General features: G+C 33.5%; 6 protein-coding genes across 19 annotated transcripts; 4 read left to right on the forward strand and 2 right to left on the reverse strand.

The window, feature by feature from the left end:
• Positions 1-19,868: 19,868 nt before the first annotated feature.
• LOC147382693 (chaperone protein dnaJ 20, chloroplastic-like) lies at positions 19,869-21,989 on the forward strand. The gene is made up of 2 exons (XM_086428895.1): positions 19,869-20,477; positions 21,698-21,989. Exons 1-2 carry the CDS (start codon positions 19,968-19,970, stop codon positions 21,839-21,841), a joined length of 654 nt encoding a protein of 217 aa, XP_086285021.1. The 5' UTR covers positions 19,869-19,967; the 3' UTR covers positions 21,842-21,989.
• A 39,878-nt stretch (positions 21,990-61,867) lies between these two features.
• Positions 61,868-88,363, forward strand: LOC147382694 (cyclin-C1-1-like). Its single transcript, XM_086427524.1, has 9 exons — positions 61,868-62,024; positions 62,125-62,231; positions 64,221-64,260; positions 72,937-72,981; positions 75,201-75,319; positions 75,427-75,541; positions 78,386-78,430; positions 87,613-87,760; positions 88,050-88,363. The coding sequence occupies exons 1-9, from the start codon at positions 61,993-61,995 to the stop codon at positions 88,152-88,154; spliced, it is 756 nt and encodes a 251-aa protein (XP_086283650.1). The 5' UTR covers positions 61,868-61,992; the 3' UTR covers positions 88,155-88,363.
• A 6,944-nt stretch (positions 88,364-95,307) lies between these two features.
• On the reverse strand, positions 95,308-104,009 carry LOC147382695 (6,7-dimethyl-8-ribityllumazine synthase, chloroplastic-like). Its single transcript, XM_086428456.1, has 9 exons — positions 103,765-104,009; positions 103,523-103,659; positions 102,617-102,712; positions 102,417-102,512; positions 101,070-101,148; positions 99,935-99,981; positions 99,774-99,833; positions 98,314-99,636; positions 95,308-95,444 (listed from the first exon to the last, which is right to left on the reverse strand). The coding sequence occupies exons 1-8, from the start codon at positions 103,919-103,921 to the stop codon at positions 99,598-99,600; spliced, it is 711 nt and encodes a 236-aa protein (XP_086284582.1). The 5' UTR covers positions 103,922-104,009; the 3' UTR covers positions 95,308-95,444; positions 98,314-99,597.
• Positions 104,010-116,469: 12,460 nt separating this feature from the next.
• On the forward strand, positions 116,470-118,795 carry LOC147382696 (uncharacterized). The gene has a single exon (XM_086427217.1). The coding sequence runs from the start codon at positions 116,470-116,472 to the stop codon at positions 118,672-118,674; it is 2,205 nt and encodes a 734-aa protein (XP_086283343.1). The 3' UTR covers positions 118,675-118,795.
• A 1,526-nt stretch (positions 118,796-120,321) lies between these two features.
• On the forward strand, positions 120,322-131,819 carry LOC147382697 (auxilin-related protein 2-like). Of its 14 annotated transcripts, none has more exons than XM_086427110.1 (12): positions 120,322-120,572; positions 122,385-122,431; positions 122,512-122,639; positions 122,896-123,636; positions 124,403-126,862; positions 127,636-127,955; positions 128,032-128,185; positions 128,296-128,469; positions 128,638-128,787; positions 128,920-129,009; positions 130,321-130,484; positions 131,405-131,819. In XM_086427110.1, the coding sequence occupies exons 6-9, from the start codon at positions 127,713-127,715 to the stop codon at positions 128,667-128,669; spliced, it is 603 nt and encodes a 200-aa protein (XP_086283236.1). In that variant the 5' UTR covers positions 120,322-120,572; positions 122,385-122,431; positions 122,512-122,639; positions 122,896-123,636; positions 124,403-126,862; positions 127,636-127,712; the 3' UTR covers positions 128,670-128,787; positions 128,920-129,009; positions 130,321-130,484; positions 131,405-131,819. The 14 variants fall into 14 exon arrangements, with proteins under 14 accessions (XP_086283236.1, XP_086283235.1, XP_086283229.1 ...); XM_086427109.1 differs by having other exon boundaries at positions 128,638-128,702; XM_086427103.1 differs by having other exon boundaries at positions 128,296-128,811.
• A 4,115-nt stretch (positions 131,820-135,934) lies between these two features.
• LOC147382698 (receptor-like kinase TMK4) lies at positions 135,935-142,682 on the reverse strand. Its single transcript, XM_086428961.1, has 7 exons — positions 141,120-142,682; positions 138,454-138,474; positions 138,081-138,349; positions 137,682-137,892; positions 136,857-137,094; positions 136,463-136,610; positions 135,935-136,335 (listed from the first exon to the last, which is right to left on the reverse strand). The coding sequence occupies exons 1-7, from the start codon at positions 141,952-141,954 to the stop codon at positions 136,060-136,062; spliced, it is 1,998 nt and encodes a 665-aa protein (XP_086285087.1). The 5' UTR covers positions 141,955-142,682; the 3' UTR covers positions 135,935-136,059.
• Between the last annotated feature and the right edge of the window lie 1,497 nt (positions 142,683-144,179).

Genomic DNA, 144,179 nt, shown 5'->3' on the forward strand with positions numbered 1-144,179 from the left:
ATGAAGTTAGAATACATAGCATTATTGGTTGCAATAAAAGAAGTAGAATGACTTCAAAGTTTTATTAGATTTATTCTATTGACTTTTATTTGTGATTATGTTATACTATTTATTGTTATAATAAAGCCGTGTTGGCCATTTCAGTAATGAAAAATATAAAGGTAAATCAAGGCATATAAGCCTAAGATATAACATTGTTCGATAAATGTTGATAGATGGAGTAATTGTGCTTGAGTACGTACCAACTTTAGAAATGCTTGCGAATTCGTTAACAAAAACACTACCTAGAGGGTAATTTTGAGAACATTGAGGAGGAAGGGCCTAAGACCGATATCTATAAAGACAGAGTAGTAAAAACTCAACTTAGTAGATTTGGAGATCCCATTTTCAAAATTCAAAAAGATAAGAAACTACTTTACTGTACTTATAAATGCACAAAATATTTATATATTGGCTATCCTTATGATGTTATTTAGTACACATATCTTGTAATGTGAAGATAATGAGTTCAACTATTAATGAATTTATAGGCTATCTTAAACTTGGGTGTTAAAGAAGTTACAAGAGCCCCTAAAACAAATTCACTTATATAAGAATAAAATTTTAGTCGTTTTAAACAAATAATTGATCATTTCTTTGAAATACTCATGAAAATTGGGACTAAAGCGCCTAGCTGTAAAGCGTTGGCATTTTGTCATTAATGAGCTAAATTATAATAAGTATGTATATAATTCTAGTTTATTAAATATGATTTAAGTTCAAGGCTATAAGCTACTTAAATATCTTATAAATTTTGAATTATACATACAAGTCATATATTCAAATTGTTAGGTACTTATGGTTATACTTATTATTATCATTCTGATATACATAAAATTTACCTTTGTTTAATTATTTATTTTTTGAATTAAAAATAAATGTTATTTCTATTTATTTTGGGTTGATTCAAATAAAATTAATTTAATTTGTTTTAAAATGACATTGAAAGTTACTTTATGATTGGTGTGATTTTTATTAAAGTAAAAAAAACAAGTATTTTGACTTAGAGCAATCCTATAGGTTGACATCTTTTTACACGGATTTAACTTTGTAAAATGTGATTTTGACTATATATATATGGGTCACGTTCCTAAGACTCATATTGAGACTCACATTGCGACACACCGTTTTGTCTTATATGGGAAAAAATGTTTGGAATGAGCTGATTTTTTGTGAGGATGATCTCTGTGATGAGGGGATCATCCTGGCAAAAAATCATCCCATTCCAAAACTTCTAACCCCATCAAAATTGATTTACAAAAATTGGACGGTCTATAATTTTTCAACAAAAATTGGACGGTCTAGAAGTTTCATAATGAGCTGATTTTTGGCAAGGATGATCTCCTCACCATAGAGATCATCCTCACTAAAAATCAGCCCATTCTAAATATTTTTGCCCATATAAGACAAAACGGTGTGTCGCAATGTGAGTCCCAATATGAGTCTTAGGAACGCTGTTATATATATATATATATATATATATATATATATATATATATATATATATGGGTCGAGTTATTTTGACAAAATCCTAGGCAACATTCTAGACAAAATTTTGTCTTATATGACTAAAAAGTTTCGGAATTGACTGATTTTTTGTGAGGATAATCTTTATAGTTAGTACATCATTCTAAATAATAATAATAATAATAAAATGAAATCAGTCAATTCTGAAACTTCTAACCCCATGAAAAGTAGTTATAATTTAACGGTAAAAAATTGACAGTTCATGATTCTTCAACTTAAAAATAAAAATTGGCTAATTTTTTGTGAAAATGATTTTTTCATCATAGAGATCATACTCACAAAAATCAGCCCGTTCTGAAACTTTTAGCCCTTATAAGGCAAAATGCTTTGTCTAGAATGTTATCTAGGATTTTGTATATATATATACACACACACAATATACGCACACTCAACTTTGGATAGGCTCCAAATTGGCCCAAAAGAGTGCTGAATGGTTCCACGAGTTCTTGGATCCAAATAGGTGCGTAGTGATTCTTATGGGTTTCAAACCTATTGAGTTCCTTTGTCCATTTTCAAATGGATGTGACTTTTGAAATTGGTTTCTATATATAGAGATCAATTCTATCAAGAAGATAATTTAGAAAATTTAATCTTTATCTATTTTTAACTTTCTTCTTAATAAACTCTTTTCGTTTTTCTACAAAAAGGCATTTGTTTATTTGAGATTTTGTGACAGATTTTTTCAAAATAATGCAAAATTTGAAGAAATATACAACTGTGGTAAAACTCTGTTATATCTTAAAGGCAAATCGACAGTAACCCGTCTGCATCTTCATGTTCAACCAGAGTGGGGGCGTCTATTGTCTATAAGACAACATAGATTATTATGTGCCTCAGAGCAATCTTCTTCCTCTTTTATTCACTTTATTTTAACAAGTTCAAGTTTATTTGTAACTATGTCACTCAAAAAAGGAATTATACTTACATGCACATGTAACACTCATACATGCACATAAGCACACGAGTAAAGGTTCAAGTCTATCTGTAACTATATCACTATAAAAAAGGAATTGTACTTACATGCACATGGAACACACATACATGCACATAGACACACAAGTACAGGTTCAAGTCTATCTGTAACTATATCACTATAAATAAGGAATTGTACTTACATGCACATGTAACACTCATACATGCACATAGGCACATGAGTACATGTTCAAGTCTATCTGTAACTATATCACTCTAAATAAGGAATTGTACTTACATCCACATGGAACACAGATACATGCACATAGGCACACAAGTACAGGTTCAAGTCTATCTATAACTATATCACTATAAAAAGGAATTGTACTTACATGCACATGTAACACACAGGTTCAAGTCTATTTGTAACTATATCACTATAAATAAGGAATTGTACTTACATGCACATGGAACACACATACATGCACATACGCACACGAGTAAAGGTTCAAGTCTATTTGAAACTAGGTCACTCAAAAAGGAATTATACTTACATGCCCATGTAACACTCATACATGCACTACATAGGCATAGGGCAGGAGTAAAGATTCAAGTCTAAGGGAATTTTATGAGATATTTGCCTTTGCATGAGATATCCATATTTGGTTCATTTTTAATTTTTAAGAACTTCATTCTTGCAGGGGGTTAATATATTTTGAATGAAATTGTTGTGAAGCAAACACATTAATAGAACATTAAGTGGGATTCCCTTAATATTCAAATGGATTACATATCTATTAAATTTTAAAATCCTTATTTTTTAATTCTCACTTATTATTTGATCATTTTTTTTCTTGAGTATTATTACTTATTCATTTATATTATTTTATTCTTTGAATTTTAATAAGGAAATGTCTAGGATCATGTGATTAACCTTTAAATCTCTCCATTTTTTAAGCCAATTTTGGTCTTCAAAAATTTTCAAGTTAGAGAGAATCAAAGTATTGAACAGAGATTTATCACATCCAAATCCTTTAAATCTTTTCTTTCCCTCTCTTTTAAATTTTAAGGGCATTTCGCTGTCCCAATGAATGATTCATCATCATCGAAGGAACACCAAAGTTGTATCTTCGGAAATGTATCACCATAAATTTCATGGCATGTAAGGTTATGACCAAGTGGGGCCGATCAATACCTTAAAGATCACATGTTCAACATGGGTCTTGGTGTCTTCATTTTCCAAAGAAATAATTTTATTTTCCTTTCATTTTTCTATTCAATTAAATTTTTTTTTTTTTTTGTAGAAATATAAACAATAGATTTTGTATATGCTAAGGAATAATATAAGAGGTGAGTGCCGTGTGCCAATTTTATTCGAGTAGTTGATAAGTTCTTAATTTTGTTGAGGTCAATATCTAATTTGGAATTTATATCAATGATAAATAATTTGAATTTATCTTCTTATTTTGTAATTTCTTTTAATTCTCTTGAATATATCTTATTCAATTTTTCTTATAGACGAAGGTTCATGGGAATATCCCAAAGATTACAATATCAAAATAGAAAATAAATAAAAAGATGATGATTTGTTGCCCACCCTGACATTTTTATGGGGCGTGTTCAAGGCACCCATGAATTGATAAGGGCGCTCTTTTCTTTACAGAGGCACCCAATGTTTTTACTCTTGGATTTTGGCACCACAATCTGACCACCCCACCCATTCTCATCTCTTCTTCTTCGTCTTAGTCCCTGCCACCACCACTGTTGGCACCCCACCCATAATCATCTCTTGTTCTTCATCTTCTTCACCACTATCATTAGGGCAATAGCCACCACCCCTATTGGCACCCCACCCATTCTCATCTCTTGTTCTTCATCTTCTTCACCACCATCATTAGATCAATAGCCACCACCACCATTGGCACCCCACACGATCTGAGTACCCCACCGATAATCACAAGGGTTGAGCTAGGATTTTTGGTCAGTTGGGGTTAAGTGCTAATGATGGTTGACCCATAATTTTGGTTTCCTTCTATGTAAATGTTGGGCTTGCTACAACAAACTATGGTTGTCCAATAATCACCATGATAGTGATAAAAGATTCCTAAAAATCATATATGTTATGATTTGTTAAAAAAGCTTAGCTTGGGCTTAATGTCTCAAAATTTTATTTTCTTCAACATTAAAGTCTCAAGAATGAGAAAAGAATTTTTAGGGAGTTGAAGAGAACAAATTTTAACAAGAAATTCAAAAACATCATTTTTATATTCCCTAAAGTTTTTATGACTTTTTCACAAAAACTTTTCGAATTTATCTGAATTGAATCTCTTTCGAATAATACAAAATCCAAACTTTGTTACTATATTTCTTGAGAGTGAACATAGGTTGAAAGTGAGGGCCTTTATGTCATTTTTCATTAGTTTGGGGAGATCGAGGCCAATGGATGCATATCATCTATTTGAAAAACATTGGGGATATCTTTAATATCCATCAAAAAGTAAGGGGCAAAATCGCCAATTTATTTTTAGAGTTTAGTGGGCTTTGCAAGGGATGCAAACACAAGCTTATCTTTAATATCAATAAATAAAAAAAAATGTGGAGGTTTAAATTATCAAAATTTTCTCAAAAAGTTGGATAGACGTTGAAAGTGAGGGTTCTTAAGTCATTTTCCATGAGTTTAAGTAAACAAAATTCAGATTTTGATAATTATTTGATAGGGGTTCGATTTGGTCATTGCAAATAATTTCAGAAAAGTTTCGTTTAGAAATGGAGAAATTTTCGGGAAAAAAATATACAAATAATATTTTTGGATTTCTTGATAAGAAACATCATCTTCAACCTCCTTCAAATCCTTTTTTTTTTAAGATTTGAATTTTGAAGAAAATAAAATTCTGGGAGTGAAGGATAATTTTTTTTACCATATTCAAAGATTAATTGAAAAAAATCATTTATTAATTCATTGATTCACCAATTTGATGCGTTAATCCCAAATTTATAGAATTTTACAAACTTTTGAAATTCTTTGAGTATGGTGAGTATGAGAAGATCTAGGTCTAGGATCCGCGTCATCAACTAGAAAAGCATGGAGGTCTCTCTAATAACGATGGAAAATGTGGGAGCTACATCAGCCTATTTTTTTTTCTTAATGCTTTAGAGTTTCTATTGGCACCCCAACTTTTATTATTTTCTTCACAATTTCTTAAATTAATTAACACGTCGTAATTAAAGATTATGGCACACTATTCAAACATTACAAAGGTTTGGCTCAAGATATTATATCAACATTACAAAACATTAAAAAACCGGTTCAAACAATTTAAGTAGTTGTTTACAATTGTGATTAGGCTGATATAAAATCTTAAACTCAAAAATAGAAATCTAGCCAAAAAATTAATTATAATTATCGGCACCCAAACTATTACTTGTCTTTAACCATTTACTTATTTTCTTTATTTTTAATTGTAGTGTAATAAGTAAAATTTGAGGTGCCAGTAGCAGCTTCCAATATTTTAAAGAGAATTGAATGGGACCCAATCAAAATATAGGTGGGTTAAATCACTTTCTATATTCTTTACAACTTCAATGGTCATTCAGTGGGCTATAAACCATGTATGTCGCTAGTTCGAGAAAAACATGGGGTAAATTTAATATCAGTCAAACATGACGTTTTTTCTCCCAAAAAGTTCAATAGTGGCTATTGTAATGTTTTAAATATCCATTATATATCTCGAGAAATTATATTAATGGTTAAGATTGATTACTTAACAATAATTTTTTCATAAAATGATTCTTGAAAATTCAAGAACACTATTAGGTTTGTATTGAAGTTATCCAACAGAGACAATAAGTTCGTAAAAAACAATCCGAGACGTAGGCCTTTTAAACAAAATAAAACAAATTCAAAAATAACCCTTACGTCTTAAGATTATATACCAAACTTATTAGAAATTTATAAATTTTTCATGCTCTTCTCTTAGAACTAAAATCCTAACCCTAACCTCCCTAGAGATAGAAACATCATTTTAAAAATCATAGATTGGGATTCAAGATTCGATGAAAGAGAAAAGAAAATATTGTCTTGTCAATCCAAAAAATCACATTTTCTCCGGAGAGGAAGGTTAGAAAATGAATAAATATGACCTTTGATAATAGATCTCAAAGCTATTCATTTTTAGAAGACGCAATTGAATAAGGAACTCCTCCCTACTGTCCATTAGTTGTTAAATTTTTGTAGAAAAATCATTTTATATTTAAAAAGATTCCATTAGAATTTCAATTTAAGGTAAAACTCTTCAAAATCATGCATGTTTAGATAGATTAAATGCTAGAGATTTGTATTTTGAAGGTGTAAAAAAATGAGTGATTTGAGAGTTATTAAGATTCTAGGATTTTTAGAACACTTTAGAAAAGTTTTAGTCATTTTAAAAACAAAATAGGAGAAGAAAAACAAGAGCTTTGGATTGCTGGTTTGAGTCCGATGTTTGCATAGTCAAAAGTAGGTTTCTATCATCGCTAAAAGTCTTGTCATTAGTGGAATTGCCAAAAATAGGCTTCTAAGACTGTTAAAAGTTCCTATTGTCGGTGGCACCGCCGCTGCCACCGTCAGATCCATTTTTAGCTTCTATTTTAGCATAGTGTATTGAATTTTCAACATTTTATTTCATTAAAAATATTAAGTAGATGTCATATTTATATTTACGTTTTCACTTACTTTAAGTTATTTAATGAAAATAAAATAACTCCCCCATTTGGATTCAATAAAAATGATTTAAAAATATTAAACTCAAATAATCAAAATCTAATTTTTGGATTTAAGAATAAAACGTAAATCTCAACATTTTTGTCTGATTTAACGCTTACGCAAAATTTTTACAGCTTTAATTATATTTTGTTATACCGTATTTTCTGAGTCTTTCTACTCAACCAAGACCATCATGCGAAATTGGTTAATACCTTAGATTATAAATAATTTAAAAAAGAATGTATTTTGATAGATACTTAAAATGATAGATGATTTATCGGTGGATTGATGGATGAATAGAAAGAACATATGTTCTCAACTGATTGATGGGACAGTGACTCCTGCCCTACGTGGTGGATAGACCACGTTAGATGTGATAGATAGACAAATTAATTGATGTATGGATGTAAATGATTTAATTTGACTAGAGGTCATTACCATACCCTTGTTTGTATTTTCGATATATATAAAATAAAATAATTTTTTTATATTAGAAAATGATCGTAGAAAAATCTATAAAAAGTGATGCGTTGCTAAATTTTTTGAGCGACGAGTCAATCTAGGACAACACTTGATATTCTATTATCTTCAGTCGTATGAGATACCTTAAAGAGTAGTATAGCTCATGAGATCCGAATTTTTTTTTTTTGTGGGTACATTTGTGTGTAGTGACAGTCTTTGTATAATGTAGAGAATCAATGTTCGCATTACATTGCCTGATAGGCTTGATGTGAGGAATTTCTCCAATTCTAATTACTGATTACTAAGAGTTTATATTCATCAAACGGTTGACCTTACCGTTTATAAAACTCAATATTGGGTTCTTGATCAATAACCAATCTGAGCCGAATAAATTGTTACCTAATTGTAGTATACAAGACTTTTCATAAAATTAGATAAGAACGATTACATTCCACATCGAAGGTTAAGAATTGAAATATTAATTTGCCATAGTTAAGGCGGTTATATCAACATACTTCTTAACACTCTTATCGATTATACCATTGTGTTTGTATTATGTTTCTTTTTATTGTATGCCGATAGATGGATGTATTTAGTTTGAAAACATGATAGAAGTATTTATATTTTACATGAGAGAACTTATAGACTGATGCTTATTATATCTACTTTATTATTTTTTATTTCCATTAGAATTTACTCGAATGTTATGTTATATTATAACCTGCATAATTTAAATTCTAGTATATCTACATGTTGTATGTTGTGACTAAATGTTAAAACGGTAGACTTCCTGTTGGGTAACTCTTGTTATTTACTTTACTATTTACATTTTAAAATCAAATAGCTTTAGAGGAGTCAGCATTTGAGAATGAGATTTATGAGGAGGTATCAGAGTTTAAGTATGTGGATGAGCAATCGTCTCCATCAACTTTAATAGACCTAGATTTTAATAGTTATTTTTATGTTTCAGTTTGAGACACTTATGTCAGGGCATTACGTGCCGATTTATTTTTAATACTGTTACGTAGTTGTGTCTTTTGTTTCATTTAATGAGACTTATAATTATGAAACATTAGGTTCTTGATCATGGTTTGAATGTTATTAGTTTTTGCACTCTGTTAGTTTATTGATAATTATATATATTTTTGTTGCATTGTAAGTGTGAAATATGACTTGTTTTTTATTATTATATGTTATCATGGGATGGGTTAGTTAAACATGTCTTAAGATCTAGCAAAGGAATCCTTGGGATTGGTGTTAGATTTGGGGGCGTGAAAGTTATAATCCCCTACTCGTCCTAAAACATCTCTACTCAGCATAATCATATCTTCTTCATCTTTTCACCACTATCATCACCCCCACCACAACCAAAGCAACACGTAGTCACCCCATGTAAGATTTTGTGAAGACAATCTACATATTTAAGAGATCATTCTCACGAAAAATTAGTCTATGATTAATTCTCATGTAAACCAATTCCTATAAGTCAAATATCAATTGATCCTCACCAAAAATCTTGAGCCCTTGATATATATGGGTCATGTTCACCACCCTACGTTTTGCCATACATGTTTTCTCCTACACGGGTTAGACTTTTTGGAATGTGATGATTTTTGGTGAGGGTGATCTCTATGTTGAGGAGATCATCATCACCAAAAATCAGCCCATTCCAAAACTTCTAACCTCATCAAAAGTGTTTTACAAAAAAATGGACGATCCACGATTATTCAACTTGTAAACATGTGGCTAGAAGTTTCATAATGAACTGAGTTTTGGTGAGGATGATCTCCTCACTATAGAGATTAAGCTCACAAAAAATTAGCTCATTTTAAAACTTCTAACCCATGTAAGACAACATTAGGGAACCAATATTTATCCTATATGGATTAAAATTTCCATATTAAATTGATTTTTTGTGAGGATGATCTCTCTGACGAGGAGATAATACTCACAAAAAATCAATCAGATCCGAAACTTCTAACCCATATAGAACAAACGTGTTGGGTCCTATATATATATATGAGAAAACATATGAAAAAACTTTCATTTTTCAAAATAAGAGTTAGAGGTTTTGGATTGAGCTGATTTTTTGCAAGGATGGTCACTATGATGAAAAGATCATCCTCACAAAAAATCAGCTCAATCAGAAACTTCTAAATCCATCAAAAGTGATTTACAAATTAGTGATAAAAATTGGTAAAAAATCGACGGTCCACATTCTAAATCACTTTTAATGGGGTTAGAAGTTTCAGATTGGGCTGATTTTTTTTTTTTTTTTTTTGGATGATCTTCCCATCATAGAGATCATCCTCACAAAAAATCAGCTCAATCCAAAATTTCTAACCCATATTTTAAAATTTTATTAAAAACGAAAGTTTTTACATATGTTTTCTCATATGGCCCTTGAACCTAACCCTATATATAGGGGGCGGATCGTGATCGTGGGACATATTTAAAAAAAATGGTTATTCAAAATATGGTTTAGAGGTTTTGGATTGAACTTTTTTTTATAGGATGTTTTTTATGATGAGAAGATCATCCTCACAAAAAAGCAGCTCAATTAGAAACTTCTAAGTCCATCAAAAGTGATTTACAAATTATTGGTAAAAAATCGATGGTCCACATTCTAAATCACTTTTGATGAGGTTAGAAGTTTCAGATTGGACTGATTTGTTTTTAGGATGATCTTCTCATCATAAAGATCATCCTCACAAAAAATCAGATCAATCCAAAATTTCTAACCCATATTTTGATTTTGAATTTCTTTTATTATTACATTATTTTTATGAATGTTTTTTACTTTCCACTGTGAGAGAGAGAGAGAGAGAGAGAGAGAGAGAGAGAGAGAGAGAGAGAGAGAGGATGATTGACGAAAAAAAATGCAGGAATGTTTGGTGATGATTGCCGGACTTTAGTCCTCGCAGAAAAACTCCAAAACCTGTTAAGTCTTCTTTGGAAAAGGAATGGATGAGGATATGAGTGAAGATTTGGGCGGTGCTCTAATCTTAAGAGCAAATAATTAAAAGTACTAGATTTTCAAGAAAATGTTCAATTTGTGGATGAGGAGTGGGTGGGGAACATTAATGCAGCCGACATCTATATCGATGTGAGACATTTACCTTAGGAATACATCTAATTTTTAATTAATATATCTTATCTAGTCATGAAATTTTTTTTTTCCTGAAAAAAAATTGTCTTTCATAAAGATTTTTCTTCTTTTTTTTTTTAATTGAAAGAGACAAAGATGGACAGGGAAAGGGGTGGAATATCAAGATGTTTTGAGATATAGAACCATTTGGAATGAAAGCTGACAGGCGGCGGAAAGCAAACCACCATTCCACCATAAAGTGATATTAAGGCTGTTAGGCATTGCGTCATTAATCCTTTGAGCAGCAGCTCAAAATGTCTCATGGTGTCCACCGTCACAAGAAAGAGAAATATTAACCAACTCATACTCTACAGATCTTGAAAGAGTACGACTAACCTTACTAAGTTACTAAGGATTTCACCCTTACTAAGAGTCCTCAGGCTCACCGTTCACTTTTTGACATCAAAAACATAATCCGATGTTTTGGGATTATAGAGAATAAAATTTTATTAACTTAAAAAAAAAAAAAGTTAAAAAAAGTTATTTGCCACCGTTGGATTTTAATTTTAAAATTTAAAATTTGGTAGCCGTCCATTTTCACAATCTTGGATCAAGTCCAAAACATTCATTTTTTTTTTTTTTTTGTATATGAGTTTTTTTTTGTATATGAAATGTAGAGGGCTGTGATATTGGATTGCTAAATGTGATTATCCATTTGATCCAAACAACCCTTGGTAAGGCTTAAAATCTTTAGTAAGTTAGTAAGGAGAATGCTTCTCATATCGAAATGATCCTACCAGTATACATTCCAAAATATTTACCAAATCACCAATTTTTTTTTACTAGTGTGGTAATTAATTATTTAATAATGATGGTAGTGCAAAAGAAGGTAGAAGGAATGCATTAGGTTAACGTCAAGGTGTCGATATCGCTAGGGATCCCTAGATAAGTTCAAATCGTATTATATGAGTTTTGATACCAAGTTTCCATGAGGTTATGGAAGCTTTAAAATAATCAAGAACATGGTAAGGGTCAAATGGGAATGGATTGAATTATATAGTCGGCATATACATTAATTTTAGGGTATGTTTGATTGCACATGGAAAATAGGGTGAAAAATCAATTTCTATGGAAAATGATATTTTTCAAGTGTTTGATTGCACATGAAAATGGAAATTCATTTTCCACCCCAATCAAAAAGTCCACCAAAACATGGATTTCACTTTCTCACCTATATAGGTGGGAAAGTGAAATCCACCCATATTTTCTATCTCCAATTCTTCCCCTCTTATATCTTCTTCTTCCTTACCACTACCACCATCACACTAACCTCGTCGTTGTCTTCACCGTTGCCACCGTCGCTGCTACCGTCGTCACCGTCACTGTCACCACCATCTCTGGCCACCTTCTCTCTCTTTCTCTCACCTCCGTCGCCACCACCACCACGTTCTCCCCTCATCTTTCTCACCATTTTCTTCCTCACTTACCTCTGTCGCCGTCACCACCGTCACTATCATCACCATGTTCTTCTTCACTTACCACCGTCACCGTCGCCACATCTTCCCCTCTCCCTCTTCCTCCTCATATTCTTCTTCCTCTCCCCCTCCTTTCATCTTCTTCCTTTTTCTCCTCCTCTCTTCTTTTTTTTTTTCTCATATTTTTTCCATGATTTTTTCCAAGTAAAATCAAGCAATGGAATTTGATTTTCCAACCCTACCTATTTTCCACCACTAGTTTTTCATAGATTTCAAATTCCATGGAAATTCACTTTCCATGCAATCAAACATACCGTAATGTTTTGTAAAACCATGGAAGGCCGTAACTGTTACAACAAACATTAATTGATGGAAAGTGAGGTTTTGTGTTGCTCTCTAGCATTAATGGGGGGTGTGGTACGCCAATCATTTTGTTTTATGGTATTCCCTAGCATTAATGGTGTTCCTTAGTATTAGGGGAGGAGAAGGTTATATGGTACTTCAAAGTATAAATGGCACAATGGTACAATCAGAGATTTTCTTTAATATCAAGGTCTTATGTGTTGTCAACACCAAGGATTTGTACACAACCCTTTTTTTTAGATACCATCTTAAAACCTAACTTGTTATTTGTTAGTTTGATAAGTGTTAAATGCCAAAAAATGTGTGTTCTCTTATTGTTTTATAAACCACTTAACCGTATTTTCTAACTTAAGAGTTATAATTTCTTCATAAAATCATACATAATAGTTAATCCATTATAAATTACATTTTATTGACTAAATTGCATGTATTTTTATGGATTTTGAAGGTTTAATTATATATGTCCATTTCTTACAGGAAAAATAGATGAGTTTAGTTCGAACTCATAATAAGGGTCCTACGTTACCCAATTTATTACTTGAATTAGTTCGATTTAAAAATAATATGGGGACTAACTCGTGCCTAGTTCGATTGAGTTTAGGAGCTTCGTTGAATTAAGAGGTTTAGTTCATTACTAGACTCTGACCCACTGAGTTAAATGATACACTTGGGGGCTCAATGTAAGTCCAATCAATAGGGTAAAACGATTAATTTGTATTTGGGGACTCGGTCTAAATATAACTTTAGGAACTCAAGAATCACATAAAAAGAAACCTCGACCTCGTTGTTGATAGGTCCATGCATATGATGAAAATCTAATCCACCGAGTAAAATGGTGTACTTGTTGGTTGAATCCGAATACAATCAATAGAGTTCTTAAATTTTCTATAAGTAAATGGAATATTTGTTATTTATGTTTTTAATAAGATAAATAGAAGTTGTTATGGTTAATGTTTTTAAACTCTTATTATTCAAAATATTTATCAAAAAATACGGTTATCTTTTTATTCACTTTTATATGATTAAAGTAACTAAAGAAGGTTAGACTCGGTTCATTGAAGGATCTGAACCCTACTCTTGAGGTTACGTTGGTATAAAAAGGTTAAACTTGGTTCATTGATAGAACCTAACCCTACTCTTAAGGTTTAGTAGGTTCAAGAATGTTAAGACTCGATTTATTGAAGGAATTGAGCCTTACTCTCGAGGTTGAGTAGGTTCAAGAAGATTTAGTTCTTTAAGCTCAGTTTATTAAGAGAAACCAAACTTTATTCTATTGGTTGAACATGGTTAAACTGGTTAAGGTAGTTCGGTTCAGTGAGGGAATATAGCCATGTTCTTATAAAAGAATAAAATTAGACTAGATACGTAAATTGGTTTGATTCAAAAAGGAAATTGAGCCCTACTCTTGAGGTTGGACAGTTTCAAGAAGGTCAAGATTCAGTCGGTTGAGGGAATCGATTTCTACTCAGCTCTACTCTTAAGGTAGGTTAAAAAAGGTTTAATCTTGGTTCATCGAGGGAATTGGATCTCGTTGTTGGTTGGTCGGTTATACATCAAAATGGAACCTGTCCTCTTTGTTGGTCAGTCAACACATAGTAGAGACTTGGTTCTTTCCAAGGATCTTAGCCTGCCCCTCGGTTGGTCAGTTTATTAAATAGGAATTATTGGGTCATTCTAGGTTCCAAATCTAACCTATAGGAAGAAGATAAGCTTAGGAGCTCATGAATCATATTAGTTCAGAAATTAAGGATGGTACTCATTTAAGAATGATTGTCAGAAACTATAAAGTTTTTAAAGACAGATCTTGATACATCATTCTCCACCTTCGACAAAGGGGCTATTATGAAGGAATAAAATTCTCTCCCATCTAGGCCGTTCATTTGCACCATTAAAGCACATCTCGAGATAGGACACGGGGTATTGTTTGAAGATGACTTTATTTAATTAGGTAAGAATCCTAATTTAAGAGGATTCTTCTCCTCTTAGATAATGATTAATTTGGATAAGAAGTAAAATAATCAATTATAATTTAATTAGGACTAAGATTTTTTTCTTAGGTTTTAGGATTTTTTCTATTTAAAAGACTAAAGATCATTGTAAATATGAGGAATGTGGGAAACTGAAGAGGGGAGGTCACGTAAAAATTTCAAATTTATAGTAAAATAGCTTCTTTGGCCCGTGAACGTAGGTACGTTTGTCGAATCACATAAAAATCCCATCCCCTTTTTCTTTTCTAATTTGTTTTGTTTTTTTATTAATTTTAATGAAGGAATCGTGATCGAGATCCGTTTATCACAAAATTTATCTCTACAAAACTCAAGGCTTTTGCTTCATAAGGTGTGGTCTTAGGCGGTGTTTGTTTGCACTATTTTTCATCGCTTATTGCTGAAAAAAATTAAATTCAGCACTTTTGTCAAAATAACGCGTTTGTTTACTTTACATTTTCAACGCTTACTGCTGAAAATAAGTGAAAAAATTTAAGTACTATTTTGATGCTGAAAAAAAGTGCTGAAGCGATAAGCAATTCGCTTTTTTCAACACGGACAAGTATGCCCTTTGTTTTTTTGAGCATGTACAAGTATGCCTTTATTCTTAAAAGGATATTACCTTTTATATCCCATGAATAAGTATATAAACACCCCACAAATTAATAAACCCACACCATGGCTAAATTATTTTGTCTTATATAGGTTAAAAGTTTTGGAATGAGTTGATTTTTGGTGAGGATGATCTCTACAATAAGGAGATCATCCTCACCAAAAATAAGTATATCTTGAAACTTCTAACCCTATCAAAACAAGTTCAAGAATCGTAAATCGTCCCTTTTTTTTTAATTATTTTTGACGAGTTAGAAGTTTCAAAATGGACTAATTTTTGGTGAGGATGATCTCTAGACCATATAGACCATCCTCACTAAAAATTTTCTCATTCCAAAATTTTTAACCCATATAAAACAAAAAAAAATGGCTATAGTGTGGGTTGCCCTTATTAATGCATAGGGTGCTTTTATAATTACATATCCTTTATTTCCATCAAAAATTATTCATCCAAAATTAAGTTAACATTATTATTTTTAATTTGAAATTTATGAGCTTTTATAAATATAAATTATTATTTATAAATTGAAGATTTAAGTATTATTTATTATTTAAAAATAAATTATATTTAAATTTTATAAGAAATAATATATTTTATTGTGTTTGATAATAAATAAACATTTGAAACATGCAAACAATGTATAATATGATTGTAAGAGTAACAAAGACAATTTACCAGTTTCAGCAATGTGGAATAAACATGATTCAGCATCTAAACAAACAACTTTTTCAGCACTTAAATTTAATGCTTATTAGTTTCAGTACTTAATGCTATTCAACACTTATTTTTTTCAGTTTAACAAACAACACCTTAGTTATCTCATCAATGCATAGTAGGTAAATAAGTTTTATTGTTGTGGTAATTATTTATTTTTTGATTTCACACAGGTAACTCACCTAAACAAAGCTCAAATCAATTGTTTTGAAAACTCAGTCAATAAATTTGGTCCTCAAGATTTTAAATCCACAAATAAATATAAAAAAGATCTTGCGAATATGGTAACTTTATCAATCTCTATAGAGAAATTTTGAACCTTATCTTATAAGAATTGATTTGAATCAACTTTACAAGGGGTCAAATCAAATATTCTGTCATCAAATTGGACTTAGATGGACCAGACCAATTCAAAAACTTAAAAGAAAAAATGAATCTGACAACGGGATTGGTCTGAACCAGCGAAAAATGGTCAAATCAAATATGGTGTCGTCAAATTGGACTTAACCGTCATATTACAATTCCGATATTCGGATCTTAAAACCGTTTTCCTTAATATCCGGTTTTTGAAAACCGGGTCTATTTAGTCTCGGATGAACCAGGATGGACCTGATGATGACAGTGGGCCCGGCTTTACTTTCTAATGATGTGAAGTTTTTACTGCAACCCTTCCAAGGGGCGCAAGGGCTGTCAATGGATTAAATCCGATTCGATGTGGTCGCTCCATCCGAAATGGGTCGGATCAAGGATTTGATTAATTTCTAATAAGAGTAGCGTTGGAGTAACATTGAAATTGACATAGTTTGGGACATTGGGGTGCATACAATCATAAATACTTTTCACTCGTATCTCGATAAAAATTATTAATGATTCTTTATACATATAATACATTCAAATAAAAATAGAAAAATGCTGGAATGACATAACGGAGACACAAAAGTGATAAAAATAACGTGGTGGTGCGCACATAACTGTAGATATTTTTCATTCGTATTTCGAGAAAAAGTATCGATGATAATGTGCACGACAGCACATCATTTTGTCACTTTTGTGTCTCTGTGTCACCCCAATACGACTCATAAAAATATAGCATACATCATATTTCAAATAAAAATATTAAATATAATATTCACCAATTACATATTTCAAATATCGGATCGATTTCTTTTGGATTGATAGATGATTGATCGAAAACTAATCTGACAAGTTATAGGTTAGTTCTTTATTAAATCGGATCCTCATCGGAACTCAAATCCTCAATTCACACTCATAATTGTTGGATGGGAATGGATCGAAACCGAGTTCCGGGTCTGATCCTATCCATTGACAAGCCCTATTATTGTTACCGAACCTTGCACTAGAAGTATAGAACACTGAAGTACTTAAAACAGGATTTAAATAAGTTATCATTAGCTAGGCACGGGAATATACTAATATTAGGACAACTGTATGATCCAAACAGGGAATATAATGACAAATCTCTAAACTTGGAAGTTTCTAAAAATCAATCCGTCAAATCCAGGGGAGCTGATTTCATGCTAGGTGTACAAGATCACCATCAATAAATTTTTATTATTTATAGAGGTTTGATTTGTTTATTAATATTTATATTATTTAATTAAAGTAACCTGATTCACACAAACTAGTGCTTGTTGTCTTGCTCAACCAAACACTTCCAATGGACCTCAAGATAATGTAGAAAAAAAATTAAAGTATAATATATAATAATAAAATAATTCATCAATTTAGGAGTAAATGCACGTGCAATGGACCTCAAAACTCGTTCGAGATCGAGACGTATCACCTAAGTCATCTTGATATCACCCAACAACGAGGCGAACGGACAAGTCAATGTATTAGACGAGATTTAAAACCTTCGTATATTTTTCTCATTGTTGAATGAGACGTGTCAAACATATTGGAAAATTCATCCGAGACGACTTGATCTCGTTTATGAACGAGATGAGGTGTCAAAACAAGTTTTAAAACCATGCAAAGGACGGGGTACTTGAGTCTTTCCAAGCTGAATCAGTCAAAATATTAAGAAAAATGACATTATACATATATATATATATATATATATGGGTCACGTTCCATGTACACATATATCTACTTATATATCTACAATGTATTATGTCCTATGTGGTTTAAAGTTTCGGATTGAGCTGATTTTTGGTGAGGATGATCTCCTCATCAGAGAGATCATCATCACCAAAAATTAGCTCAATCTAAAACTTTTAACCTTATCAAAAGTGATTTACAAAAAAAGGACGGTCCACGGTTTTTCAACTCATAAATACGAAGTTAAAAGTTTCGGATTGAGCTGATTTTGGTGAGAATGATCTCCTTGTCATTGAGATCATCCTTACTAAAAATCAGGTCAATTCGAAACTTGTAGCCCACATAGGATAAAACATGTTCTACATATATGAGTAGATATGTGTGTACACAGATCCTGATCTATCTATATATATATTCCCTAGTTCAAACTATGGTGAGGAATTTTTGAGTGGACGAACCATGATCTCTTCTATCACTTGTTTGAATGCCTAAAATACTTTATTCGTAATTTTATTTAACATGATATTGCTCTCTTAAAGACATTGGATCTAATACACCCAATTCTATTGAGTCCTTTTCTGTTATTATAGTAGATATTTTGTCAGATCCAACTCAATATAAAAAACTTGTGAGCAGATCTTTCTTCAATTATTTACTATTTTAAATAAGAGATAGCCAATGAAGAGGATGGTGTATTTTATGATACATTCTACAAAGGATTTAAGATATATCGTGTACATTTGATCAAATTAAGTTGACTTATGATTTTAATTTTAAGCGGTAGACCCAAGCTCAACTCAAGTGACAGAACCCTCAATCGAAGCTCTACTCACCCTGAACATTGAGCCTGAGCTCATTAATCCAAGCTTGAACTCCTAAACTTGGGTTGACCCTTCAAGTTAGCATAAGCTAGGTAGTTTTGGGTTGGTTGGGCCATTGAATTTGTCTTAAACAAGAAGTACAAGTAATATAAATAAACATATATAATTAACATAAATTTTTTTATATATTATTATATAGCCTTGGATTCAATTTGAACTAGTTTGCCTAAGCCCTTAACTTGAATTAAGGTCGAGTTGAGTTTTCTGACCTAAGAGCACTCATCTTCTAGATAACTTGACCTGGCTTACCTATCAATTGGATTGAGCTTTGGCCAACTCGAGTAATCATGAATTGATAGCAGAAAACACGTTTTTGAACTAGCAAGCTTACCATATGGCATTGCTTTGCAAATACGTTCAGAAAGACTGAACTCCATAACTGTTTGTAACTAAATTTGGCACGTTCCTTCACATGCACAAAAACAATAAGCCTCTAATATGTAATGACAAACCATGTGACATGATATGAGTGAACGATATGGTCGACAAATAAAGTAATATTTTCAATAAGGTTAAAAATTTTATTAACAAGATACTCACATGGTAGAAAAACAAAAGATGTAATTATCATTTATGAGAGTATTGGTAGGGACGATCACCGAAAATCCTAATAATTTTACTCTCATAATATCCCAAAAAATGCAATATAAAAAGAATGTACAAATAATTTTATCTTTAAGAGGGCTGATTTTCTTGGTTGGGTCAATATTCGGGTGACGTGTCACAGACACAAAACCATATATCTTTTTCCTTGGGATACACAACAGAGTGAAGACATTTAGTTAGAAAATATTATTCAAACTTTAGAACCCAGACCGACCCGACCCAATATATTCGAGGTTAAGGTGTAGCTTTGCAACTAGAGTTGGACAACTTGCACCTATCTTTAATTTTATATGTTTAAAGTTAAACCTCAACTAGGGGTATATTTGTCTTTTCATTTGATACACTTTCCTCTCATTTTCTCAGTAAAACTTGCCTATATACCGTATATAGAGAAAAGAGCGATTTGCGATTCTCCAACACTCTTTCCTTCACACACACACACACGCACGCACACACAAAATTCTTAAATTTCATTTTTCAGAGAGAGAGAGAGAGAGACGATGGGCTGCGAAGTTCTTATCTCTGGAAATCGTTATCTTTGCTTAGAATTAAAACCCAATGATCTCTCCACAAGAAGAAGATCGACAACCCAAACTTGCCTTTGTGTTTGTTTAAATTACCATCAGATCAAACCAAGCTTTTGGATCGAAAATCGAGTCTCTAGTGTTGGATCCTCAAGATTTAGAACGAAAGCAGCCATTAACGATGAGTTTGTGGTTGCTGCAAGTGCGGCTGAGATGAGTTTCTATGAATTATTAGGGATTTCTGAGAGTGGAAGCGTTTCAGAGATAAAACAAGCTTACAAGCAATTAGCAAGGAAGTATCATCCAGATGTTTGTCCACCAGATCGAACAGAGGAGTATACGAAGAGGTTTCTTCAGGTTCAGGAAGCTTATGAGACATTATCTGATCCAACGAGGAGGGCTTTGTATGATAGGGATTTGGCTATGGGTTTGCACCTCGCTTTCTCTGCTCGCAAAACTTACCATCACAGTAAAAAATATGATGAGGTACCCTTTTTTTTTAATTAATTTTTGGGGTTTTTAGATGATTTTGAATAATGGTTTTTGTGTTTTGTTTCCAATTTTTTTTAATAATCTTTAGATATTTTTAGATGATTTTGAGTAATGGTTGTGTTTTGTTCCCATGTTTATTTATTTTTTTTTCTATTAATTTTTGGGTGATTTTAGATGATTTTGAGTGATTGGTTTTCCTTTTTGTTCCCAATTTTTTTTTTTTTTTCTGTTCTGAGTAATGGGTTTTGTTTTTTAATTTTTTAACCCAATTTTTTTCCCCTGTTTCTTGATTTTTTTTGTTCTTTGGGTTGTAATACTTGATTAGCGAGTTGCTTTTTGAAGTATGGGTTTTAATGATTAATTAGATGAATCTGATTTTTAATATTTAATTTAATTTAATTTTTTTTTTTTTTTAGTGTTGGAATTTTGGATTCCTTCTATAATAATCTGGTAGTAAGGACTTGGGGTATTCTTTGTGAAATATGGGTTTCCTATTACGATTAATTAGAAATTGGGTGTGATTTGATTTGTGATTTGCTTGATTTGCTTTCTGAATTATAGGTTTTTAATGATTAATTAGATAAATTTCCCTTCTTTTTTATTGGTCTTAGTTTTGCAAGATCTGAGATTTGTCCCAGTTATCAGTGATTTCTATTGATTTGGGTTTTTATAGAATTTTCTATTTTTATTGGATCCAGAGTTCTATTTGAGTTTCTATTCCTTTTATAATTTGGATTTGGATTTAGAACTTTAAGTTTTTCTTGTGGGTAGTTAGTTCTCTTTGATCTTTGGATTGAATTTTAACTCTTGGAATTCAGTATTTTTATATTTGAGACCAATTTCTCTTAATTATATATATAAAAAATCTTGGCATGGATTTTCTCTATTTCTACAATTTTCCCCTTTTTTTTTTTTTTTTGGTTCTGTTGCAGTCTGAAGATTTACATTTTTGGATTTTCATTGGAATGGGTTTCTATAATTGATGATTGTTATATTAAAATCAGTTTTGTCTATCAGATTCCTAACATAACTTGACTTGGATTTAATTATTTAAAAAAAAAAAAAATCTTTGCTTGGATTTTTTTCTGTCTTCTTGAAGATTTACATATTTGGACTTTGCATTGAAATGGGTTTTCAAGATTGATGATGATTGTTTGATCAAAATCTTATAAATAAATAAAAAATTAAGAATTGGAGTTGATTTATGATTTTAGGGATTAATGGATACAAGAGAGTGGAGGAACCGATGGCAGTCTCAACTAACAGAGTTGAAGAGGAAGAGCATGAACAAGATGGATTCAAGAGATGACATGTCTTGGGGAGCTCGAATGCGCAGACAAAGGAATGAATCTGTATGATCATCTGTAGGAGTAGAATAGTTTATTTACTAGTCTTTTTTTTTTTTTTTTTTCTTTTTTTCTATCAAATGTGTATATATTTATAAATCGTCTTCTTCCACATCTGTAATGGTTTTGCTAGTAAAAGGGAAATTTCAACTTAAAAAAATCCTCTCTCTCTCTCTCTCCTCGTGCAGCTCCGATATCGAGTCATCTCGGACGAGTTTTCCGATACATTTGGGACGTCTCGTGAGATAACTCAAAAAATTTCAGTTTTGATACTGAGTTAACTCGGACGACATAGTTTTGTATACACACCCACATCAGCAATGTGTGAACCGATGTCAATTTCATTGTCACTTCAGCATTGTCCATATAAGATATAGTATGGTATCTTTTTCATTACTGTTTGGTTGGTTGTTAGCAATTTGGTATACAGTAAAAATTTGAAAATTTGATTAGTGAATAATTGAGTTCTATTCGATTTTGGATTACAAAAATTCAGTCTAAAATTCCATAAATGGAAAATATGATAGTGATGGTGATGTTAATGGTGATGGCCATAACGGTGGTGATAACATTGAGGTTATTTTTCTCTCGATTTTTAAATGAAGATTAAAGTCAAAGGACAAATTATTAATTTGAAAAATTAAAGTGTAATTTTAAATAATTGTAGTGGACCATGTCATTATTTTTTAAAAGATAAAATAGACATTTGGCACTTAAAAGTATGGATTCTTCCAAAATTTTGAAACATGATCACACTTCAAAAGTTGACTTGTGTGACACATCACAACTTACAAATTTACACTTTGCAACATACAATTAGTTATAGTTGCATTTTTTTCTATTGGGTTTCATAAAAATTTATAGAATTTGTAAAAATTAAGTTTTATTCTTTTCAAACTTAAAATCTGTGAATTTTTCAAGAATTAAACGAAGATTGCTAACAAGGGTTGGGTTTGGTGATATAAAATTTCCATTCTTCTGCTTCTAAAGATTGATGGGTTTTTCTACTTAGACGGAGTATTTTGATATCTTCCTTGTCATTAACTTATGGGAAAAAGAAAAGAGGGTCCATTGATGGTTGTTATTTTTAATAAAAGGGGGATTTCTTTAAAATAGGGTTTTCACTTTGGTTAAGAGTGTGAGAAATGATTGAATCTCTACATGGATATTCTTCTTTTCTTGTAAAATATAGATGCTCAACGTTCTTGAGGGTGATTTTCACTTTAATTGCGCGCTTGTGACAACGAGAGTGGGATCAATTTCTTGTCTGGGTTCTTACAAGGTTGAGTATAGAGATTTGGTGGACTTCATCGGAGAATTGAAGTTAAGTATAAACTTCCATACTTGTAATTTCTTCTTTCAGTAGTGGATTTCTACTTGCTGACTTATTCGTGGATATAATCTCATTGTGGGTGAACCATGTATATCTTGTGTTGTGGTTGTGTTCATTTCTTTACTCTCGTAATTTTTCTTGGATTTGCTTTGCAACAGATTTTTTGAGATTTGGTTGTTGGAATTGATTGCTTTGATGTTAAAAGAGATTAATTTCAATAATTGTTTTCGTGTGGATTACGGATCTAACCGCAATAATTATTATAGTAGTTTCAATCATGGATTTAAATAAATCTAAAAAAAGTGTTTCGTTCACTGATGATATTGAGATGACTCCTTATATCCAATGAGATAAGGGTATTCGTTCAATCCGTGAACCAAAAGGATAGAAGAATTGATGGAAAACAATACAAAAAGCATTAGGGACATGTTAAAGGCATCTCAGGGCATCTCGAATAATTGACCATTTTTTTTGTCTCATATGGATTAAAAGTTTTTGAATGAGTTGATTGGTGAGGATGATCTGTATGATGATGAGACCATCCTCATAAATCAGTTGAATCATGAATCGTTCATTTATCTTTGTAAATCACTTTTGATGGAATTAAAATTTTCAGAAGAGATCATCCTCATAAAAAATCAGTTCATTTTGAAACTTTTAACTCATATATGACAGAAACTTTAGTTATAGAGTGGGATTCTCCTGGTAATAATTGGAGTGCCTTTAACACATCCCAAAGCATTCATTTAGTTTTCCAGCAATAGGAAAAGGAAGGGTTTAAAATCATGGGATTTATCAAGAAATAAAGTGTTTTCATTGATTGTGTACACATACATGAATAGAAATAATCAAAGATGAAAGTAAGAAAATAAATGAAGAAATGTTATTTGAGATGGTTTAATTATGTTCAAACCTACAAAGGTGTCTACTTTGTAGAGTTGGAAAGGTTTTTGGTTTGGTCTTGACTTCGCTATTTGGATTCAAAAGCTACCTGTCCCACACTAACTATGAGTCATTGCATACTGTTAAATAAAGAGTTGTGATAATATAACTACCCCACATGACACACTCAATCAACCATCCTAATGTGATAAGTTTGAAAATCGTAGATCTGTATGTTTCGGGATACACAATTCCTTTGGGATGTATTTTTTTTATATGGGTACAATTTTGTATCCTAAGACATATCGATAAACAACTCCCGAATTTTTCACGTCAAGAGAGTCAATTGAGTGTGTCATGTGGGGTAGTCCAATTATCACGATTCTTAAATAAAATAATTAAAACAATCAAATAACTAAAAAGAATGAAATAGTATGAAAGAAAGGATTTTATAGAAAAAATGCCCCTTAAAATTTAATTTTTACCAAAATACCCTTAGATTCCAATTTCCAAAGTGTATTTATTGCATTTTAACCCCAAGAAGAAAATGTGCGAATTGAAACCATTGAAGAGCCAAATTATTGAAGTGTGACTTGTAAATTTTGGAAAAATCAAGTAGCGGACTTAATATTTTAAGGATTTTGTTAACGTGTTAATATGAGACCATTCCCAAGACAAGACAAGATACGATTGGTTCAACAAACTCCAAACTTTTGAAATGAGACTTTAATGATGTTGAACGTCAACTTTGGTACTGTTTGTTAAATTAAAAAGAAAAAAAAAGTGTTGAATGACTTTAAGTTCTGAAACTTATAAATTTTAAATTTAAGTATTGAGAAAGTTGTTTGTTTAGATGCCAAAATAGTATTGAATTCATTAAAATTAAACATTAAATTCGTAGAATCATGTTTGTTACACATTGTTGAAACTGGTAAATTATATGTTTTACCCTTATAATCATATTATATATTGCTTGCATGTTTCAAATGCCTATTTCTTATCAAATACAATAAAATATATTATTTGTTATAAAATTAAAATACATTCATTTTTAAATAATAAGTAATACTCAAAATTTTAATTTCTAAATAATAATTTTTATTTTTAAAACCCCACAAATTTCAAATTAAAAACAATAATATCATACAAGTCACCTAATTTAAAATCAACATTGAAAGAACTTAATTTTGGATGAATAATTTTCGATGGAAATGAATGATGTTTAATTATAAAAGCACCCCACAAATCATTAAGGGCAACCAATACTATAGTCAATTTTTTTTTTTGTCTTATATGGGTTAAAGTTTTTAGAATGAGTCAATTTTTTATGAGGATGATCTATATAGTATAGAGATCACCCTCACTAAAAATCAGCCCATTCCAAAACTTCTAACCACATCAAAACTGGTATTAAAAAAAAATTGGTCAATTTACAGTTCTTGAACTTGTTTTGATGGGGTTAGAAGTTTCAGAATTGGCTGATTTTTTGTGAGGATGATCTCATTGTAGAGATCATCTTCACCAAAAATCAACTTATTCCGAAACTTTTAATCCATATAAGACAAAACAATATGTCCATGGTGTGGGTTTATTAATTTGTCGGGTGCTTATATAATTATCCATGGGATATAAGATGTAATATCCTTTTAAGGGCATACTTTTCCATGCCGAAAAAGAGAAGTACTTACCGTTTCAACGCAAAAATTAAGCATCAAAATAGTGTTGAATTGTTTTTTACTTATTATTAACTATAAGCACTGAAAATATGGACTAAACATACGTGCTAGTTTGACAAAAAAATGTTGAATTTTTTTTTTTCAATATTAAGATTTCTTGTATGGCTCATTCTTTGTTTATAAAATGCAATACCATTTGTTTCATTCCCGCCTTATTTCTATGGTTGTAAATATGACCCACACATGATAAGAACCCGTGGCTCCAACTAGTAGGGGAGGCAACTAGTCTCTTAGAGCACCAACAAAATTTTCAAGTAAGCTAATGACAGGTTTTGAACTCAAGACCTCTTCTTTTTTTGGAGGGAACTCAAATGCATGGACAAAGGAATCAATCGTATGTAGAAGAATAACTTGTACTTACGTTTCCTTTCAATCAAATGTGTATATACGTCTTCTTCTACATTTACAATGTTCTTGGAATAATGAGAAAATTTCAACTAAAAAAATGGTTTCTTTTCTCTCTCCAAACCCGTATTAGCTTAAAAACTTGATTTGAAAAATATGATCTTACCAATATAAGATAAAATAAAGGTTTTTTTTTTTAATTTTAAATCTCAAAAAGCATCGTCGGACGAAAGATAAGAGTCTTTTTCATTTAGGTCCCTGAATTTGCAAGAAGAAGGAAGGATTGAAGAAAATGGATAATTTGGTCTTCATAATGTGTTTGAAATACCCAAACTACCCTTTTATCATTTTCTTCAAATAGTTAAGTTTTCCAACGGCGATTGAGACCATTTCCAACGATCTTCTATCATGAATTATGAATGGAGAATGATATTCTCACTTTTGAACATTACATTTTTTGGATTTATTTTGATATTTCATAATGAAAAATGAAGAACGAAGTTGAGATTCAATTTTTTTTTTTTAAGAATAAACTATAATTTTTTATTTGCAACTATGATTTATATATTTTTGAGTGTTTCAAGGAGATTTACCCAATATCAAAGTCTTTTTTTTGAAAAAATGAAAAAAATCCAATTCATATTTACAATGTCGAATTCACCACTTAGTGTTGAGTTTACTATTTAATTACCATCAAGTTCGACGATATTTTTTCTTATGAAAGTATTGTCGAACTCAACAATAATTAAATGTTGAACTACATAATAAAAGGCAGTGAACTCGACACTGTAATGTAAGTAAGATTTTTCATTTTTTTTTCTCCTTTTTTCAACTTCGATACTTGATAAATCTCCTTGAAATAGTCAAAATGCATAAATTCAAAGTTGCAAATAAAAAATTATGATGTAATCATAAAAAATAAAAAAAAATAGAATTTCAACTTCATTCTTCATTTTTCTTGATGAAATATTGCAATAAAAAAAAAATACGTTTAAATATTCAAAAGTATGAGAATATTATTCTCCATTCGTCATTCATGATAAAAAATCGTCGGATATGATCACAACCTCTATTGGAAAACTTAACTATGTCAAGAAGATGAGAACATGTTCAAACACATTATACACGTGAGATGAAGTTCATGAACTATTAAAAAAAGAAAAATTTACTAAATGGACTATAAAGAGATCACCCAAAACTTAGGGATTATGTAAAGAAAAAAAAAATCCCTCCATCATGATCCTTTAAATAATTTTTCAAAATTTTAATATGAAATCATCATTCCCAATACAAGATTGGTTCAACCAACCCCAAACTTTTTAAATGAGGCTTTAATGATGATGAATATCAACTACATTTCTTGTATGGCTCATCCACTATTTACAAAATGCATTGTCATTTGTTTCATTCCCAACCTTGTGACTCTGATTGTAAATATGACTCACATGATCAATTAGTCATGAGAAACTGAGAGGCATCCTTATCCTTTCATATCACATTTAAGTAAATATGACAAAAGGGTCATTTAAAAAGGGATTTACTTGAGCTCTGGCCTTATCACTCTTTGGAAAATAGTGAAAAAAAGATGTGGAAACTTAGGCACCATGTCCAGTAATATAGACCATTGACACCATGATCTCCTGTGGAAAAGTTGTTTATCCATTAAGATGACTATTTTGATACATAGAACCATTTCAAGTGATAGGAAAGATATTTGTGTTGTCATTGACTCTTTAATATCCCACCAATTTCCTTTAGGAAAAGATATTTTTGTTGTCCGACTCTTTAGTGTCCAACCAATGTCCTTTAAGAAAAAACAAATCTTAGGCCCAGCTGTTGATTAACAGCTCAACTACGGTACGAGATCGAACATCAAATAAAGAAATTTAATTGACAATAATATATATGTGCCTAGTCAAGCTTTATCAACAAGTTGTTTATAACAATTCAGTCAATGCAAATGTGCTGGCACTTTTGCTAAATTTGAGGAAACCTTTGCTCTAAGGGTACACGTTGGTTGGACACTATTAAATATTTCTACAAAAAATACTATTAAATACTTTATTTCTAAGGTGTTTTAAATGCATCTTCACATGTGTCCTTTAGGGCACAAGTTAACAAGGGTTAAGCTAGGGAGGGGTGAAAGGGGGTAATTACCTCCTCCCCTCCCCTCCCCTTCCCTTAAATTTCTAGATGATTTACACACCCCTCAAACATTTTGGTGAATATTTGAGATATCATGCTAGTATTCACAATCTTTACTTCTCTATCATATTGCTTAATATGTTAACAAATAATATTACCAATTTTGTCGGCTCGAATAGCTATCACAAGTCTTTTGTAATTCAATTATTGATATACCCCCAATTTTTTTTTTTTTGGGTAATTTAGATATGGCTTTATATTTTGATGAATGTTTGAGATATTCCTGTGTTTTGAAACGAATAACACACGCCATTTTTCTGTGATCTTCTTTTTATACTTCAAAGCAAGCATTTAAGGGAGACCAATTAGGTCTACCCATTTTGAGACTTTTGTAATTATTTCGAGCTTGCTCCTCCTTTATTAATATATAATCACTTACTTAGTAAAAAAAAAAAAAAGATTATCTCAAAATATAGAAATCTAGAAGATAAGTCCAACTCTCACTCTGGGGGAAGGCTAAATTTATTTCACATCCTCTACCCCTATCCATTTGGAGTTTTGTTTACCCCCGCCCATGACTATATACAAATCGAACCCATATCGATGGGAACAATAACTGACACCCCGTTTCATTTTTACCAAGTTACTTCTCTTTTTTTTTTTTTTCTAAGTCACTTCCTTTTTCCTTTATTTTTGTAAACATTTCGTGAGTTGAATTTGATGAATTTATGATTCTGGCTCACTGTTCATTTTAATTACCAAAACATGAACAATAACAAATTCGGAAGTTTTAAAGTGATTATTTTGCAGGTTTAAAGTGTCAATTTTGTAAGTTTACAATGACTATCTTGCTAAAAATAACAAAACGTACAAGATAATCACTTTAAACCTACAAAATTTTCACTTTAAACCTATGAAATAGTCAATTTAAAACCTCTGAATTCGTTACCGTTCACGTTTTGGTAATTAAAATGAACAGTGAGTTGGAATCGTAAATTCATCAAAAGTTGATCACCTTTTGTAAATATCTCTTTAAAAAATCCATCCTCTTCTATCTTTGCAATCTCCAGGGAACTTATTTTTTATAGTATTCGAATCCATCATGTTAAACCTCTTGTAGAAAATCCTAAATTTTTTAATAAAAAATTCGTCTTCTTCCACCCCAACAATGCTATTTGTTCTATAGATTTGAAGGTTCAAGGAGATGGAATCTCACGTTTAAATATGAGGGTAAAAATAATTTAGCCTAAATGTTTTAGATGGGAAAAATCATCAAAAGGCATTTAGTCCTTTTATGCTAGTCTTTCAGAGAAGACTGAGGCCAAGGAGTATGTCACCATCTTGAAAGCTGAGGGGTATCTCAAATATCCAACAAATCCTGGAGGGGACATGTCTAGATCTCCCGTTTTTTCAACAACATCCATTGACAAATGATTTAGTTAATTATTTCTCATTTCGTTCATGATCAATCATCATTATTTTAAGAATGGGATTGGACAGATAATTTGACTAGATTTCATTAGAATATAAGCGCATTATTTTACTAAAGAATTGTTGATTTTTGGGGAAAAGTAGTTTAATTGTCAAATAGGATGAACTGTGTGGATTTTAGTAAACTAATTTAAAATATTATGTTTTTCAGCAAGTCTATGACTTTCATAATGGGAATAATTTTCAATAATCAAATATCAATAGTAAAACTAAAATGTACCCTACAATGTAAAAAAGACAGATTTTACTGTTAAACCAACTTTTGATAAGGGCAACCAAATTCATATGAAATCACCAAAGAATTAGCATATAGGGAATCTCTATTTCATGTATTGAATATGACGAAATTTCAAATCTTGTACAATATCTATTTTAACTTCCAAAGCACACATTCGTCATTTTTATAATCTACGAGCTTGTGAGTTAATTACTTTTAACATCTATGAATTTGTAGATATATTAGTGAGTTCATTGATTATAAAAGTGACAAAATTCATTCAAAATGTATATTTTGGGATTTAAAATGAACAGTGTACCAAAACCAGAATTTGGACATAAGTTGTACGTGTTTTGGAAAAAAATCCCTATTATATATCTTGGAGTGCTCTTAGTAAAAGTTAGTGTGCCAATAGAAACTCTATAAAATAATTAATAATTTAATGTTGGAAAAAACAATTTTGATCATGGCTTACTTGGAGGCATGATTATAAAAGTTTTCCAAGAGCGAGTCATTTCGATATCCCATCAGATAACAGATAGTTGTCCCTAGATCCCAATCCTATAGATTTCATTGACTTGATTAATTTACATTTTCAAAGCATAGAAAAAATAAAAATAAAAATAAATAAATAAATAGATGAATCAACTCAATTTTGAATGAGAGAAAAATGTTCATTTAATAGCCTTGAAATTCATTCTGGTTCATCCTTGTAAATTCAACTCTCCAAATTTTGAAAGGGACTAGTTATAAAGAAATACAATGAAATCATCTTATTTTTCAGGATACTAGGCATTCCAAACTATTTACCAATAAGTTAAAAAAAAATGCACTTTTGATTAATAAGTTATTATTTTAAACAGTTGAAAAGGTTATTAGTAATTATCAAATTTTCCCTTACTATCTTCTCATTTTAAAAAAATCAAATATCTTAAAATCAAATATTTTATTATATTTACCATGGCTGGTCCATGAGTTGGTAAATTCCTTTTTGAGATTAACCTGCCTATTCTTAATTCATCCCCCATATATAGAAGTGGTCCAAAAGGTTAGAAATGTAAGTATTTTGGGTGTTGGGAGAGTCCTTTTAACGCAAGAGTGCTGATAATGTGACAGACTTTTAGTGGACGGATTTGACGCACACCAATGTGAAAACACATAACTTATTTGAAAAAAAATAAAAAGGGAGTTTCTCTATCTTATCCATAATTAAAAAAGAAACTTTCATATCTGATCACGTTGTGACATTTAAAATTATGATTTGATGAAATGGGATTGTAGAGGATAAAGTTATATGAAATTTTTTTAAAGAAAACAACAGATATTTTTCACCATTGAATTTCATTTTTAAATGTGAGTGAGTGGTAGCCGACTGTTTTATACATCATAGATCTAATTCGAAAAACAATTATTTTTAATTTTTATTTATTTATTTTAAATATGAATATTTTCATGAAATCTAGATGTCTATGTTTTTGAATTGTCAATGCAATAATTAATATGGGCCAATGATCTTTTTTAATATTTGAAATCTAAAAAAATAAATATGTGAGTAGAGAATGAGCAAGAGAGGGATTTTTTTTTTTTTTTTTTAATAAGTTATGTGCTTCTACTTCAGCGTGTGTCAAATCATTCCACCAAATATCCATCATATTATCAGCACTCGTAACGTAATCCTATGTGAAAACCACAAGCAACCAATTGATTATGACTTTGAGATTACCATCCACAAAGTTCAAGCACCCTCTCAATTTCTCAATGAATGTTGTGGGTTGTCAACCTCTAATTCAAATGAGGTCATTTGGGTAACGCAACTTTGATCTGATCCATAGAAAAAATTTATCCTTTAGTTTTGGAAAATGATTTCTTGTTTCCACGTGTCATCTTCATCTTCATCTTTGAAGAAATTTTTATTTTATTTTTCGTTTGTGTGTGTGTGTGTGTGTGTGTTTTAAGCCATATGTTCAATATGTATTTTCGTATACTTTTTTATGACGGTCCGTAGAGTTCTTGTCGCACTCGTTACGTAGCTGTAGAATTGAATCAAAGTCATGTCATATCGCATTCTCATCGATTGAAAATCAGAAAGATCCAAGACCCATTACATTGACATGACTAGCACTCATAAGATACTATGAGAACAGAAAAACTTGTAAAATATTGAGATAATGAAATTTCCTTCGATTCTCTTTCTTACTGTAGTAAAGTGTCTAAGGTAAGTATATATATAAATAGAGTGCAATATAATTTAGGGGCGGTTCAAGGGCTATATGAGAAACCATATGAAAAAACTTTCGTTTTTCAAAATAAGAGTTAGAAGTTTTGGATTGAGCTGATTTTTTGCAAGGATGGTCACTATGATGAACAGATCATCCTCACAAAAAATCAGCTCAATCAGAAACTTTTAAATCCATCAAAAGTGATTTACAAATTAGTGATAAAAATTGATAAAAAATCGATGATCCACATTCTAAATCACTTTTAATGGGGTTAGAAGTTTCAGATTGGGCTGAATTTTTTTTTTTTTTTTGGATGATCTTCCTATCATAGAGATCATCCTCACAAAAAATCAGCTCAATCCAAAATTTCTAACCCATATTTTAAAATTTTATTAATGTTACATGGTTTTTACATATGTTTTCTCATATGACCCTTGAACCTGACCCTATATCTTAATATGAGATTACAACATAAACTGAATTGTTCCAAATACATGAGATTCTTATACAGCACAAAATAATAGACCTAATTATTGGATGGCTATCACCAAAGATTAATTAAGTAGATTGCTGACTAGAGTGTGATTTGGTACTCCTCAGGTGATGATTTGGTGCTCTATGAAGTTATTCCTTAACAGCCCCCCCTCAAACCCAAAGTGTCTGGGTGCACTTTAGTGAGCATGTCAACACTTTGATATTTAATGGATATGAATCGAACGGCAAATAACTATCCACAAAGCAAAAATTCTGTTAGTTGAATTCAAGATTTAACAGTCACTACCCTGCTAATTGTGCACTCGAAAATAGTAATTCTACTACAAACTCAATCAGACAAATTATAGTACAAACAACAAAAGATCAAAGATATATTTTAAAGATAAGAGAAGAGAAGAGAAAATGTTTTTTGTAATCTATGTTGATGTCCTCTATTAGCCTTAGGGATAAATTCTTTTATAGAACACGGGAATGAGCCTAATAGACCACCACTTAAACCCAACAGTTCAATAATTAAAGACGACGACGGTTCACTCAACCATTGCAACGCATTTGGGGCTTAAGAAAGGATGATTAAAGAAATGTTGGGACACATGGAATCGTTAATTTAAGGGTCCAGAGTCTATCCGTTACTACTATTAAAAAAAATCATTTCGTGTTTTGAGTGGCAAAAAGAATATCAAATGAGACTCAAACCCCCGCCCAGTGCGTGTGAGTGTGCTGTGCAACGAATTAAGATAAATCGACAGCTTGCATCAAAATTCAATGGGCTGTAGTCAGGTGGTACCTTGGACCCATGTGTGCACCAAAACGGTGTAATAATTGCCTCTTTTATATAGAGTCTCCTTAAAAGTAATGATGGGGATTTGGGCGGGAAAATAATTAATAAGTATCCTTTTTGTCTCTCATTCTTTCTTGATGTTGCTCATTTGTGTTTGAATATGTTGCTGCTTTGGAGAAGAATAAAGAGTTTTCATCCTTTGGGGTAAAAAGTAACTGAAAAATTGATTAAACTCTTGGGTCTGTTTTGTAGTCTTCAAGATGTTCTATTGAACTCTAGGTATTTCTCCTTTCTTCTTATTTTCCTTTCCTTTCCCTCTTTTATTTTATGTTTTACATGCATCCCCTATTCACTCATTTCCACAGTTTTTGTCTTTTTTCTCTTTGTTTCTCTCTTTCATTTTTATCCCTTGGTTGAGGTATGCATGTTGTTATCCTTTCTTCTTCCCCATTCTTATTTTACTTCCTTTAATTTTCCTCGTTTCTTATCATGTCAGGCTTTCTATACCAAATTTAATCGAGGTTAGAAAATGTTTTCATATGCCTATTGAGGTTACTTTCCGAGCAGCGCGTCATTCGATTGACCCTACTTTGAGATAATCTTTAGAAGTTGGTTGCTCTAATCTGGGACCTTCTTGTCTTTCCTTGCTAAGTTATTTATATATTTATATTTTTTTAATCTGTTCTTTTCATTGAAATCAATAGGCATGTATTGTTTGATTCCTAATATGGTAATCAATAATAATAATAATAATATTTTCCTTACTAAGTTAGTAGGGAAAGTTTTTCGATAACATCACCATTGGCATCCAAAAACATGATCTAATGTCACATGGTTGTAAAAGATAAAATTATATTAACTTAGAAAAAATTTGATAATGGCTGACTGTTGGGAGTGTTCAACAGAAGGATTAAGTGCTGTTGTTGTTGTTGTTGTGTTCAAAAGAAATAGAAGGAGTGATGCCTGGGGGGACTGTTGGGGCATTCAAAAGAAAAGAAAACTAATAGCTGGCTAGGGGGGCGTTGGTAAAAGGAGAAGGGATGGAAAACGTTGGCTGCTGTTGCAGTGGAGCAAAAAAAAAATGTAGAGAGTAAGAGAGAGCAGTGTTGCTACTGTAACAGGGAGAGAGAGCTGTTAAAAAAGAAGATGAAGCGAGAGAGAGCAGCATGGCTGCTTTAGCAGGGAGAGAGGACGTGAGAGAGTTGTTGGAGAAGAAGATGGAGCGAGAGAGAGCAGCGTGGCTGCTGTAGCAGGGACAGAAGACGTTCAGCAAATTCGTTGGAGAAAAGGAATTGTTAGTTGATGGATATGGAGTGTGAGCGAGGGCGTGAAGAGATTGAGTCCAGCCATTAGAGAGAGCTGGGCAGAAACGTGAGGGTGAGAGAGAGTCCAGCCATTAGGCAGAGACATGAGGGTGAGAGACGTAGGGACCACTGGAGAAAAATAAGAGAGCTCCTTGAAAGAGTTGGTCTCTCTGGTTTTACATAAGAAAACCTTCTAATTTTTTTCCTCTTTCTTCTTTTAACGTTTTTTGATTTTTTTTCCTTCCATTTCTTTTCATTTCCTTCCTTCTTAAAAGAATTGGAGTGGTGATCCTACACTAGTTGTTTGATTTTAATCTAAATTCCATCGGTTGATTTTAATTTTATTTTTAACTTTGAATGATGGATTTGATTTTAATTCATAATTTAATTTTGATTAAAGTTTAATTTGAATTTGATTGGGCGCGCTATTGGAATTTGATTTTAATTTGATTGATTGATTTCAATTCGATTGGTCGTCTTGGATTTTAATAGTAATTTTATTAATCAATTGGATTTTAATTTCGATTTGATTGGATTTGGATTTCGATTTGATTGGTCGGTTGTAATTTGATTGGTTGCTTAAATTTTGATTTCACTTTACTTGGTCAGTTGGATTTTAATTTTGATTTTAATTTGTTAGTTGCTTGGATTTGAATTTTAATTTGATTGATCGATTTTTAATTTGAATTTTGATTGGTTGATCAAATTTTAATTTGAATTTGAATTTTGGTTGTTTAATTATGGTTAAAAAATTTTATTTGTTTTCATCTTATGTGAATTTTTTTATAGATTTTTTATGTATGTAAATCTGTTGATGATTTATTTTCGATCATGTTTTCCTAAGAGTCAAAGTTGGACATTGAGGGGCATTTTGATCATTTTTGTAATTTTTCATAAATTTTTATATTTTCATCGATTTAGGCCTCATTAGACTCGAAATCATATTCTGAGTGCAATAGAGGTACTTTCGAGATTTTTTGGAGGTTTGAAATTCATGGGGGGGTATTTTCGTCATTTTTGTGATTTTTGTCGATTTTTAGGAATTTTGGCATGAGATTTATTTTAGTTCGAATGTGATTATTTATAAGTGTTGAGGTCATATTTTCCTAGTGTAACGAGGTCTTTAAATTATCAGACTGTAAAGCGAACCTAAGCATATGTAGTTGCGAAATCAGGTATAAGGTGTAGAGATCCTAAGGGTGCATAAATTTCTATGTCGAGTCATAACAAGTGAGGGAGATAGAAGAACTAGAAGTGAAAAGATTGAGGATAGTACTCACAAGTCTTTAAGATTTTTGCACTCATTATTAGGAATTCACGGCAACCGGGGGACGAATTGTCGAATTAGGCAAATGCAAAAATAGGGTGTCTACATATCTATACCAGACTAGTGCTGCTCCATGAAGACTGGTCGAGAAAGCTTGACATAAAAAGGTCTTATTCCTTTCTTGCAATATCATCACCTGCTGGTAATGAAAAAGATGGTTGATGGGGTCATTTGTTCCATCATACATGTTGAATTTGGGTATGTTAAAGTTTTTAGGCATTGCAACTTATGTAATCTCCTCGATGAAAGGTACAGCCTAGAAGTTCTGTGTAACAGAGGTTGTAGTGTGATCTATTGATCTATGTCTTCTTGAGGCGAGCATTTCGTTGAAATCTATCCTCTGTCTCTGGAGTAGTTTGGCTACCTCCTCTCTCCCGATGGCATCCTAGTTTGACCAGCCATACTGTGGACTTGGCAGAAATCTCTCCCTTCATCTAGGATCTTTTGCCAATTCCTTGAAGGGATTTTGTTGTCTCAAGGTTCTCTTCGCATGACATATGGACAATATTCAAGCACTTCGTACTACCCTCGAGTTTTTTGAAAATCTTCATCTCTATTTGTACTTCGCAGCCAATCTAGATCTTCATCTCGTCGACTCCTAGTCACTTGGGGGAGGAAAAAATTCCCTTGGGGTTAGAGTTGTCAGCATTCTCGGATGTTCCACCATCACTGGTGTCCTAAGATGGGGTTGTGTAGCCCTTTGTCTTTGTTGAACCATTGTGAACTGCATCTCTTTTTGTTGTTCCATCATTTGAGCTTCCAGATGGGCTCGCAATTGAGCATTCTCACGTTGCAAGCTCAATACTTGACCTCTTTGTCCATCCAGATTCTGTTGGAACTCTCTCATTTATACGTACAAAATTGGAAGAGAAGGCAAATCTATTGAGTTAGATTGTTCAGCCAGATCAACCAATACGTAAAGTAGTGGTCCCAAATTATGAGAGGTATTATCTATTTCAGAATTTGATAACCACGTGGTCTTAGGGTAAAAATTTCAATAAAATTTTCCCATGGACTGAAAGTGTAGATAGCTTTCTAGGTTTTTCCACTCCTCGAGATGTACCTTGACGTGGATGATGCAGATGATTTCGATTAAGAAGCTTTTTGTCTAATCCTCTTTTATTCAGGTAATTAGAAATGGCCGGAAGAATGACTAAAGCCCCAGTATGAGCCGCCTACCAATGATCCTCCAATGATTTTATTAGTAATGAAATATAAGAAGAAAAGATAGACAATTTGAAAGAATGGAGAATAAGGTGAACAATGAAATTACATAGAGTTTCTCTAATGTTTTTCTCTTCTAATTTTTTTATTTATACTTTTTCTCAACCCCATTTTCTTATCTTTCTTATTACTTTAAAGACCAATCTTTCTAGATAGGTATCACCACACAACTTACTCAAATTGGATGGAGATTGACTGAATTTTTCGGAATTGTACCAATATCTCCATTAATGATTTCATTGAGTTTAATTTTCAGTGTCTCAGTCCCATTAATGAGGAGTTGTTATATATCTATGCGGAGAAATGTAGACTACATTCAATTAGTTCACTTATTAGGGGAGTGTATATGGTAAGTTAATGTTCTTTTATACCCCGAATTGAGTCAAATGAAATACTCAATTTTGATTAAATTTGTGAAATTGCCAATGGAAGGTCTATGATTTTTTATTATTATTATTATTAGGGGGGGGGGGGAGGAGAGGGACGCTTGATTTCTATTTTTGGGGGTTTTAGGATTTTATATGAACCTAATCATAACAACTTTTAAAATTGTTTGAATGAGTGTTAAAATGTTTTGTAATGTTGAGATCATAATTTGAGTCAAGAGTGTGTTTTAATATTCAATTGAGGGGTGAACAAATAATTTAAGAACCCTGGGATTTAATATGTAAAAGTTGGAGTATCAATAGCAACTCTCTCTCTTTTTATATTATAAAGTTGAATGGTTTTACAAGGGAGATACGTATTTGGCTAGTTTTAAAAACATGGGGCATATATCTAACATAAATAAAAAATAAGGGGGTTGATCATTGATTTTTGTTTTTCAAAAGTTGAGTGGGAGCTATAGCCCCCACTCATGCTTATGTAGTCCTTCCTCTGCTAATCTTTTTTGATCTCCTTGATCTTGTTACTCCGACCATTATTTTTATTTTTTTTAACCACGGATAGTGCCAAAGGTGTCAAGCTACTTTTTCCATCAAATGCCAATATCTCGAGATCACCAACAAACAATGAACTCTTCTCTTGATAATATTATCTTCTTCATCACTGGACACCAATGTGATACATTCCAAAGAGTCTTTGATCCTTAAGTTAGAAGATAACTCAAGATAAAGAATGATTATGAATAAATAAAGAAAAGAAGGTCCTCTCACAATGATTTTACTTTTTCACTTATAGAGTTTGCTCTCCTTCAATCCGAATTTGGGAGTTTACTTCCACTAACTTCCTTTCTTGATTAACTCGACGATCTTTGAGATATATACAATACAATTATTCATTTCTAGGATTTGTACTGTCAATTACACTTAAAATAACTATTTTATCGTTAGGAATATGAATCCATGCAATGGGTGAATCTTACCCTTCTTATATATTTATTAGAGTTCACTTGTGCCTACGACATGGGTTTCCTCTCTTGGGTTAAGGGGGTAAACGAGAAAAAAAATAAAATTGGAATAGGTGGTGACATTTTTAACTCAACTTGCGAACATGACTTGAAAACAACATGAAGTTAGTGGGTTTGGGGTATTATTGAAATTTTAAGGTTAAAGAGATAAAAGATGAAAAATAATAAAATGGTTAAAGGTAAAAGAAATAAAGTAGATCCTACAAAATTACAGTTTGATGAGCATGTTAAGGGCATAAAAGTAATATAAAAAAATAATGTTGGAAATGTATTATTAAAGAATTTTGAAATTAAATGAATAAAAGATGAAAAATAATAAAATAGATTAAAAAAATGTAAAATATAATATATTTAAGTTAGAGGAGCGAAAATAAAGTTGAGAGAAAAAATAGAAAAAATAATAATATAATTAAAGTGAGTCCCACACAAAAATAATAAAATAGATTTAAAAAAAAAAAGATAAAATATAATATATTTAAGTTAGAGGAGTGAAAATAAAGTTGAGAGAATAAATAGAAAAAATAATAATATAATTAAAGTGGGTCCTACATAATGATTTATAACTCACAACCGTACCAACTCAGTTGTATTTTATTATATAGATGTTATTCAAATTCAACTATTACAATGTCTCAAATAGGATGACCCGTCTCGAGCTACTACACTTTCCTATCCATGTTGAGTTGACCCAGTTCAGAGTTTGTCCTTTCCCTGACTACAAATCTTGAAAAAAACACGTGTAAGCTTATGATCAATTGCATATTTTAGAAAGAGTAGGGAACCAGAACGGTGTCCTGTTTTTAAACCTACATGACGTTTGACAACTAGGCTTTAAATGATATTAAAAGAAATTGAGCTGCTAACCTACTCATAAAGAACTCCCATTCTTTCATCTAAACAGATTTGTTTTTAATTAATTAAAGCGAGTGGGAGGGCTCCATTTGATAGACTTCCACATTTAGACGTAACCCCTCCACTTCTAAATGAATATTTCAGATACCCCTATATTTTAAAAAATATATAGAACATGTCCCTTAACCTTTCCTTATAAGTTAATAAAATGACTTAAATGCCTTCATTTACAGCCTATTGGTAATTTTTTTTACCCCCATCTTACCTTAAGAATTTTTTTTTTTTTTTTTTTTTTATCAAAGGAAAATGGTGAAGTTAATTCCTTCAACACTACATTGACGTGACAGTATGCAGAGAATCGAAGATATTTTTGTATCTCGAGAAAAAATATATGATTCTTTGCATACTGTCATGTTTACATAGTGTTGAGCGTGATGTGGAAGGAACTTATTTTGGGGTGACTCTTTATCAAATTTTGTGTATATCAATAACTTCATCTTACTCATATACTTAACTTTTAATTACTAAAATACCCCTCAAAGGATTCCCTTTATAATTTTAGAGCATTTTTTACTCTACAACCATTTAGTAACATGTGTTTCATAAGTTTTCATTATGATTAATAGAAATTATCTCTATTTTTTCTTTTTTTTTTTATAATTTCTCTTTTCCCCTCCGTTTTCTTTTTAATCTAGTTTTTGGGTATACCATCATTGACATTATTCCCACGATAGTATTGATTGATAGATGGGAGAATGGCATCAACTATTGAAGTAGTAGAGGGACAATAATACTATTGGGATAGTAAGCCAATCTCATAGTTACTCTGTAAACCAGATTGACAGAGATGAATTAATACTTAATACAAAGCAATTTGTATAAAGTATTGAATTATTATAAGAAATCTTATTTTTTTTCAAAAAAAAAAAAAAAATTACCTTTGCATTTTTCCACATCTAGACTCTGCTAGGAAGGTTAAAATAGATAAAATCTTAATCAAACACAAATTTCAAGGGAATATAGCTATGGGAAAATAGTGTAAATTTTATTTTATTTTATTGTTAAAAGGTGGTTGAAAATTAAGCTATCAAGTTAATTTGCAAAAATGTTGAGAATGGTGATTTGTGAACCACGGGTATTTTGATTACAATATTAGTGTGGGCAAGTATGTAATTTTATACATCATCTATTAAAGAAGAGAGTCAAAGAGAGGTTAAAAGGGTGAGTTTCAACGTTGAAATTAAAGAAGTCCTTACAAAATTCACCAAGAAAGTGGAGGGGACATATAGTGGAAAACACGTGTCATGCTTTAGAAGTGGATCCTTACAAAATTCAAACGAATTTTATAATTTAAAAATAGTTTATAAGAAGAGTTTTTTACGGCTTGGGTAGCAGCCCAATAACTTTTAATAACCAATAGTCAAACGCCATGTAGACACCTAACGTATGCTAAAAAAACAGGACACCGTCCTGTATCCCTACTCTTTTGTAATTGCTCAACATTTCAGCATACGGACCTTTACGATCATTTGTACGGCTGTCAATGGATACTTATCGACTCAAATATAGTAATATCTGAATTTGAATCCAAAATTTTTATTGAAAATTCGAATTTCAATTTGAATTAACAGATATTCTAAAATTCTATCAAAATTTGAATATCCAAATCCGTATCTAATAAGAATTCGAATATACAAAACTATCCGATATCCGATATTTGAAAATTTCATATTCGAATTCAAATTTTCGATTATCCATTAACACCCTTAATCATTTGACTAACTGATAAATGAAAAACATTATTAAAAAAATCTATAAAAGCTGCAAGATTGTTTTGAAAAATAAAAAAATGAAGTGAAGACAAATGGGGAGAGAGGTGAGAGAGTGGGGACAATAGGACATGTAGTTAATTAAAAATCTAAGAGTGTCTCAAAGTTCTATAGAGACAATTGCCCCCACTAACTCCTTATTACCTTTGCCCGTGATAGTGGTCCTTTTATGAGGAAACCAAAAGGATTGAGTGATTGCTCTATCACAAAAGTAATGTATCACTTTCAAGCTATGTATTAAAATTCGATAATTTTTCTATTTTTTAATCGGTTAAGCTAGGGTTATGAGGGGTCCACTCCTAATTTTTGCTCGATAACTTGACTCACGAGTCAACTTGATGTTTGATGAGTCAGTTTAGATAAATTAAATGAACACATCAAATTTAAGGTACAATATACTTTGACCACCTATGATTTGGTATTATTCTATATTGATCCCCCAAACATTTTGACAATTTCACTTACCTCCCTTGTTAGAGACAATGTTAATATTTAGATAACATTCTATTATTTTACTCTCTCATTTTATATCCACCCTTGCCTTTGCATATGATATTTTTGTGTATAGAAAGAATGACATTTTAAAAAAGGTTGAATTGTTATTAAAAATTGTTAAAATAATTTTTTAACTGTTTGATGGATGTCAAGTAGGTGAAATTATGAAAAGGGGGAATTTAACCTATTAGATAATTATAAGGGAGGAGAGTGTAATTGTCAGAATGTTAGGGGGTTGACATATAATTATACAAAATCAAAGGAGTGAAAATGTATTTTATCCTTAAATTTTATTTTTTTAAATGAAAAATAATTTAAAATTTTAATTTATAGAAAATAACATTAAATATCCCACTATTTTTTATTAGATTGTGAGTTGGTTAAAATGAGTTTTAATATTGAGTCAAGTCAAATTGACCCATCGACAAGGGTTCCAAAACATATAGCTTTCAAATGATCTGACATTTGGTAGATTGTAACTGGCCTAAGAGGTTGTCGGGTGAGAGGACGACTTAAAATGATAGAAACGGTGATCTTTATCCAAGTTGAGTGGTTGTGAGATCACCTTTTGTCGTCCACTTGGACTCGTACAGATCCATAAAAGGATGGAATTTATTGTTATTGGTGCTAGTGGGACAAAAGACAAAGAATTCTTCTAGAGAGCAAGTTGAGTCATTTGTAGATCAGTCTTTCAACCCATATCCGAACCTTTCATCATCACTTTTAATAGAATTTATTTGACCATTGATTATTAGAATATTTCTTAGAATATTCAACTCTCTTATCAAGGATGAAATGCCTTCACCCCATATGTTTGTTTGTTTTTTTTTTTTTTTAAACTATCATTGTCACACCAACTTTTACTAATGCAAATCAATTCTTATATAAATCAATAATTACCAAAGAATTGCACACAATTGGTGTGATGTTAGTAGAAATTGATGTGATAATAGCAACCCTTCTTTTTTTCTTTTTTCTTTTTTTCGTAAGGTGGGGTAGGGATGGGACTAATATGTACCAGTCATACACTTTGATCCGGTCGCCCGAGGGAAGTTTCCAAACATGCAAAGGAAAATAAATTGGACTTTCATCACTTATTCCATCTAGATCACTTGTTTTATAAATATTAATTTTTATATAATTAACATAGTGTATCCAACTGAATTGAGCAAGGATCCAACTATAATATGACCAATTTTATAAAGATTTGGTTCGATGATCATCGGTTCGATTTTTAAAACATTGGTTGAAATGAATAAGTAGCAAGACTTTGGAAGATAAAACTAGAAACAAATAAATTTGAGAAAATTTAGGAATAATTCAAATAGACAGTTTAAGAGAAAATTGGTTGAGATAGTTTCAACTTTTTCAATGAAAGGTGATTATTAATCCTATTTAATAGAAATATCAAGTTGAAAATGTGAGACAAGTAGGGGAAGATCTAAAAAAATGTGAATGAAGTAGATATGAACTCACTCTGAATAACAAAAGACTTAACTTTGAATAGATTAAAATAGAAGAACATGATTTATTTAATTGACCCCAAACATTAATTATAAGAATGTGTTGTTGTTGTACCTTAATTAATAGCTAAAATTATAAAAAGTGTTTTTAGATTGAAGAAAATACAATTACAAAGACTAACTAGTCTAAAGCGGAGATAAGAGTGACAAAAGCCTAATTTTATTTCCTCGTATCCTTTCACTTATAGGATTTATGTTATGTTTGGAATGAGAGAAATGGAGAGAAGAGAAGAGAAAATAAATGAATTTCTCTCCATTTCTCCTGCTTGGATTGTTAAGTGAGGAAGGAGGAGAAATAAATTGGAGAGAGAATGAGAGAAAAAGAAAAAGGTGAATTTTCTCTCTCCAAAAATGAAGAGAAGAGGAGAGAAATCCTTTTAAAATATTTATAATTCCAACTTTACCCTTAGATCTCTTTTAAGATATTTTAAAATTTTAAAATTATCCTAAATTCTCTCCTGTCAATTCAAACATAATGGAAAGAAATTGAGTTTCTCTTCTCTCCACTTCTCTCAATTCAAACACAGTCAAACATAACCTTAAAGAACCCAACATGCAATCACCTAGCCAGGGCAACCTTTCCTTATTTGATTTTTTGCAATCTTACACTTAATATTGCTACTTTATCAAATGGATGACTAGATGGGGAGATTTACCCCCTCATGTTGGAAGTTACTCTTTTTTTCTTCCTTTTAATGGTAAAAATAAAGTTGGCTTGGATAAATGTAGATTATGGGTAAACTTTGGTTTGGGCCAAATGTACTACTATTGATACAAAACTAAGCAGCTATCCACATCCTTCGACTTACTAACAAAGCCTAACCCGATCCAAAATGGATCGGTCTAGAATATCATGGGCAGGGGCAGAGCTAGTAAGGAAACATTGGGGGCAATTGCCTCACTCAACTATTTTGGGCATTTTAGATACCCTTGAATTTATACTTAAATTTGAGATACCCTGTATTTTGCATTATTGATATGCCCCGTTTGACCTTGTTGCCCTCACTCCCTCCAATTTTTATCCCCTCCCCCTCCAATTAACTATAAGTTTGCCCCCACTAAAAGAAAATCCTAGCTCCGCACCTGATCATGGACTACCCCCACTTATATATATATATATATATATGGGTCCCGTTCGCCACCCTTAGTTTTACCACACACTTTAACAAACGCGTTTTGTCTTACATGGGTTAGAAGTTTCGGAATGAGCTGATTTTTGGCGAGGATGATCTCTATGGTGAGGAGATCATCCTCACCAAAAATCAGCTCATTCCAAAACTTCTAACCCCATCAAAATTGATTTACAAAAAATGGACGGTCCACGATTTTTCAACGTGTAAACATGGGGCTAAACATTTCGGAATGGGCTGATTTTTGGGGAGGATGATCTTCTAATCATAGAGATCATCCTCACCAAAAATCAGCTCATTCCAAAACTTCTAACCCATGTAGGACAAAAAACGTTTGTTAAAGTGTGTGGTAAAACTTAGGGTGCTGAACATTTCCCTATATATATATATATATATGGGTCGGGTTCCGTGTACACACATATCTACTCATATATCTACAACGTGTTTTCTTCTAGTAGCTAAAAGTTTCAGATTGAACTGATTTTTGAAGAGGATGATCTCTATGATGAGGAGATCATCCTCACAAAAATTCTGTTCAATCTGAAATTTTTAACCTCGTCAAAAGTGATGTACAAAAAATGGATGATCCACAATTCTTCAACTCATAAATAGGGTTAGAAGTTTTAGAATTAGCTGATTTTTAGCAAACATGATATCCTCGTCATAGAGATCATTCTCACCAAAAATCAGTTTAATCCGAAACTTTTAACCCACATGGGACAAAACACGTTGTAGATATATCAGTAGATATGTGTCATGGGTCCTAATCCATATTTATATATATAGTTATCGAAGTTCGTCACACATCAATATCTTTAGCTAACCGGACTAAGGACAAGAGGAGGTTCAATTGTATCTATATGGGATCAACCATGACCCAATCCAATAGGGGCAAATCAGATAAGATATGAGCATGTATATTATATTATATATTTATTTAATTAAATGTATGCCATTTATTTAAATTCTTTTTATCAAATTGGATTTGATTTGATGTAGAGTTGATACCATGGCTATCAGATTGGATTTTGATCCTAATATTGAGATTTAATAATTAAAAAATAATAATAATAATAACTAAAGCGAGAAGGATAGTGTAATTCTTAGCAGATCAGTTCTGGATCTGATCCGATTATTATTAATTGGACTGGTCGGATTGAGCCCAATCCAATCCATGTACACCCCTACCGAGTAGGACGGTATTTAGAGGGCACGGCATGGGCTTAGTACGTAAACCCATTGGGCTCGTTTGTTGTCCACCTACTCACTCTCTCTCTCTCTCTCTCTCTTTCTTGGATAAACGGGTTGGACTTGCTATACTGTTTAAGCCCAAATTAAAATAAGCCAGTTTAAGTCTCAACCAGTGAAGCCCATTAACAGACCTTTGTATATGGGCTTCGTAAAAATCCGAAGATGACCCAGTGAAGCCCATTAACAGAACCATGCATATGGGCTCATAAAAAGCCCAAAGTTGTTGCCCTCTTATTGACTAACCTAGTCTAGCATTGGAGCTGGTAGAAGTATATTAAGGACAGAATTATAAAATAGAGCTGTTGCAGGCACCCCAACTGAAAATAAAGAAAATAAGTGAATGGTTGAGAATAAGTAAAAGTTGGGGTGTCAATAAAAGCTCTCTTGTTTAATTTATTTATTTATTTTTGCTAGATTTTTGGTTTAGGATTTTATATGAATCTAATCGTAATGGTAAATACCTACTGAAATTGTTTGAACAAGTGTTATAATGTTGAAATTATTATAATTTGAGCCAAACCTTTGTAATGTTTGAAGAGCATGTTTTAATCTTTAATTGGGTGTGATAAATAATTTAAGAAATTGGGGTTTAATAAGTAAAAGTTTGGGCGCAAATAGCAGTTCTCTTATAAAAATAAATATCTTTTCGAGTGATAATATGACTTGCCAGGATGCATACTCAATCAACTCCCTGATGTGACAAGTTTAGGAATTATAGATCTATATGCCTCGGGATACATGATTGCACTTCCTCATAAAAAAGTGTACCCTGATGCGTATAGATCTACGGTTCCATAACTTGTCCATGTCAGGGAGTTGATTGATTATGCCACTTGGCGAGTAATATTATCAAGACTTTTTCGAATATTTAAATTAAATCTGTATTCCCTTAAGTAAATTATTTTTTCTTTATGAAATAAGGTATCAATGATAGGGATAGTTAATGTTCTTTTATACCCTGACTTGAGTTGAATGAAATACTCGATTTTGATTAAATTTGTGAAATTGCAATTTATACCTAGAAAACTAACTTGGCAGCTCAGTTTTGTGTTAAGGACACATTATAAAAATAGACATGTTTTTGGATTGGTATAAATTGATATCTACTCCACATAATTTCGGGGTACACCCTTCTAAGTCTTAGATTGAGCTAATTCACTGACACACAAATAGTTCATGGCAAAAAATCAAGTTATAGCCTCGGAGGATTGACTAATAGTCCAAAACCTATTTCCCTTTTTACTAGAAGAATCTGAGTGAAATAATTTATATCTCACTCGATCATTAGTCATTGAAAGGTTAGAAATATATCTTTTTTTAAGAAAAAAAATATTTATTTATTTATTTATTGAATCCATATGAATCTCTTGATAATATCCATAAATGACTTATTTTTAATAAGAGATGAATGTTATGATATGTACATTGGAGCGCGGAGCGCATTGTACACGTTGGTACTCCAATGCATTTCTCCCTCCTGAGTCAACTATTTTTTTTTTCCTTCCTAAAGAAATAAGGTTACTACTAGGGGTGCAACTTAGTTTGGGTTGGTTCGGTTTAGAGCAAAATCATAATCAAACCGAATTAATTTAGAATCGAACCAATCCAAACCGACCTTAATTCGGTTCGGTTTGGTTCGGTTCGGTTCCATGGGTTGTCAAAAAACTTCATCTAATATATATATATATATATTGTTAAATAAAAAAATACCTATTTTTACTAAACTTTATATAATATTTAAGAATAAAAACAAAAATTGTAAAGTGATAATAAGATAATAAAAACTAAGATAATAAAACAGGGTAAAAGTAGGCTTCAAGAAAATAGAGAACAGGAACACAAATAGTGAAATTATTTCAAAACAATAATGTTTTCTATGATTTCCAAAATAAATAAATAAACAGCCAAAAAATAATCTAACACTCAACAATATAGAAGAGCTAGGTAAGAAAGCAAACCCATTCATAAAAGCAACCAAATCACAAAAGGAGAGATGACTCGCCGATTGTCAAAGTTGAGAGCAGCCCGTAACTGCAAGAGAGAGAGAGAATAGAGGAGGAAAAGATAAAGATGGAAAGAGAATGAGAAAAGTTATTCTTTAAGATTTTTAAAAAATAATTATATTTTATTCTAAAAGGTTGGTTCGATTTTCGATTTGGTTCGATTATTTATCACGTGTGAACCAAGAATTGAACCGAACTCATCGGTTCTTCATTTTTTAAACCCGAAATTGAACCGTTATTAGCATCAACTGAACCAAACCAATCCAAAATTCACAGATTGGTTCGATTCTTAGTTTGAACTAAATTAACTTGCACCCATAGTTACTACTAATGATGGGGCTGTTTATGTTCTTATATACCCCAAACTTTAAGTCAAATGAAATACCTCAATTTTGATTAAAATTGACATTTTTCCAAAAGCTAACTTGGACACTCTCTTCGGAGACATCATTAGTATGGAAAAGTAAAATTTTATTTTGATCCCTACACTAGTGACATGCTCTTTGACCAGTCTTTTCTTATAGAATTATGAAAAATGATCTAAAAACCTTTAATTTTTCTTCCCAAACCCAACCTCTTGATGATGAAATATCATCTCCACAATTTGGTAAATATTTTTGAAGTTGATGACATTATCCTATATTTTTGTGGATATCTGATATACTTCTTATATTTTCAAATGAGAGATTACCCAACAGACCTAACTGTTGTATTTTTATTACAAAAACTCTAATTCTAACAACTCCAAAGGAACCTTACTTTATGAAGTTTATTACCCACCAAACCTCACTTTATCAAGTTTATTCGGTAGTAACTGAATATGATATTTAATTTTCTTTCTAAATGGTCCCTAAAGATCCTTCTCACCATTTTTGGCATGTGAAATTACCTTTTCCTTAGTTCTTGATGGTATAAGCCTCTACTAGATCGATATTGCTCTCATTCCCTCAAGTCCTTCTTCCCAATCTTCTATATGATAAAATCGACAAAAGAGATGAGTTTTTAACACTCTTTTTACTTATTTTCTATGAGCATAATAGATCTAGGCCAAAAACCCAAGTAAATAAATGGTTTATAAAGGGTTTATGGTTCATCCATTTTGTTTTGATGAAAAATTGTGTTGGAACCGAAACTGCAAAATCAACAAATTTGAGTTACAGTGTTGAGTTCAATTTTTTAAATAATATTATGAACTCTATGATAATTTAACAACCATTGAACTTGATACTAAATGTTCTTATGAACTCGATGGTAAATAAATTACCGTCAAGCTTGGTTCTAAATAATATCATGAACTCAATGATAATTAAATTACCATCGAACTCGATGCTAATTAATATTAAAATTGCCAAACTCGATACTAATTAATATTGATTTTTTTATGCAATAAAACCATTAACTAACATGCTTCAGTGAATGGTCACATCTACTTGAACTTTTGTATGACATGACAATTCACTTCAGTTGAGCCACCATCATATTGGCCAAGCATGCATCCTTACTCGCCAAAATTTGGGTCATGATCAAGAATATGGTACTATTGATACACCTATCTAGAATTGCTGGGGCTACAAAGACTTTGAAAAAGTATACAAGGAATGCAAAAAATTTGGCATTCCTAATAATAATACTGGCTATTCTTAGCCCTCCAATTCATGAATGACTGCTTCCTGTGATCTTTTTGTGTCTTCAGTATCTCTCTTAGGCCATTCAAGTAGACCATTTTCCCTTTTCTTTACTACGTCCAACTCAGCCTTGGGCACATAAGCCACCTCGCTACCTATTGGAAGCCGTGCCAATTTGACTGCATCTTCCATAGTAAACAAAAACTCATTCCTGGCTGATATAAATGTGTGTGTGTGTCCAGATTTATCTACATTGTAGCCATTAGCTCGAGATCAATCAACCGATTCATCATCTTCTCATTTTTCAAGGTCCTGATGACCCATTGAGCCTATTGTATGGACTCCCAATTCTCGGTATACTCCATCTCAGGCAGAGTGTTCTTATATACTTTAGTTCGATTCCCCAACATAGGCATTCTCTTGGTAACTTGCACACTAGTTGGTCGAAAGAACATTTGGCCCCCCTTTGCAATTTTGATAGCAATTGGTTTGATCACTTCTTGCTCCATCCCCTTCTCATATTCCTTGGCATCTTTTGGTCACATCTTTGGGGCTACAACAAATGAGACCTTGGGATTCTTGGATTGTTTGTGCCTCAGACCCTTGAGTAGTAGGTATGGCACCTTAGGAAGCAATAACAGGAGTTAAATTTTGTCCTTCCATTTTAGATCTGAAATACAACAAACGCGAACATCTATGAGTATAAGGCACAGTGAGACAAAACAAAGGACTAGTATGTGTGGTGACAGCAACACTAGACTATATTTTGGTCTCTTCAAGGGAACTCTATGTGCCTTTTAAACTACAGTGATTTTGTTGAGTGTACAGAGGACATAAGATTCACTATAGAGCAGAGGGTACAATTAATGATGCATGATTGAAAGAAACAAACAATGGGTGCGAAGTGTGACAATCGACAAAGCAATACATGGTGTTTCTTCTCTAAGGGTTTATTCTACTCCAAATACAGAGAAGGTGGTGTCTAGAGGGTCCCTCATTTGGTCACCAGGCATAATTGTAGAACAATAAGTCTTAGGTGTATGTGTATTTCAGAAAAAAGAAAAATTTATAAGAATCATGAAATTTTAGCAAATGGCCAAACACTATCTTTCCAACACTTAGTCGTTTTTAAACCAGGGACAAGTGAATGCATTCGCTTTAGGATTAGTGAATGCATTCACTTTCAGGTGTATTGCCTCATCCATTTCCCATTCGTTATGTTTCGTCTTCTTCACCAAGTCATTTTTTGGATTTTGTTATGTTTTCTAGGGTATCTAATCCAATCTAAAACCTCTATTTGAGGCCCTAGATTTCACAAAACCACCATGGGTCTTCCCATTGCTCACAGACCCTACCCCTCTGTTTCCTTTTGGTCATTTGCCCTTACTTAACCTATCCAACAAACTCTAGAGGTCCTCAGTCCAACCTAGGACCTCTTTTGAAGCCCTGGGTCCCATTTCAGGTTTTTTGCTTCCCCACTATCAACAGGATGCCCACTCCACCATTATCCCCAACAACTTCATTTCTTCATCATCCCCAATATCCTAGGGATTCAACTCTACCACAAATAGATTTCCAAAACTTACCCAACCATCTCAGACATCTATTCTAACACAACTTATGACCTAAGCCTATTGTCCAAGCCAAAATAGACCAAGAACAAATAAAAAACACGACATAAAAGAGATTGAGAGACTCACTTTAACTGATTGATGCATGAAAAAGTTTCTTGGATACTCGAACGTTCTTCGAAAATGACTTGGGTTGTTTAGGAATGCAAGAGATTAAATGCTAGAGAGTTTTGAAATGGTAAATGACTCAATAAGGCGTTTTCCCATTTTAAAATTTTTTAAACATCCTCGGGATACACATTGAATGGTAAAGTGAATGCCCATTTTCTTAAAATAGCGAATACTCATTCACTTAAAATGGTGAATACTTATTCTCTTTGCCCCCCAATTTTAGTTTTGTTGCTTGCATCTTCCCTGGCTCAGGGGATACTTTGCTCTGATTGCTAGATTTGTGGTTGTGATGCTCACCTTTGAGCTCCTCTCTGACGGACAAGCATCAAGGGGACTTTATGTTGTAGGGTACTTTGGTCTCATTCCATTTGGTGTCTAAAATAAACACAAACTTGACCAAACTCTAGAGTATAAGTAATAAAAAAAAGGAAGTGTAAACACCCCAATTTGAACGGGCCCTACTCAAAAGGACCCAAAAATATCAATTTTTCAAAAAAATTTACCAACGAGCCTAAAAAATCCAAATTGCCTAAACATGACATTTTTATCGATTTGAGAGTTTCTGAGACTCCTAAAGGTCTAAGGGACCCACAATAAAGACTTGACATACCCACCATCTCCCTTTCTTTTTACTGCTCTACCATCAGAATTGAAAATACCCCAAGCCTATTTAGGGCCCACAAGCTCTCAACTCCCAAAAAATCATTTCTCACCTAATCCAACCTAATCTAGACTTAATCCCACATCACCTAAACCCTAAAACACACACACCCTCAAAAGCCCATTTTAAAATATATCTTAACCAATTTCAAATAACTTAAAACCTTTCCAAACTCAAGTCTATCACACGAAAGTCCAAATCAATTCAAATTCACACCCATAGCCACAAACCATTACTCACAAACCATTATTCACATCAACCAATTAAACTTTGATCATCAAATGGACACATGTCCATACCACAACCCACCTCTCAAAAAATCATTATACCCAACCTAATCCCTTATTTTTCTTTAACACAACCACTAACCCACATCACAACCCATACCCCCCACACTCCATCTCCTAAACCTAATTTATCACTTTTTCTCTAACACAATCACCAACCCATATCACAACCCACACCTTATTTCATCATTTATCCTCAACCCATTCTCTCAAGTCATACCCACATCGCTTCCAACCAAACAACTCACCTAAGCACTCCATCTACATATCCTTTTTACACATGTCATCATCCATTTCACTTTCCGAAAAATCTAATCTCCTAACTCCTTACACAATCCATTCTTTTAATCAAACACCACACTCCCTCATCTCACTTAACACTCAATCTCATTATTTTAACAAATCCCTCATAATATCACCTCACCAAACACTTCACTCAAATAGACTGGGGAGGATCCAAACCATTTGGATAAAAAACTACCTATTTACCCCCATTACACAAATATCCTCATCTCCATTCTAAATTTCATACCCTTCACCCTCAAATCCCATGTCATTCTCTATTCTTCTAACTTTTTACCTTATTTTACCCTTAAAAGTAACCCCCTATCCTTATAAATACCCCCCTCACCTTCCAAAATGGGTACCAAGTTTAAATCTAAATTTTTTTTCAAAAAACTCTATATTTTCCTCACTTCATCTACTCTAATTTTTTTTTTTTTGTTCTTCTCACAACTCTATTAAGGACTCAAGAAGAAGAAAATAAGGAACAAAAGAAGACAAGGAAGACCCAAATCTCAAAGTAGGATTGATGATAGCATTGTACTCCCCCCTTTCTCCCCTCTCCATTTCCTTCTTCTATCTCCCCTCTCACTTCTTTAATTTTTTTTTTTTTAAACTTCTAAGAAATGATGCTCCCCTCTATCTCTAGTAAATCAGACTTCGATTTGGTTGAAAGTATAAGGGTTGTAACTATTTTCAAAATAAAATCGATTTTGAACATTTCAAATCATTTTGTTGCAATCGATATTCGGGTTCTTCTCATATCATGAGAATGCACCCATAACCATAGTCAACACTTTTCAAAAACACATGTAGTTTTCAAGACTAATTATTTATAGGGATCATCCTTCAATGAGATAATCCTATAATCCGAATCGAAAGCAAACCCCTTTTTAGGGTACAAGTTGTCAACACGTGACACTTTTATTTTATTTGCGTTTCATAAAAAATGGCTGAGTTATTTTTGAGGTTACCATCATTTGATGGAGAGAAAGGGCCGCCTAACACCTTCCCATTTCTCTAATCGAGCCGCTTACCCTGACCTTAGGTTGATCAGTGTACTATCCGTATGAAAATCATTAAACGTCAAAACAACATTATTTAAAAAAAAAAACATTACGGGTGACCATTCACACCCTTTTACAAAAATGAATAGTCGCGACTCCAATCCTTCGTAGAAGTGATCTTTAGAAATCAAAAATCACGCATCTACAAGAATAGTAGAAGATTGAACTTCCACAAGAGAAGAAACAATATAGAAAAAAATCAAACACTTTGTTGATAACAAAGGCCATTCATTTTGTCCACACAAAAAAATTTAGAGATATTTTGGTATTTTTCTAGGGATTTCTTTTGTAATAGAACCTCCATGCAATTATATAAATATGGAGGTCCTAAGTAGTTTTGAGGGACTTTTTTAGATTTTTTAGCTTCTTTTTTACTTGTTTCTCTTTAAGAGTAAGAGTATAAAAATTCTGTCAAAATCTATAAAAGATCCAAAAGCTTTATTGGATCTTTCTAACTAATTTTCTAGCATTCCCACTATAAATTTTGTAGCCTTAAATTAAAATGTAAAATAATGGATCTCAAGCCATGCGATTCTTTTTCTACTTCTATTCATTTTCTTTTCATGCAAAACTCTATAAGAATGAGACCACCCTGTCACTTGAGGGGATCGATTTTGATCTACTACACTTGTGGTAAAAACAAGAGAAGAAAAACTCTAGTAATTTCTCATTCTTTTGATTATTTCTTTCCTTTTTATCCTTGAAAATATATGCATAGTAGTGATGATGGTGTTGTTCTTGAGTTGATTGGATGAGATGAAATAATACCCAACTCAACTAAGATATAGCTCAAGAACAAGCCCCATTATCAATACTATTTTTAGAAAATTTTGGGAAAGAAAAAGAAAATAAGGTAGGGATCAAATAAGGGAGAACAACATGTCCTTTCATGAAGTGCAATTACGTTCGACTAATCTAAACTATTAATGATCATTGATTAACTATTTTCATTTAAGACTATTAAGCGAACATATGATTCTCTGAGATATTTCTACACTTCCACAAACTACCATTATATCACACAGTTCACCGATAAGGATAGAAAGGAATCTCCCGGATCTCAGTAGTGATACTACTCCCCTATGCATCTCATATTACATAGGAGTTTACTATCCTAACTATATATTCGAGAATAATATGTCGATCCAGAAATGACATGACGGACCATCCCTTCAATATTTACAGACTCTTTAACGGATTCCAAAATAGCTATACATATATTCTTTTTTTTTTTAAACAAAATGAAAAAAATAACATACAAGTATGTGAAATGGATATCCAATTTCTTATTATACCACAGCCCAACCCGTAAGAAAAACAACAGTACACATCACCTCACAATAACAAAATTTAAATAAACATGTAACATCGCCTCGTGATAACAGAAAGTAAATGTTAACCTTAGATATCTACTTACTAAGCCACACACTCAACAAGATTCTATACTCTCATTTATAAAACATAGGACATCGTACTTACAATGTGATCCATCAAATTTTTAACAATTCAAACTATATTCTATCTAAGACTCAACCAAATCTTTAAATATTTTTTAAAGAGATAAAAGTAAATTTTTCAATAGAATTTAAATATCAAAACTCATTTTATAAAAGTATTTAAAAAATGATCAAAAATAGGTTATGTAAGCAATTCGGGGCAAAGCCATTGACGATTGGTTAAAGCTGGTGAACATGTAAGCAATTCGGGGCAAAGCCATCGACGATTGGTTAAAGCTGGTGAAAATGTAAGCAATTCGGGGCAAAGCCATCGACGATTGGTTAAAGCTGATGAAAATTTGACTAAGTGCTAACAATATCATTTTTCAAAGTTCTTCAAACGTAAAACAAGTTTTTGGAATAGAAAGTTGTAATCATAAGATTTGATATCATATAATTTATGAAACATAATTTGAAGGGGCAAATCAAAGAAATTAAGGATTGAAAATTTGACAAAAAGTCGAAATATACATTTTGTTCTTGAATTCAAAAATTAGATTCTGATACTTTGATATTTAAAATTTTAAACTATTTTTATTATTTTCAAATGGTGGGTATTCCTTTATTTTCATTAAATAGTTTAAAGTAAATGAAAAAACTCAAATAAAATATGTGCTGAAAAATGCACATGTTAGTAGGGAAAAGTTGTGTTGAAAATAAGCTGAACCTGGTTTTCAACATAGGGTCAGGTGATTGAGATAGTTCGGTCGATTAAACCTCAGAGCAGTGCACTTTCTAGTTCTTCATGGAGTGAATGGTGGGTCAACCAAACTTTCTTAGGTCACTAAATCTCAGTCGACCGAGCGGAAGAGATTTTGTTAGCTCTTTCAACGATTTTTCCCCAAATTCACCCAACTCTTCAAAAATAAATTTCAAATCGATTCATCAAATACATCAAATAAATAATTCTAAACATGAATTTATAAAAAGAATAATTTTTCCTAATTTATAGTAAAACATATAAGATTTTGAACTGAAAACTACATACATTGAAAATTATGACTATTAGGAAGATCTAAAAGTTCGCTATTTTAAATCTAAGCCAAACAATCCTCGAAAAATATAGAAATCTAGTTTGTTGCGAAGCTTTCCTATCCGGAGTGATCGAAAGTCCTAACTTTTTGTATCCCCTCAAAGCTTGCGATGTGACAGTTGATTTCTTCTCTTAAGCCGAAGTTCAATGAATCCTTGAGATGTACGGAAAGCTAGTTGGAAGGTTTGTGGAGGTTAGGGTTTTAATTTTCAGAGACAAAGTACGAGAGAAGGAAATCTATAAATTTTATTAGATTTAGTATTTATAGAGCCAAAAAAGGATGTAATGGTTAACAACATAATTATTTTCTTTCGTTTAATAAGTTTATGTTTAGAATTTCGATTTAAGAAAATTTATAGTCTATCTCAGTTAATTTTTTGTTGCTATCTAATGGTGTAATCAATTTTGTCAAATTCCAACTTTAATAAAAGAAATTCCTATTGGTCGACCTACGATTTTTCTTAAGATACGCATAAAATATGGGGTATTACATAATTAGTACTAAATTCGACGCTAATTTAGTTACCATCGAGGTCATAAGAATATTTAGTACCGAATTCGATATGTATAAATTACTATCAAGTTCATAATATTTAATAGTACCGAACTCGATGGTAACTAAATTATCGTCAAGTTCAACATTTTTATTAGTATCGAACTTGATGGTAATTTAATTACCATTAAATTCATATTATTAATACTACCGAATACAACAATAATAAAAAATGAACCCTCATCTTTTCCAACAAGAAAATGGCAGAAAAAAATGACAAAATCAAACTCTATTTTCATTTTCAAACCAAATGAACCATAAATATTAGATTTTTATGTTAAAAATGATTAGAAAACTCAACAAAAATCTAAATCATAGATACCTCTTCAAACCGACCAATAAAACCCTCTAAAAAAACCTTCTTCAACCTTCTCCAATGCAAATGATGATTCTTACGCACCGATTGGATGTTGGAAATCATATTTTTTTTGAGTGAAAAGAGTGATGATTTCGGAGGTTAGGGTAGTTTAAGTATTCCAGACACAAAAAATGGTGAGAATGGTCTTTAGGGACCATTTAAAAAGAAAAAATTTACTAAATGTATTTTTTTACTACCATTGCAAATTTAGGGCATGTTTGATTGCGGAGAAAATATTAGTTGGCAGATCATTTGCCTTACAAATGATTTGTTAGGCAAATCCTTTTCTACTGTTTGGGCATAACATGGAAAATTTCGTGAAAATTTATTTTTGTTGTTTGAATTGCATAAAAAAACTATATATATTTTTTTAAAATTGACTTTTGTGATAGTTGTAAAAAAATAATGAGAAAATCATTTTTTTGGGAAATATTTGAATTATGACACCCCCAATTTCTTAAATTATTGGAGAACTACTATTGGCACTCCAAAAATTATAGAGAGTTACTGTAGAGGTGATTTTTGTGATTATCTCGAGATCTTCCTTTTCTTGATTGGATGACCTGCAACTCTTCGAAATCGTTATTATTCCCTATTCCACAGAGTCTCTGATGTCTAAGTTAGTTCCAATGAAATTGCAATAGAGTTTCAGTGTAGAAAAATTACATACCTTAGATGTGGGGATCATCTTCTATTTATAGAGTAAGAATTTCTATTTTGCACATTTCCAACCTTATCTTCTTCTATTTTGAAATATGAATCATGTGGGATATTCTTTTCGAAATCTTAGGGATTATAGCCCTTTCCTTTTATGGAATTCTATTCTCACAACCTATATCTGAGTCCCACATTTTTGGAGAACTACTAAGCAATTGCTCACTTATGATCGGAAGAATGCTTTTAGTGAATTCTATTGTTTCTTAGTAACACATGACGTTACTTCACAAGTAGGAGAATTTATCCTTTCACAGTTACTATTGACACCTTACGTTTTAATTACTCCACCCCAATTTCTTAAATTATTTATCACACCACAATTAAAGATTAAAACACATTCTTCAAACATTATAAAGGTTTGGCTCAAATTATAATCTCAACATTATAACTCTTGTTCAAACAATTTTAGTAGTTGTTTACAATTATTATTAGGTTCATATAATTTTAAACTAAAAAAATAGATCAAATCTAATAAATAATGAGATAGTATATTTTGGCACCCCAACTTTTACTTATTATTTTCTTTTTTATTTGGGGTGTAATCAATTAATTTTGGGATGCCTATAACAATTCTCTAACTTTATTTATAATTCTTTTTATATAATTTAAAATTAATTAGAAATTAAAATTTTATATAAAAAAATGGATTGATTTAGATAAAATTTTTTTTTATAAAAATAAATTTTTTTAATAATTTAAATATTTAATAAATAAATATTGATTTTGTTTGATTTGTTGTGTGCTAGCAAATCATTTTCCAAGGGGAGGGGGGTAAGAAAATGATTTGCCGTTAATGAAGGAAAATCGGTTTGGCAAATCATTTTTTACGCAAATTTAGAGTTTTTTACATTTCAAACACTAAAAAATTGTCATTTTCCACGAAATTTCAATTTCCTCTTAATTTTAAGTGTAATCAAACATACCCTTAAGGACTATTTAGATTTAAAAAAAAAAAAAAACCCTTTTGTGAGGGTCCTTTAAGTAATTTTCCCATAGGTATGTTTGATTGCACATGAAAAATAGGGTGGAAAATCAATTTCCATGGAAAATGACATTTTTCAAATGTTTGATTACACATGGAAATGGAAATTCATTTTCCACCTCAATAAAAAAGTCCACCAAAAAATGGATTTCACTTTCCCACCCTTATGGGTGGGAAAGTGAAATCCACCCATATTTTTCATCCCCAATTTTTTTACTCATATCTTCTTCTTCACCACCACCACCATTACACTTACCTCGTCGTCGTCAACATCACCGTTGTCGTCACCATCACCGTCACCATCGCCATCATCACCATCTCCGACCACATTTCCTCTTTCTCTCTCTCTCTTTTCTTCTCCTTCTCCATCGCTCACCTTCACCACCACGTTCTCCTCTCATCTTCTTCCTCACTTACCTCGGTCGCCATTGCCACCGCCACTACCACCGTCGCTATCACCAGCAGCGCCATCGCCACCACCACCGTCGCCACCACCGCCACTGCCACTCATCTTCTTCCTCTCCCCCTTCTCTCATCTTTTTTCTCGTCATCCTCCTTTCCTTCTTTTTATTTTTCCTCATTTAATTTTTCTATGATTTTATCAAAGTAAAATCAAACAATAGAATTTTATTTTTCAACCCTACCTTTTTTCCATGGATTTTAAATTCCATGGAAAGTCACTTTCCATGCAATCAAACATACCCTTAATTTAAATGAGACAGATTTATTGGTTTGACCTATCTATTGCAATTTTATTACAAAAACTCCATTTCTTAATCAAGTTGGTTACGTGAACAAACCTTATTTTATGAATTAGGCTATCATGACTAACTTAATAAGATTTTAAATCTTACTAAGGTTCGTTGGGCCTACATGGATCAAATTGGCAATCCAAAACCACAGTCTTGTTGATTTCATGAAAAAACTCAAATTCAAAAGAAAAAAAATTAAAAAATGAATCATCTTTTGAGCTTGATTGAGGTGTTGACAATAGATGACTACTGAACTCTCAAATTTAAAATAAAATTCAACAGTGAAAATTAACTTTCTTTTTTAGATATTTTTTCCAAGTTCTTAGAATTTTGTCCTTCATAACCATGTAACATCAGATCATGTGTTTGAATGTCACAAATTGATGTGATTAGGATCCACTCCAAGCCATGTTAAGTAACAAATTAAACCCATCAATTTGATTTTTATGACTTGGATCCCAATACAAAGTTTGATGGGTAACAAATTTGATAAAGTAAGGTTTGGTGGATGACAACCATCTTAAAGTATGGCTCCCTTGGTGTTGGTAGAACTCCAAGGGAGTTTTGTAGTAAAAATGCAATAGTTAGTTCTACCAGGTAAATATCTTTTTAAATGATTTAAGGGAGATCTACTGGGCATACTTATATGTTGCAATTCTATTACAAGAACTCCCTTATTTTATCAAATTGAGCAAACCTTACTTTATGAATTAGATTACCATGACTAAATAAGATTTAAAATCTTACCAAAAGTCATTGGGCCCACATGGACTATTAAATTAGCAATCGAACAACACAACCTTCTAGATTTCATGGAAAAACTCATATTAAAAAAAAAAAATAATAATAATAATTCTTTTTGAACTTGATCGTAGGTGTTGAAAATGGATGGCTACCGAACTCTCAATTTTAAATATAAAATTTAACAGTGAAAACTAACTATTTTTTAAAATATTTTTCAAAATTTCTTAGATTTTTGTCCTTTTATAACACATTAAATCAAGTTTTTTATGCCACAAATTAATGCGGTTAGAATCCACTCCAAGGTATGTTAAGTAACAAATTAACCGTACAAATTTGAATTTTATGACGTGGATCCCCACTCCTGGGTTTGCTATGTGAAAAACTTGATTAAGTGAGGTTTGGTGGGTAACAAACTTCATAAAATAAGGTAAACGCACCAGTTAGGTCTGCCCATGGTTTTAAAACTTGGTTTTGCGTCTCATCTTGTCTATGCCTGATACCGAGTCGTCTCAGACGAGTTTTCAGATACGTTTGAGACGTATCATCTAAAATTTTCAAAATTGAACGTGAGGTATTAAATCTCGTTCTTAAAATTAACTTATGCATGTGTCTTGTTCATGCCTGATACCAAGACAACTCAGACGATACATCATGGTCTCGGACAAGTTTTGAAACCATGGGTCTACCGGATAAATCTCTCATGATTTAACCTCATCACTCATTTTTGTATTAAAGATAGAAAAGTAAAATTGGATTGTTACACTATTTCATCGAACTAAATAAAGAACTGTTGTTGGCACTCCAACTTTTATTTATTACCTTCACTTGGTCAGTACTCGATTGGCATGACATGGACATGGAACCATAATTTTTTTTCTCAGGATGCATAATCGCACATCTTTTATGGGGATGTGTAGTTGTGTATCTCAATGAAAAGATCCATGATTTCGTGTTCATGCCATGTTAGCCAAGTATTGACTGAGTGAAGACTTTCTAGATAGAAAATCAAACACTCATTATTATTTTTTTTCTTCTAGATTTATATTGTTAGGGGATAGGATTTTAGATCAAGGATACTAATGATTTCTTCACTCCCCCATGTGGCATACTCAAAATACTCTTCTGACGCGGCATGTGATAGAATCATAGATTTTATGTTTGGGGCACACATACACACATCTCCATAGATTTTATGAAGATGTGTGTCCCGAGGCCTAAAATTTATGGTTACCCGTGTTATAATGTTTCATAATGTTGGGATTAGGGCTAGCAAGTGGCAACAGATCAGATCGATATTGGATTAATACCACTGCAATATTGATCCGATTTTTTTATGCTATGATCCAAATCCAATTGGATAGATAAGCTATTGAACCAAATCCGATCGGGCTGCATGTTTATTCAATCAAAAACCGATCTGATCCGAACCAGATTGTATCAAGATAAATGCTTTTATAATGGGAAAAAACAGCTCTCTTGGTTGGGGTTTCTTGAGAGGAAAATATGAGGGAGAGGAACGGCTCATCTACGTCTTTGTATTGTGCCTTTCTTATTCCATAAAAGGAGGGGAAATAATTAAATGGGAAAAAAAAACCTATAATTGGTTTAGGGTTGATCCGAATCCGATCCGAATTTATTTGGATCTATAATTTTCAATCCAAATCCGATCCGAAAATAAAAAATCCAGCTCCGAATCCTCTTTTTTTGGGGTCGGATATCTGATTAAATCCTTGCCAGGATTATAATTTGAGTCAAAGCCCATTTTAAATTTCTCTCTCCTTTCTCCTCTTCTCTTCTCTTCTCTCTGAGTGTTTTCTCCTTCTCAGGCCTTCTCTTCTTTTGATTTTTTTATTTAAAAAAAAAAAGAAAAAAAAATGGCCGCCAATTTCTGGAGTTCCTCTCACTTGTAACGTCACATCTCTTCAACATTTTTAATTTTTAATTTTTAATTATTATTATTTTTTTAAATTTATTGAATTTTTACATGTTCTGGTGTGGCGATGCAGCAAACAGCTTATGGACCAAGAAGACGTGGACGTTTTACACTCTCCGGACAAGGAGAAGGGCCTAACACTTGAAGAATTCAAGCTCATCAAGATGCAGATGTCCTTCTGTAAGTTTTCCAAAGTTTCTTCCTTTTCGTTCCAGGTTTGATCTGATATTCTGATATCTGCAGTACTAAGTGTTTTTATTTTTTATAATCTGGGGTTCATTCAAATTTTGCATAAAATTCATCTTGATTTTTAAAATTAATATTTCATTTGAAATTTTCTCATCTGGGTTTTGGCTATTAATCATATTAAATGCATCTTTGTTTGTTAATGACTACGTTTTTAAGTTAAAATTCCAATTTTTGATTTGGGTTTCAGTTCTTATTCTGTAAAATTATCTTGGTTCTGTGAAATTTTAGGGTTTTATTTCATGCTTTTTACTGATAAAATTTATCTTTGTTTGTGAATTATAAGGTTTTTTAAGTTAAAATTTCAATTTTTATTTAGGATTCAGTTTCTATCTTGTAAAATTTTCTTGGCTTTGTGAAATTTTTGGATGTGAAGTTCTCCCTTCTGGTTTCGGCTAGTTACTCATAAAAAATGATCCTGGGTTGTGACTTTGTTAAGATTTTATGTCAACTTTTCTTAGCTAAGTTAAAGAACTACCTACATTAGTAATTTTGCTTCTTCTTCGTAGAATTTCTATGAGATCATTAATTTTTCTTATCTGGGTTCAGCTTTTTTGTTTTTGTTTTTTTTTTTTTTGTTGTTTTTGTAGAACATTTTGGTTTCATAAATTTTTTTTCTGAATCTTCATTTCCAGTCTTGCCAACTGGGATTTGGCAATTGACCCACGGAACTATGTTGGATTCAAAACTTATAGGATTTTATTCTATTTTCTTTTTGACTCATTATCCATAATATTATCTGAGTTTATAACTCTTGAAGATACTTTCTTTCAATTCTGATGAATGTGTTATTTAATTGGCAATGTCACGATGTTCCTGTTTTGAAAAAGGATGGCTGCTGCATGATTTATTCTATTAATGTTCCTTAAGCAATTGATGCGATTATGGGTTTGAGACAATGTCGTTCTTTCTTTGAGTTCATTGCATGAGATCATGATATCTCAGAAAAAAAGTATTGCAATAAGAGAAAATGAAAAGTTGAAAAAAAAGAACGGAGGATTCTTATCTTGTGAAGTCCCAAAAATTAGTAGTTTTCTTTGAATTTAATGGTGTGGAAGGATCCAACTGAGGTGGATGCTTGTCAATCAAAGGAAGGATTTTAATTTTTTTACATTCTTCCTTCAACAGTCCCCTGGTAATAGTGAGGGATTCCTCTATCCAAGGGTCTGTGGAGACTTGCATATGTTTCGGAGCATATTGTGCATCTTGGCATTGGCCTTCAGGATGGGTTGACAAGTGGTATACGCATGTGCAGATACAAGTAAGGTCAACAACATTGATACTCCCTTTTTTAAGGTTTTGGTCATAACTCATACCAACATGCATTGACGCAACCATGCATGTTAAGTATGGTCAGGCATGGGATTTTAAGGTTTGATTATTCATTTCAATTAGCTCATGCTAGGGCATGATGTTGCTCTAGATAGAAATTGAATGGAAGAACAAGATTTGTTTAGTCGATCCCAAAGCAGTTGACTGGACATCTAGGGGTAAAACATTGTTTCGGTGCAGGCCGCAAGAGCAGTACCAAATCAAGTCGAACTCTGAATACTAGATGTGACCCCAAAATTACAGGGGTCAAGGTCGGCCAGTGAGATGATGGGGGATTTGAGAAGAGGCTTCAATGATGAAGATGCAAAAGGTCTCAAGCCTTTTATGTTCCATCGGAGACCAATACTAAATTTGATTGTTTTAGTGAATCTTGAATTTGATCTTTTTCTTTGTTGGATTTATTGCTGGGTTGGTCACATGGTAATTCTCTGTAACATCTTAATTACTCTTATAATAGACCATTTTCCTACAAATGATGTTCTCAACTCCTCTTATTTACTCACATATCTTGTTTAATTTGCTATTATATAATGCTCGAATCTTCTTTAGCAAAGTTTTTTGGCATTACTAATTCACAAATATGTTTTCCAGATATTGGGAAGCTGGCTCAATCAGTTAAAGTGAGGCAAAGGTTTGACCTTCTTTTGTCACTAAGTTGACTATTATTCCCAAATATTTTATAATAAATTTTAGAATGAATAGATTGCCATATGTTATGTTATTTTCGTGTGTCGTTGTCCAGTAAGATCGCTGCTTTTTTATCAGTAACACAGTTGTCATTGCTTATCAAGGCACATCAAAGAAATTGGCAATCTTTTGGTTGCAAGTGAATTGCATTGATTTTAAGAATCCAACCTATGGACATTGAAAGGCTTAAGCACTCATGAATTGGTGTTTTTGTGACTTACTCATATCGAGAATGGGGTTTATAGCATGGATGGATGATATCTCATTCATTCATTTATATAAAGCTGGAGGGTATTATTGAAAAAGGGGAGAAAAGTAAAAATAATGTGCAAAGTTGAAAGGGCATTCTTGGAAAGGTGATGAAAAGAGGAAAGTAATAAAGTTAAGGGGTATTCTTGGAAGGTGGGAGAAGAGAAAAAGCAATAAAGTTATCCTCAAGAAAATTTCTATATGGGGAATAAAGATTGAGACAAAGGGGAGGGAAATATCATTTTGTTTTATTATATAGAAATAATAAGTATATAATTACAATCAACTAACAATAGAGTCTTGATTCATTGCGATTTTTCTTACCTCATTTGGTCTCATTTCCTCCAACTTTTCAAAGTGTATTGGGTCATCCCAAAGTCGCCATTGTCTATGTTTCAAGGTTGAGCTACTACCTTGTTTTTGGGGCGGAAGAGAATCCTTTGGAAGTTACTTCCTTTTGCAATGACCTAGGGGTTTTGGTTGGAAAGAAATAAGAGGATATTCAAAGGGGCCACTGATTCTACTAGAGATACCGTGTTGAATGTTTTAGGATAGCTATTTTTTTTTTTTGTGTAAAATTTATCCCGAGTTCAAAGGGGTCTTCTTTGAAGAGTTCATGTATCGTTGGGATTCCTTGTGTGATTCTTGATATCTTTGTTTTGATTGGTCACCTCGTTTGATCATTATATTTTCTTCTCTTTTAACAAAATTTTGTACTTTGTCAAAAAAAAAAAAGAAAGAAAAAGCAATAGAGTCTTGACATGAGTTTTGATATAGTAATTGTAGATTTAAGTACAAGCTTTTCAATGTATTTGACACATTCTCAATTGGATATATGAGTCAAAAGCCATGCCTCTTGGGTTGTATCTGTTTTTGGGCTCTACAAGATTTAAAGGACCTGGACTTCTTTTTCCGACATATGCTTGATGTCGCATAATATGACACTCTTGATTTTTCGTTCTTCAGCCATTTGATTTAAGAGGCCTAATACTTTGGTGATCCAGAGTGGTCTTTTTTTCTTTTGGGGGGGGGGGGGGGGGGGTACTTGGATAAAATTCGTACAATTAATCATCGTCTCAACAACAAAGGTATCATGTTAGCTGCGTAGTCAAAATCATTAGGTGATGCCTAGGTGATAGAGGGGTCCCTTAGGTTTTCTTTGTGATCATCTATTCCTTATTTCATAAAAAGCAACAATAATATTGCAAAAATATCTATCTATATATACATTATTGAATTGATTTGGAAGGTGTAGAACCCAAAAATGTATTAACATGACAACATCAACACGTTAACACCTAGTTGGACGATCGTGTCAAATTGGGTTTGATAAAATTTTGAAGAATAATAGAATTATAACTATGCTTCCAAACTAAATGAAGTGACGAAAATTAAGAAGGTGGTTAAACCAAGATCTATGTCAAGGGCCATCACATACGCATTTGTCTACTAATTTAAATTGATTATAAAGAAGAGAAGGATGAAATAAGTTTATGCACGCTTTTCAACGTTCTAATGTGTAAAGCATGTTAATTTTATATATCTAGCCTAAGTGGATGTTTAAACATCTTGTACCTTAGTTCCTAGGTCTGCTGGCCATTTTTTCTCTAGCCCTCTTATAAGCACTTGGAATCTCAGCTAGGCAAAGCGTCGCTTATGGTTGCATAGCTAAAGCTTTAAATACATTGCATGGTGGATTACTATTTGATTTGTAGGTCAAAGAGTGAGCCTATTACCTATCTATTTATCCATGACTTGGCAAGAGAGGTATAGGGCACTTTATTCCCCCAGGATAGTACCTTGTAAGGATCACTTTAGGACTTGTTCATGAGTCCGTATGCCTGTTTTTTTTTTGTTCTTTTTATTTTTTTTTAGTAGAGGTCGAGCGCCTTGGAGGCTTTTTAGTTTTTGCAATTTGTTGATGCCTTTGAAAAAAAAGGAATCATTTATTTATTTATTTAAATATGTTAAAGGGGATTAACCCTCTTTCATCATTCCCAAGCCTCTCTTATGTAAGTGATTCTTTACGTAGAGACTTTAGAGGTTTTTTCTTCAAATATTTGGCCTGTCTTCTTTCTTAGACATCATCGGCATTTTGTGATGATGATAATATAAATTGAACTTGTAGTTAATCCTCTAGACAGTGCCTCTAGATCATTGACTTTTGTTGTCATACTTATTATTATTATTTTTTGATAGATAAATGGAAAAAAAAAAAACAAGCGGTAGATCGAGATGACCTACAAAAGGAAGAAAAACAAAACAACAAGAAAAACAGAGGCACAGCTCCAAAGAAGCTATGACTTCGAGAGATTATAAACACAATCCCAACGGACTACGAAGTCCTCAAAGAAAACCCCTCTAAACTCCTTGAAGATCTTACATACAAAAACTAGGAACCCAAGGATCGATAAGAATAACTCTTAATTGGATTGAACCTTCTGTTCAAATGTTCTAGCATTCCTTTCCAACCAAAAACCCCAAGTTATCACACAAATGGAATTAAACTCTGTTATTGGTATGTATAGGACGTGTGAGGGCAAACTGGTCTTTTCCAGTTCCTCACGTCCCACTTAACTGTAGCCCTAATTCTCTTGTATAAATATAAGAGAGAAGGCTCATAGAAATAATTCTATTGAGCCTTTTTCTAAACTTTTCCTTTAAATCTCTCTTTTTCTCTTTTAAATACTAACATGGTATCAGAGCAAAGTTTAGATCTTAAAGTTCGAAAATCTATCCTCTTTCCGATTTCTCTTTTTTCTTTTTCTTCTTCTTCGATTTACTTGGTATTAAAATCTTAGGCTCCTGATTACAACCTAGGGTTTTAATCTTCTAGTTGGTGAATACTCACAGTGAGTACGTTTGAAGTTGGTGTTTTGTAGTTTGGTGGTGCAAGTTGTGGTTTGGTGGTATGTTTTTCCCTAGGAGATTCAGATCTACTTTTTGAATATTTGCGATTTATCAAAAATGGGACTTTAGTCATCAGTGATTTGATCTATAAGTACATAGGCCATATTCGCTTAGATCTGGTTTGTGAATCAGATCGGTTTTTTCTCCAAAACCTAGCTGCGCCGCGGTAGGCCCTTGGTGCGTCACGGTGAATCCTCGAGATTTGCACATATCTGATTGATATTTCGGATTTGATTTATTTGGTGGATCTATTTACTGTGGAGTGATTTTGGATGGAGATGAAGTTCAACATTCTATCTCCTCTTGAGTTCTTTAATCTTCAAATGACCTCGATCAAATTAAATGGAGATAATTTTATCCCTTAGTCGAAATCTATTAAGGTGTTCCTTGCTGTCAAGGGAAATTTGAAGTATTTGAAAGATGATCCTCCTAAGACTGAAGATCCTCACTATTCTGAGTGGGTTTAGGAAAATACTCAGATTATAACGTGGTTGTGGAATTGTATAGATTCCACCATTGATGTAAACTTGATGTTCCTATCTTCTGCCAAGGAGATTTGAATTCAGGTTGGCAAGATGTATTCTGGAGTAAATAATATTTTTCAGATTTATCAGTTGGTTGGAGAGTTCTTTTCCATTCGGCAAGGTGATCAAAGTTTACCAACATATTACTCTCGCCTTCAAAAGATACTGAACAAGCTCAAGGTATATCGACCCCTTACTACTGATTTGACTGTACTACGTCAACAGCGGGAAGAGATGGATGTTCTTCGTTTTCTTTCTGGTTTGAAATCTGAGTATAATTCTGTTAAATCTCATATTTTGACCCGTAAAGAGTTGCTTTCACTTATTGAAGTTTTTTTTCGCCTTCAGAGAGCTTCTGTTGGTAGTTTTGGTGTACATCATTGGTGTCTGAATCTGATCGATCAATATTGACTGTTTCTAGAAATACAGATTGTGGTTGTGATCGTGGTGGTAGTCGTGGGTATTGTGGTAACCGCAGTGGAGGCCGTGGAGGGAGTCGTGGTCGTGGTGCACCCATTATGGACTTGATGGTTACTTTGTGGATTTCTGTTGGGATTTACATGGTCCGCCCACAAGTTGGGCTAATCAGGCTATTTCTAGTGACATTAATAGTGGTGGTTTGTTGATCCTCCTCATCAAGTGGCTTCCCATGTAGATATGGTTATTATCTTTCATGATGAGTATTCCAAGTTACTTTATCCTCCTCAGGCTGGTGTCTCGTCCTCCAACACTACGACTCTAGCTCACTCAGATATATTCTTCATCTTGATCTCATTGGGTCATTGATTCAGGGGCGTCAAATCATATGACTGGGTCATCAAGTGTGTTTTCATCCATTCAACATTCTTCATCTTCATTTCAGTTTGTCATTCTTGCTGATGGTAGTACTTTTAGGATTTTTGGTATTGGAACTGTTGTTCCCTGTTCTACTCTTTCTTTATTTTCTGTAGTATAGGTCCCTAAATTTTCTTTTAGGTTAATGTCCATTAGTAAGTTAACTCAATCTCTTTATTGTTCTGTGACGTTTTACCCTTCGTATTGTGTTTTTAAGGATTTAAAGACGAAGAAGATGATTGGTGGGGGATATGAATCTGGAGGTTTCTATTATTTGGATGGTGGTGAAGGCTCACCTGCTCTTCATGCCACAATCACTCCGTAACAATGGCATTGTCGACTTGGTCATCCTTCACTTCGCTCTTTAAAAGAGATGGTTCCCACTTTGAGTCATATTCCTGTTTTAGATTGTGAGCTATGTTTGTTAGCTAAACATCACCGTGTTTCTTATCCACCTAGGTCTGTTAGAAAAGTATCGAGTTAGTTTAATCTAGTTCATTCTGATATATGGGGTCCTTATAGGACTGTTTCCTGTTGTGGGTTTCGATATTTTGTTATTTTTGTAGATGATTTTTCAAGAATGACATGACTTTATTTAATAAAAGATCGTTCTGAGTTATTTTCTATTGTTAAATTGTTATATACTGAAATTCAAACTCAATTTGGTGTGCAAATCAAGTTATTTCATAGTGATAATGCTAAAGAATATGATTATGGACCTTTGAATGACTATCTTTCATCTTTTGGTATTACTCATCAAACTTTGTGTACACGCACCCTTCAACAAAATGGTGTTGTTAAATGTAAAAATCAACACCTTTTTGAAGTTGCACGTTCTTTCATGTTTCAGATGTAAGTTCCCAAACCTTATTGGGGGATGCAATTCTTACAGCATGTTATTTGATTAATCGTATGCCTATGCCTATGCCTATTCTTGATGGTCAGTCTTCTTATTCTGTTCTGTTTCCTTTGAGTCTTTTATTTTCCTTATCTCTACGGACCTTTGGTTGTGTCTCGTTCATTCATCAGTCGTCTCCTAGTTTTGACAAGTTTATCCCACGTTCGGTGTAATGTGTATTTCTGGGTTACTCTTGTACCCAAAAAGGTTATCGTTGCTATGATCCTTCAACCTGTCGTGTTTATGTCAGTGCAGATGTTACATTTTTTTATTCTATATCATATTTTACAAATCTAGTACAGTATGATGATCTTTTGTTTGTCCTTCCTTGTCCAGTGGTTGATTTATCTCCCACTATTCCATTTTCACTCACTTATGTTCGCAAGAAGCAATTGGCACCTTCAGATCCCCATCCTTTTCCAGATGCAGACACCTAACCATCGTTTTCACAGTTTGCAGATTAGGTATCTATCACTTCTTCTGATATTGATATTCTTATTGCACAAAGAAAAAGCATTCGTAGTTGTACTAAGCACCCCATTTCTAAGTTTGTTTCTTTATCTCATTTGTCTGCTTCGTATCGTGGTTTCGTTTCTGCTCTTTCTTCTGTGTCTATTCCTCGTAGTGTAAAGGATGCTTTGTTTCATTGAGGTTGGAGATAAGCTATGGAGGTTGAGATGAATGTTCTTCATCACAATGGTACTTGGGAGTTAGTGTCTTTACCTGTTGGTATGCGCACTATTGGTTATCGTTGGGTGTATGTGGTGAAGTATTTGCCTGATGGGTCTGTTGAGTGGTTGAAGGCCCACCTCATGATCAAAAGCTATACTCAGACTTATGGTATAGACTACTCAAAAAAATTTTCTCTTGTGGTAAAAATGACCTCTATTCGTATTGTCATCTCCCTTTTTAGTGGCCCTTATGTCAGCTGGATGTTAAGAATGCCTTTTTGAAAGGTGATTTGGAGGAGGACATGTATATGGAGCAACCTCCTGGTTTTGTTTCTTAGGGGGAGTCTAACATGGTGTGTAAGTTGAAAAAGACCATTTATGGCCTAAAACAGTTTCCAAGAGCTTGGTTTGGGAGATTCAGTGAGGTAGTAGTTCAATTTGGGTTGAAACAATGTCAAATAGATTATTCTACGTTTGTTCGCTTCAATTCTTCAAGGACTATTATGCTGGTAGTTTACGTTGATGATATAGTCATCACAAGTGATGACACTAATGGAATAGAGGAGCTGAAAGCCTTCCTTCAAACACAGTTTCAAACAAAAGATCTTGGCAAGTTGCGTTATTTTTTAGGGATAGAACTTGCGAGATCCAAGAAAAGTATTAACCTAACTCAAAGAAAATATGTTCTTGATCTGCTTGATGAGATAGGTATGTTGGGAAGTAAACTTATGGACAACCCAATGGACCCTAATTTAAACTTGATAGTAAACAGTGGAGAGTTGTTTGATGATCCAAGAAAATACAGAAGACTAGTTGGTAAACTCAATTATTTGATTATCACCCTTTCAAATATTTTTTTTGCAGTAAGTGTAGTGAGTCAGTTTATGGAAACACCAAGGTTCCACATTGGGAAGCTGTTGTTCGGATCCTTCGATTTCTTAAACGATCTCCAGAATGTGGTTTATGGTATAAGTCCAAATATCATTTGAACTTAGAGGGGTAAAATGATGCTGACTAGGCAGGTTCTCCATCTGATAGGAGGTCTACATCTGGGTATTGCACTTTCTTGGGAGGAAACTTGGTTTCCTGGAAAAGTAAGAAGCAAAATGTGGTTGCAAGGTCTAGTGCAGAGACAGAATATAGAAAAATAGCTCTTATGACATATGAACTGACATAGGTTAAGAATTTTCTCGGAAAATTAGGTGTTAAGATAGCTACTCCTACGTGATTATATTGTGATGATCAAGTTGCAATTCATATTGCTTCCAATCTAGTGTTTCATGAGCGAACAAAGCACATAGAGACAGATTCTCACTTTATCAGAGACAAGGTTTTATGTGGGGAAATTAGTACACTGTTCGTGAAGTCTGAAGATCAATTGGTGGATATGTTCACTAAGGCACTTAATTGTAGTCGTCTCAATCTTTTTTGCTCAAAACTGGATTTACTTAATATTTATGCTCCAGCTTGAGGGGGAGTGTTATCTTTTCTTTAGTTTCTATTATTTCTTTTCTTTATTAGTTTATTTTCTATAGTTTTTTTGGTTTGTTCTAAGTTGGACTTTCCAACTTGAGGGGGAGTGTTATTGGTATGTATAGGATGTGTGGGGGCAAACTGGTCTTTTCCAGTTCCACACGTCGCACTTAACTGTAGCCCTAATTCTCTTATATAAATATAAGATAGGAGGCTCATAGAAATAATTTTATTGAGCCTCTTTCTAAACTTCTCCTCTAAATCTCTCTCTTTCCCTTCTAAATACTAACAAACTCCAAAGCAACCTTTTGGACTGACGAAAACTCATCCCCAATTGGGACTATTCCCCAAAGACATTTCTCACAGAACTCCACAAACAACACTCTACTCCAAACAAGGAGAAGAAGTGATTCCACACCTCCATTGCCATGAGACAATGCACAAGAAGATGATTAGCCACCTCCGCATTACGCAAACACAAACAACAATAACTTGGACCACAAAATCCCCTTCTTCTCAATTGATCTAGTGAGCAAACCTTTGTTGTTTTTAACCTAGAACCTAGAATCATCTCCAATCGGGTCTCCAAGAACATACCTTCTCATACTTCTCTTTACTTCTCAGTCAAATCTATACTTTTCAAAAATGAAAATAAAATAACACTTATAATAATGGAAGGTTGGATGATCTCAACCGCAATTAAGACTAGGTGTCCTAGAAGGAAATGATACCGAAGTTTGAGGAAAGCTGGTTGATGTCATTTTTCATTAGTAAAATTTTGATAAATAATCAGGCTTGCATATCTGCAACATTGAATTTAACCATTCTGCTCTACGAGTGAAATTTTATGCATGTTCTTAATAAAATTTCTATTTATCAAAAAAACAAAAAGGTATGCATACATTCACAAAAAATAATTTTTAGTATACTTCTGGGCTTCATAAAAAAGAATAGTATGCACCTTTGTTTTATTACCTATATCAATTTCTAATAATCGCATGATAGCAATAAAAATTGTTTTTATGAATGTCTGACGCCTAATGCATTGATCAATTATTCAGGGTTGTAGCTACTGCAGTCACTTATATGAGACGTGTTTACATCAGGTATGCAACAAATATGCACAGCTGAATCACCTTCCATTCTTTGCACATACTTCTGGCTTTTGATTATTCTATAAATTTCTCTTTAGTTAATAGCACATATTTCGATTGCATCCACTTATCCTTCCTTTTTCTAGATTTTTAAGAAAATATGTATGATTCAATAATGAGATTCAAATGTCTGTTGTCCATGTGTAGGCGAGTGGTGGTTTTGAGAACACATTTCGAAGAGAACTTTGTAACCAAAGATTTTAATGACTGTATGGAGACATTTTAATATCTTATATTCCTAAGACGTTCTAAACAACCTTAGCTCAGTACTCCATTCAATACAGTTGTTCTTGGTCAATCTGCTCAAGCCTTACTGACTCAATGAACCAACCATGATCTTGCTTAGGTGAAGTTAAGACTTGAGTCTCAAATTTAGTTATTGCTCAACATCTTATAATGTGAATTGTAAATCGAATAGCAATCAGTACCTTGTTGGCAGGGAGAGCCGCATCCAATCTTTTGAAACATATGTGGTAGAGAAGATCCAACTTGTGGATACCAAATTGTAATGTGTCATTGGTCAACAGCTTCTTATGTACACTATCTTGGCCAATATTCTATGCTGAATATTTAGTGTTGGCTGGATGTTATTGGGCCTCATCTAAAAGGCAGTTACAGCAATTTGAAAGCTCCTTATCAAGAAGAGTAGTCAGCTTTTTGAACATGCAATTACTTAGAACCCAGTTTTCCGAATTAAGTTGGATAAACTGAAAACAAAAGCATAGATATATGGCATCAGTTAATATCGATGTTGGGGAGATGGATTCATTATAAGGATTCAACCCTATTTTTATGTAAGTTGTCAACCTGATGCAACGTCCTTTTCCTTATGAATGTGTTGATCATGTTTGAAGTATTTATTTTTTTCCTTTTTTTCCCCTTTGTGAGTGTTTCATTCCATGGATCAATCAGAAACCTATCTGGTGATGGATTCCAACAGTTTTCCCTCTAGCAGTACCACCATCAAGCTCTCCCCTTCTAACAGAAACGATAGAATTTGTCAGGTTGTTTCACGAGGGTCATATCCATACCATTTTTCACTTCTCAACAAATATAATCTATTTCGCTATTTTAAGTCATTATTCTATTCTGGGTAATGAAGAACTTGTCATCTGTAATTCTTGGGTTTGGGATTTCCTCTATTACTTAAAGCATCTTTGTTTTTTTATAAGTATCTTTTATAACTTAAAGCATCTTTATTAACTAATTTATGTATCAAATTCCACTCGGGAGGGACTTATTTGACTAATCAGTGGTTCCTGGGCCTACGTAACACAAATGTCCTTGAAATAGGGGATTGGTTGACCAAAAAGCTCAGACAAGAGTAGGACATTTTATAAAAATCTTGCAGGGGAAGGGATTCTTTCGATGGGATTTTTACTCAAGTCTTCTTCTGGCATTACTAATAGTAGTCCAGCCTATTTCCTCCCAAGGGAAAACCCTTTCCAGATAGAATAGTTCATTAGTGTCTTGAAAGCCCGCCGTAAAATGCTGAACTACCGACCCTACTTGTTCAGATGGGTGTTCACCCAAAAGTGTTCCTAGACTGCATGCATACATCCGTAATAACTCAGTGCAACATGACAAATGTCATTGAGGATCAGCAAAGGAAAGAAAATCAGGTCTAAATCTTGATGTGTATTTGAGAGATTGCCCTCAAGCTGAGGAGTGTCCACATGAGTTTGATGAGATGTCACATCACACATGCGATTACTCTGTATGTTCAATGTCATATGAAAATGGGGTTTCTTACTGGTTCAATCCCATTGCCAAAGTTAGGATCTTCAGCTGTTGAGAAGTGGGATGCCGTTACTGTTATTATCCTCAGTTAGTTGTTTAATCCTATGGATACCGCTATCTCTAGGAAATTCATGTTCTATGATTATGCAGCCAAGATAGCTGCCACATTTACTCTTCTTGGGCATTTTACTTACATTTATCAATTTACATGTGCAATCGTGTAAGCAAGGAGATATGACTTTGGGGGGTGGGGGTGTATTTAGCTCTTCAAAGAGTACAATTTAAATCTTGAATGAATACATCTTTCATGGGCACAACTAAGTAGTGGAACATATTCAATTTTAGTATATTTTCAAGTCTGAAGGTGTCATCATCATTATGTCAGAGCCTTGTCCTAAATATTAATTAACCTGTTCAATTTCTTCTTTCAGAAAGAGTATGACAGAATATGATCCACGTCTCGTTGCTCCAACATGCTTGTACTTGGCATCAAAAGCAGAAGAAAGCACAGTGCAAGCTAGAATTCTTGTATTTTGGATTAAAAAACAACGTAATTTTTGTTGTTATAGCACTTTAGTTGAATTATTTATTTGGTTTTCCCTTCCTTTATGTGGCATGATCTTTTGTTGAGGACCAACCTACTTATTTGCATTGCAGATACAGATGAGAAGTACCGGTACGAGATCAAAGATATACTTGAAATGGAAATGAAGATTCTAGAAGCTCTGAACTACTATTTGGTTGTGTACCATCCTTACCGTCCATTGACCCAGTAAGTTTCTTTGCTGAATGGAGCATCATTTTCCTCTCTGATCAGTTATGATGGTAATTTTGTAAATATAAAAAATCCTAATACCATTTTTATAAAAGCAACTATTTCATTTATTGCAAGGGCTTTCTAGTAAAGGCATTTATTATACAGGCATCAAAGTATCCCTACTTCATGCACTAAAAGATAAAATAATTAAGGTTATTTTTGGAAACAATAAGTCGTGGAGGATGCTAACATCTCCCCATGAGGTCTTGGACATTAGCATACCCCAAAAATGTACATATATATAATAAAACACAATGATTCCCTTCCCAATGTTTATTCCCCCTATAAGTAGGGGTTGGGATTTAATCTGCCCACGAATCTCTTTCCACTTCATTACCTTATCTCATCTCCCCCTTTCCAAGAATATCCCTCCTATTTTATTCTTTTGCCTCTTCTCCCCCTTTTTCAATAATGCGCCTCCACTTTATTGCCTTTACCATTCTACCCCTTTTTCAATAACACCCCTACAACTTTATTGTCTTTCCTCTTTTACTCTCTTAACCCCAAAGAGGATGACCATGTCGTAGGCACAAGTAAACTCTAGCATATATAATAAAATAGGATGGTAGTCCCTCCCCTTCATCTCAATCTTTATCCCCCATAAATAGGGTTGAGATTTAATTTCACCATGAATCTCGAGGATAACTTTCAATTTTATTATTTTTTCTCTTCTCCTTTCCAATAATACCCTTCCAATTTTATTGTCTTTCATCTTCTCCACTCCCTCCCTTTCTGATAATGCCACCTCCAACTGGCATGGGAAAACTCACTAGTACAAGCAAACTCTAGTGTATATATAGGGGCAGGATCAAGAGCCAACTATTTGGCTAACGTGTTTTGTCTAGAAGGTTCGGAATGGGGCTAATTTTTGGTGAGAATCTCACCAAAAATCAGCCCCATTCTGAAACTTCTTACCCCCATCAAACAAATGGTTTACAAAAAAATGGGCAATCCTTGTAAATTGGGGTTAGCAGTTTCGGAATGGGCTGATTTTTGGTGAGGATGATCTCCTCACCATAGAGATCATCCTCTCTAAAAATTAGCCCATTCGGAAACTTCTAAACCATATAGGACAAAACACGTTGGCTCTTGATCCTGATCCATGTAAAGTCTTTGGGTGATGATACCAGAGACCTGAGTTCAAATCTCGCCAGCACCGAGTTATTGAACTTATTAAAAATTGGCTTACCGATCAATATATATACATGGAAGTTAACATCTAAAATCACTCATGTCCATGTACCCTAAAGGGGATGAATCCATGGCTTATTTGTGTGTGTGTGTGTATGCATATGTATATATGACTCATTAGAAAAACCTGATCTTGGCCATCAAACACGAAATCCAGTAGTCAAGATTTATCCTAGGGATACATGATCTATTTCTGATATACATATTTTATCTCGGCCGTTGGATTCCATGTTTAAATGGTTGGGATCATGTGTTCTTCTCATAAATTGCCCCATCCTGACTCATACAATCTTAGTTATATTATCATTTTTATTTCGTAAAAGAGAGAATTTTTTGTTTTATTAATAGAGAATAGATGGTGCGAAAGTATTTTTAAAAAGGGGGTTTGGATGATGAAAGTTAAAATTTGAATAGGATTAGAAGTCTCATGAAAAGTGAATGAATGATAGAGATATTGAGTTAATATATATGATTTGAAGACTCTTCGCGTCCTAAATAGTTTTGAACATGGCATTCTCGTTCCACTCTTGCACCTGTACCCACTCTATGCTAGGGTCACTAAGTTATGATATAATTTTATATCGCAATTAAGGGCCTGATTGGAGTCCACTAGATTTTGAGGTCTTGGTTGCGAGAAACGATGTGTTGTTCTGATCAATATTTGAGTATTGTATTATTATAATGTAAATCATATGGGAAGAGAAACCTTCATGGTATGTGTTTCTACATAAAATTTTCTACTAAAGGGCTTCCCAATATTTCTCTTCTTTAATTTGATGCGAAAAACAAATCTTGTGTCATCAAGCCAAAATTGTTCGGTACCCTTACGACAATTTGTGGCTAGGATTGCTGTAAATTGTTGAAAAAAAGTTCCTGCATTGACCCCTTAGAGAAAATTTTCAGAAAATAATCTTTGCATGTAGGACTTTATCTTCAATGTATTTCATTGAAAAGTTCATTTACTGTTTGGTTGCAACCTAGAAATTGTCAACTTGACTTAAAAAAAAATTGCCGCTTGGGTTGGCTGAAGAATTTGTATCCATCAAATTTTCTGTAACTTCTTCTGGAGCCTAAAACAGTATAAGGTCTTATCAAGCATGTGAATAAAATAAGAGATGTGTGACCCAGCACATGAAGAGTTTTTTTCCTAACATGCAACTTAGGATGGTCATAGAAATACCAGAGAAGCATTTAACAGGTGGATTCAACATCCGTATTTTGCAATAATTCCCTGAACTACCTAATTTTGCAAGTATTTTTGGTAGAAGTACGCTAAACTGCAAACAAATTATTATAAATTTGTATTTGCAATGTTAAAATTTTCAAGCTATTTGAATTTTGGTGAATTATAAGTGAAGTTTTGTCTCTGATTCTATTCATGTTAATATTGTCGTGGTTTTTTCTTGGTAAGTATACGATTTTATTGATAAAGATAAAGTGGTTGAGATGACCAAGTGAGAAAAGTACAAAACAATTAATATTATAGGTTCACGTCTTCTAGCAACCTCCACATGATTGTTGTGTTGGTAGTTCTATATTTTCTTCTTAACAAATATTTGGTTATAGGAACATTTTTCATTTCTTCTTGTTTTTTGTTGACACTGACAGGTTACTTCAGGATGCAGGCATGACGGATATGACTCAGTTATCTTGGTAAGTATTAATCACCAAGGTATTCCATTTTACCAAGGGTTAATGTGCCAAACACATAGGAGACATATTTTATATTCTTGCTTTGAGCTACGGTTTACGTTATGGGTGATTATGCCCATCCAATTGGGTTTGATAGTATAACTGTACGTATAAAGAAATGACCAGCCGCTACAACCAGACACCAAACGAAATAAACTACTCAGCAGGTCGAGATGACCATCCTTGAAGACATTTGTTAGGAAAGATGTTATCACCTTGGAAATCCTTGATCAGTGAGGAGGGTTCTCCCAGTTGATCGTTTCATGTTATTCATTAGATGACATTTTGAAGTTATGTACAAGAACTGGAATTCCCTGTCACTTTTAGTTCATAAGAAAACCAATTTCTGGAAAATCCCATAGGTATTTTAGGACATTATTTCCTCTACTAGGATCATAGATCTAGTATTCTCAAGTTTTCCTAATCCCTTGTCCTAATTTTTGACTTTCATATATATATGGATAGTGTTCGGCAGACAACGTTGGGAGACAACGTTACAAATTAATGGTAAAAAATCGATGGTCCATAATTCTAAACTACCTTTGATGGGTTTAGAAGTTTCAGATTGGGATGATTTTTGTGAGGATGAGGAGGCCATTTCGAAACTTCTAAACCATATAGGAAAAAGGCGTTGACTCCGTATATGTGTATATATATACATACATACATACTTAAAATAATAAAACACAACGGTGGATCCCACTCAGCTACAGTTTTGTGGGTATAAAGATTGAGATAAAGTAGCGGGGTCCACACAACCCAATTTATTGTCTTTCCTCCCCCCCTCAACTTTATCGTCTTTCTTCTCCTTCACCCTTTTTCCATAATATCCTTCTAACTTTACTATTTTTCCTCTTTTATCTTTTTAGCCCCAAAGAGGATGTTCGTGCCATAGTGTGAAGGCCATGTACTTTGACACCTAAAATTAGGTGTAGCTCGCCCCAGAGTCACCCGGGAGCACCCATGTAATTCTATGTAAGGCTCACATATGAAGTCATATCAGTCCCGTGTCAGGACATATATGTTAGCTTAGTGGCATTTTAGTAATAAAAGAGTATGACCGACTTCTACTTTTGATGTTTCATTTTGAAAACCTAAGAAAAACTTAGCGTACTCTTTGTAGGAAGGGAGTTTAGTGTCCCAATCCCTGGCCTACATCCATGTTGACTTTTAACCCTCGCGCCAAGTTACGTGGAGTCTCGCATGTCATAGATCACTAGTTGCTTGTAACACACCTATTTGCTTTTGTAACGTCTTACACTGTGTAATTTGAATACTTTATCAATAAAGTTGCCTCTGGGTTTTGCCTCGTGTTGCCCCCGTTCTCTTGTGTTGCTACTATGTTTTGTGGTGTGAGAAAGTTTTTACAGGCTTGCTTGTAGATTAGCACCCATTGCGCTGCGTGACCTCGCTTTGAAAGAACACAACCGTGACAGTTGGTATTAGAGCCAAGTTGGTTACAGGTTCCCAGCACTTCCCCTAGTTCCATTTAGTTCACGCGAACAATGGCAAAATGAGAGAAAAGTACTGCGGACCAGCCTGCTCCAACCATACTACCCCCCCCCCCCCCCCCCATACAAACAAGGAACATATTGAACTACTCGAAAATAAGATGGCCCAGCTATCGAGTTTCGTTGATGGTATTGCACAATTAGATGATCGTTAGAACACGTTGGATAATGAATCCGTGACAATTAGTGCTTGATTAGTTGAACTCGAAGAAGATACCTGTGGATCCTTAACAGATTTATAGGAATAGATCATAGAGCTTACTACCAAGGTAGGTCTCCTGGTCAAAGTTGTTGGTAACGAATGGCCTACCAGTAATGAAGCCCCTCTCTTGTGCTTGCGAGTCCTCGAGCCACGAGCCTTTAGTGGTGTTCACGATGTGAAAGAGCTCAAGAATTTCCTGTTTGATATGGAATAGTCCTTCCGTGCAGCTTGTCCAGATTCAAAAGAGGTAAAGGTCACCACAACTTCTATGTATCTCACAGGTTATGCCAAATTATGATAGCGAAGTAAATACATCGAGATGGAAAGTGGCTAATGTTCCATCGATACATGGGATGACCCTGCAAATAAGCATTTAAATCCGAAAACTAAAATACACTTAGCATTTACATATATATATATATATATATAGCCAAGGTGAATGTCGGGTTCAATAATCAAATTCCTAGCCAAAGTTTTGTCTTATATGGGCTAAAAGTTTCAGAATGGGCTGATTTTTGTGAGGATGATATCTATGGTGAGAAGACCATCCTCACAAAAAATCAGCCCATTCCGAAACTTCTTACCCCATCAAAAGTGGTTTATAAACTAGCGGTCCACGGTTCTTCAACTTATAAACTGAGGTTAGAAGTTTCAGAATTGACTGATTTTTTGTGAGGTTGATCTCCTCACCATAGAGATCACCCTCACAAAAAATCAGCCCATTCCGAAACTTGTTTAGCCCATATAGGACGAAACACTTTGATTAGGACTTTGGCAACCAAATGCTACCCATAAATATATGGGAAGCGTTCAAAAGCCCTAAAAAGAGTCAAATTTTTTTCCAATATATGGGCTAGAAGTTTTGGATTGGGCTGATTTTTCATAAGGATGATCTGTATGGTGAGAAGATCATTCTGACAAAAAATCAGCCCATTCTGAAACTTCTAACTCCCTCAAAAGTGGTTTATAAATTGTTAAGAAACCAATAATCAATCCTCAAGAGAAAAAGGAAAGGAAGGAAAGTGTTGAACTTGAATATAGGGCCCACTTATATTTAATTAAAGACGTGGGCCCACCCAATAAAAAAATAACTCTTAACAATCCCCCTTGAGTTGGAGCATATATATCATAGGTACCCAACTTGGAATAAAAAGAAGAAAAAAGTACACTAGATAGAGGTTTTGTAAGGAAATCAACCAATTGATCACTAGACTTCACATAGGGGTTGACAATTTGTTTACGCATGAGTAAATCAGAACAAGGTGACAACCAACTTTGATGTGCTTTTTGCACTCATGACATACAAGGTTGCTAGCAATAAATACGACCACCTGGTTGTCACAATACATCTACATAGGTAATGGAGCATCAACACCCATGTTATGCAGAAGATAATGAATCCACAATATCTTAGAAGTAGTGTAGGCTATTGCACGACACTCAACTTCAGAACTAGAGCGGGCTACCACGTTTTACTTCTTACTACACCAAGTGACAAGATTTCCACCAACAAATATTCAATAACCAGAGGGGGACCGGCAATTAGACCGACTCCTGGCCTAGTCAACATCAGAGTATCCAGAAATAGTCAAGGAAGAGGATGGATGGTACAAGAAACCCTTTCCAGGGGCACCCTTCAGATAGCATAGAATACAACAGATAACTTCCCAATGAGGTTGTCAAGGGGCATACATAAACTGATTGACCACTCCCACAACATAAGTAATGTCACGACGAATAATTGTAAGGTAAATAAGTTTGCCAACCAACCGTCTGTACCTCTCAATGTCTTAAAAAACTTTCCCATGTTAAGTGTCAAACTTGATAGAAGGATCTGTGAGAGTATAAACTGGACGTGATCGCAAAGTACTCATCTTAGATAATAAGTCTTAACACGTACCTACATTGATATAGAGTGAGACCTTGGAACGTGCAATGTCAATCCCAATGAAGTAACGAAGAAAGCCTAAGTTCTTAGTGTGAAATTGAGTATCCAAATGAGCCTTCAACTGAGCAATACCCACAAAGTCACTATTAGTAAATGATTTCATCCACATAGACAATAAGAATAATAGTACCTGAGGTGGAATGACAAGTAAATATAGAATGATTAGAGGTAGAACGTTGAAACCCATAATGAAGCACTACAATACTAAATTTATTAAATCATGTACGTGGGGAATGTTTTAGCCCATACAACGTTTTCTTCAATCTACACATCATATGTTTTTTCCTTTCAAGAACATAACCCGAAGGTTGATCCATATGCACTTCCTCCTGTAAATCATCATGAAGAAATGCAATTTTGATGTCTAGTTGGTATAGTGGTCAGTTAGAATCTACTGCGACAGATAGAAGAATTCTAACGAATTTGAGTCAAATAACAGGTGATAAGTCTCACAATAATCTACACCGTAAGTCTGAGTGCACCCTTTAGCCAGCAATCGATCCTTAAGTCGATCAATAGATCCATCAGGTTGATACTTCACTGTGTACACCCAACGACAACCAACAATGATTTTCTCAGAACGAAGAGGGGTGAGTTCCCATGTCTAAGTCTCATAAAGTGCATGCATCTCATCATCCATAGCAAGTTTCCATCCAGAAGAAACTAAAGCCTAACGATAAGTAGTAAAGGGATAGAAATAGTGGACAACAAAAATGTAGGAGCGAAACACAAAATTTGATATATAGGATGCTTAGTACAAGAATGAATACCTTTCCACAAGGCAATAAGTAGTGTAGAAGATGAGGTGACGTAGCAAAAACATGTGAATCAATAAATTTGATAAGTTGTGCTCAATAGAACACTCAAAATTAATTTGAATCAATAGATTCAATTGATAAATAAGCAATGACTTGAAAGAAAATAAAACATAAAGCTAAAATATAATTAAAAAAGAAAAGATAATTGAATTAATTGATTGTTATTACTTTTTGGATTTTGAGCTCTTTATATAGATAATTCCATCATAACAACTTAGAATCGTACTAAAATATTAAAAATTAATATTCCTAACCTATCTATAACATAATACTTTCTAATCCTAGAACTCAAATTGGACACTTTTAAGTATTTCTAATTATAGCCTAAATATTAAAAACGAATTTAAAAAAAAAATTAGAAACTATGAAATAGAAATCTTACTAGAACTAAAAATACAAATCCTCTTACTAAAACTCTAGGATTGTAGATGTCTTACATCAGGCTCCCGTTCTTAAAAAAACTCGTCCTCGAGTTGTTCTTGAAGATCCTTTTTCTTTTTCTCGTTTTCCATACATCTCGCTTTCTAATCCACTTCCAGTGATATACATTATTTAGACTTTGTTTAAAGAATTTAATTGACCATAGCATATCATCTGGTAAATCCATCACATAAGTATTATTGCTTATCTTCTTCAAGATACAAAGGGATCTAATTTTCTTCAACTTGGTCTTGTTGTAAGTTTTGGTGGGGAAGTGAGCTTTGCTAAGATAAACCATGACCAAGTTTCATAGCTCTTGAATCTTCTATGCTTATTGGCATCTACTTTGTACTTTTCATTAGAAGCTTCAAGGTTTTTCTTCACTTATTCCTTCAATATGTCATACTCTTTTGAACACATCCTATACTTAGACAGATTTGGGAGACTTTCACCGGGTACCAAATCGATGTGGTGTTGTATATTCCTCATAGAAGGTAATGAATCTGACAATTCCGAAGAACACAAGAAAATTCATCAAAGAGGGATTGCACTTGATGGGGAACTTGAGTAGTTTGCACTAGCACAACGATCACTCGACTTACTTCCTTTAAGTCCTCATTGATGTTGGTAGAAGTAAAACATGTTCTCTCCTCCTCGGTTGGTTGGGCAGACTTGGGCTTTGCATGGGGAGGGTGTAAGATTACTTTAACACCATTATACATAAAATAATAGGTGTTGGCTTTGCCTCGGTAAGTGACATCATTATCATGAAGTCAAGGTCTTCCCAAAAGGATGTGGTATGCTCTTATTGGGACGATGTCACAAATAGCTTTATTTGTATATTGGCCAATGTTAAAAGATATGGAGCATTTGCAGGTTACACTCTTCTTGCATTCATCGTCCACCCAACCTATAGAATAAGGCCTAGGGTGTTGTGTACTGGGGAACTTGAGGCATCAACTATGTGGATTGCAATTATATTTTCCGAGCTTCCACTATCTATAATCAATTGACACAACTTGCCTTGTACTTTGCATATAGTTCAGAAAAGGCTATGTTGAGTTAAAAGATCACAATAAGTTGCGAATGACACAACTTCAATGTTCACCTTCTTCCTTATAAGCTTCAAAGACGTCGGCATCATCATTATCAACATAGGGCTCATCTTCCTCAATTGTCGTAATCAGCCTCGGCCACTAATGTTTGCTTACTACGGCACGCTTCGGAGGTGTGGCCTATTTTCTCACACTTATTTTACTTTGGGTGTGCATATGGATTAGGTTGGTCGGGTTTAGGAGTTTAACGGGTGTTGTTTTGGTTGTTGCGAGTGGGTAGGAAGTGTTGGAGTTACGTAGCTGAAATGGTTGGATAGACTGGTTGGAAGGTGGAGGTGGAGGTGGAGGTGGAGTGTGAGAGGTGGAAGCATGGTTGTTATTGTCAGAAGGGGGTTGGTTGCTGGATAGATAAGGGTGATGAGATGGAGGGACATATTGTAGATAGTTAAGTCTCCGATTATTGGCATAAAAAGGGCAAGAAGGACAAGAATCAAGCATAAAGGATTCTACCTTTAGGGCATTGTTTATGGTTGCATGCAAGCATGTGTATTGGTGTGTAGCCAATTTCTCTTGAATTCATCAATTCAACCCATTGATGAAACACTCGATGGTTTGATCTTCATTCTCTTGAAGTTTATTCCTTAAGAGGAGGCGAGAGAAGTCATCAACATAGTCTTGTACACTTTGAAACCCTTGCCTAGAATTTTGTAGGTTGATGAACAAGGTTTGGATGTAATCCAGTGGTAAGTACATTTGCTTAAACAATTGCTGCATGGCTGGTCATGATTGCACTTGTCGAAAGCCTTGACTTAGTCGATCTTGTTGGAAATGGTCCCACCAAGATGAGGCTGCCCCGATTAGCTTAAAAGTTAAAAGTTTGACCTTCTTATCCTATAAAATTCTATGTAATCGAAGAATCGTTCAACATTGGAGATCCAATCAAGAAAGTCTTCAATGTGTAAGAGCCCCTTAAAGGTAGGAATATTCTCCTTGAGCCTATAATAAAAAAAACCGCTCTTGTTGTCCATTGTTGAGAGGATGTGGTGGTGGGTTGTACATGAATACGTGTTCAGCCTCCTCAAAATCATGGATAATGACATAGTCTTGCATTGGCTTTGCAATATAGAGGTGGGTGAGTATGGGGAGGGTTATGGGGAAGTCTATCATGATCAAAATAGGGATGTTTAGTGGAGGGAAGGGTAGTATAGTCATTAAAGTTGTTTGATGAGTTTTGAAGGGTATTTGGAGGATTAGGATTATGAGAAACATTTTGTAAGAGCTTATATATGGTTGTTGGAGGATGGTGAATTTGATTTTGAGGGTATAGGAGTGGTGTGGTATGGTTAGAAGGTTGAAGGAGGGTGGTATGAGGTGTGAGGACTTGTATAGTTTGGGTAAAATCAAAATTCTGGGCAAGTTTTTAGTTTTGAGGGAATTTAGTCTCTTTAGAAAGGGGGGGGGGGTGAATTACGAAGGGGAATTAAGGGAGGGATGGTGGGAATTCTTGGGATTTTCATCTCCAATGGTTTTCTTACCTTTCTCCTTCTCAAGGGTGTTGAGAACCATGCATTGAACAAGGGATTCCAACTTAGCCATAATTCTAGCCTCAAGCTTCTCAAATTGGGTTTCTTGGGCTGTAAATTGATTTTCTAGATAAGATTTTGTGATAAAATCACTTAACCATCTTTTGTGGATCATAGTAAGAGCTCTGATACTACTTGGCATAACGGAAGCATGTGAATCAATAAATTCGATAGGTTGTGTTCAATGGAACACCCAAATCAATTTAAATCAATAGATTCAAGTGATAAAGAAGCAATAACTTGAAAGAAAATAAAACATAAAGTTAAAAAGTAATTAAAAGAGAAAAGATAATTGAATTGATTGTTTGATATTAATTTTCAAATTTTGAGCTCTTTATATAGATAACTCTATCATAACAACTTAGAATCTTACTTAAATACTAAAAATTAATATTCCTAACCTATCTATGACATAATACTAACTTTCTAATCTTATTAAAATTCAAATAAGTACTTCTAATTATAGTCTAAATATTAAAAATAAATTTAAAACAAATTAGAAACTAACAAGGAATTGTACTCTTAAAATAACTATGAAATAGAAATCCTATTAAATATAGAAATCCTACTAAAACTTTGACTAGGATTGTAAATGTCCCACATCATGAGGAAGATGTGGGAGGAGGTGGGAGGTCCTCAGGAGAGTCAGGTGATGGTGCAGGAAGGTCCTCAGGAAAGTTAGGTGATGGTTTCGTTACGGCTAGACCATATGATACAATTGGGTGATGTTGAGAGCGCCGATAACCCTGCAAATGTGGAGGAGAGGACATTGGAAGAGGAACTGTAGGCAAAACTAACTTCCCTTGACTAGAAAAGACGAGATTAAAATCAAACTGGTGGACCCGAAATAGAGAAGAAGGGAGTGGACTAGGAAAAAGTAACATCAACACTAGTATAATACTGACGTCCTTCAAGATTATAACAATGATAGTCCTTCTGAGTTCTAGAGTAACCCAAAAAGACACACTTAACAACATGTGGAGACTACTTATCAAGACCAGTCCCAAGAATGTGGACGAAAGAGACACACAAAGACATGCGGAACAATAGAGAAGGGCTTGGCATTAACACATAACAGGAAAAAGGAGTCCGACTACCTAAGAGAGGTGCAGGAACCTGATTAATAAGGTAACAACCTGTCAGTTTTTGAACATGTGTTGGCCAAATAGTTGGCCCTTGAACATGATCATGTATATATAGGGGAGCGTAAGGAGGCCCTAAAGAGAACCAAACATCATGCCAAACATTTTTCAAAATATAATTTAGAAGTTTCGGAATGGGCTGATTTTTTGTGAGGATAATCTTTGTGGTGAAGAGATCATCCTCACCAAAAAATCAGCCCATTCCGAAACTTCTAACCCATCTAGGATAAAACATGTTGACCCTTGAACATGACCCACACACAGACACACACCACATTTTGAATGTATCGGCATTATCAGCATCGAGAGACATCTTGTTGCCATGTCTGACACCAATCCTCTGAAGTCACACAGTGCATTATGATTGATTACAGTATCAATTTGCTTTTATTCTGTTGAGATACAATTTCCATTTGAACGAAAAACCATTGCTATCTAAAAAGATGATGTTTTGAACCATACAGGAGTCTTGTTAATGACACCTATAAGATGGATATCATTCTCATCTACCCTCCATACATGATTGCATTAGCCTGTGTATATATTGCAAGCGTTCACAAAGAGAAAGACACCACGGCATGGTTTGAAGAGCTTCGTGTGGATATGAACGTGGTAAGTCCTTCAGACTTGAATTTTCATTTTGCCCATTGTTAAAATAAATCTTCCATGAAAATCATAAATGTTGCAAAGGAGAAATTCAAAAGTTCTAGAGTTGAACATGTTATAAATGTTTGTAGATTGGATATATATTGCTCTCTGCACACCCAACATTCATGCAAGGTCCCGAGGCTCACTGTTCAAGAGATCCATCTAGAAGCTATAAACCTAAATGCAGACCCCTAGTCGTGGGTGTACCCTTGTGTCGATCTGTCAAATTTTGATTTATTTTTTGGAATTGCAGGTGAAGAACATCGCGATGGAGATACTAGATTTCTATGATAGCTACAAAACTACACCTGAAGATAGGATCAATGCTGCACTCAACAAGTTAGCTCTAAAGCCATAATAGCCATAGTAAAAGCTCGTGTTCACCCATTTCTTCCATTGATGGGGGTTCATAATTCACTGTATATGTTGTGAAGTTATATTAAGTTTGTTTGTATAATTGGAGAAAATAGAGTGGACACAGGAGAGAACATTTTTAACTTTTTTGGTGTAAGCTGGAGACCCTTTAGGGTCTGTTTGTTTCAATGGAAAAGTATTTTTTCCATGAAACTTTTTACATGCAAAAAATTATGTTGAAGTTTTTTTTTTTTTCTAAATGAAAATCTTTTTCTTTTTTAATAGAAAAAAAAAAAAAAAAACTTATTTTCCTTGTTTACTTGGGTTTTTGCATGATTCTTGGGGATTTGGGCAAGATATGATTCTCTAAGAGGTCAGTTGCCTCGCCCTTGCTAGTTGGGCTCATATTTTTAAAAGGAAGATTGTTGGCAAGGGACTATACAGGCTTGGAAAATTAGAGATACCCTTATGTTTTCAAACTGAAGAAATACCCCCTTTGACTTTGATCTTTCATTAGAGGTTAATATAAAATAACCTGAATACACCGTCTTCGTAAAATTAGCTTCAACCTATGCTAAAAGCTGTCGTAAAAATTTTGCCTTCCTTTGATTTGAATTTTTTTTTTTTTTTTTTCTATCTTGTTCGATCATTGAACTTAAGAGATTCTATAGATTTAAAAAAGAATTATTTTAAGATAATTTGTGTTTTTTGGAAAAAAAAAAAAAAAAGTCCAAAGGGTTTTTATCATGAGATAAAGATGAGGGTGTGATTAGGAATGAGAAACATCGAACTCCTATAAATTGCCTTGACTGAAATCCTTCAAAATGGTCATGAGCAAAAGGATTTCCATAAGAGTGATTTTTAGGAGCTTTAATCAGATCATTACCACTACCGCTACGTCACTTGTGAAATCATGATCTAGGTTCTTGTGAATGTGATCAGAAGGATTTCGATGGGAGCGATTTTTAGGAGCTTTGATCAGATCAGATCAGATCACTACTGCCATGGCTACACCATTTGTGAAATTTGTTATTACAACTCAAAAAAGAAATGGATTAGACTTTCCATATCATTTAACATCTAGGTATTTTCAGTGTATTAAATTAATTGATTGTATTATTTGATGAATAATGTTGGAGTGACCTCAAGTTTGACTCAAGTTATGCTTTTCTGACGCGGAGGTGTGTATGAAATGAAACAATTGATGCTTTTCATTGAGATAAGAGTGAAAAGCATCTATGGTTTTGTGTGTAGTTCCACGTTAGCAAAGTGTGAATTGAGGTCACCTCAACACAACCATGTCTCGAGTTAAAGGGAAAGGTATTAGTTACGATGTGCTTGGATTGAGAGAAATTGAGAGAAGAAAAGGGAAAACACGAGAAAATAAATGTGTTTCTCTCTATTTCTCCTGTTTGGATTGTTAAGTGGGAAGAAGAGAAAAGAATTAGAGAGAAGGAGAGAAAAAAAAAATATATGAATTTTCTTTCTCTCCAAAAGTGGAGAGAAGATGAGAGAACTGGAAAGAAAACCTTCTAAAATATTTTATAATGCCAACTCTACTCGTAGATCTCTTTTAAGCTATTTTAAAATTTCAAAATTGTCTGAAGTTCTCTCTGTCAATCCAAACAAGGTGGAGAGATTGAATTTCTCTTCTCTTCTCTTAATAATGAGTTTCTCTTCTCTCCCCTTCTCTCAATCCAAACACAGTTTGAGGGGAAAAAAATGAGGGGTACCAAAGTGAAAGTTGGTATAAAGGGGGGCATCGAGAGTGCATTAATGAAAAGAGTGACCTATAAATGTCGATTACAAAGTGTGATCATTAAACCCCAAAGAGATGTGAGATTAATTTTTTCTCTTAATACTCTCTCTCCTCCCTTTCAATGGTGAGATTGATGATTCAAATTATCAAGATCAACAATTCAATTATCTAACATTTTCAACCGTCAGTATCAACATTTATGAATCTTCGATCTCGGCATTGAAATCAATGATTCAAATTCTCTCAATCGATCTTTTTACGATCATTAATCTCAACGTTTGAACATGAGTCATCGAGATCAATCATTCCGTTCAATGATCTTGACAACTTGAAACTTAAATCTCAACGATTAGAGAAAAAACTTAGGGTGCATTTAGAAAGACATCCCTATTAAATAGTTTTCCTTTATATTAAGCCAACTTCATCCATCGGCTGGTCCTCGTGTCTGTTTTTTTTTTCGAGTCTTTTATTGGAGAAACACTTGCTGTGTTGATACCTAAGCCAATTTATTGAAATTAATATCGGTTTTATTTTTTTTTATTTTTTTATTTTTATTTTTTCTGGTTGGGTAAATTAATATTGTTCCCAATATTCTATATTGGGTTTCTGGTTTTAAACTAACGAAGGGGTGAGTAGGTTGTGACACTTATCATGTTCATGAAAGATCCCTCCCCCAACAAACCTAGTCAAATCCACACAGACACACACACACACACACAAAATTGGGGCCTATCTTCCTATTATTTTCATTGTCATATTATTGCTTTAATCAAACCTTTGGGGTGTTTTTTTTTTCACTTTCTATCTTCTTTGAATGAAAATTTAGGAATATTACATCATATTGTTTCTCCTAAAATGACTTTCTTCACCAATGTTGACTGATTTCTTAATTTCAATTTGAGATTCCTAAAGCATGCTATTCCTCTACAAAGGTAAGTATGTATCTATTCTTCTTGATCTAAACGCAAAAACATTGGATCAGAGTAACATGGCATCCTTTTTAAATTCTTCATTTTATTATTTTTTTTAGTTTCAGTTTATACTTTATACAAGGGATGCAACTAGGTTCGGTTACATAGGTCGGTTCCACTAAATAGAACCAGAACCGAATCAAAATGTCATTGAACCAAAGCAACCCAAGCCAAACTAAGATCGGTTTTGGTTCGATTCGATTCTATGGGTTGCTAATATTCTATAAATTATAAATTAGAAGTACCATAATTTTAATGAAAAACGAACATAAAATAAACATAAGATTTCATACAATAAATCATTAATCTATGCATAAAGTTCATTAGTTTATTTATAATAAATTCTTTAATCTATATCCTAACTCCTAAAATAATCATATTTTATTAAGATATATATATATATATATATATATACATGAGGTTCAGTTCTATATAAGTTTGATCCAAGAACCGAACCAAATTGATTGGTCCTCAATTTTCTTCACCCAAAACAGAACTGCAACTTGTTTCAAACCGAACCAAACCACCCCAAAGTTATCGGTTTGGTTCAGTTTGAACCGGAACAAGTTGCACCCCTAGTTTATACCTCACAGATGGCATTAAAATTCTTATCATTAGGGAGTTTTGGTTTTGAGGATTTAGGGTTTCGGATCTGGCCCAAACTCATTTAGGGTCCCACACAAAATTTGGGTTCTCGGTTCGGGTTGGGTTCATGGATCAAGTTGATAACCAAAATGTTCCGTTAATGTGCCCGGTGGATTGATTTCAATGGATTTCTGACTCCCCATCCGAAACCCACAACAGATGGGTTATGCAAATTATCGATCGTTTAATTTACCAAAGGCACAAAGCCAAAGTTCAAACATTCCTCAATTCCAGAACAATCATGGTATGAAGACCAGTAAGGCCTTCAATGGATTGAGGTTGATTTGGAACCAATTCGATAAGCATCGGATTGGACCCAAAACTGATCTGATAAGAATTGGGTTGGATTTTTTATTTCAAAAGCGTTTCGGGGCGGATCAGATCGAATTCGATTTGATAATCAAAATAATGCTAACATACCATGTCCCACAATTGCACCTACCAAGTGATCTATTCTCTGGGATCGAAAACTGTCATTCAAGAATGCTTGATTCATGTTCGTAAAATCTATAGACTTCCATTCTCCTTCTCCTTGAGGGATGCAAAAGACGAGTAACTGTTCAACTTCTTCATCAATTCCTTCCTGGAGGGCTGGAGATGCCCTTCTTAGCTGGCTGTTTTATTGGTCTTGTACTCTCTGGTCCACATTCATCTTGTAGACACACTATACTTAGATCTAGGCATACATATCCCCCATCTTCAATAATGCAAAGACAGCAACATTCCTTCTTAAAAACTCAATCTAGGCTCCTCATCTCATTCATGAACGATAGATACCACCGTGAATCAAGTCATCTCAGTCTCAGGCAATTTTAAGAACCCTGCTCTAACATTGATTTATATGTGTTGGGTTTTAATCATTCGGTGTCCATGGTGTTTATGTCGATGCGAGCTCAAGTTTTAGCTATTGGATACTGGGCGCCACTTGTAATCATGTGTGGAATTTGAAGATGAGCCAGCTATTCATCTTAAACCATGTGTGATGAGCTTTGTTGCATACTTTATACAGTTTGACATTATAGTCTTACATATTCCATCGCCAACCGACACAAAATTTCGTCTCGTTTCATCCATCTAAACATTTTCTTCATACACACCTGTGATGTGTACGTGGAATTTTACTAAGGAGAATCAGGGTTCATAACTAATTGCATTGAACATGGTAGTGTAATCATGGTTACCATCCCACGCAACTGTCCAACCAGATGTGTACTTGAGATTTGGGTTTTTAAAGTCCAAATTTTAAAAAGTTTACACTTCGAAGACTATGAAACTTACAAGTAAAATCCTAATTGAATGTGCAAATGATCATTCTACTCTTCTAGGGGTGATGGAATATTTCTTTATAATTGTAATAGTTGAAGGAGGGCATGCAATTGTTAAGATTATTTTGGCTTATAGCAAAAACACCAACAGATAAAGGAGAGAAAAATAAATAAGGAATAGGGAATGGTAGCAAATTATCGATGCCTGTATTAGAATAGGAGTCAGAATCAGTGGTTATCTAGGAGGATAGCTAGCAATAAGCTCTTATAAGTTCTTATAAGGGCGACAAATGCACTTAGTCGGTAATTGATCATCCACAGGGCTAGTAATCAATTCTCCTTCTCATATGATCATTTGTCCTTTTTTAGCTTCCTTGTATAATTCTACTATCAAATACTTCAATATAGATGCTCAACACCCATCACCACTCTCTTTTCTGACATTTATTTTATTTTATTTTGATTCTAATGTTGACCTCAATGAGTTGATACTACCACCCCCCTCCTTAGTTGTGTTAGGTTCGAATAGTCTACAAATCTCTTATCCTCTTTCCATTAATACTATTGGTAGAGAAATATGTTATAAACTATCACAAATACCAAGATTAGACCAAAAACAACCTAGAAGAGTACACTAGTTATTCGTATGGGTAGTTAAGATTGTACTCGTAATTTTTCTAGTCTTCCGTCTGTACAAACTTCTTAAGTTTGAAATAAAGACCCAAATTCCAAGTACAGGTCTGATTGACAATTGCATGAGATGATAGTGAAGATTACTCTACCATTTCTGATGCAATTAGTTTTGCACACCAATTCCCCTTCACAAGATTCTACATATGCATCAAATCAGATGTGCCGAATAAAATATTTGGTGGACAGAATAAGACAAAATATTATGCTCCTTCGTGATGGAATAGGTAAGACTATAATAATGTTAAAGCACATTGTTGAAAATGGAGGAGAGAAAAACGCTACAATCTCTAAGTTTGCCTCTTCGTATTTAGGATTGTGGTTGAACATACTTAAATTTTTTTGTCAGACCTAATTCAGGCCTACTAATGATTTTAGAATTCTTTCGGTTTTTTTTTTTTAATAAGCAGAATTTCATGGGCGAGTTGACCGAACAAGCAAAACAGATACAAAACGACTAATCTCTAACAATACAACAAACCCCTACCCAATTGCTCACAATGTTTGACCCCCCCTCCCCAAGCTCTTTAAAAACTTTAGACCAAAGAAACAACAAACTCAAAATAGAAAAGATGAGAGACTGGGGAGCCAGACTTTTCCCCTAAAAATTCTGTTGATGCGCTCCCACCAAATGCCCCAACAAACTGCAAAAAGAGTAATACTCCAAAGTAGCCTCTTAACCCTGGAGAAAGAGTTCCCAAGCGCTGTCCAAGATTCAAACAGCGATAACACTGATCTCGGAAGGCAATCTAAGAAGGTAAGTCAATCAGATTTGTTTTGGAAGGTGTAAGTGTCGAGAATGGTTTGTAAGGTTATTTGAATTTGGAAGTTACCTAAGCCAAAATCTATTCTTCAAAGAAGTTTTCATTTTCGATCAATCAAATGAAGGAAACATGCCTCAGCAACAACCAAAATCTCCAAGATTTATGTCTATTAATCAATGGCCAAATTTTCCCTCCCTCCCTCATGTTCCAAATCTCTCTTGTGTGTGCTTGCAAGTTGTAATAGAGTTATTGGTTGAGTCTTTGTAACTCTTTCATTATACTATTTCAAAGTTTAGTGGATTACTCTAAACCTAATAGGTTACATGGATTTTTTCCACGGATTGGATTTTACCACATAAAATTTCCCTATTCAATTGGAATAATTTTTGTACTTGCACAAATTGAATCCAAGCAGTCACGATTCATCATTTTTTTTTAGATTCAGGGTAGGACTATGGTGAGTTTGATTTATGCCCAAAAAGGGACAGGAAATTAGAGCCTCAGATAAACTCCAGAATAATTTGAATTCTTAAGCTTCAAGAAAAGGGTTTTTTTCTTCTCAAAAGAAGTGATTAACCTATCAAAATAAAATTTCTACTTGTGTTTCATCCTTTTTCTGTTGTTTACTATTACTTTTTTGTGATTCATTAGCATCACTATAGTGAGCACACACTGAACAATACTTTTATATTAACATTTGATTTCATTGTCTCACAAAAAATCTTGGGCATCAAACCAATCCAAGATTTGGAAATTAGTCATATTAGAGAAGACCACACCAAAGAAGAAATTTTATGATACAAAGGTTCTTCTCAATAATTTCTTAAAAACAATCCAAACATTAAATAAAAATAAAAGATGGTCTACCCATCTTTTATACTCCATGAATAAAATTTGTACAAGAAAGGAAGAATGTCTTACAGGTTTCTATTTCAATCTTTGCCCTTCTTTTTCTTCTTGGCTTGCTTTTTCTCTGTGGTATGAAAGGATTCATAAATAATCTAAAAGACCATTTCAATGGAAGAAGAAATAAATACCAAGAAATGGGTTTAAGAAGCATTACCTAATCTCCTTTTTGCTTCTGATTTAGCAAAGAATTCCATCCATTCATCTGTCATAACAAACATTGGTTCTTCCTCTTCTTCTTCTTCTTCTTCAAATCCCTCTTGCATATCATTATCAAATCCCTCTTGCAATAACCTGTTTATTGGACAGAAACCATGAAATTAGAATCACACACACAAACATTAAATGCAGAAAAAAAAAAAAAACCCAAATAATCATCTAGTCATTCTTATTTTGATTATTATCAAGTCCAATTGAAATATAATCAAGAAAAAAAAAACCCAAATAACCATCAAGCCCAATTCACTTAACAAATAATCATAAAGTCCAAGGTGAAATTTTGTGAATCAAAGCATGCCCATTAAATGCAGGAAAAAAAAAAGATTTTTTTTTTATAAGCAAAAGGAAAAAAGCGTTTCAATATGAATCAAATCTCTTAATACTCATCTCAATCACGGAGTTGCAAAAAATCATAAACCCATCTCTCAATTCTGTAAATTCTGAGGGAAATTGGTCGATAACTAGCTTGAATCGAAACCCTAATAGCTTGACTTGAAAATAGAACACTTGAAATCGAAAGAAAAACACTCAAAAAAACCCAGAAAAGAAAAATCAATTGATAGAAAAAAAAAAAGAAAGAAAAAAACACTAACTGTGCTTCTGAACCACCGATTTCTTTACATTCTGAGACCTCCACATTTTGGTGTTGAGATGTAGAAACAGAAATATCAAATTTGGGCACTTGGGAAACTGCAGGAGAAGAAAAAGTAGAAAACAAGTGAGAATGAGAGTGACAATTAGGGTCTTGAAGCACACCACAGTGAGGTTTCATGATAAAAAATGGGTGGTAGTGGCAGTGGTGGTGGTGATGGAGGTGATGGAGGTGGTGGTGGTGGTGGTGATGATGTAAGAAGTGGTGGTGGTGGTGGTGAGGACAAAGAAGGAAGAGATGGTGATGATGGGTGGTTCCATGGGGAGCCCTGAAAGGCTCCATCATTAACTCTTTGAGAGCTTGGATTAGGGTTTAACAGGTGGAACCACCGAACCAGAGTGAGATTAGATGAGGGTTTTAAATTTTTAATGGAGGCGGCATGGTTTCAAAATTCGGTATAACGTCTCGTTCATGGACGAGTCTATTCGTCTTAGACGAGATAAACCATGTAACTCGGTTTATATTATTTATTTATATATAATTTCTACGAAAAATTTTTTATATAAAAAAAGGTAGATTAGATAATAAATATTTAAATTTAATTATTTTAATTAAAATATATAAAATCCCAAGTTTTACTGATTTGGCCAAAAATTTCAAAATATTGTTCGAATCATCTCGTTTATCTTGTAAGATTTTGCACATGTGAGACGCTTTGTTTATCGTCGTTAGAACAATGTCGAGATGACTCATAGAGACAAGGTTTAAAAAATAAATTCTATTGGAATCCAAACTTTTACTTACAATCGATCCTTCCTAAATTAATTTTTTGTATACAAATTTATGGATAAATTTGTGTATTATAAGTAAGAGTTGGTATGTTAATAGAATCTCTCAAATTAATTTGAGGGAGATGACTCGGGTGAGTCAATTCGAATTTGAAAGTGACTGGGTGAAATAGTCAATGTAAATCATCATTAACATTGAGTGGTTCGAGAAGGTAGGCCGAGTTGTTGGGTTTTGTCCTTTTTTACAGAATAATTGATTTTTTTTAATGATTTCGATATTTATAAAGAAATATGTTTTTTTGTGGAATAATTTTCTAATCTAATCCCTATAAAATGAGAAAAGTTATTTATTTAAATAGAATTATATATTAATAAATAATTTTAATCTAGTTAAACAATTTGTTCGAGAAGGAATGAGATGTCTGGGTGGGTCTCTTTTTACGAGCAACTTGTTTGAGATGAGCTCAATTCAAATCCGACGCAATTTGTTTGAGATGAGCTCAATTCAAATCCGACTGTTCATCCCAAGATGTGATCATATTTAGTGATATGGATCTTCGGTTAGACACAACAATTTATATTTATTTTTCTTATAAAAATCGTATACATGTCACCTCAAGATAAGTACAAATAGATTTTGAAGTCAAGATCCATATACCCTAATTCAAAAAATTAGAAATCAACACAAATATAAAAACAAATTACAAGAAAGAGATTGAGAGTAGGTATTATGAACAAACTGTTGTCCATCAAACAAAATCCACATATTCAACTCGAAAAACTCAAAAGCCTTATTGAGACCTTGGTGCATACCATGTGGAGGGAAAATCAACTATGGGTTAATCAGCTATTGTTCGTTTTCCCTCCTCATGATGTGCCCAGAAGCATTGGTAAGATTGGGAATCTAACTATGTTAGTCAGGTTAGTCTTAGTCTTACTGCTCTCCTCACAATTTACAAGTAGACTAAAACAACTTTGGGCATAGATAAATAAGTTTAAGATGTTTATTAAGTAAGGTATATGGTTTCCTACTGAAGTGTCATTACACTTGTTCGGACGTGGAATTGCTTTGTAGTTAAACTATACTAAAGGTCCGATATAAAAAAAGGGGGAGTGTTTGGAGGCCATAAAGAGAGCCAAACATTTTTCAATATATGGGTTAAAAATTTTGGAATGGGCTGATTTTTTGTGAAGATGATCTCTATGGTGAGGTCATCCTCACAAAAATTAGCTCATTCTGAAACTTCTAACCCCAATTTACAAGTTGAAGAATGACGGACCGTCAATTATTTTTGTAAATCATTTTTGATGGGGTAAGAGAATGGACTGATTTTTAGTGAGGATAACCTCCTCACCATAGAGATCATCCTCACAAAAAATCAGCCCATTCCGAAACTTCTAACTTGTATATTTAAAACTGTTTGGCTCTCCATGGGGCCTCCAAACACTTCCCATAAAAAAAGATGTTGAAATCAACTTTTAAGCATTTATGTTTGAGGAATTACCAAACTAATAAATTGGAGCAAAGAAGAAAGAATTAGAAATTAAGAGTGGCATATGTTACTTTATATTGGTCTTTTGGATCCTCTTTTTCTTTTATTTGATCTCCTTCCTCTTTCCTCTTCAATACCTTTAAGAAGATTGAAATAAAAAAGTGGAGTCAAAATAAGAATCATTCTTTCTTCACTTAGTTTCTAAGATAAATAAATTATTTGTGTGGATTTTGGATTTATTTTGAGATAAATGTATAATTCACAATCAATTTGGTGTGCTATCTCTTTTTCTTTTTGTGTTGATGGAAACTTGAACCAATTAATGGATGTGGGGCATGATGATCAGGAATATTAATGTGTGAATTCAAATTTTAAATCATACTTGCAGTGATAAGATATGTATAAGATCAGGCTTTCATCTCAATGTATTTTTTGACTAGAGTTTGTTGATATCTACAGCTTGAGATCATCTTTGGGGTTAAAGGGGCAAATGAGGAAACACATTAAAATTGGAAGGGTATTATTATTGAAAGAGAGGAGAACACGAAAGGTACAAGATATAAAATTAGAGGGTATTCTTGGAAAGAGAGTTGAGAATTCGGAGTTACTGGAGGAACTAATTATCAAGTAAGCTTGAGGTGATAGGTGCAATCATTCATCCTTGGAAGCAAACTGTATTTGTGATTTGTGCCCATAGTTTGAAAAATCGTTTCAATTTGTAGGTAAATGAACTTTTCTATTTGAATGAAATTCCAGAGCATGCTTTGAACAACAAAGACAACATAAACAAAGGCTACAAATTAATTGAAGATAAGGGTCGATTAAAACAACATTTTGGAAGTAACGCTTGAGATTAGCAAATGATAAGTTAGGACTTATTACTTAACATGGAATTTTAGAGAGCTTGATTTAAAGAGGAAACACATTAAAATTGGAAGGGTATTATACCAGTACCACCAATTGTACTAATGCCCCCATTACTCCAAAACCAACCCAATTGACGGTCCACCATTTTAATGGCCATGACCCACATCGCTCCAATGCTAACGAGCACATAGTATAAATCACTACCATAAATGGAGATAGTACAACTCAAATGTTCCCACATTCTCTTAAAAATGAATGAAATTTTATTACAGATAAAAGGCATAGAGGTGTTGCAAACAACTTTACATCACTATCTCGAGGAAACGGTTTCAAGGTAATGGAAATGTTTGGTTAAACTATCGATAAAAAAAAACCGCCTCTTACAGTTTTAGATCAAAAGTATGATAAACTCACTCAGTTCTTGGAGCAGATGCTGAAGGAAAAGGAGCCCAGAAAGTAATTAAATTGAGGCCTCATACCTACTACTACTACTTCAGATGATGTTCAAACAACGATGCCATCTCGATCTGCAGAAAACCACAAAACCACTAAAGAATTCAGTCATCCAACCAAAAAAAACTGCTTAATGAAGAAAAAAAAAGAGAGGAAATGTTAGGTCTCTTAATAACAATTCTCATTTCATGGTATTATATACTAAACTTACAGCTGTAAGAGCAGCCTCAGCACCTTTGTTTCCAGCTTTACCACCTGCCCGATTTAAAGCCTGTTTCATATCATCAAACACATACCTGTCATCATGCCTCACATCTATTTGATTTGATAATTAAATGGGGTAATTAAAGTGCAGGAATATCGTAAGTTTACCTGATCCATGTCATCGCAAGTCAGAACACCAAATATGCATGGAACTCCTGCAATATCAGCAAAAAAGAATACATTTACCTTCCATTTTTCAACCAAATCTATGGCTCTCTAGAGATCCTTCAAATTAGGGGACAGACAATACGGAAAAAGTCCTAACCCTTAAATAACTCTATCTTGACAGATTGATTACACTGAGAAGATTAAAAAAAACAATCAACTCCATCCTTCAGGTTTTTCCTATAATGAAGAAAGACCCAATTGTGGACCATTTGTTTATTTTTATTTTTCTTTTTCAAACTGACAACATTGGGAGCTAAGCACCTTTTTATTCAAAGAAGACAAATGATAACCACAAGCAGTTTTATGATGACCATAGTTACTTTTAGTTTGTTATATTTTATTTTATAAGTACAATTCTTATATTGGATTATTTGGAAGTATTTTCATATGAGATCATTGTATGAAATTCAAAACATTCGACATTGTATCCAACTGTAATTCAATCTCTCTGTTTCTCCTTATGAGTAATCATTGATATTTACATACAAGTAAACATTGATTATTGATTTATTCCAACCTTGGAGAGTAAAAATTAGGTAGCAAGCTCTTTTGGAGGAGATTGAGAATCTTGATAGGAACGAAGTCTTTATCCTTGGAGGAGAGAATTTCTCGTGCCAACTTAAAGGTGAATTTCAGAAAGTAACGTTGCTGGAAGAGATTAGTTGGAAACAAAAGTCTAGGGTGTGAAATGGCTCAGGAAGGGCGATAATAATACCAAATTCTTTCATCAAATAGTGAATACCCATTTCATATCATCGATTTGGATCAATGAAAGAATATTGGAAGATGATAGGATTAGAGAAGTACAAGGGTGTATGGGGAGGAAGGGGGTGTACATAGAATACATGAGTATTACATTTGCATTTAGAATATAGACATAGACATAGAGATTATGGTTGTGACTGAAAGTCTATGTAGTAGTTTAAGGAAAATGCACAAATAAAATAAAAGGTAGCCAACTTTTATTTGTGAGGCTATTAAAGCAAAATAATGAAAGAATACTAAAGCAAATCAATATAGGGCAAAGAGAAACAGATTTTAGATAATACATAAAGAAGAGCTTTGGAAATCCAACCTGAACTCAGACCCGCTGAAAGAACTCCAGATGCAGCTGAATTAGCAACAGCATCATAGTGAGAAGTATCACCTCTTATCTATTGACAAAAAATCTGGCTGCCGGTGAGTGTACAAGCAAGAAGCATGTACATGATATCACCAAAAGAAGGGGAAAAATGCACAAAAGCTCCCATGATGAGATACCAGTCATTATTATCGACACACGATATGCACATATGATATCACAAGAAGAAAAAAAAAACAACATTTTTAATGTTGAAAGGGGGCAGGTTAGCGGTTATTCCTTAAAAAGTGGGAACGTCAGTGAAGCATGTCTATCCTAAAAAGCATTTTTGTCTAATAATGCATTAAGAAAGTTACTAAGCTAATTCTGTTAATATAATCTTAAATATATCTAGAACTCAATGATGGGAGGTTCAAAATTGGAGGCAGTTAAAATCGATGTGATGCAGTTGTGTTAGCATTAGCCAATGGGATAAGAGGGACATGAAGTTCCCAAACAATAATATGAGAAGGCCAAAGGATGAAGGTGAAGAAAACAATGTGAAATAACTCAAATAAACGTATGGACAGAATGTGTAAAGAAAGCATTTTTTTATGATAGATAAAGACCTTATTAATAAAAGAAAAAAAAAAAAAAAAACAAACAGAAGTATAACTCCACGGGTTGAGAGAACATGCCAAGGTAATAAAAATGAAAGGGGGAAAACCATCCTACCATGGGTCAAAACAAACAAGCAAACCCAAGAACATCAAAGGTTTCCAAGTCATTTTTCATCAGTTGATAAGATAATAAAAAGGTCAAGAAGCATCTCACAAATTGGAGAACACAAGAACATCTCAATTATTTACCACAACGTGGACAAACCACATGTCATATGGAAGAAAGGGTTCCTCCAAAACTTCGAAGCAGGTTGGCCCATTTCAAAGCGCCCCCCCACACCAAACCACCACCACCGATTCAGTTGATAACACCTTCAGATAGATATAATCCCTCATAAGACCTTGTGTTATCTCTTTGATTACCTCCTTGTAAGGATTTGGGAGAATCTGATGCAAGAGCCCCTAGTGGTTGAGACTATAGTACAGTGAAAACGGAAAACGTAGAACCCAATCCTTTAAGAGCGATTATTGATTTATTAAATTTGATTCGAATAATCATTGTTAACAAGCAAAGAACTATTTAGACACTAATAAACTAATCATTCATTTGTCTTATAAATCTAGAAAAGAAAGAAATGTATGTCCTGAGCACAAAAAAATAACATATGGTAAAAACACACACCACATGGGTAAAACAATAGTATCTGGAAAAGACCAGTTGATATTGTGAAAGGAATTATACCACAGCTCCAATACACAAAACTGCTTGATATCTTCCCAATTTCCCAAGCCTTTCTGCAACAACAGGAATTTCAAAACTACCAGGAACCCACACAACCTGGAAAAAAAGTGCAGACAACAATAGACGAGCAAGTTTAGGCCAAGAAAGAACAAGTTATTAATATAGTTAAAAAGTCCATAATGCATCAAGGAAGTACATACATCAATATCATCTTCTCTAACTGAATATCTCTTGAAAGTCTCCAAAGCTCCCTCCAACAGAAGCTTCGTCACAACCTCATTAAATCGTGCTACAACCTTTATAATAGGAGTAATAAGATCATATAAATTACAGATATCAAAGGATAATAATCACTAAGAAGAACCCATCGAACTTCAGCTGAGACTTGTACAGATCTTAATTCCCAAATGGCAAAACCTACCTAACTGAGAAAAAAAAAATTTAATCCTATAAGAAAGAAAGAAATGATCAACTAAACACAACAATAGTGGAAATTTATAAATGTTGGATCGATGTAGAAAATCTCTCGCTTTAAAAGTAAGCTCCAAATCCCATTCAGAACTAATTAATAGATTTTACCCATCAGATTCCAAGCGATTCATGAACGTTAGAGATTAAAGTCCCTATTTATATACCACATTTTATATATAATCGCGTATCAAAACAGCGGGAAAAAAGACTCATCTTGCATAAAATTTACCATTAAAAATCATAAAATTCAATCTGGGAATTAAAACCCATGATGGGTACTTCTCTCACAAACCAAAATCCGGATGAGAAGTAAAAATTTGATGAAATCATTGAAACCCTGATGACATTATCCCCGAAACACTAGAATGTAGAGTTCAAAGCTTCTTCTTTTTTATTGAAATACATTATTTATTGAAGAGAGGAATTTACTGAGCTCATATATCCCCAAATTTGAACTTCAAACTGCATTTGGTTCTGGATATTAAACAGAAAATGAAAGAGCTAGTGGGAAGCCCAAATTTAATCCATAAAATTAAAATAAAACTATTGGTTAAAAAAAAAAGGTAGAACATGAAATACAATTCCGTTTCCGAAATTAAGCTTAACATGTCGGGAAGGGGTTAAGGAAAACTTACGACAGCGAAGCGAAGACCCTCTCCTCTGATTACAGAACCCACCAGATGCCGAACAGCAGCGGTTGGTGCGAACGAAGAGCAACAACTCTGTCTCTCAAAAGTCAGCATTTCAGTGTTGGGTTTAGGAGAAGCTGTGCCTGAATGAATCGAAACAATAATCAATCACTAACAGAGAGAGAGAGAGAGAGAGAGAGAGAGAGAGAGATATTAGAAGTCGAAAGGGAACTGGGAATGAAACTTACCTTGAATAGAAGTTGAAGCAGAAAAAGAAAGGGGGGATCTTGTAAAGTACCCACGTAGAGATGGAAGGATCCTTTGAGAATGGCGTTTTGGAGCAGAGCAAGACCAATGACTTTGTTGTAGTGGAAGAAAAAATTCCGTTGCAGAGAAGGAAGCCATACCTCTCTCTGTCTCTCTCTCCTCTCTGTGCAAATCTATAAAAGCAAGTTGGGTTGGTGGGTGAAGAAGAGGCAGGAATGGCAAACAGTGAGAGAGAGAGAGAGAGAGAGAGAGAGAGATACATTCTATTACCACGCCAACTTTTACTTCTAACGCACCAATCTATAGGCTGCTAATCGCTTAATTTAAATAGACGTCCTGAAGTGTGATATGCGATTCTAGTTTAAAGTCACTCCAACATTCTTCTTCATTTAATTCTCAAAACATGTTTTTCTAATGAATTTTCACTTCTAAAATTAATGGATTAATTGATAAATTACTAACAGAATCATTGATATGGTAAGATCAATTTGTAAATTACAAAAGTGACAAATTTATGAATTTATAGATTATAAAAACAATTAGTTCACTGAAAAGATATGTTTTGTGAATTAAAATGATTAGTGTACCATGAATTTTGTCATATTCAACTCATGAAATGAAGATTAATCTTAATTTAAAAAGGATGGTGTGTTGTAAGTAAAAGTTGGTGCTCCAATAATATCTCTCCGATTTCACAATTGTTAGATGCAAACCCATCTCCGATTCCCTTAATTTAAAAAGAATGGTGTGTTGTAAGTAAAAGTTGGTGCTCCAATAGAATCTCTCAGATTTCTTGTTAGACGCACATCCTCCAACACCACAGCAGTGAATTCAGAGTAGTGACATTTACTCGACAAACCTATTTGTTGCAATTTTATTATAAAAACTCCCTTACTTTATCAAGTTCTTACTTGAACAAATCTTACTTTATGAATCATGTTACTATGACTTAGTAAAATTTCAAACCGTACTAAGTATCATTGGACCCACATAGATAATCAAATTAGCTATCCAACAATATAGACTTCTAAGTTTCATGGAAAAATTCATATTCAAAATAAAATTGGATATCATATCACGTTTTTATTTGTCACGAATTGATGTAGTTAGAATCCACTCCAAAGTATGTTATGTAACAAATTAACATCATAAATTTAAATTTAAAGACGTGGATCCCCACTCCAAGTTTGCTCCATAACAAACTTTATAAAGTAATGTATGGTGGGTAACAAACTTTATGAAGTAAGGTTCTTTGGGAGTTGTGAGAACTCCAAGGGAGTTTTTGTAATAAAAATGCAACAGTTGGATCTATCGAGTAAATCTATCTTCAGGGTAAGTTCAAATTTTTTTTTTTTTTTTTAAGTTTCTATTGTTGCACCAACTTCTACTAAGAACACCTCAAGACCTATAATTCTTTGGTGATTTCATATGAATTGAGGTGCTTTTAATAAAAATTGATGTAGCAGTAGAATTAGGACTGCAACCTGGGCAGGTTAGAGGGTAAACCTAGGCCCAACCCAATTGGTAGAACCTCCAACCCAAACTCAACTCAACCCGATTATTGAGTATTGGCTCAAGCTTGATGTTTTGAAATCGGATTTAACTCGGGTTAGCTTGACTTAGGTTATTTGGGTGGGTTGGACAAGTTTGGGCTCATTGAATAACATTAGTTTCATTTTGATCAGTAAATAAATTTTATATCTAAAACATTCAACTTTAAGAAAAACAAAAAATCCACTACTAAATAAAATCACATACAATCACCAAATCCATCATTGAGAGAATATTTAGACCATATGAATAATATCTGATTGTCCATAAGCCATAATAATAAGATGGAATAAAAAAGTTCAATGCTCTCTCTCTCTCTCTCTCTATAATAATAAGATGGAATAAAAAAGTTCAATGCTCTCTCTCTCTCTCTCTCTCTCTCTCTCTCTCTCTCTCTCTCTCTCTCTCTCTCTCTCTCTATATATATATATATATATATATATATATATATATAGGGTCAGGTTCAAAGGACAACCATTTCAACACACATATAGACAACGTGTTTTGTCTTATATGGGCAAAAATGTTTGGAATGGACTGATTTTTTGTGAGGATGATCTCTGTGATGAGGGGATCATCCTGGCAAAAAATCATCCCATTCCAAAACTTGTAACCCCATCAAAATTGATTTACAAAAATTGGACGGTCTAGAAGTTTCATAATGAGCTGATTTTTGGCAAGGATGATCTCCTCACCACAGAGATCATCCTCACAAAAAATCAGTCCATTCCAAACATTTTTGCCCATGTAAGACAAAACACGTTGTCTATATGTGTGTTGAAATGGTTGTCCTTTGAACCTGACCCACATATATATATAGGGTAGCGTTCAAGGGCAAACTTTTTAGCAAACTTTTTGGCAAAACATTTTTCAAAACATGGGTTAGAGGTTTTGGAATGGGCTGATTTTTGGTGAGGATGATCTCTACGGTGAGGAGATCATCCTCACCAAAAATTAGCCCATTCCAAAACTTCTAACCCATGTTTACAAGCTGAAAAATCGTGGACCATCCATTTTTTGTAAACTGTTTTTGATGGGGTTAAAAGTTTTGGAATGGGCTGATTTTTGGTGATGATGATCTCCTCACCGTAGAGATCATCCTCACCAAAAATCAGCCCATTCCAAAACCTCTAACTCATGTTTTGAAAATTGTTTTGCCAAAAAGTTTGCTAAAAAGTTGGCCATGGAACGCCCCCCATATATATATGGGTCCCTTTCAGCAACAAACATTTTGACAAACATTTTGGCAAAACATTTTTCAAAACATGGGTTAGAGGTCTTGGAATGGGCTGATTTTTGGTGAGGATGATCTCTACGGTGAGGAGATCATCCTCACCAAAAATCAGCCCATTCCAAAACTTCTAGCCCCATGTTTACAGGTTGAAAAATCGTGGACCGTCCATTATTTGTAAACCATTTTTGATGGGTTAGAAGTTTTGGAATGGGCTGATTTTTGGTGATGATGATCTCCTCCCCGTAGAGATCATCCTCACCAAAACTCAGCCCATTCCAAAACCTCTAACTCATATTTTGAAAAATGTTTTGCCAAAATGTTTGTCAAAATGTTTGTTGCTGAACATTTCCCTATATATATATATAGGGAAATGTTCAGCAACAAACATTTTGACAAACATTTTGGCAAAACATTTTTCAAAATATGAGTTAGAGGTTTTGGAATGGGCTGAGTTTTGGTGAGGATGATCTCTACGGGGAGGAGATCATCATCACCAAAAATCAGCCCATTCCAAAACTTCTAACCCATCAAAAATGGTTTACAAATAATGGACGGTCCACGATTTTTCAACCTGTAAACATGGGGCTAGAAGTTTTGGAATGGGCTGATTTTTGGTGAGGATGATCTCCTCACCGTAGAGATCATCCTCACCAAAAATCAGCCCATTCCAAGACCTCTAACCCATGTTTTGAAAAATGTTTTGCCAAAATGTTTGTCAAAATGTTTGTTGCTGAAAAGGACCCATATATATATATATATAGGGAAATGTTCATCAACAAACATTTTGGCAAAACATTTTTCAAAATATGAGTTAGAGGTTTTGAAATTGGCTGATTTTTGGTGAGGATGATCTCTACGGTGAGGAGATCATCCTCACCAAAAATCAGCCCATTCCAAAACTTCTAACCGATCAAAAATGGTTTCCAAAAAATGGACGGTCCACAATTTTTCAACCTGTAAACATGGGGCTAGAGGTTTTGGAATGGGCTGATTTTTGATGAGGATGATCTCCTCACCGTAGAGATCATCCTCACCAAAAATCAGCCCATTCCGAAACCTCTAACCCATGTTTTGAAAAATGTTTTGCCAAAATGTTTGTCAAAATGTTTGTTGCTGAAAGGGACCCATATATATATATATATATATATATATATATATGCGTGTGTGTGTGTGTGTGTGTGTGTGTGTGTGTGTGTGTGTGTGTGTGTGTGTGTGGAAAAGGATGCATTAAAAAAATTCCTAAATATATATATATGGGGGGCGTTCAGTGGCCAACTTTTTGGCAAAACATTTTTCAAAACATGAGTTGGAGGTTTTGGAATGGGCTGATTTTTGGTGTGGATGATCTCTACGGTGGGAGATCATCATCACCAAAAATCAGCCCATTCCAAAACTTCTAACCCCATCAAAACAATTTACAAAAAATGGACGGTCCACGATTTTTCAGCTTGTAAACATGGGTTAGAAGTTTTGGAATGGGCTGATTTTTGGTGATGATGATCTCCTCACCGTAGAGATCATCCTCACTAAAAATCAGCCCATTTCAAAACCTCTAACTCATGTTTTGAAAACTGTTTTGCCAAAAAGTTTGCCATTGAACGCTACCCTATATATATATATATATATATATATATATATATAGGATCACGTTCAATGGCAAACTTTTTAGCAAACTTTTTGGCAAAACATGAGTTAGAAGTTTTGGAATGGGCTGATTTTTAGTGAGGATGATCTCTACGGTGAGGAGATCATCCTCACCAAAAATCAGCCCATTCCAAAACTTCTAACCTATGTTTACAAGTTGAAAAATCGTGGACCGTCCATTTTTTGTAAACTGTTTTTTATGGGGTTAGAAGTTTTGGAATGGGCTGATTTTGGTAATGATGATCTCCTCACCGTAGAGATCATCCTCACCAAAAATCAGCCCATTCCAAAATTTCTAACTTATGTTTTGTCAAAAACTTTGTTAAAAAGTTGGCCATTGAACGCCACCCATATATATATATATATATATATATATATATATATATATATATATATAGGGGGGCGTTCAATGACCAACTTTTTGGTAAAACATTTTTCAAAACATGAGTTAGAGATTTTGGAATGGGCTGATTTTTGGTGAGGATGATCTCTACTGTGAGGAGATCATCATCACCAAAAATCAGCCCATTCCAAAACTTCTAACCCCATAAAAAAACGGTTTACAAAAAATGGACGGTCCATGATTTTTTAGCTTGTAAGCATGGGTTAGAAGTTTTAGAATGGGCTGATTTTTGTTGAGGATGATCTCCTCACCGTAGAGATCATCCTCACCAAAAATCAGCCCATTCAAAAACCTCTAACCCATGTTTTGAAAAATGTTTTGCCAAAAAGTTTGCCATTGAACGCTACCCATATATATATATATATATGGGTCCCGTTCAGCAACAAACATTTTGGCAAAACATTTTCAAAACATGGGTTAGAGGTTTTGGAATGGATTGATTTTTGGTGAGGATGATCTCTACGGTGAGCAGATCATCCTAACCAAAAATCAGTCCATTCCAAAACTTCTAGCCCCAGTTTACAAGTTGAAAAAATGTGGACCGTCCATTTTTTGTAAACCATTTTTAATGGGGTTAGAAGTTTTTGAATGGGCTGATTTTTGGTGATGATAATCTCCTCACCGTAGAGATCATCCTCACCAAAAATCAGCCCATTCCAAAACCTCTAACCCATGCTTTGAAAAATGTTTTGCCAAAATGTTTGTTGTTGAACATTTCCCATATATATATATATATATATATATATATATATATATATATATATATATATATATATGTGGGTCCCATATATATAGGTCCCATTCCGCAACAAACATTTTGGCAAAACATTTTTCAAAACATGGGTTAGAGGTTTTGGAATGGGCTGGTTTTTGGTGAGGATGATCTCTACGGTGAGGAGATCATCCTCACCAAAAATCAGTCCATTCCAAAACTTCTAGCCCCAGTTTACAAGTTGAAAAATTGTGGACCGTCCATTTCTTGTAAACCATTTTTGACGGGGTTATAAGTTTTGGAATGGGCTGATTTTTGGTGAGGATGATCTCTCTGATTTTTGGTGATGATGATCTCCTCACCGTAGAGATCATCCTCACCAAATATCAGCCCATTCCAAAACCTCTAACCCATGTTTTGAAAAATGTTTTGCCAAAATGTTTGTTGCTGAACGGGACCATATATATATATAGGCTAGATCTTGAGTTCAAAAATGAACAACTACTGAATTCCTAGAGATATATGTGTATCTATCTATATATATATATATGAACAGCGTTATTACGACTCCTATTACGACTCACATTGCGACACACTATTTTGTCTTATATGGGCAAAAATGTTTGGAATGAGCTGATTTTTTGTGAGGATGATCTCTGTGATGAGGGGATCATCTTGGCATAAAATCATCCTATTCCAAAACTTCTAACCCCATCAAAATTGATTTACAAAAATTGGACGGTCTAGAAGTTTCATAATAAGTTGATTTTTGGCAAGGATGATCTCCTCACCATAGAGATCATCCTCACAAAAAATCAGCCCATTCCAAACATTTTTGCCCATATAAGACAAAATGGTGTGTCGCAATGTGAGTCGTAACAGGGGTCGTAAGAACGTGCCCTATATGTATATATACACACACACCTTTTATATTTTTATATTATATAGGCATCAGGTTGAGGTTGAGTTGGGTTGTTTAATCCCTCAACCAAAGCTTTGACTCGAATCGAATTGAGGTCGAATTGAGATACTCTAAGCTAGGCTCAACTTATCTTCTACATAACTTGACTCAGGCTTGTCGATCAATCGGGTCGAGTTCGGGCCAATACGGACAACTTGCATCCCTAAATAGAATCTCTCAAAAAATTATTTTTTATTTTTCAATATTATTATTGTTGTGCAATCAAGATTAGTGATTGTTGATCATAATTATTAGGTGGGTTGTGAAGTTCTCATTAACATTTTATGAATATTTTGCTATTATCATCTATCCATTAGAGAATTCCTCACTTTCAAAAATGGCATATTTGTTACTTTATTTGTTAAAAAGTAAGGAATTCGTCAATTCTGAACATGATGAATGTACTATTGAATAGAATTTCACTATTGGTCATTGAGTAGATCATCATAAGATACTAAGATGCAAATATAATAATAATTAAATGAAAACGTAAATCGAAAGCCCTCTAACTAAAATTAGTGTTTATTTAATTGCACAATAAAATCTAAGGAAAATAGTTTGTCGTGGAAAACTTAAATTTGATGGTGTTTGAGTGCAAAACCAATTTTAAAAATCTAGAAAAAATATTTGTCGCACGCATGAAATTTGCCGCTTAAGGTTGTTAAGTATTCACTAATTTACTTGTTTAAAAGTAATGGATTAATTGCTTTTGAAGGTGACTAATGTATCACTCGATAGATATTTTCAAAATACATATTAATACTAGTGAATTGGACATTCAAAAAAAAAAAATTATGCTCTAATTAACATTAGAATGGGAGTTTGTCATTTTTAAATTAAAAAACAACAAATTTGTCACTTTCAAACAAAAAAGAAAAGTGACGAATTTGTTGATGTTTCAAAAGCAACGAATTCACTATTGTTTTTTATTTTGTTTAAAAACTGCAAAATCCAACTCCAATCTTATTAATGGCATTTTAATCTGAGTATCTATTTTGCTATTATTATGTATGAATTTTGGGTATTTCAAAAATATCTATCAATTGATGAATTTACTACTTTTTTTGTTTGAAAATTGCAAAATCCAATCTTAATTAGAGCATGACCTTTGATCTAGGTATCCGTTTCACTATTAGCAGATAGGAATTTTAGGTATTTTGTGAAGAATTATTCAATGACGAATTCGTCAAATCTACCACTTTGCAAAAGTAACAAATTTGTTATTTTTGAGATTAACAAATTCTCCATAGATATTCATAGAGTACCTGAGATGTATAAACAATAATATCAAACTAAACATCTAGATTAAAAGTTATGCTACCGATAAGAATAGGGCGGAATTTTTCCGCTTTTAAATATATAAAAAAAAAAGTCAATTTACCACTGTCAATTGATCATGTTACATGTTTGTAGTGCACAATGTAGCCCTGAAAGGTCTAACAATTTAAAATATATATATATATATATATATATATATATATATATATGTATATATAGGGTCACGTTCAAGGGCTAACTTTTTGGCAAAACATTTTTCAAAACATGAGTTAGAAGTTTTGGAATGGGCTGATATTTGGTGAGGATGATCTCTACGATGAGGAGATCATCCTCACCAAAAATCAGTCCATTCCAAAACTTCTAACCCATGTTTACAAGTTGAAAAATTGTGGACCGTCCATTTTTTGTAATCTCCTCACCGTAGAGATCATCCTCACCAAAAATCAGCCCATTCGAAAACTTCTAACTCACGTTTTGAAAAATGTTTTGCCAAAAAGTTGGCCCTTGAACGCCACCCATATATATATATATATATATATATATGGGAAATGTTCAGCACCCTAAGTTTTACCACACACTTTAACAAATGTTTTTTGTCTTACATGAGTTAGAAGTTTTGGAATGGGCTGATTTTTGGTGAGGATGATCTCTATGATTAGAAGATCATCCTCCTCAAAAATCAGCCCATTCCGAAATGTTTAGCCCCATGTTTACAAGTTGAAAAATAGTGGACCGTCCATTTTTTGTAAATCATTTTTGATGGGGTTAGAAGTTTTGGAATGAGCTGATTTTTGGTGAGGATGATCTCCTCACCATAGAGATCATCCTCACCAAAAATCAGTCCATTCCAAAACTTCTAACCCATGTAAGACAAAATGCGTTTGTTAAAGTATGTGGTAAAACTTAGGGTGCCGAACGGGACCCTATATATATATATATATGCAAATGGTGTGTAGAGTGATAGATGTCTCGGGGTTCTTGTCGAATGATCTCTTTTAAGTAATGGAAATACTTAAGTTGTCATCACCTTATATAAATAACATTATAGAAAATTAGTACACAATAATAATAATTTACATTTGAAAGTAATTTTCATTTATTTTTTCAAAAAATGCAACAAATGTAATAGATGAGTGCATTTAAACATATAGATTTCAAAACTTTTTCAAAATTAAAATGACACTAGAACTTAAAAGAGATTGAGATACAATTAAAATATAAGTTTATTGGGTTGAAAATAGTGACTTAAACACTAGAGGGTTGGTGAGATGGCTAAGACCACACTTGAGGAAGCGGAGGTCTTGAATTCAAATCCCACCTTGGGGGCCACCCTCGGGGATTTATCCCCGTTACATGTAGGAAAAGGGAATTGCACGTGTCTCTAAGATAAAATGATAAAAATCCATATTCCTTTTGATCAAATGAGACACGTGAACGAAGGACATATTTGGGTTAACTATGTAACTAAAATTAAGTGGCACGTATGTAAATTCAATTGAGTTCAGACTTTGATCTTTCAGAAAGAAAATTTTATAAAGAAAAGGAAAGAAAAAAAAAAGTTTCTTATTATCCGTCAAACACGGGTCTCTCGGTCCATTAATCCAACGTAAGAGACGCGTTAGGTCGAAAAGTGGCAAATTTTGAATGTGATGAATTTATTACTTTTGCAAAGTGGCAAATTTATTACTTTATTTGTCAAAAAGTAGGGAAATCATCAATTTTAAACGTGATGAATTTTCTATTGAATAGAATCTCACCATTGGTCATCGAGTAGTTCATTGTAAGATACTAAGATGCAAATATAATAATAATTAAATGAAAACATAGATCAAAAGCCCTCTAATTAAAATTAGTGTGTATTTAATTGCACGATAAAATCTAAGGAAAATAGTTTGTCGTGGAAAACTTGACGGTGTTTGAGTGCAAAACCAATTTAAAAAAGGAGAAAAAATATTTGTCGCATGCATGAGATTTAACGCTTAAGGTTGTAATGTATTCACTAATTTACTTATTTAAAAGTAATGAATTAATTGCTTTTGAAGGTGACTAATGTGTCACTTGATAGATCTTTTCGAAATAAATATATAATACTAGTTAAATGGATATTCAAATAAAAATTTATGCTCTAAGTAACATTAGAATTGGAGTTTGTCATTTTTAAAATAAAAAACAACAAATTTGTCACTTTCAAACAAAAAAGAAAAGTGACGAATTTGTTGATGTTTCAAAAGCAATGAATTCACTATTGTTTTTTATTTTGTTTAAAAACTGTAAAATCCAACTCCAATCTTATTAATGGCATTTTAATCTGAGTATCCATTTTGTTATTAGTATATATGAATTTTGAGTATTTCAGAAATATCTATCAATTGGTATTTTTTTTGTTTGAAAATTGCAAAATCCAATCTTAATTAGAGCATGACTTTTGATTTAGGTATCCGTTTCACTATTAGCAGATAGGAATTTTAGGCTATTTTGTGAAGAATTATTCAATGACGAAATCGTCAAATCTACCACTTTGCAAAAGTAACAAATATGTTATTTTTGAGATTAATGAATTCTCCATAGGAATTCATAGAGTACTTGAGATGTATAAACAATAATATCAAAGTAAACATCTAGATTAAAAGTTATCCTATCGATAAGGATAGGGCTGGATTTTTCCTTGAGATGTATAAACAATAATATCAAAGTAAACATCTAGATTAAAAGTTATCCTATCGATAAGGATAGGGCTGGATTTTTCCGCTTTTAAATAAAAAAAGAGTCAATTTACCATTGTCAAATGACGAATTTTGACGCTTTTCTGTTTAAGAACGATGAAATACAACTCTAATCTTTATTAAAAAATAACTTTTGACCTGCCAACCATTTGAGCATTATTATATATATGCATTTTGGGTATCTTATGAATATCTATCCAGTGATTGTGGTGAACTTATCCTTTGTTGAATACTCTACTTTGGGAAGTATCAATTTTTTCACTAGATAGATACTAATGAAATACCCAAAGTGAACATATGGTATTAATGAAATAGACATCTAAATCAAAAGTTATGTATAAATCTTCAAAATGATGAGTATATTGTTTTTCATCCGTGGTCACTGATCCTCGGAATGCATCATAATAAGCTTTGAAAAATCCAGGTAAGAGAAATGGTATAAAATCATTGTGCGTTTAGTTGGGTTTTTTTTTTTTTTTTTTTTAACTTACTAAGTTACCACCTAAACGTTAGGGGCATTTAGGGAAAAACACTATATTAGGGTCCATTGAGTAATTGTTTTTCAAAAATAAAAAGTATTTACATCTTTTTTTTCTCTAACGGAATATGGAGAGTAGCAATAAAACCATTTAGTGTAATACATTGTTAGACAATCATATTTAGGTTACAATATATTTTAGGGACCAACTTATCATATTACATGTTTATAGTGCATGACGTAGCCCTGAAAGGTCTAACAATTTTAAAAATATATACATGCAAATGGTGTGGAGAGTGATAGATGCATCCAGGTCCTTGTCGAATGATCTCTTTTAAGTAATGGAAATATTTAATTGTCATCACCTTATATAAATAACATTATAGAAAATTAGTACATAACAATAATAATTTACATTTGAAAGGAATATTCATTTATTTTTTCGAAAAATGCAACAAATGTAATAGATGAGTGCATTTAAACATATAGATTTCTGAACTTTTTCAAAACTAAAATGACACTAGAACTTAAAAGGAATTGAGATACAATTAAAATATAAGTTTATTGGTTTGAAAATAGTGACTTAAACATCGAAAGGTTGGTGAGATGACTAAGACCACACCTCAGGAAGCGGAGGTCTTGAGTTCAAATCCCACCTTAGGGGCCACCCTCGGGGATTTATCCCCGGTGCATGTAGGAAAGGGAGTTGCACGTGCCTCGAAGATTAGTCAAGTGGTCTAAGAAGTCTGGATACCTCGATTCCCAAAAAAAATGATGATATTATTATCAAGAAAAAATGATAAAATTCATATTCCTTTTGATCAAATGAGACACGTGAATGATGGACATATTTGGGGTAGCTATGTAACTAAAATTAACAGTGGTATGTATGTAAATTCAATTGAGTTCAGACTTTGATCTTTTAAAAAGAAAATTTTATTAAAAAAAAAAAAAAAAAGTTTCTTATTATCCGTCAAACACGGGTCTCTCGTTCCATTAATCCAACGTAAGAGACACGTTAGGTCGAGAGTCGGAGACTAGTCAAACGTAAGAGAAACGTTACAACGTGCTCTAGATCTAGTCAAACGTAAGAGACACTTTGTGCTCTCTGTCTTCCATATAATAATAATTATAAATATAATATGATTTTTGACAGATAGAGTCATTCGAAGTCACGGGTCTCGTGCCATTACTCCAATAAGGTCTGTAATAGAAGAAAGAAAACTTTATTAAGAAATAAAAAACAATATCCTTATTACCTGTCAAACAAGAATCTCATTCCATTACTCCAATAAGATCCATGATAGAAGAAAGAAAATTTTATTAAGAAAAATAACAATATCCTTATTGCCCTTCAAACAAGGGTCTCGTTCCATTACTCCAATAAGGCCAGTGATAGACGATGATGGCTTTTGGAGTGTTTAGAGTGTCAAGTGCTTTACTTTATTGCTTTATGAAAAATCCCTATTATCATTATTTTATTTGAATATTCAATACTATTAAATATTTTTTAGATATATCTTGTTATTATAAACTTTACCAACCTTGACTTAATGGGGACAGTAGTATTGCTGATGTGGTAATCCTGTTGAGCAAAACAGCCCATAGCAAGGAAAGACTTTGTGCTCTGTGTCTTCCATGTAATAATAATGTATAAATACAATATGGTTCTTGAGAGATAGTCATTCAATTCAAGTCAGTCATGGCTATAACATTACATATGAAAAACAAAACTTTCTTCTTTGTCTTTCTGATGATCTCTTTTGCTTTTCTTCTTATAATACAACAAGAGACTACTTCGGCATCAACAACATCATCATCATCATCAGCACAAGCTTTGCTCAAATGGAAAAAAAGTTTGTTCAATTCGACTGGATCTATTATGGATTCATGGTCTGATGCCACCAATCCTTGCTATTGGATTGGAATTCATTGCGACGAGTACTTCGAGATCGTCGTCGAGATTGAACTCCTTGATCAGAGCCTGAATGGTACACTTGATGAATTCGACTTCTCGGCTTTCCCCACTCTCACCAACCTAGAACTCGGTTTTAACAGCTTGTTTGGAGAAATCCCAATTCAAATTGGGTCTCTTTCAAAACTCACTTCTCTTTCTCTGGACAACAACTATTTCACAGGTGTGATCCCTTCTGAGATAGGAAATCTCTTAGATCTCCAAGCTCTGTTTCTTTTCAACAATTACTTATCTGGTGCGATCCCACATGAGCTTAGTAATTTACAAAAGTTACAATTGCTCGACTTGAGTAGTAATTCATTGGAGGGACCGATTCCATCAGAAATCAAGTATCTTACCAAACTCCTAGTCCTTCGTTTGGAAATGAACAAGCTCAATGGTAAGATACCCCCCGAAATTGGCCTTCTAACTAACCTCACATACCTTGATTTATCTAATAACCCGTTTAGTAGTGGGCCCATACCATCTTCCATAGGTAACCTTAGGATGCTCCAGAGCCTATATCTCTCGAATACAAGCTTGCATTCCAGCATTCCCAATGAGCTTGGATTTTGCACCGGCCTTATCCATCTTGATCTGTCACTCAACAACCTCGATGGTCCTTTGCCTCTTTTCATGGTCTCTCTAGTTCAACTCCAATACTTGCAACTCAATGACAATAACTTTTCAGGAATAATCCATCCTGAAATAATCGGGCTTTTCAATGATCTCACTCTTTTGTTCCTGTTTAATAATAGATTATCAGGGAAGATACCTGCTGAGATTGGAAACCTATCATATCTGCAATACTTAGATTTATCTGCCAACAATCTAAGTGGGCAGATACCAGCCAAACTTGGTGGATGCAGAGAGTTATTGTTCTTGAAACTCAGTGATAATGATTTAATTGGAAAAATTCCTAAATCATTTTGTAATTTGAGTCAATTGGAAATCTTTGAAGCCTCTCATAATCATTTGGAAGGACATTTGCCAAGATGTTTAGCTAATTACAATAGCCTACAAGTTCTAAATTTGGAAAATAATCTGTTACAAGATGTATTTCCCTTTTGGCTTGAGGTACTGCCTTTGTTACGTGTCCTTGTATTGAGATCTAACAGATTCTATGGTCCTATTGGACGTTCTCGAACGGATTATGGTTTTCAAATGTTGCATGTCATAGATATTTCTTCCAATAGATTTACAGGTCCTTTGCCGGCAAAATACTTTCAAAGCTGGAAAGCAATGACGATGGTGGTAGGGAATGAGTCCAGTCTGATTTATATTGTAGATTATAATAGGTATTATCATATCTCAGTGACCCTCTCGTACAAAGGACAAGAAAGAGTATTAGAGAAAATCTTGACCACCTTTGCCACACTAGATCTCTCCAACAACCGATTCGAAGGTGAAATTCCAGAAGTGATAGGAGATCTCAAATCTCTTATTCTACTAAATTTGTCTCGCAATGACCTCACTGATCACATTCCATCATCGCTCGGGAGTTTGACACAACTTGAGTCATTGGATCTCTCTCAAAATAAGCTTTCAGGGGAGATTCCTCGGCAACTACTTTTTCTTAATTTCCTTGCCGTGTTGAACGTTACACAAAACCATCTTGAAGGAAGCATTCCACATGGTAAACAATTTGATACATTTTCTAATGATTCTTATGAAGGAAATCCAAAATTATGTGGTCCTCCATTGTCAAGGAAATGCACAGGTGTCAATGTGATGCCACCAACAATGATCCAAGAACTCAAGAACTCAAGTGTATTTGATTGGAAAATATTTATGTTGATAGGATATGGATGCGGAGTGGTAATTGGTGTCGCAATTGGATATAATATTTTTTGGAAGGAAAATGGATGGCTCACTAAGACTTTTGAAGGACGACAATGTACGCGAGGCAAAAGATTGACGAAGATTCAGAGACTCCATGCAACTGGAAGATGAATAAAGCTAGTAATAAAAACTTTTGTTCAAATGAATATTGCTGCCTAGTTTTATTTGGATTTTTTCATAGGATGTTGTAATCGGTAATATTTGTTAATAAAATAAGTTGTCTCTTTGTCAATCTGCTCTTATTAAATTAATATGTCACTTATTGCTAAATCTAGCAAATATGTTGCAAAGAAATTAGACATTGGCTAATGCACATTGTTCCTAAGGAATAGGAAAGAGACATTGTGGCAATTATAGAAGTCATATGTTAATTAGCCATTTAATTCTACTTAAAATTCAGTTATGGAGACTTGGGTTCTTTCAAACCATAACAAACTCCAGAATTGTAGTATTTGTGCAGCAAAACATTTTTTCTGAACTAGATGTTGGTGTAATCTACCAAAAATGAAAAAAAAAGAACTCTAAATATTAAGCCACATGAATTTGTATTCTTGTGCCTTAGTTTTTTGGCTCTAGCAAACCCTACAACTTTGTCAATGTCCATTCCTTGCAAGTGCTTCTGTTCTTAAGGTAGAAACTCAATTCCAGACACATAAATTTATCAGTCTCTTTGGCTATAGATTTCTAAGTTCCTTTAATGTAGGTATCGTTGTTGTATATACTGTTTCTCCTTTTGACAGACGCTGCAAAATTTTGCACAGAGATCATTATGAAGGTCGGGGGATGATGGTTCCCCCCGCCTCCTCTTTTCTTTTCATTTTCGATAGATGAGGGCCTAAGTGTCTTACATAAAAAGTGACTCCATAGAATAAAATCATTTAGAAAAAAAAAAAAAATTAATTAATGTGAGGTGTATGCCATGAAAAAAGGTGTAAGCCTCAGTTACACCTCACATTGAGGCGTAAACCTTTTGGGAATTTCTTGATCTTGGACATACATTTCATCTTTTTTTTTTTTTCTTTTATTTCTTCTTTGCATCTCTAGGCTTTTTTAGTGAGTCTCAGCTTAAGGTGAACCTCGAGGTGTAAACCTTTAAAATAGTGATTTGGATTACAAGTGTGATGCACCATCCAAGAACACGAATTTCTTTTTTGGTGGTACGAAAGAGAGACAGTTGGAAGATAAAATAAGAAATGAAAGTTTAAATTTAAGTTAGTTTTGACGATAATGACTCATACCTTATTTCTCCTTATGCTTTTGGTTAATTAAATTATTATGCTTTATCTTATTAAAGAAAAGTAGGTTTAAAAAACTCAAAGCTTCTAAACTATAGAGTAACACAAAGGCGTGCGAAAAAAAAAAAGGTGAAAAAGAAAGTCGGTACTCTTTAACCCTTATATTAAGTGGTATGCTTTTTGTTAAACACCTTGGTATATGTTATATCTACATTTTAGATAGAATGCATTTGCCAAACTGATGTTTATTTAAATAATATAAATAATAAGAATTGTTTGAATAAATTAAGATTGAATATAAATTGCTTCAAGAGGTATCCCACTCTTGAATTTGATCAACTGATAATAGAAAATTCTTCAAGAATAAAGTACTGTTTTTTTTTAAACACAAGACAAGATGAGGGTAATTCTTTAAAGCAAAAAAGACTGAAGAAATCTGATAAGTTGGTTTTTAGTTCTTTTGTAGATCCAGAGAAGTCTACAATTGCGAATAGAAGAACAAGGAAGGTATCTCCAAATGATGTTTAAGAAGCAATGCAAGGCGGATAGTGAAAAGCTCAAGTGGCCATCTTCATCCACCCTGGATGTCTCTTCTACTCTATCTTCAAACTTGATGTAGAACTCCCCTGTCAACAACGAAGTGGAATTGTTGGAAAATGATTATATTGAAACAGGACAAGAATCCATTGATTACATTACATCATCACTAGAAAGCTCTCAGAAGTTTTTGCGAAGCAATAGGCATCTGAACACAAAGTCATTGAGGTTGTTGAGGTAGGTGTAGTTTGTATGTCAAGTACCCACTACAAGAAAAGTGGGGAATAAGAACGATGATTTAAAACGGTAGTAAGCCATTTCCAAATAAAAACGGTACTAAGCTGTTTCAGCTGCAAAAAACCGATTTAAATTTACTTTTTCATTATACACCTATCGAGAGAATACGCATTTATGACTCATATCGTAAGAGGAAAGGACCGTAAAACTCGAAGAGGTCTCACATTTCTACCTTCTTCGTCTTAGATCTTCACAAAACCATAATCACATTTCTCCCTTCTTCTTCGTCAGCAAACCATCATCGACATCCTCAGTTTTCTTGTGGTACCCATTTAGTCATAGTTCAATGATTTTATTTTGATTAACTTTTTTGTTATTTGTGAAATATTTCAGTGGGATATATCATTATTTTTGAGATATTGGTGTTTCTTTTCATGGCATCTTATTCCAGTATACTCTTAATTGGTTGTATATTGCAGGTTAAAATGACATACATTTAATAACTAAAATTTTCTCAGTTTGTGGTACCCATTTTGTTATAGTTCAATGATTTTATTTTTATTAACTTTTTTTGTTATTTGTGAAATATTCTAGTGGGATATATCATTATTTTTGAGATATTGGTTTTTCTTTTCATGGCTTCTTATTCCAGTATACTCTTAATTGGTACAGCATGAGTTAACTACAATGCTTTGAAGTTTTTTTCATAAAAACTGTTCTTGTAAAAGACGGGAGGTTGATACAAGCTATGAAAATAGTCCCTTTTGACTAAAGAGAGAAAAGCTAGATAGCAAGATTTGAAAGGGAGGGGGAATACAATTTAAAGTAAAGTTGAATTTTGCTTTCCAAAAAAGTTAAATATAAAAGCTTTTCCTTTGTTGTGACCCAAGAACCAATATTTTATTTTATTTTATTTTTATTTTCTTATTGGTGGACCAAACAAACTATTCATATGTATAATATAGAAAAGAATGCAAGGACTATCTGATTCAAGGTTCATAGGAGACTAGGTGAACTGTTTTGTTTGTGTGACTTGTCAATGTGAAAACTATGAAGAATTTTATCCCTATTTTATTGGTCCATGTTACCCAGCACAAATATCTGTGAGATATTTGTAGTTTATATGCTATGAGTTTATTCCTTCCCAATCCTTCTGCTTAATAAATTTTTTTTTTTTTCAGAGAAAGACAATAATATGTAATGAGGAAAGGGAAAGAAAATGTAAAACAACACAAAAACAAGGGATTAAATAACTATTTTATTCTGACCAGATGAGCAGAGTAGCAAGTTTGGAGTAAACACAGTTTTTTTCCATTATTATGTCATCCCAGTACTTTCGTTGTGGCGGTTATGGAAAGCAGACAAGAGTTATTGGATATGAGTTCTGGATTTAAGTCATGAACTCATTTTGAAGTCACCTGACTTGGAAGTCTTATTTATTTATTTCTTTTAATGACTTGTTTTTGGAAGTTTTTGAATCAATCATCATTCTCCCTTAATTTTCCTTGGAGTGAAAATAACCTTGTGTCATTTCTCATAAGTATGATCCACTCTACTCAGTCCAGTGATTTGCTATGCATATTAACATCATAACATGGATTGGAACACCATTATTTTATTATTTAGAAACTGTGCTTGAGCCAAGTGGTGCTGATTTTCTTTTTTTTTTTAGCTCTATGAGGTTGTTATGTGTAGCCACTTAATGTAAGTGGTATTCTTGTTTGAAAGACAGGGAGGTTGTTATGTTAAGCTCAGTTTTAGAATACTTGTTTCCATGTAGACACTAATAAATCTATTTGATCCATTTTGCAGGTACACAGTAAACCTGGTTGTATTCTTTGTGGATAAGAAATTGCCAGGTTAGCCTTTGATGCTCTAATATTATTTTGGACTCTTCATTTTTAGACTGTCCTGGTGACTGAATTATTTTGTAACGTAGAACTCCCTGACCGAACCAACGCAACCCTGCCTCCATTGCTACCATTGAGTTCCAAAGATAAAGATAGCAGAACCAAAGAAGAACATCACAGACTCCTCAATGGAAACTCAGGGGATACAACTGATTGGGTATATAGTGCATTGATGAGTACTCTCTATTTTCTAATCTCCAATGTCATTTGACGTATTCTCCGACATGCACAGCTGAGATGGTTGGAAACACATTGGTTTTCCCTAGGGATCCATTTTCCTCAGGAATCAATCCTTGGGAATATTTTCTCATCTCAGCCAATGAAATGTAGTTGGAGACTAGGATTTTCCTGTCAGTTTATTTTGGTTTTGTTCTTTTATGTTGGGCATTAACATGTGTGATGTTGTTCTCCAGAGACTGAGAGCACAAGCCAATGGGAAGATTCTAGAAAATGGGAGCAACGGCCATGCAGATACAGCGATGAATGATGGTACTTAGACAATGGTAGATATGCGGGGAATAGCTGTGCTCCGTGATGTGGTCTTTGAGCAAATATCACGTCATTTGCTCCATCACCAATGTGGTAAACCTGATTTGTAATTTATTCGAAATGGAAATTTTGTTCCCACCTGTCATGGTAAAGATACATTCCAACATCATCATCATATATCACAGAGTTCCTAATGCTTCTAATTGCATTTCTTCGCCATGGACGCAATGCACCCCATTCGGTTTTAAGTAAATTACAGTTACTCTCTTGTACTCATGGTTTGAAATTTCATCCAAGGGTCATTAATGATACTTCATACTGCAGTAGTGGAGTACATGACAAAACTTCAGCTATAATATTTTTTTCAATCCTCATTCCATTGCATTTATTGAGAGTTACAACATCAGTGATACAGCCTTGTGGGCACTAGCTCGATACTCAGCTATAATATGCCTTATTGATTTATGTATCTGATGAATTTACACATTCATAATACCAATGTTGCTTAAATGCTGTAAACAAACATGACTTGTATTTTTAATGTCATTCTTTTTATATTCCCTTAATGTTTTATGCAATAGAATAGTGGGGAAACTTTATGATTGCTCTTTTGTTACACAGATCCTCCGACGGTCAAGTGAATCATTTTGTTCCAAGAATGGGAGGTATTTTTGTTTCCTTTAGTGGATCAAACTCATGTTATGCTTTTTTTTTTCCTCTTTATAGGATTACTTAAATTCTGAGTTCTTAAACCATTATGTGGAATGATTTTTGTTGTTCGAAGTAAGACCCAAGGTTTGGGTGAGGGCTAGGGGATTGTGGGTGAAGTACATTAGGGTTGAAGCTCTTGACAAAATGCATTGGGTCCATGCATAAGATAAGAGGGGTTGGCGGCATGTTGGATAAAGCATTGTTGAAGTAATGTGCTTTACCAGGCTTAAAACAGATCTTTAGCAGTGCCTTTTAGTCCAAAATTGCTTCCTCTTGGCTGCATACATCTTATAGGCTATATTGAAAGCCTCATAGTAAGACAAACCATGTTCCTAAGTTTTCCTCTTTGTAATCTATCTTGTTCTACAATTACTTAATTTTCATCTTCGGGTTTATATTGGGTGATTTAGACCCATTTGCATCAACTAAGTTCTACTATCATCTTTGGAGCCTAGCCTTTAGGCTACTTTTCCAGTCTTGTGAGTTTTTAGCAGTAAGCTGCTACCAAAGATGTACCTACTCAAAAGCCTACCTGGACTAAAATATGGACTAGCGGAAGATAAGGATGATTACTGTTTTCCTTGAAGTTTTGAATTAATTACCCATTGATGGATTTTAGTAAATCAGATTTCCTATAAAATCTTATTAGTTACTGTCGAAATGTTTTTCTAATTCCTAATACTTGGATCTATTGATATTATCATTACTTTCATTGATTAGGTCTTCCCCACCGTTAACCCTAGTGTTCTGGAGCAGTATGGTGACCAAGTTGCATAACTGCTTGAAGAACTTACGGATGATTTTGTTCTCACTAATTTGTTTTAGGTTAATGCAATCTAGAAAATTGATTTTTACAGTTCTAGTTTTCCCATATGAGTTTCATCATATAAATAGTGGTAGCAGATACGAATGTATCTTGTAAAGCACCAAGTTTGCATACGTTGTTAGTGATTTACATTACTTTGGCAAGTTAATTGTTTTATCTTTTCAATTTTTTACATTAAAAAATCTATTCGGATCATGTATTCTTAACAACATTGGGGACCTCCAACCAAAGTCCAACATTGGAACTTGACGTGAAACTAGCCAAGTGGGTCAGTTTTGTTGGGATTTGATCTCTAAGATGCAATGACTAGCCATGCATTTGTTTTACAATGGTCAAGTAATCAAACACAGTTCTGCTAAAATGTTCAAATAAATTAGGACTTCTCTTTTTTCTTCATTCTTTGATCTCCCTTACCAACCTATTTTGGTATTTCCTCCTATGTTTTTTGCCTTCCCCTTTTTCCTCTTTCTTCAGTTTTGTTACATGAACTTTGTTGTTTGGAGTCCAAGGGCTTCATAATAAGTATGACCAAGACATAGCATATGAATGCAACTTAAATAATGATACACAGAGAAAATAAGGACCAGTAAAAATTGATGGCTAGGAAATACCCCAAATCAACTATTTTCTTGACCTTGGTTCTATTACTCATAAGAATGGAAAGATTGAGGGGTTTTTTTTATTCCATAGAACCAGAGTTGGATGGTTAAAGTGGAGGGTGCATTTGGAGTACCATGTGCAATGAAGACTACTAATGGCCTTAGTTGGCGGGAATCTACAAGTTGAAGGTTCTAAAACAGCACGAGAAGACTACAAAGGACATTGGTTGAGGTAGTGGGAGTAGATATGGATACACTTGAATTTGAGGTAGTGAGAGTAGATATGGATACACTTGAATTATTAGAAGACATGGCTTTAGTCAAATTGATTGGGAACGTGATTCGTTCAGCTGACCCCAAATTTTGGGATAATGCTTTGACGATGAGCATGAACCCCATTTTGTGTTAAGTCTTGTCGCTCAATTTATGCCGTCATATCCAGCAATATGGCAAAGAACCCATCTCTGTTTGATGGTTTTTAGGTGAGAAACAAGGTTTAAAATCTCATCTTGAGGTTATATTTCAGTTAGGAGAAAAACTGAGACGATTTTTACCTATGCATTCTGAGACATTATGAGTGATGTACAAGTTCTGTCTTCAAGAAATTTATAGACTAAGAGAATGCACTTTTTTTCTTCTTCTTCTTCTTGATAATTCAAGAAAGTAGAAACTTTGTGAATTCCAAATCAGATATTATCCCAAGACTTGTACTTTGAGAGACTTAGCTCATATTTGGTATTGATCAATTGACTCAAAATAGAAGCTACTTAGCACACCCTTTTAACTGATATAGGACTAGAAACTTAACATGCGCTGAAGTGTAGGCCCAGGTTTATGGGCCATGCCGAAATACAGTTTGCAATTTGGGTTTCTGGGCCTAAACTTCCCAATTACAGATGGTTTACATGATCTGGCACTGCTCCGTCCAAGAGTTTGCCTGAATGCTTCTGGTAACAGGTCTGCTCATCAGTGCTTTTGGTGCTGCTTTTATCTTTTTATGCATTTCTGCTCCCATATCAAGTCTTGATCCACATAAATTCCTCTAAACTAAAAGATCTCAACTCTCAAGTGTGGGAAATAAATATGGCTGTCATCATGCTCATTGTAGACCTTTTTTTCTTCATAAGCAAGATGTTGTCTTCAACAAGTGGTTTGGGTAAACAAATTCTCATCTTGGTTTTTGTTCTCTTCTTCAATAAATATTTGGGCAGAGGTTTAGAAAGTGTAGGTGTTTTGTGGTTTCCTGCTCCAATATATGGAATAAGGTATTATAGAATTTGACACTTACTAAAAAGAGTGTTTCATCATTGATCAAATGAGTGGGATAAGGTATAATGGTGGTGAATTCAGTTTGTTGGATGTGTTACTAACATATATTAGTGGTTGGTACAACGTTGGTCTTAAAAATTCACATGGTGAATTTAGTTTGTTGGTTTTGTCATTAATCTACAATTCGACATAAGTAGTTAGTATCTCATTGTAAAATGGTAGTTATGATGTCGTGTCTCTACAGGATGAAAAATAACATTGTGGGTATGGAGGCAAATATGGAGCAGCTCCTTGAGAAGATGTTAGGAGAATTGTTATCTTCCTGATTGATTGGTTTCCATTACTGATCATATAGAAATCATTCACCTTTTCTTTTGCCATTGTAGATTATGTCTGTGCAATCACAAAGTTAACCCATCACTTTTTGAGAAGAGAGAACATATAGAGAAATTGCATCGCACTCGGAACCTTCAGCGTAAAGTTCAGGTATCGCATTGAATTTAAAATTTCTCAAGTGCCTACTTATGTTTACTGAATTCTGCAATAAATTCTTATAATAAAGCTGAAATGTCAACTGATATTTAATTATCAAAGCTTGGAAACAACCCAAAAGATGTACATGGATTTGATTGAATGGGTTCACTATGAATTTGATTGAACAACTATGAAACTATATATCAAAATTCACAAGGAATGTAAATTTTTCTCTTTTCATTGCAGTAACTTGAGAAAATTCATGATGATTCGATCCCTGTGAATACTTGAATAAAATCTTCTTCTTTTTTATATTTTAGTATTTCCTTTCTCTTTCCTCTAATGTTCCCAAGTTTGTCTTGGATTGTCCTGATGGAGACTATTGGTTTTTCTTTTTCCAGAAGTAAACCTTTTTGTACTTCCTTGATTGCACATTTGTTACAAAGAATCTCATTTTTTTAAGAAAAGTATAGATAGGCTAAGATATGCACTAAGGTACATTAGACTAAAGCTTGTTTAATATGTAGATATGCTAAGTTTAAGCACATACTATCCTTTTTTTCCTTAAATGAAAAGGGAAAAAGCATTCCGAATAAGTACAAATTTTATATATTATACAGGTGGCCCAAAAGAGTGAACAAATGTAATGTTCCACAAACTTATGCATCAAAATATTTCTGCAGTTTGTGTGCAAGTGCTTTATATATCACTATAACCTAGATGACAATTCATTAGTTCTGGTGTGTTGGCCATGTCTGATTTACCACAAACTTCTTCATTTGCAGAACGGGCTGCTGTTCAAAGGGCACAAGCCGAAGCACGTGAAAGGGCAGCATCAGAGGCAAGGGAAAGAGCAGAAAGGATGGCTGCAGAATCTAAGGAGAGGGAAAATGCAGAAGCAAGAGAGAGAGCTTCTGTTGCAAAGGCTAAAGCAGAAGTACGTCTTAGAGCAAAAAGAGTTGTTGATAGAGCCGCTGCAAAGGCTCGAGTAAGGGTGGCTACAGTTGCAAGAGACAATAAAAAAAAGAATGAAAGTGATCTTGAATCCTTTTTTAGAATGGGTGCTCAAGCAACTAGTGCACCTAGGACAAGAACTAAAACTCCTGTAAGAGCCTAGACCAGATCCAAGTTTTTTTAACATTTGTTGATTATGTTATTTGCTTCTTGACTTTATGCTTTAGGATGCTGGATTTGATGGCGTATTTCAGAACAAGGAAGTCCCTGAAGTGCCCCAGCGGCCATCCACAGGAACCCCATCTAGTATGAGGAAGGCTTCTTCCACAACAAAATTTGGTGATGACCTTACTTCAATTTTTGGAGGTAACTCGTTAAAAGGTAACTTTTACCTCTGCCACTATAAAATTCTCCCCTGATAAACTGATAGGAGAAGATCCCCGGGCATTTTCTATGATGCTAATTGGTTCAACTATCTTTGTTTGTGAAAGGTACGCCATCATCTGGAGACTTCCAGGAAATTGATGGGGAAAATGAAGAAAGACAAAGAGCCAGATTGGAACGCCACCAACGGACTCAGGAGCATGCAATGCGTTTTTTTGTCTATTTCTTTTTATTACTCCTTGATCAACTGATCCCAAATCTTTTGGGACAAGGCTTTGATGGTGATGACGATGCATTTTATTACTTTTTGTTTTCTTAAATGCAGAATAACTATATATGCTATTCACTCGCAGTGAAACTGTTCATTACTCAACCTCGTGATTTAATTTTGTTTGATCTTTTCACAATCTGGTTATACTGTTTTTTTATTATTGAGTCTGTACGTTCAGGCACAAGAACTAGCTGTGAAAAATCAGCGTGACCTTCAAAGTCAGAGGGACAGGCAGAGAGACATGTAAGTCATGTGAATCATGCAGTGTTATACTGGCATTGTGTAGTTTGGGAGTTAAGTTAGCTCTGGCTTTCTCTAGTATGCATTGGTACTTTCCATCCTCATCATTTTTGTGAGTGTTGGGTTTAAGTTTGATTTTTGGTTACTCCTGGCTACATGATACCTCCTTCAGCGCACAATTAATTTCCACTTCTCTAATTTTGCTTCACACTGATTTCAGAGAATTGCAGAGACGGTAGATGTTGAGATAAGACGGTGGGCCGCAGGAAAAGAAGGGAATTTGAGTGCTCTGTTATCAACTTTGCAATATGTGCGTTTTTTTTTATCTTTTATCTTTTGTTTATTGCATCCTATCTTATAGCATTTCCTTTAGTTGAAAAAAGATCTGCATTCTTTCCTCCCTTTGTTTTGTGTCTTAAAGATGACTGTTCTTCTAACGGTATATATGTAAAGAAATGATCCAAATCTCAGGGTGGCATGTCTGATTTATTTATTATTTTCCATCAGAACCCATTGTCAATGGTAGCTCACTACTTATTTACATAAGAAATAGCAGCAAGAATGTTATATATAGTCATACATTTTACAGTAAAGTGGGTGCATTTATTAATTATAGAATGGGAGAGGCAGGTGTACACCTTCACCTAAAGGTGCTCAAATGAGGCGTATGCTGTTTGAATGTCATTGATTCATTGCATACACATCCAATATCTCTGAGCCTTTCAATTGCGCTTCAGGTCCCTGGGTGCACCTCGTCCTGAGGGACTTCTTGAGGCATACAACCCTATGGCCTTTCAAAATACTGATTAATATTATAATAATCAAATATGAAGCATCATACCACACACAAGTGTACCATCACAAAATGCATAATAATAAACACTAATTCAGGAAATCACTTTTTTTTTTTTCTTTTTATAGGATAAGTGTGAAGGAGGGATTTTGAACCCATGTTTGTGGTATTATCACACAGACTTGACCAATGAAAATAATGCAATTTTGGTTTATATAGATGTATTGGACAACATCCTGTAGAAATTCCTATTTGGGCTCAATTATGACTTGCCTTTCTTTCCAAATACAAATGCCTTTTAGTTATATGAGTTGAAATAAATACTTCCTAAAACTAACAAAGCCATCTTAGACATGGAATTTTTTTGACTTAAAGCTCTAAGAAAAAGAAAAACAAATCAAATAGGTAATCATGCTATGGACAAGCTAACAGGAAAAGCTTCCTATTTGGCATACAAATTAAGACGTTCAAAGATTTTTTACCCAAAAGATCATGACCGCGAGTAATATCTTTTTTCGTTGCATTTTGCACAAGCCATTCATGTATGATGCAAGTGATGTCATCTTCCTTTGTGTACCATAAGATGATTTGCTCCATCCTTTTTGTATCTATGTGTGTGTGAGGCTGCATCAGGGATCTTTTTCTGATTATAGTATGTTTGAGTTTTGGATTTTGTTTGATGAATCAAATTATTTTCTTTCTTGAAATGATTTTAAGTTCTTTTTGTCCCAGTAACTGTAAAATTCATGGTTTATCTTAATCGTTGTGCATATAGCTATCTTTGTACACACCAACTAAGCACCTATATACAATGAATACCATTGGTAGGTACTTTTGCAAGAATGTGGATGGCAGACAGTTTTCTTAATTGATTTGATTGCCACTACTTCAGTGAAGAAAGTCTATAGAAAGGCAACCTTGTGTGTCCATCCTGATAAGGTGCTAGTATTCAACAAAAATATATAGTAGAAAAGGTGTTTGACCTCCTTAAGGTACGATATTAGTTTAAATTCAAATTGAATATACATTTAACTTTCACCAGTATTTATTTATGGTCACAGAAGACCTTATTTATCAAGTGGTGTTGTACTTAAATTTCCAAAATATGGCACACTGATGAAAACAGGTATTAGAGGTTGAAAAAATGAAACACATTGATTAACACCAAGGTTGATACCTTGTTTTGATGCAATATTTCAATCAGGAAAAAGAAATTGAAACGATCTCGACTGAAACTTTCCTAAAACATTATGAGGCAATGTGAAACTTTCTCAGCTGAAATTGGAATGTTTCACCGAAACATTCCAGAATGGCACGAAATTTTGAACCATGAATAGCACACACACACACATAATATATAAGGAAGGATGTCGAAGTACTTCTAAGATGAGAGCTGTGTCATGTCAATGGTGGTTTCTTATTACTATTTACTATCTCTATTATCCTATGATTCTTTTCAATTACGAGAGTTACCCAAGCATTTAAGGATAAACATTTTGGAAAAAGAGATGTCCCCTGAGTTCTTTTGACTGCAGAACTTATTGACTGAAAGAAATACTCCCACCTAATGATTTGTTGATTATATAAAATGGGAGTGAAATTTGACCAGGCCAAAAAAAAAAAGGTGACCATGTGCAAAGAATTGGAAATAAAAGGTTTGTGTTATTTCTTTAGTTAGAGTAAAAAACACAAAAGATCATGTAGAGATCCTCCTCCTCCTCGTCTATGGCTTATTCCGAATATTGGGATCTGAAACATTTATAGATCATTCAAATCCATCCTTATCATCATCGATGCATTTGTCCTGCAATGAGCATTAAACATTATAGCTCTTGTGATGATTATGTTGTCAAATACCATTATTTGGGTTCAGCTTATTGTGTTTACCTTCACTTATTTTCCATGAAAACAGGAAGCCTGGAACAAGTTCAATTCCGAAGAGCTCTTTTAAATTGATAAATGCCTGTTTTCCAAGCTTTACTTCAACAGCCTAGAGCGCGAGTTATCGGGAAGCAGATAATTTCACGAGTGATATCAGCAAAATTGTTGCTCTATGCTGCTGTTATCTGAATTTTTGGCTATATTGCATTAAATCAGTTTGTAAAAGGCCTTATTCCTTCCTAAGCCATTGTGCTGCTCAAAGAACTCTTTTTGTTTGTTTGTAAATTTCCCAGAAAGGTACAAGTTTATAGATCGGTTTGCATTTGGAAATAGAATGGCTGATTGATCGTCGAGTAACATTATTGTGGTGACGTTCATCAGCTATTCTGGTTGAGTTGAGATCTTTATGTGCTAAATCTTTTTGTTTTGCTTTTTTCCCACTTTAAGATCATGTCTGATTTGGATATCGGTTTGTAACCAATGTCTAAAGTCTCAAACTTAGGACATCAGTCTTATAGACATCGGATTTTAAATTGATGTCTAAGACATTTTTTTATTTTATACAAATGGAGATTTGAAACAGTTTTAAGCCGTTCCAAAATCTAAGTTTTTGAACGGTTTTTAGCCGTTCTAAATCCTGAGATCTAGAACGGCTTCCAGCCATTTAAATTCATTAACGACCCTTCGATTGGAGATGGTTTGTCAACTGTTTCATACTGGATTAGGAACCCTTATAAACCGTTCCTAATTGTCGTAGTGACCCCACCTACAAAGCATTTGAGAGCAGATAACATTGCCAAATCAACATCAGATTAACAAGTCTATAGTGCTGGCATTCAACTTGTCATGAAAACATGGTTTGTTTTCATTAAGAGGGACAATGTAACTATCTTTATAAGCTATTATTTTTTGTGTACAATGGGGAATAAATGTGTTATTTATAGTGGGATTGTTCATGACCGTTGGGAGTGGAATGGAAGATGTGATTGTTGGAGCATGGATCAAAGAATTTTTTTTAAAATTTTTTTTGACTGTTATAGTGAAAATCGAGGGTCCAACCATCGATATTTTAGGATCACTTGGAAACCGATGGTTGGATTGCCGATTTTTTATGGCCACTTGAAAATCGACTGTTGGACTGCCGGTTTTCAAAGGACTAATTTTGTCCACTTGAAAACTAGCAGTCCGGATTATTATTTTTTAATAATTATAAAATAATGTATTATTTTTTAATAATTTGAGCCTGAATGGTACCCGTGAAATTAGTTTTTTTAATAATTTTAGTAGTTGAGTTGGACAATTTCTCATGAGTAATTTCTAGCCATTCCATCTGCCAGTATTATTAGATAATTTGCTCTAGAAAAAATGTCCTACTCTCTAAGAGTCCCAAAGTTTAGAAAAACAATTTCTTAGCTTTTTTATTTTAAATTGGGAGTTGGGTGGCCATCTATTTTCACAATTGAGTGGAATACCTTGGATCAAGCATAAAAAAAAAAATTATTTTCAAATTTTTGTTTTTGTTTTGTTTTGTTTTTTTTTATAAATCTAGTCTATGTGCAGAACTATGCAAAGATGATCTATTATTTAGCCAACATGGTAGTCTACGTGGGCCCTCAAATTTTAGTAAGATTTGAAATCTTACCAAGGTATTCCACCCAATTCACATCATTGAGATTGATCATTTAAATCATTGATCACAATGGTTTGAATCATCATTTTCAATAATTCATAATCAAGCGTTGAGAACGATGATTTATAATTGTTGATCTAAATGATTTGAATAGTCATTCTATGGGGATGAGGAGCATTAAGAAAGAATCTTTTTACTAACTGGAGTGTCAAGTTACCACCTAAAAGTTAGGGTTTTTAGAAACAAATCCCTCTTCCAAGGTTCATTAAATAATTTTCCCTATAATTTAGTTCTTAGTGTTATCCCTATTAACCACATAATTACCATTCAAAAGCAAAAAAAGTTTACCTTGTAAACAGATCCGAATCCAGCTTCTCCAAGTTTATTTGTTGATGAAAAGTTATCCGTGGCAGCTACTATGCTATTAAAATTGAACGATATCTATTCATTGTTATGATTACTGTAGCTTCCAGGGAGATTTGTATCTCCCTAGGACCTTCTTTGTTCTTGTTTCTATCTCTCTTGTTCAATTAGATATTCGTAAGTAAAAAAAAAAAACAATTTTTAGCACAAATATTATATATTTGATAGAATCAATCAATCATCAATTATTGATTATCAGAGATTACCTTTTATTATGAATTTTTTCCAGCAAAATAAGTTAAGGAGGCCAAAAGAATTACAACAAAAACAATTGTCACTGTAACGACGAACAGTATCCACCATATCTTCCCTGCAATGAAGGATGAACACTTATATAATAAAGTCAACTAATTTGAAATCCTTCAAATATATCATCATCATCCTTTTAGAAAAGAAATACACGAAGTTAATAAGGAATAATATCATTTTTCTGTTATTAATCTTAAGAAATTTGTACTAATTAATAGCATTTTTTTTTTTTGGCTAAATAAGAAGGGTAAATTTCCTAATAACTATCAAAGCTTTCTAAAATACCGAAAGTGTTACATGCATTGAGACAACAATCATATAATGTTTGACAAAATGTTATTAAATTATCAACAATACATAATAACTTTGTCAACATTAACAACACTTCAGAAATACCAAAAGCTTTTTGTAATTATTTGAGAATTTAACCAATAATAATTCTACCATAGAGTTTATCATACACTAGATGTTTATGTATCATGACCAACACTAAATAGAAAATACTCGATTACTATCATTTAGACTAGTTGTGCGATTTCGAAGTATACTAAGATCTAATCATACGACGACATCTTTTGACAAATAGATAATGTATTCAAACTTTTCTTTTTTAATAATCACAAAATTTAAAATTTTGAAAATTAATTTTATTTATTAATCAGATTAATGTAAAAATATAAATTTCTTCATTTTTTTACTTGTGTCAAATTATTTAAGATAATGATCACAAGATACAAGTAACTTAAAAAGTACATACCCATGTCTTCTTTTCCAAAATATATCACTAAATTCTAGTGTCTTTACTAGCGCACTTACTAATTGGAACACATAAAGACTACTCAGCACTGTGAGATTCCTTTTTGTTAATAAAATAGGTTTTTCATGTTAAAATTTTGGACTATAAATATACAGAACATCTTAATCCATATGAATTGATCTTATTATTGAATATTTTGGTGAACATTAACATCAATCATAGAAATTTTCTATACAAATTGAATAAAGTACAATATAAATCTGCAGCCAACAACAAACCGGAATGAATGTAATGGGCCTACATTTTAAATATTAAAAAATTGAGTGAAGCTATAATATAGATTTTGTTATATATTCTACAAAGAGTTGTCCTAAAATATCCATAAAAACATTTAATGTACAAATTTTTAATCATACAAAACAATATTTCTTCTCATATTTTTTGTCCAAATTTTGAGCATTCTCAAATTGGAAAATACTTATAAAGTGTGGGTCAAAGTCATCCGATAAAAAAGGGCAAAAATAAATAAATAAATAAAAAGGAAGAAAGAATGGAAAGCGGGGAGATCCTAATATTATGTCATATTTAGAATGAGAATTTTAGTGTAGCCTATACATATCTATATATATAACCATTTAGTGAATTAATTGCTCTTTTAATTTCTATTATTTTTTCCCTTTGTGGTTGAGTTATTATTATTATTATTATTAATTCTACGATTTTAATAAGGGAATATGTAGGGTCAGGAGATTCATTTTAATGTTGTCTCCTTCCTCAAGACAGAAGAGAGGAGATGAGTGCTAATTCTTTGACACCAGCTTTTACTAAGAACACCCCAAGATGTGTGCTAATTATTTGGTGCACTACGTCATAATGCCGACTGCTCTTACAATCACAAAAGGAGTCATTTTCAAAGGAGTGATTTTTTAATTGCGACAAACCAAAACAATCGAAAAAAAAAAAAAAGACTATCCTTGACAGTCAGAAAAAAACAACTGTTCTTGACAATCGAAGAAAACAGCAGTAAAAGACCATCTTTAACAGTCAGAAAAAACGACTGTCTTTGACAGTCATTTATTTACGAGTACACATCATATACAACAGTCAATGACTGTCATTTTTTATTTTATTTTTTATAAATAAAAAAAATACAATAGGTAAAAAGTGCAAATTGAGGCTGTATTATCTCTTCTATTATCCATTTCAAATGTATACTTTTTTGTATTAAAAAGAATGCGTGAGATCCGATAGAAGACCAAACAAAATCACCAACAAGATCCAATGGAAAGGGCTGCACCAGCAGTTGGACCAAACCCTGAAATAACATTTAGAACACCCGGAGGAGCTCCAAACTCTAGACTTCAAAAGTGTTACCAAACATAGTCAAGTCTTAGCCAGATTCCAAGAGAAATTTCACCAACGTATGCTAAAAACACCATACAACTCACTAGCAATAATTTCAACATAAAATCAAGTCTACTTAATACAACACATTATTTGAGTCTACTCATACATAGTGGATCTTATTATGTTGGATTCATTCTCCAAATCTTTGGGATAAGGCTTTTTTTTTTTTTTTTTTCTGTTTTTTCTTCAATAACATACAAGAAATACTTAAATGTGCATACTATCTTCCTTCACAACGTGTAATAGTGACATTGTTTATAGAACCTGAAGCAATCTGTCTTTCAGTAAATGCAGGTTGCTTTGGAGTAGGAAGGTTTGTAATTTCACTAGTAAGCATTGAAATTATGATTGACACACTAGGTCTGTCTTTGGCACAATCTTGCACACACAATAGTCCCACATGAATACACTTCAAAATTTCTTCTGTGAAAGACGGTTCAGATAAGGTCGAATCAATCAGTGCTACCACTTCGCCTTCGTTCCATAATTTCCATGCCTGTATTGATTATATATAATAATAATAATAATAATAATGATAATAAAGATGTAATAATTACTTGAAAATGATTGACATTTTTAATTTTCTCAAATAAGGTAAATAAAATTAGTTTGTATACACTTACATATCCCAAAAGGCTCCAAGATTCGTGATTTTGAAAACTAGCATTCCTTTTCCCACTCACAATCTCTAGTAGCAATACTCCAAAACTGAATACATCCGATTTTTCGGAAAATAATCCATCCATTGCATACTCAGGGGACATGTAGCCGCTAGATTTCGTCATGAAAGAAACAAATTCTAAGTGTTTAGAGACTGAAATATAAAAGAATTGGGATTAAAGACTACAAATCTTACCAAGATTGAGACTAGGCTAGAAAGAAAAACATAAAACCCTCTGTTTATCACTTGGGGGTATTCTTTGCTTTCTTTAAGTAGTATTAATTACTGCTTATAACAATAATAATAACTCAATAGGACTAATTATTATAATAGTTATTAAAAGGAGTATTACTTACTATGTCCCAACAACCCTTATGGTATTTGCTTGAAGTTCATTGCCTCCAAAAATTCTTGCCATGCCGAAGTCTGAAATTTTAGGATTTAGATCTTCATCCAACAAAATGTTGCTCGCCTTTAGATCTCTATGGATAACTCTTAATCTAGAATCTCTATGAAGATAAAGAATCCCTCGACCAATCCCCTCAATAATTTTGAGCCGCTTTTTCCAATCTAAGAGTGCCCGTTTAGTTGGATCTGATCAAGAAATAAAATAAAAAAAGTAATTTGAGTTTAATGAATAAAAACTGAATAACATGAGTTTTATTAATTGCATCACTCATTAATTTGGAGAATCAGGCACGCCTTCCTTTTTTAAAAATTCAAAAATCAAAGAGACCTTTTTTTCTTTTTAGAATATGGAGAGGCATTTCAAAATTCACATAATTAATGAGTTGGATAAATCCAAAGGAAAATGCTGGAATGACACAAATGGAGACACAAAGGTGACAAAAATGATGTGGTGGCACGCACATAACTGTAGATGCTTTTTACTCATATCTCGCGGAAAAGCATCTACAGTAATGTGCACGACACCACATCATTTTGTCTCCGTTTGTGTCACCCCAGCACAACTCAAATCAAAATAGCCTATATAATACAAAATTTCAGACATTAATTTATATTTTGATTGCTTATTACTATCTTGTTCAGGAGCTAAAATCAAAACATTAAACCATCCTCAGAAATCTTGGAATTCTATTTATGGTACTAAAGCAATTAATATTCAAAATTGAAAATATAATTAACTGAACAGAATTGAGAAAGTTTTAGAAAGAACTAACCGAAAATAAAGGAATCCAAACTTTTATTGGGCAGAAATTCATATATCAACATCTTTTCATCCCCTTCAATGCAGCAGCCCAAAAGTCTAACAAGATTCCTATGTTGAAGTTTTGAAATCACCACAATCTCATTCTTGAACTCCTCCACACCTTGTCCAGAGCTCTTAGAAAGTCTTTTTACAGCTATTTCTTGTCCACTTGGTAATATTCCCTAGAAATAAACATCAATATATTCAAAATAACCAGTTTTTAAATAAACCCCTTCACTAAATTAGTTTTATCAGTTCAAGTTGGGTATTATTAAAGCTAATTTTCATTTATAAGTAGGCAATTCTAATTTGCCTTCTTTTAAGGTAGTAAAATTGAGAAGGTAATGAAATCAAGTAAAACAACTAATACCTTGAAAACTGGCCCAAAACCACCTTGCCCAAGCTTATTCCCATCATCAAAGTTGCTTGTAGCAATTGATATCATCTCAAAATTGAAAATTTGCAAATCTTGGTTGTCTCCTAGCATATTTGAATCTACAAATTCTGCACTTGCTCTATTACTTCTCTGTTTAGTCCCCCTCCTCTTACAATATAAGTATGTGCAGACTCCAACACCGACGACAACTACTATTCCGATAACAACTGTAATTATGATAATTACCTTTACATTCTTCTTATCTGCAATTTCAAAAGAAACTCGCATCATTAAAAACAAACTTGTATATTCAGATCACTTCAAACTAAACATATTTTAGTTTAGAAAGGAATTTCAATTGAGTTACCTTTATTTCCCAAGTAATTACCTGTCAAAGAAAAAAGTAGAGGTTTTAATTGGGCATGAAACAAATAGAGAGAGAGGACTCAAACTATACCAAAATTCCTATAAATATCAAAATCTTCTTTGATTTTGAACTATAAATGAAAGAACAAAATAAAAATAAAGAATCTTAGTGAGTTCTGAATGTGCCACGTGGATGTAAAGATCAACTCCATCCTTGGAGAACTTCTTTATGTCACTTAAATTTATGTTCCACTACATACACCCGATGTAGTCAACATACGAATAAGCTAAGCAAGAACAATTATTTAAACACTCTTGTTCACAATCGTTCAAGTCCTTTGGACTTGCCCACAGATTTTCAAAATCAGGCACTTTAATCTTTTCCATCTTCAAAAGCCCATGCGAATTCACCACTTCACCATTTGTGTTATTTCTCACACACTGCAATTGGGTCTTCCTCACACACCCACCTGACCATTTAAACAACTACAAATTAGTGATTTTGCTACATTACAGCTTCCAAAAGCCCTGCACTTTCCGTAAAATTCACATTCAGTAACCGATCCCTCAAAAAATTGATCCCATTTAGTATTCCCTTCATACCAACCATATTCATTCAATTTCCCATTAGAATTCAAAACATACCTTACAATAGGATACTTGTTGGCAATAGACAGAGTTAGATACACACTTCCTTTTCAGAGTGAAACCCTAAGTCTAAGTCTTTTAAACTGAAATTGAAAGATAAACTCGCCTAAAATCTGTCTAAAACGTGGTTGAGATCAGAACTGAAGTGTCCTAATATCAACCAATAAAATCCTAAAAAACTTACTTGTTATTGCGAAAGCTCAACTGAGTCAATCTCGTCTCAATATTAAAAATTAGAAAATGAAATCTATGGTTTAGGGATCAATTGCTACACCGTAAAATTGAATCAATACTATAGAACTAGGGATTTGATTTAAATCGAACCAAAAAATTAAACCAAAACTATACCATTGAACCTGATTAAAGTTTCAACATTAGATCGAAAACTTAAAACCAAAGTCGTTGAAGATTATATAGAGAAAGAGAGAAGCCGAGAGTTTGATCAGAAGAAATAACAAATAAAAAAACCAAAATCATTGAGTAAGACCGAGAGCTCAAACCCTAGAAAAATTCAAGAGCGGGAAAAAAAACAAACAAACCTGATGAACAGCGCTATGGATCCAACTTCAATAGATCGAATCGAGAGAGAGCGTGAGTTTGTTTATTTAAGGAGAGATGAATATAGAGGAATCCGACAATCAAACCAGAGAGAAAGAGAGAGATCCAGTATTTTGTTTTTCTCTCTTTCAGATTGGGGAAGAAAGGGTTTTTTTAGAGTGGCTATTGGCACCCCAACTTTTACTTATTACTGTCGGTGATTCCATAGAAATGACGGTTAAACGACAACTAAAAACGGTCGCAATTAACAACAGCCTTTAGCAGTCATTTTTAGAACAATTATGGCGTCGCGAAAAACGCAATATGACATAGTGGTCATTTCATATCAATTAGGGTGCTCTTAACAAAAGTTATGGTGTGGAAATCGAATCTCTTTGAAGATGTTCAAGGAGTTTGAAAGAAATTTACCTTCTTAATATTTTTAATTTCTTTTTCTCTTTAACTTATTAGATCATTCCACATGATCAATTTCGTTGTCCTGACAATTTATTGTGTCGCCTTGAAAGGGTATCGATGTTATATCTTACAAGATGTAACAATATAAACCTGATGGCATCGAAGGCTACGACCAAATTACTTGTGACTTTCCTTGGTATAACATTTGAATGACAATATAAGAGTGCTGCTATTGGCATCCCAACTTTTACTTGTTACACCCCGATTAAAATAAAAATAAAAATAAAATAAATCAATAGTTGAAAATAAGTAAAAGTTGGGGTGCCAATAGAAATATTCTTTGTTTAGGTTTTTATTTGCTAGATGCAAGATTTTACATGAGCTTAATCCTAATTGTAAACAATTGTTGAAGTTGTTTAAATGTGTTATGATGCTTTGTAATGTTGAGATAATAACTTGAACCAAACTTTTGTAATGTTTGAATGATGTGTTTTTATCTTTAATTGAGATGTGTTAAAATAATGGGTTATTTAGACATACCCCACCATGCTTTGCTAAATATTAGAGACACCACATATGTTTTGTGACTGTTGACATGCATACCTTGACCTCGATCTTTGAAATAGACAAAGGGAGAAAGACTCAAATGCCTTCCACCTTAATCTATAGCCAAAAGTGCAAATATTTCTTCTCCAAATCCAATCATTTTCAAGCTCTTCAACTTCCAAGATAATTTTAGTCTATTCAACCTTATTTTCATTCGTCATTTTCTATCTTGTCTCCTTTTGTAAAATATTTTAGATTTTTCTAATCAAAATTTCATTATTTTATACTTTCTCAAAAATTGTATCATTGAGATTTAAATGATGTAGAGTAGAAGTAGACACAATCTTAGGATAAGATAATGGTGGTTAAATTTTTTATTCAAAGAGGTTGAAAATAACTGATTTGTTTGGAGAAAAAAAAATGGGTATCCGTGCGATGTCAACCGACTGATAGACTTTCTAATTAGAAAATCAAATATTCTATTAAAAAATCAATAGGCAATTAAATTTGCTGATTTACCTTCTCCAGATTGACTTCTTCCTGCCCCTGTGTCACCTTCAGAAGTTGAGTTGATCCCTAGAAGGAGATTACCAGATGTTTTAACTGCAACATTTGTACGGAATTCCGGTAATTTCCCTGTAAGATTATTGTTGGAGACATCAAGGTTTTGAAGATGAGTTAGACTTGTTAAGCTATCCGGTATTGGACCAGTGAGATTATTGTCATTCAAATACAAACTCTTCAATGATGTGAGATTTGAAATCAGTGGCGATATAGTTCCTGAAAAATGCTGCTTTCCAAAGTTGATCCCAGTGACATACTTTCCCTCTGAATCACAATTAATAAAAGTCCATTGTTGGCAAGCATCGTTCCCTTGCCATGAATCTGCCAAGGTAATTGGATAGCCAAGTGCACCTGCGATCGCCAACAATGTCGTCACCTGAGGGCCACAAGGACCTGGTTTTGTATCACAGAAACTGTTGGTAGTCCCAAGCTTAACTACAACTTCAAAGCGAAACACTGGGTACGGTCCTTGCAACTTATTGGAATCCAATGATATATTAACCAATCGAGGAAGTGAAAATATCGATGTGGGCAGCACGCCCGTGAGTTGATTATGGCGGAACTGAAGATCAAAGAGCGAGACACAATTCGAAAGATCTGGAATTGGACCAGAAAACATATTACGATGGAGCCAGACCTGTGAGAGTTGTCTCATCTTTCCAATAACATCAATTGGTCCAGAGAGACCTAACACCTGATGGTTAAGCCATAAATTTTGGATTCCAGATCTAGCAAGAGAAGAAGGAAGAGGACCTGTTAAATTATTGTAAGAAAGTCTTAAAGACTGCATACTTGAAAGGAATGAAAGAAATCCGGTATGGAGCCTTTAAGATTCGCATTGCTGATGTACAATGAGCTTAAACTACGAGATTGGGTTAGATCTAAAGGGAGAAACCATGGATCCAAGTTGACATTATCGCTAAGACTTAATGTCTCGAGATTGATGAGTCCAAGGAAGATGGAAGAAGGGATGGATGTGAAGTTGTTATCATCGAGAATAAGAGTTTGAAGATGGGTGAGATTAGAGAAAGAAGGTAAAGTACCAGAGATTTGGTTCCTTTGTAGAGAGAGGCTTTCAAGTTGGGAAAGCTGATTGATCTCTGGAGCGAGAATTCCTGATATAGATTTGGAAGAGACATCAATGGAAATGACTTGCTTTGAACTGTCACAAACGATGCCAGACCATATGCACGGATTGAAACCTAACCAGTCTGAAGGGGTTGAAGAAAAAGAACTAGCGACCTTCTTCATGATGTCAGCATCGTCTGTAAAGGTTGGAGAGAAGAGAGAGAAAGAAAAGAGGAAGCCAAAGACAAAGACAGCTAAGAGTGGATTCCGTTCTCCCATTGTTGTATGTGCTGAAGATTATAGAACTATAAAAGACAGAAACGAGAGAGAAGGTCGTGACTTGTTAGGAAGACTGGAAGAGTTCCTAACAGGAAGAGTTGAAGAGAAGAGAAAAAGGAAGACAGCTACCAGTGGCTTCCGTATGTATTGAAGACTATAGAATGATAGAACTATACAACAAAATAAGAGAAAGAAAGTCCTGATTTGTGAAAGAAGATTTTGAATTTTTTTTTCTTTTTTCTTTTAAGGACTTTAGTTTTACACTTTGAGTCTTGAACGCCACGTGGCATTTATTACTGTGTTTGATAGAGCTTCTCGATGATTTCTACTCTTGCGGGGAGCTAGCAAATGTTTAGATAGATTTTTACTCTTACACGGAGAAATTGAACTTTGCTCTAGCACGAAGAGATGCATTTGAGCTTTAGTGTAGCTTTTACTTTTTAGGTGGTATCTTAACAATTCAATTAGTAAAATCTTTGATCATAATTGTTGTAAAAGATTGATCTCGAAGATTGAGGCAAAGATGGATGTCTGAATGATTTGAACTTTTAATCTTGAGGCAAAGGTGGATGTCTCAATGATTTGAACTTTTAATCTTGATTATTTGAATTATTGAGATTTAAAAATGAAAGAGGATTAAGATAGAAAAAGAGTTTACAAAATGAATGGCTGAAATCAAGTAGCAATCAAACTTCTTTTTAGGGAAGGAATAATGATATTGGACCACCCAAGGAAAAAAATAGATTTTATTAAGATTACTAGCAAACTAAGGCATGGTCAACATGAGAGACTTGAGGAGCTTTGTGGGGTCTACATGATTGAAAGAAATCAGAAAATGAAAATTTTCCCGTGTTCACATTGGAGAAAATTGGCACCAAGCCAAACACTGAAAAAGTTAGGAATGAAGCATTCCAACTTGCATGAATCGAGTTCAACAAACAGGCGACTTTTCAACTAGGTCAAAAATGGGGTAAATTCGACCGACCTTCCCAAGTCATGAAGGCTATGGAAAATATTTTATGAATCGAGATCGTGTGCACCCTAAGCAGAGGAATTTGATTTAAACCTTCCTCCCAAACCTCAACACGGAAGCGGATCCTTTGTAGCACATGGTTCATGTAGCAAACTTGTAGCACACTTTCAAATGATGAGAGAAAGGACCCACCAACGGTTAGTTGAGATGGTAAGTGCGACTGGGTATATATACTCCTTAGGTCACATCTTCGAATCTCTATATGCCCTTCCACATAAAATTGTATATTAACTGTTATCACGTGCAAGTAGATGGTACGTGCAGCCCCGCCAAAGCAAAAAAAAAAAAAAAAAAGATAAGAGAGGAATTTTTGAAAAAATTAACATCTCTATCTTTGTGATACAGGGTTGGATCTGATTAAAAAAACAAATTTTGTAATGTAGACCCATGTATTTAAAAATGAATGGCTATTGAACTCTTCATATTTCAAGTGTAAAGATCTTATTTGATCACTTATGTGTCGCACTCTCAACCGTTGAAAGTATTCTAAAGTGTTGCTATAGGAACCGTATGCTACGGAGGATTTGCTTCCCCTCAATACCTGCCAACTAGATCACAATCCAAGGAAATTATGGAAAAGAGATATTTTAGACTTTAATTCCTTGAATTATGACTTACGTGGCATGTATTGAGGT

The sequence above is a fragment of the Akebia trifoliata genome, chromosome 16 (assembly GCF_017979445.1).
Source record: "Akebia trifoliata isolate Shusen 1 chromosome 16, ASM1797944v1, whole genome shotgun sequence".
Lineage (NCBI taxonomy): Eukaryota > Viridiplantae > Streptophyta > Magnoliopsida > Ranunculales > Lardizabalaceae > Akebia > Akebia trifoliata.

Bases quoted from the DNA above. Each gene is read 5' to 3' on its own strand.
- LOC147382693 (XM_086428895.1), top strand. From the start codon at position 19,968: ATGGGCTGCGAAGTTCTTATCTCTGGAAATCGTTATCTTTGCTTAGAA. The intron at 20,478-21,697 runs GTACCCTTTTTT...TTATGATTTTAG, and splicing joins ACAGTAAAAAATATGATGAG to GGATTAATGGATACAAGAGA.
- LOC147382694 (XM_086427524.1), top strand. From the start codon at position 61,993: ATGGCCGCCAATTTCTGGAGTTCCTCTCACTT. The intron at 64,261-72,936 runs GTTTGACCTTCT...TCAATTATTCAG, and splicing joins TCAGTTAAAGTGAGGCAAAG to GGTTGTAGCTACTGCAGTCA. The intron at 78,431-87,612 runs GTAAGTATTAAT...TGAACCATACAG, and splicing joins GATATGACTCAGTTATCTTG to GAGTCTTGTTAATGACACCT.
- LOC147382695 (XM_086428456.1), bottom strand. From the start codon at position 103,921: ATGGCTTCCTTCTCTGCAACGGAATTTTTTCTTCCACTACAACAAAGT. The intron at 103,660-103,764 runs GTAAGTTTCATT...CGATTCATTCAG, and splicing joins TGCTTCAACTTCTATTCAAG to GCACAGCTTCTCCTAAACCC. The intron at 99,982-101,069 runs GTTGGATTTCCA...CTGATATTGCAG, and splicing joins TTCAGCGGGTCTGAGTTCAG to GAGTTCCATGCATATTTGGT.
- LOC147382696 (XM_086427217.1), top strand. From the start codon at position 116,470: ATGGCTATAACATTACATATGAAAAACAAAACTTTCTTCTTTGTCTTT.
- LOC147382697 (XM_086427103.1), top strand. From the start codon at position 127,713: ATGGCTGCAGAATCTAAGGAGAGGGAAAATGCAGAAGCAAGAGAGAGA. The intron at 127,956-128,031 runs GTAAGAGCCTAG...TTTATGCTTTAG, and splicing joins GGACAAGAACTAAAACTCCT to GATGCTGGATTTGATGGCGT. The intron at 128,186-128,295 runs GTAACTTTTACC...TGTTTGTGAAAG, and splicing joins TGGAGGTAACTCGTTAAAAG to GTACGCCATCATCTGGAGAC.
- LOC147382698 (XM_086428961.1), bottom strand. From the start codon at position 141,954: ATGCAGTCTTTAAGACTTTCTTACAATAATTTAACAGGTCCTCTTCCT. The intron at 138,475-141,119 runs GTAAATCAGCAA...TTTCTTTGACAG, and splicing joins AAGAAGTCAATCTGGAGAAG to GTAATTACTTGGGAAATAAA. The intron at 138,350-138,453 runs GTAACTCAATTG...TTGAAATTGCAG, and splicing joins TAATTACTTGGGAAATAAAG to ATAAGAAGAATGTAAAGGTA.